The 104,520-nt window shown below is 39.5% G+C and overlaps 1 protein-coding gene across 1 annotated transcript; it reads left to right on the forward strand.

Annotated features, from left to right (window-relative positions):
* Window positions 1-27,547: 27,547 nt before the first annotated feature.
* Window positions 27,548-82,294, forward strand: LOC150077710 (retinaldehyde-binding protein 1-like). Its single transcript, XM_090384241.1, has 5 exons — window positions 27,548-27,675; window positions 62,356-62,520; window positions 68,396-68,592; window positions 81,708-81,821; window positions 82,055-82,294. The coding sequence occupies exons 2-5, from the start codon at window positions 62,367-62,369 to the stop codon at window positions 82,265-82,267; spliced, it is 678 nt and encodes a 225-aa protein (XP_090240367.1). The 5' UTR covers window positions 27,548-27,675; window positions 62,356-62,366; the 3' UTR covers window positions 82,268-82,294.
* The last annotated feature ends 22,226 nt before the right edge of the window (window positions 82,295-104,520 follow it).

Below are 104,520 nucleotides of genomic sequence, written 5' to 3' on the forward strand. Positions count from 1 at the left end.
AGGATTGAAGAGGTCTTTATGGGTGAAATTGTTAGCTGGTGTTTTGCGGCCCATTGCTGGAGTTGCTGCAGTGCTTGGTTTGCTTGGGTTTCCAACTGGGCCCGGGAATCCGCTCCCACGGTCAATATCAGGTCATCAGCGAATGCTTGTGTCCTGACGGGTCCCAGATCCATCACTAAGAACTCATCTAACACCATATTCCACAGGAGTGGTCCCAGCACCGACCCCTGCGGACAGCCTCTGTGTACTTCTCTTGTGATCGTATGGTATTCTACATTGATCTCCACTTTTCTATGTGATAAATAGTTTTCCATGACCTTGAATAGGTTTGTTGGCACCCGTGCCTCCCTCAACCTCGCCAGGACGCTTGGCCACCAAAGTGAGTCAAACGCCCCAGCAAAGTCAACCGAGATGAGAAGCAGGTACTTGTTTCTACATTCTTGTACCGTCCTGAGTAGGTTTCCCAGTGCGTCCACTGTCGAGGTCCCTGGCTTGAAGCCATACTGATTCGCGGCATGGAGTCCAGCTTTTCCATAGTGAGCAATTATTCTTCTGTGAAGTAGTCTTTCGAATACTTTACTTACCACCGAGAGCAGTGCGATGGGTCGATATGCATCTGGGCTTTCTGGGTTTTTTTGGGGTTTTTTTGGAATTAGTTTTAAGTTGGCCGTTTTCCATGCCTTTGGAAAGTGGCCGGCTTCCAGGCATCTGTTGTATAGGGTGAGCAATAGGTACGGTGCGTATTCAACAGTTTTCTTTAAGATTTCAGGCTCAATCATGTCGAGACCTGGGCATTTCTTGCTTCTTACTCGACTAGCTGCCACGCTGAGCTCGTCATTGGTAAAGGGGGGCTCCATTGCCTGATTGGTGTAACTGGCATTGCTCTCGCATATTTCGCTCTGTGCTGGTAGTATCGGCATCGCTGGTTTCTGGTAGATTGTGTCCAGTATATTGTCCATCGACTGCTCCCAGGTCGTGGTAAGGTTTCCCTGCCGGGTCCTGGTGGTGGCATTCACCTCCCCTCTGGGCATTTTGTTGGTGGTTACCTTGTAGACTAGTCCCCAGGGGTTAGTGTTTCCTTCTGTGGATACTAAGAGCTCCCAAGAGTGTCTTTTGCTCTTCTTAATGGCATCAGTATAGCGGTTTCTTATCTCCCTATATTGTTGTCTCAGGACTTCGACTTCGTTTGCAGGCCATGATCTGCGGGCCTTCTGAAAGTCCTTCCTTGCTTTTATCGTTTGCCGCCGGAGCATGGCAATTTCTCGAGTCCACCAGGGTACTGCCCCCAGTTGGGGGTGTTTCTTTCTTATTGCTTGGTTACTGATAGTTGTCATCAGTTCCGTAGTAACTTTCTGCAGGTCGTCCGGGCTGTTCAATGGGTTCAGGGTTAGTGGGTTACTGTTGATCGCTGTGGTCAGTAGTTCTTTGAATAGCGGCCAGTCCGCTTTGGCAACTGCATATCTATGGCATCGTTGGTTGATCGTTGTTGCTCTTGTCATTGTTCTTGTTATTGTGCAAGTTATAACTCGGTGATCCGAGGTGGTCCAGGCTTCCTCCACCCTCCAGTCGGCCACGTGGTTCGCCAGGTTCCTAGTGGCTAAGGATATGTCGATTGTGGCCTCCCAGAGGGTGTTACAGAATGTCGGTAACTGGTGTGGCTGGTTTAGGACCGCTAACTGTGATCCTGTCAGGTAATTCTCAAGCTGCTGTCCGTTTGCTGTCCCTTTTCTATCATCTGTAGCGCTATACCATAGCGGGGAGCGGCAGTTTACATCCGCGCCTATTATGATTCTTTCGTTTGGCAGGATGTTCTGTAGGTAGCGTAGGTAGTTGATGGCGATCTCTATGTCTTGTCCCGGTCTACTGTATAGAGCCACCACGTAGAGGGACCCCAGTGCTGTGATGAGTTGGGCACAGGCTGCCCAAGCCGTGCATAGTTGCGTTATTCTTGTTGCGGTAATATTCTTGTTTCTGACCAATACCGCCGCCCACGGGGTGTCTTCTTCTGTGTGGATCACTTTATACTGTAATGGGTAGCCCGCCACCCGCCTTGCATGGACATACGGCTCCTGTAATATAATAACGTCTATGTTCTCTTCATCGGCCTTGACCCGAATCTGGTCAGCCACCGCTTTTGCTCGCTGGGCATTTGTTTGCATTATTTTGATCATGGTTGTGTTATATTTCTTAATTTTTGTACCCATAATCGATTCTGTTTTGGTAGGTGCTCTTGGCTTTTATATAGATTGGGCAGTTAGGATCCCTTATTGAGTGTGTGTATTCGAGTTTCATTGTTTTGCAATTTGCGCATGTGGCTTCCTTGTCTTTGTGTGGGCATTCTTTATATTCGTGGCCCTTTTCAGTGCAATGTCCGCATGTTGGGACTGTCTGGGAACAGACGTGGCTGGAGTGGCCGAACTTACAGCATCTAAAGCATTTCGGTACTGCCACCCGCTCACGAAAACGATAGCTTCCCCATTCTATGTAGACCCTTGTCCGGTCCTTTAGGACTTGCCACGCTTCCGGGATTAGTTCCACACTCCAGCTGTTTTTTAAGCCTCCTCTCGCCTCTATGTGGAACTTTGGTGTTATCACTTCTTGCGGCTGCTTGTCCGGGATCTCGCGTTGGAGGTTTCTGTGGTAAAGTTCTTCAGCTATCTGGGTGGCTGTAATTTCTGGGCTAACGTCATAAATTAATATATTTGGTCCCTTCCTTTTAGGCGGCTGGGCCGTTAATCCAAGGGCTTCAATCTTGGGGTTTTCAATGATGCTCTGGATTTCTTGCCTCGTCTCTGTCTCTATTACCAGTCCTACGTCTCTCATCTTTCTCATCCCTTTTATTCGTGTTAGCTTCAGGTCCTCCTTCATGTTATTTATTACTTTTGCTTTGAGGTCTTCGCTTGTGGGAATTTTTCCTGTTTGTTTCGGTCTAAGTATCACCAGGTTTGGTGTTGGTAGGAGCGTCTTCCTCTTCTGGTGCGTTGTTATTGTCTGGTGCGTTGTTGTCTGTTGCGTTTCCGTTGGGGTCCTCAGCGCTTCTGAATATGTCGGGGCGCGCTGTGGCATTTGTCTTGCCCCGCATTCGATGTAGGCGTGTAGCCGTGTGATGGCTCTCTCGTTTTCAACATGTGTGTCATGCAGGATTGTCTCCATCTTGTGAAAGATGGTGACAATCTGTGATCTCAGGCCAGACGATATCCTACTGGGATTCTCCTTAAAAATGGTTTCGAGGGCCGTTTTCAGAAAGAGAGTTTTCTCGTATACGGAGCCTTCTGGTATGGTATGATCCAGACATAGTTCTTGTTGTTTTTCATCATTTCTTTCTTTTTGCGATGCATTGGCTTCTGGCTGTTCCTTTGTTTCAACCCGAGATCGTGTTTCGCGTTCCGGTTCGGGAACCAATCGCTTGCGGGTTTTCCGCTTGGTTGGGGGGGTCCCAGGTCGGGTGTCCTCTATATCCTCCAGTTGATCAATAATGATGGGATCATCATTTTGTGTCTCTGTCAGGGAGTGTTTGTGCTTGTCTTTCCCCTCCATATCCGTAGATTCCGGATTACCGGGACTGTTCGGTTAATCGGGTTCACAATGTTGGGGTTAGATAGTTTGTTAAAAATGATGGCGATTGATGCCAACCACAAGTTCGTGGGTGTATTTGAAGGCACACAGTGGACTGTGGAAGTTTTGGGTCTCCCCACAGCACTTGGAGCGGGGGGGGGGAACGTCGGATATATAAATTCTAAAAGGACGGGACTACTTTCCCAGCGGGATATCTAGTAGCGGCGAAGACGTTCATGGCATTCAGGTTTCTGGTAGAAGCACAGGTGCGAAGATAGCCTCTCTCTCTCTCCATGGAGAGTTTATGGTGGGGGGGGGGAAACGCCGGATATAGAAATGCTCCTAAAAGGACGGGACTACTTTCCCAGCGGGATATCTAGTAGCGGCGAAGACGTTCATGGCATTCAAATTCCTGGTAGAAGCACAGGTGCGAAGATAGCCTCTCTCTCTCTCCATGGAGAGTTTATGGTGGGGGGGGGAACACATTAAAGTCATATTTCTTTGGTGATATTTTTCGGTAAAGGCACAGATTGATAGAGCACAACTGCTCAGTTTGCACTAGTTGGGGCACCTCCCCAGTCAAGGTGTCAGGTGGAAACGCGGCCGCCGTGTTATATCGGCAGCCTCTCTATAGTCCTGTTGTCAGCGACATGGTGACCATGCGGTCTGGCAACAAAGGATACAGATAAATAACGCTTCAACCTGACCAAATTCCCAATATATAGGCAAAAGTTTCTCACCAGTGGAGTCCAGTCCAGTTTGTCTTCAAGTGAGGATACATTTCATGGCACTGACGGAAGTAAAACTCATTTTTTAAACTGAAATTTCGCGGAGCGATGAAACACACGTCTGTTCACAACGGCAGCCCGCTAGCGAAAGACCCAACTGGATTGTGGGACTTACCCCTGTGGTCTGGCAAGCCACCGCTTCTGCGAGCACGTGGGTGCGCTGAAATGCTTCCGTTGTTGCAGATATCGCCACACTACACATGCTTGCACACAAACGGCACGAACGTATAGTTACTGTTCTGAAAAGGCCATTATTATAACAACTGCCCAAATAAAAGCGCACAACCAGTTTGTACAAATTGTAATGGTCTAAAAATGGACCCTGAGAATTACTTATACTATGATATAATTCCTATTATGCAAACTTTGGATATGTATAAGAGACAGCAAATGCCCAGTGTACCTTAAGGCTAAGAGTTGAAACCCGAAAAGACTGGATTATGGGGAGACGCCTTAAGGAGTACAACACCACGGAGGTTAAGTTCATACAAATAACACACAGAGGGCCAGGGCAGTGGCCGATCAGTTACGACTTAAAGCTTAAGAGGAGAACATTGACGTCTTAATTTTGCAAGAACCATAAGCCTACATGAAAATAAGGCAACTATAGATGTCACCGTGGCTTCCAAAAACATAGCCAGCAATATTACTGGGTGGTCGGTCCAAGATGCCTGGACCACCTCTGACCACTGTGCCATAACCTTCCGGAGGTATCCCCTGAAATACAAGATCATTGAGGCAGAGGATAAGACTCCCTGGGCAGCCATTGTCATCCGGAATCCAGACATCACAGCTACTAGAATTACACACATCTGCACTGCTTGAGCCGCATGTGCCCACACTGTTACCGACATGGGAGCCCTTTATGTAGTGGCCGTGTACTGCCACCCAGGTGAGGACACCACCTTCGCCATAAATTAACTTCACACGGTAATCAACACCGTTCCAAACTCGAGAATAATCATCGGTGCAGACGCCAACTGCTGGTCCCCGGTGTGGTACAGTCACACACCAGATCGACCGGGCACAAGGAACGGTCAAAAGCTGGAGTTCCTGGCAAACGCAACAATAACGGTATTAAACCACCTACACAACCTGCCGACCTTCTGCAATATGTTGTGGGAGGCAACTATAGATGTCACCGTGGCGTCCAGAAACATAGCCAGCAATATTAATGGGTGGGCAGTCCAAGATGCCTGGCCCACCTCCGACCACTGTGCCATAACCTTCCAGCTTACCCGCTCACTAACTAGGAACCCAGTACCAAGACACATACATCACAGATACCTATTCAGAAAGCAAATTGGGACACCTTTCAGCCTGAAATCTCAACTGCCTTACAGGGACATTATGTCGAACTCCAGACCACTAGCAACACGGAACTCCTTCACCGAAAGACAACAGCTCTCATCACTCAAGCCTGAAAAGCTGCAATACCTAGGAAACGCCCAGCCCCGGGTGCAGTGCCATGGTGGCCCGGGACCTGCAGCACCTTAGAAAGGAGACTCAGATCCGACTCAAGGCATCTCAAAGGGCCAGAAGATCTTGGCCAGCAGAAGTGGAGGCCTTTCAGCAGCGGTACAGAGAAGCGAGAAATGCCTAACCGCGCAAATACATCACTGCAACCAGGAGACTTGGCAGCGATTGGTCACAACTACTGGCAATAACGACCCCTGGGGGATGGTCTACAATATCACCACAAACAAGCTTCCTTGGGGGGTCGTTGTCGCTACTACTAGAACTCCACAGGGTGCCATGACTAGAAACTGGGAAAGCACCATAAATGATATCCTTGACGTGGTCTTTCGACCACCGACCGAACCGCAGACTGACAATCAGAAGAAAATGTGCCAGGATAACCCGACCTTCAATAACCAAGCGATGGAACTGCCTTTCACCAGGGAGGAGCTAATTGCCACTGCATCAACTATCAGAGGAAATAAATGCCCAAGGCCAGACCTGCTAGAACCAGAAATTGTTAAAAAGACAGTGAAACATGCCCCTGACCTGATGCTAAAACTTTACAACAAATGCTTCCAGGCAGGAGGCATTTGCTGCAGCCTTTCCAACAACATGGAAGGTAGCCAATGTCAAACTTGTCCTAAAAAAATCCCTCCAAGTCGCCCATCCTTCCAGACCTTACAGACCTATATAGCCTTCCTCTCTGTCGTCAGCAAGCTCTTCAAGCGCTTTTTACATGCTCGTCGTCAGCAAGCTCTTCAACCGCTTTTTACATGCTCGTCTCCAACATCGCTACAATACTTCAGAACTAACAACGCCCAACCAGTTCGGCTTTCCACAGGGTCATTCTGCCATAGATGCCCACCACCACCTCTTGGGGAAGGGTAGAGAACTGCAAAAGAAAATACTCCTTGGTGATCTCTGTGGCACGTTCGACACACTTTGGTGGCCGAGCATCCTGACCAGGTTTAGAGCGGCAAATCTTCCCAGCAACTTCTATAAGACCTTGCAGAACTTCCTATCTAGCAGATTTATAGTAGTGAATGCGCCCCATGAGACTCCCTCTAGAAGCCTCCACTGGGGCTGCCCTCACGGTTCAGTCCTGGAACCATTCCTATGGAACGTCATCTTGGACAGCTTCTTCGTCTCGTATCTCGGAGAACTGGATGCTTAGGCATTTGCCGACGACCTCATTCTCTCCGTCTCGGCGAACTCAAGGAAAAACTGGAAGAATCTGCGAACCTGGCTTTGGAGCTCCTGCAGAACTAGGCAAAAGAGAACCACCTGAGAATATCACCAGAAAAAAACAACAGCCGTTCTGAACCTGGACCTACGACGGCCTCCTCAAATTAAGATAAACCAGACGACAATAAAATTCTCCAAAGTACTCAAGTATCTAGGGGTCATCCTAGACCACAACCTATCCTTCAAAGATCACCTACAATACATTCGAACCAACATTAGGAAATACGCTGCACTCGTTGCTAAAGTGGCTCGAAGAAACTCGGGCCTTGGCCGGCATACGCTACCTATCTTCTACAAAGCCATATTCATACACATCATCACATGTGCCTCTTACGTATGGTATCACAAGGCTACTACCGCAGTGAACCGACGTTTCACTGACTCAACACAAACATCGATTCTACTATTTAATTCTCGCGCCTGCAGCACGGTGAGCATCCACGCTTTACAGGTCCAGACCGGAGTTCTACCCCTTGACCTGGAGATTGTGTGCAAAGGATTACTTTACCACCTGGCAAAGGGTACCTCAAGGACTTGTCTCGGACATACAACTGACCCAGAAAATAACCGCACCGCTGAAAAGAAGAGACTCTACGCTTACCTGCAGCAGGTGTGGCAAGAGAGATGGACAAACTCCCACACAGGGAAGATAACCAGAAAGTTTATACCTGACGTCGGCAGGGTCTATCCTAAGTTTCCAATGTGGTTCTCACCAGGACTCCATGCGTTATACCTTCTCACCGGACATGGTGCCATCAATGCCAAACTTTTCCTTTGGGAATTGAAGAGGAACCTACCTGTGTTTACAGCGGACTGGAGAGCTGGCAACAACTAATGTATGATTGCCAGCTTCATGACGACCTCCGCAAAATCCTAATAACAAAGATTCTATATTGTCCTAGAGTACGCGAGTAAAACATACTGGATTCAAAACAAGAGTACCTGGCTGTCTCCTGTTACGCCCAAGAGCTCTTCGCAAGAAGACAAGTGCTCGCTGCCATGGAGCACAACTGAACCCTACACATTACAACCAGGAAAATATACATTACATATGTATACATAATGTGTACAAATGTTTAGTATATATAGGTATATACTTAACAAATGATGAGAACTGACTTGACTAAATTGGACGGGACCTGGTCCCATGAGTGATATCCCAAATGGGAACATCGATACCACTGAACACAAACTGCAGCTTGCTGCTGACATCTTGGCTCTCAAACCATGCTCCCTTGCACGGTCCTATCTTTACCCCCCCTCTCCCCCTTTCCCGGGGAGTGGACGGTCTATTCCGCCCCCTCCCCTCCTTGCCACTCCTCTCTTTCACTGGTGGGGTACGGGCCTTCCCCGCTGATTATCTGGGGTCGCCTTCTCTATCGTCCCCATATTTCTGTCTTTTCACCCCAGCCTTCTGTCTTCCCCACTCTACCTAATGCGCTAGCGTAAACCCACACATAATTTGAAAAATTTAATGACTAAATTTAATTGCGTTCACTCTAAACTCATTTGGCCTTTCTACACAATTTTCTTAATCCCCACCGAGCGAGAATTTTTATTTTATATATATATCATTTTATGTTATATATATATCAGTAAAATAATAAGAGGAGTTTACCTGAATATAGTACGTAGAACACTTCCGTATGATACCCTCCAGAAAATAAATCGAAAAAATCGACAAGTTACCGGTACATTAGAGTAAAATATAAATTATTAAATAATCAATTTTACACAATTTAAATCAATTTAAAACAATTAAAAATCAAATTAACGCAATTAAAAGAATCTAATGAAAATATTCAAAACGATTTTCCTTCCTGAAGCTGCCAACGCTTTTCGATCGTATGTCGTGATCACAGGAATGAAAATTACCGAATTGGGTTAACCCCGAAACTTAAATAGTGATTATTTGTCTTCGCGCATGCGCGTAAAGGTCCATGTAGCGGAGATGAAATATGGCCGCCGAACATTAACAGAATTCTCGCGTAATTTAATTTCAACGGTTTCTGCAATTAATAGTCGGGTATAATTACGTTGAACGTTAAGTATTTTGGCCTCGTTAAATAAAAAAGGATGTTTTTCGTTAATGGCATGGAAGGCTAATTCTGATGCTATGAACGAGAAGCACGAACTGAGGCTTCATGTTCATTTACACGAATATTCAGAGAAAATCGCATCGAACCTTGATAAGACGAGTCGCAATCACCGCAAGAAATGTTGAATACCAGGTCATTAATTTGTGTTGCGAACGCGGAAAGAACCGAGCGATTGTTCAGTATAGTGTGTAACTTCCGTATAGGCCTAGCTACAATTTTAAATTCGTTATCTTTAAAGAATCTATTAAGCTGTTTGTGCCACTGTTCAACGTATGGGACAGAAATAAAGAATTTTTTGATATTACTATTGTTGGTTGGTGTAGTATTTTGTATCCTATCCTTAGCCATCGTCCCACAAGGTGGGGTCCTCTCTGGTATTTTGTTCTCAGCCGTTCTTCTGCCTTTCGTGACGGGCCGAACTGATATTATCACCTTCGCCGATGATATAAAGCTGTTCACTGTTATCAACCCCGGAGACACTGCTGACTACACAAATGTCGTAATCGAACATAAAATCCAGAACCTCGAGGCCTTCCTCTCCGGTTTCGGCCTTCACATCAATCCTGAGAAGTCGAAACAGCTCACTTTCTCGCTCAAACGGAACCCAACGATGGTGCAACCCAATATAAGAGGATCCGCGATTCCTGCTGTGCAGCAACACACCGACCTGGGCGTTATTTTTGACCAGAAGCTCTCCTTCATACCACACATAGACCACCTGCAAAAAAAATTCTGTCGACTCCGGTGGATGCTTAAGCAACAACTTATGCATGTCCATGACCAGGCCGTTGGGTGCAGGTATATTAAGACGTGTGTCTATCCGGTCATTCTTTATGGAGCAGAAGTCTGGACCTCAACTGCCGCAACGCATCTAAGACGGATTTTTGCGGGCGAATTTTGGCTATTGAAGTGGGCCATATGGAAATTCCGGCTTCCCCCTGCACGAAGGACCACCCAGATGGCGGCAGCTCTCAACATCAGACGTCTTCCTGCCATGATTCATGAGAGAAGACTCGTATTTTCTGTAAAAATGATGGTTGGCATTATTTCGCACCCAGACTTCTGGGCCAACTGCGGTTGGAGGATCCCGGTCCCAAGCCTTCGGGCCAACCCAGTCCTCCAAGCCACCCCAAACCAGTTAAAGTTATCCGATCGCTTCATACCCGTGCAAATGCTGCAGTACGTATACTCCTTGGATGGCGACCTCTACAAGTTCGCATTGGATAAAAAATACAGGCAGAACTTACTCCATCGACTTCCTTCTCAGGACCATGTCACAGGGCATTAGAATCTGCTCCCAAGGACCTGTTCATCACTCACATGGATCCCTCACTACATTGCTCCAACTTTCTGCGCCTGCTCAGATGACTCCAACACTGTAAGAGGACTGCTCCCTGGAGGATAAATTAGCATGATAACATGTTGTTGTGTATATACGTTCATATGTAAATTTTCCATTTGCTTTCATTTCATTACACTTGTATAATTAGTAATAAGATTATTTTTTCTCCTATCTCATCCTTGTTTATTGCAGTGTATTAGCCTTTGTAACCTTTATATTAGACTTTTACCTTGTATTAACCTTTATTGTAAACCCCTGGCTTGTAGCCGTGAAGGGTATTGTGTACAGCATATGCATTTTGTATGCAATAAAGATTTCTTCTTCTTATTTCTTCTTCTTCTTTTATTTGACTCCTTTTCGACCCCGTATCACATACTATGGGAGGTATTTAGACGACGTTCTACTTATCACTGATAGTAGTACTATCCGAGACATTTTACATTCGTTTAATAATATTCATTCTAGACTCAAATTTACATTGGAAAGGGAGGATACGGATACAAAGTCATTAAACTTTCTAAATTTCACGCTTACCCGGGGCTCGAATAAAATACAATTTAGCATCTATCGAAAACTTACCAACACCGGTATGCTTCTACATTATAATAGTTATCACCCGTTCACCTACAAAAGATCGATTAAACTTTCTAAATTTTTTTATTTAACGAGGCCAAAATACTTAACGTTCAACGTAATTATACGCGACTATTAATTGCAGAAACCGTTGAAATAAAATTACACGAGAATTCTGTTAATGTTCGGCGGCCATATTTGATCTCCGATGCGTGGACCTTTAGGCGCATGCGCGAAGACAAATAATCTCTATTTAAGTATCAGGTTTAACCCAATTCGGTAATATTCATTCCTGTGATCAGACATACGGTTGAAAAGCGTTGTCAGCTTCAGGAAGGAAAATCGTTTTGAATATTTTCGTTAGATTCTTTTTAATTGCGTTAATTTGATTTTTAATTGTTTTAAATTGGTTTGAATTGTGTTAAATTGATTATTTAATAATTTATATTTTACTATAATGTACCGGTAAGTTGTCGATTTTTTCGTTTTAATTTCTGGAGGGTATCATATGGAAGTGTTCTACGTACTATATTGAGGTAAACTCCTCTTATTATTTTACTAATATTATTATCAACGTAGAAAAAAAAAAAAAAATATATATATATATATACGGCAAAACTTCACAAAATTTCACGGCAAAACTTCAGGAATGTGTTGCTCATATGTAGAAAATAAAAATATTTTATATTAACATAGTTCCGGAAATGCTTGGTTCCCGGATTATTCACTGGAATATCTTATCTCCCGCAGGTGATATCCTTCTTCACAAGGTACTGACAGAATTTTGTGGTTTTCTATTCCGACCAAGTCTCAAATCATTAGCAAGCGGATATGTACTTTATGTGCGGTTTGACGGACGGCAATGCTCTGGAGGCTCGTCGCTTGTACCACGAAAGGTTCCCAAAACGAAGATGTCCAGACAGGAAAACGTTTGAAGGTATTCATAGCCGCCTTTGTGAACATGGGATCTTTACACTTCGTGCTGCCAACAGAGGACGATACTATATTGATATACGACCAAGACGATGCCAGGAATTTGGAATCGTCTTCGCGAGTCCATGAGACATCGATATGAGGTCTGTATTCAAGCAGAAGGTGGACATTTTGAACAATTACTATAAGGTATTGTGAACAGTTAAGTTTCATAGACAGACCTTTAAAACTTGGAAACCATGCATTTCCGGAACAACAATGTTGATATAAAATATTTTTATGGTGTACATATGAGGAACTAATTCCTGAAGTTATGCCGTGTATTTTTGAGACAACCTGTATATATACATATATATATATACATTTTTTTTAGGTCCTAGCCACTGAAATCTCAGGAAATTAGGTGGCAGAACCTGCCACCTAATTTATCGATCTTCTCTGTTTTAAAATCTCTTTACCTCATTCTGTGAAATTCATCTGTTGCCTCTATCGTTCTCCCAACTCCACTAATCACTTGGAAGTTGGAACTGTTTGACTTCCTCCCTTTGAAACTTGACTTTCTCCAGTCCAACTTTCCTAACAGTGAAGTAATATTCCTTGGGAAGTTCACACATCTCGAGATGTTAATTCATATCAATTACTAATGATCTGGCACAAATTGTTCATTTACCTGCCAGAGGCCCTTAGGGAGTAACACATTTGGTAGGATCGCCGTTCTCCCTACACCAGTTGGAAAATACCTGAGTTCAAAACCTGTCGACGTCGGGAGGAAGTTTTACGGGTCGTTTGAAGAATATGGCTGTGGGAGTTGGTCTCAGGCGAGGGTAGCACGGTTTTTTCTCCTGAAACTTGACTTTTTTGTACAGCAAACAGAAAACCGATCCGCGCAGTTTAAAGACTATATAGGCAGAGCAACTTGGCCTTAGTCCCCGATGCTCCTAAAATCCGACAAAAACCAACGTACCAGAATAACAGACATCCTGACCACACAGCAAACGCACTTCATCTTTTACTCACAAACAATCCTAACTACGCGGTCGAGATGAATGGTCCTCTAGGCACCTAAGATCACAACTTGGCGATAGTCTCTTCTCCAATGGAACCTTCCTTACATAGGCATACCCAACCTCGAATGTAAATTAAGATGATCTGCAAGATTTCTTTTCTTTTGTTGGATTACTGTTTCAAAACGTATGATATCAACATTTGCTCAGATCGTGTCAGTGAAATTATTCTTGAATGGATGGAATCCTTTAACCCACACTCCACCTTAAAATATCGCCCTGTAAGATGTAAAATCTTACAAGTATATTAATTTATAGAAAATTGAGATTAATTTAAAGTAAAACTTATAATATAGCAATATGGGGGAGTGAATCCTTATAAGTCAAGAATATTACTAAGGTCACTCGCAAGGGATTAAATTAGACAACGTCAGAAGGGGAGCGGTAAGCTAAAAGGCTATTAGCAACCTGGGTACACTTCGACTCCCAGCACACAGAGACAAACCAAAACAATGGAAACGGGTAGCAACGGCTGTTGGTAATAGGTGTTAACTCTGGAAAACAATGGTGCGGTGGACCATGGTGCTGTCGGGACATTTCTTTGATCGGTGACACCTGAAGAAGAGACAGGAAGTAAATACTGGACAAATGCTGGAATTAGAGTTAAGACTGGCTGTCGGTGATGGCAAGTTTTGTAGATCTTGTGAAATAAGTCTGATAAAGTATAACTATAAGCGGCTGACTTCAAAGGTACTGACAGCCTGAGAAAGTTTACAAATTTCTTAAAATAAGAAGTTAGATCGAGCAATAAGGAGACAGCTTGAGAAAATAAAACGGGCAAATAGAACAGAGTGAAAGTTGACAAAATGAGAAAGATTGGTTAAGACTCAGAACAGGGGTGAGCCTGACACATTGGGGCGGTACATAATTCAGATTAAAAAAGTGAGTGAACAGGGAGAGAGAGACACAGAACTACGAGTTGAGTTTATGTGGGTGTTTATGGAAATGAGTTAGGGGAGACAAAGTTGAGATTCTTGTTGGCGTTTTGGGAAAATGAGTTAGGACAGACAGTTGAGTCTTTCCGTCGGTGTAAGTAAAAATGAGTTAGTAACATGGACAGTTGAGTTTCTGTCGTGTTAGAAATTATGGAGTGCAAGGAGAATAAGCCTGTCCGTCATTGGAAGGCAAGAGCAGTGGCTGTATGCTATAGTCTAATAAACATCGGAAGAAAGGCAAGGGTAGTGACCCGAATGCAACGAGCGCTGTGAAATATTTCTTAATTTAATAAGAAGTTCTTAATAGGTGGACGGAGAAGCGAGGGTGGCACCCTATGAGCTATCTCCTGGTGAATGAGCTGTAAAAAGTGGAGTAGAGAAGGAGTTAGTGTGAGATGCCCTGTGAGTTTTCTTTTTGTGAATACGTTTTAATAAGGTGGAGAGAGAGAAGGAGCGAAAATGCGAAATTAGTAGCTCGATGAGAAGGAAGGAAGCAGCGAATGGAAGGTACCCCGAATAAGGTGGAGAAAGGACGCTAGTTCCATGCAGCCAAGAGTTCCTGAAAATTATCTGTAGCACATTCAGGTGAAGCAGATGAAGGAGATCCTCAGAGAGCCGAAAATGGAAGATTGAAACCTCCCCGGAAAGGAAAGAAAAAAGATAGAAGTAGGTGAGAATATAGTAAGTACTGTAAGTTAACAAGGACTGTTATGTGAAACAGTATAGTAATTAATTTAAAAAAAGGGGTAGCACTAGAAGTAAAATGATAGATAAATTATCTCTGGAGTAAATTATATATATACTAACAGAGTTATTATGTTAAAAAAAAAGGTTATTGTAAAATGCAAGAGAAACGAAAGATAAGTAATATATTAAATTGTTGTCCGAAGGATTATAATATGTTAGTAAGGTAGTAAGGATTATATGAGAAGTTTTGATTATGTTTTAAGGATAGATAATTGAATATAGTGTTTGTATTGATGAAGAATTGTTGGTCCAACTGAAAGACTAATAACAAATAGAGACTTTAGGAAAGTTAAGATTGGTCTTCAGTGTATTGTAACAGAATGGTGAGAACACAGAGCTGAATGATGAAAGTAGCATATTGATTGTTAATATATGAAACAGAACTGTATCCAGGAGTAAGTGAAATAGGTATGGTGAATGTGTATAAGTGTTAGGAGTTAGTTAGGGCAAGAAGAATGAATCAAGTGTTTTCATATAATGGTCAACTCAGATTAGCTAGTGAAGGGAAACAGGAATAAGAATAATTTATGCAAGGCATCCTTGATTTAACTTTGTATGCATATTACATGTTTTTATTCAATTGTATATTATGTTGTGTATATATATGTAAATAAACTTTGTTGTTTATTAATTTGTGAGTTTGTTATTCCTGAACACTCAGCCTTTCCGAAGGGAATTATAGATAATTGAGAAGTTCTCTTGAATCTGGAATTCTCCTGTGAAGCAAAGTCAGATGTGTACGTGGGGGTGTAAGAAATAGAGGTCTATATAGTTATAAGGGAACAGAACAAATAAGAAATATTTAATAAAGCCATTATTATTATCAATATTCAAAAATAAAATTAAAAGAATTTTCTTTATCATTCCCCCCCCCCCCCCCACAGCCCTTTATTTCAACATTGGTTTTTCAATAAATGTGCTAAGGCTGTTCAAGAGAAAATTTGTCGCGTATCGTAATTAGTTCACATCCAGGTTCACTTTCTGCCTACACCAAAGCTAGCAAAAATTATAAAGAAGTTGCTGTTTAGTCCAAACTGGATTTCGAACAGGCTAAGAGTAGAAAACTTGCTTCATGTCCAAATGATAGCCGAGCATTCAGGTCTCTTCTTAGAGCTATTGCCCGCAAATTTTACCTATATTTGTTCCCACCTTTGTCTAAACCAGACGGATGGATTTACACTTCAGCCAAGGATAAAGCTAACCTGGGAGCATACTATTTTTTTTTTTTCCAAACTCGTGTATTAATGAACCTGGTAAACCACGTTCCATTCAACGTCACCCGTGGTCTTCCGTCATAAGAAAATATCAGAAGGATTTTTGAGCAATGTTCATGCTAAGAGAGATCCAGGTCCTGATGGTGTTTCTCCTTTTTTTTTGGAAACATGTACTCATGTTCTGTATCGTCCTATTTCACTTTCTTATTCCAAACGTGTTTTTCCTTTTCCTGGAAATTTGTTCATATCCAGCCATTTCCTAAAAAGGGTGAAAAATCCTTCCCATCCAATTATCGTCGCATTATAATTACTTCTGCTATTTCTAAATTAATGGAGAAATCCATTAACCATCAACTTTTAAGGTATCTCGAAATCTTCCATCTGATCAACGATCGCTCGGCAGTGTGGATTAAGTCAATAATGATCCACTGGTGATATTCTGGCTAAGGTTACCATTCTATGGATAATTACAAAGGCTTTTGATTGTGCGTGGCATACAGATCTTCTAAATAAGCTTCCATGTTATGGTTTGCCAACTGTGTTTTACATTTGGGTATCCACTTTTCTCTCTAACCGCTCACTGCAGGTGATGGTAGATGGCTCTCTGTCTTTTAGCATCTCCACTAATGCTGGTGTTCCTCAAGGTTAACTTCTTTCTCCCACTATTTTCCTCTTGTATATTAATGACCTTCTGCCACTGATAGAAAATCCTATCCATATGTTTTGCTGATGATAGCATTTTGCATTTCACCTTCAAGTTTGAGAAACCTTGCTCTGCTTGAACAGTTTCAACTTCTCGAATATCCACTACCAATTCTTTATAAAGCTGATATTCTGGTAATTCTGCAATGGAGTGTTCTTCGGAATTGGCTTTCATGGACACAGGTCTTCTGAACTGGCTCCTATTATTCGCACTCTCTCTTTCAAAGCAGTACGAACAAGTGCTGCATTGATCAACTTTATTGTCCAACTTCGATCTCTCAGGACCAACTTTTCTTCTGCCTCATTTATTCATTCAAGTTCGGTTTTCTGGAACAACCTTCCTTCATACGTATTTTCTGAAAATTACACAGTGTACGCTAGTTGAAGTTTAATGTCAACAAATGTCTTCTTTCGTCATCTCAATCTCCAACCTATGTACAGTACTAAGTACTATAATTTCTAATACCTTTCGTGTTTGGAGTTTTAATAAAAAAATATTATATATATATATATATATATATATATATGTGTTTTTAAAGTTTTAGTTAAATTTTAATTATTATTATTTTTTAAACCTCAGTTATATTTTTAATTTCAGTGTTTAATTTTTCAATTAAATTTTTCTGTTTTTTTTATGGTTTTTTTTTTTGTTTAAAGTTTAATATCATAGAAATTGTTGCTGAAATACTTAGTAAAAAGGTTTCATCGACAGGAAAATCTTGTTCAAGCAAAAATGAGAAAGTCAGCATTACTTGTCTTTCTTCACTCCTCTGCAGCCTTCATGGGCAACACGAGGACATAACTAGGTAACAGTATAATCACGTGCCCCCCCACACCACGTGGAAAATATCTCAGTTCGAATCCCCTCAATGATGCAAAGAATTTTTATACATCTTTTTCTCCGGAACTCGGAATTTTCATCCAGAAAACAGCAAATCGACCTGAGAACAGACGCAATTTACAAAATATTATGGCCCAATATGGCCTAATCTGATGATTCATCTAAAACCATAAAAGCGTGGTCAAGAGAGAGTGTGCAGTAGCACGCGTTCTTTGAGTGCTGTAGGATTCAAGCCCGTGACTGTTAAATACGATTAATATTTGTATCGGTAATTTATTATAAACTCCTCTGAACTGGTGATCATGCCGGAGTACAAACAAGAAAGAAGAACTCATCTGCATGTTCTGTATGTTCCGACTTGTCCCTGTAAACTATCTCCATTGTTTTCCTGAGCGTCTTTTACTAGACTAAACTAACTGGATCTGTCTTTTAAATACACGTATTGTGTAAGTGGATTCATGTATGTATAGTAATAGTAATACAGGTATGTGATGCAAGAAAGCAAGCTTACGAGTATCAGCCAAAAAAAAAAAAAATTCACACAACCACTCTCTCTAATAGTTTTCCAGTTCCTCCTTGATTTTATTCTGGCTATCAACTTTCACAACGACAGATGGAAGTCTGTTCCAGCAATCAACTACCCGCTGGTTAAAGGCAAATTTCCATACATCTATTCTACAGTTGTCTTTTCTCAATTTGAATTAATTCCCCCTCAGGTCCGTTATCTGTGCAAGTGGAAGAATCCCATGAGTTCAGCGTGCTCAACCCATTCAAGGCCTTATACACCTCAATCAGATCACCTCGCAGGTGCTTAGTCTACAGCCGCTACAATTTGAAGAACTTAAGCCTCTCTTGGCAAGAGTACTCCCCCGTTCCCCTCCCCAATCTTGTTGCCGTCTCTGTACATGCTCAAGCAACTCTGCATCCTTCCTAAAATGAGGCTTCCAGACCTGTATACAGTACTCAAGACGTCGCCTGACCATTGCCTTATACAAGGGAATAATCACCTCCTTTTCCCTGCTATCAAAATTCTTGTATATCATTGACAAAACCCTATGACCTGCTCTGGCAGCCTGTCTGCATTGCTCATTGTATGTCTCTAATTACGGTACTGTATGATATGGCGGGGGCGCCAGGTTTTGGTAGAGAACGCCTATTATGATAAATAAAGAAAGAAAGAAAACATCCCCATTGAGTCGGCTTGACCAAACCTGATCGTACGAGAAGCTAATAAGTCTGGAGTGAGTTGTGCAGGAAATCAAGATAAAATTTAAATTTCTCTTGTCTGAGAATGAAAATTCCTTTCACACAAATGCATTCTCACGCCCAAACATGTAGAGTTAATTCGATTTCCAGGCGCTTGAACCCTGTGCTAGTTAATTGAGGACCGGAATAAATAAGTCTATTCATTTGCAATCAGAAAATTGTGCAATTATTGCAAGAATACACTGTACATGTAAGAAGCATGTGGAGCTAAACCGAAGATGGCCCAGGTGATCAGTTAGATGGACGGTCTATTACGAAGTTTAAGGATATCGGACAACGCTCTTACAGCTGACAGGGTCTGGGTGTCCTCGTGTCGTCATTATTTCAAGGAGCTACGGTTGAAGTAGTCAAGGCAGCAACTGAAGCATTCAGCATCTCAACCAATAACCTTGTACTCAATCCAATCTGTAGTGAATATCGGAAGGATAATCCAATGAAACGTCGGGTATTCGATGTCTTATACCTGTGTATTGTATTTGTAAAGTATATTCTTCTTATTATTCTTTGTCCTCGCCTTCTTCCCACGTTCATATGGGGTCGGCACTCTGCTCTTTCCATTCATCGTCCCAATGTTCCTATTCTAACACCTTTCAACTACTTCTTCATCTGTAGCTGAACTAACCTCTTTAACCGGACCCGTCCTTTGTTCGGTAGCCCTGACACATCTACTTTCCATCAATCACCTTATGTTTTGGCATATTTTTACGACCGGATGTCCTTTCAGACGTCAACCCTCATCATTTATTCGGGCTAGGGATTTAAGCTGCCGATCTACCAAGCCTTACGCAGCTATATAGAATTGGTAGCTCTTATACAATGATGATGTTGCAATTTATGCCGAATTTCTAATCCCACTGAACAAGCAGGTGGTACTGCTGTAGTTCTTTTATCTCATGAAAATGGCTGACTCAGTAGAATGACGGTGACCTTGAAAATAACAGTAATAAATAACTCAGCAACACGTGAGTATTTTTACATACAATTTGGTATCCTGAAAACTTCTACCGCAAAGCTATCAGGTAACACAACTATTCCTCTGATAATTCCCAGTGACTGATTATAGTTTCTTAAAAATTTAATGACCTTGAAATTTCCTATGTTTTCCTATATACAAGAATAGTAATGATAGCCATTTTATAAAAAAGGTCACAGTCGCCAATAACGTAACGCCACTAATTTAGCTAGCATACAGCTGGTGCCACCAATATGGTAAAGTATATTCTGTGAGTGATAAAATCTGTTCTTTCTTCGCGAGACGAGACTAGTTAGGGGCAGAATGGGGGATTCTTATCAAGTGTGACTTCGGTTTCCTAAGTTAAATTGTCTTAACCACATATCTGCCGGGTGACATGATCGAGGTGTTATATGCCAAGGGAATTTTGTGTGCTTAGTCACGTGTATTTATTTAATATAAGGGGTTATAGTGTATATTTTTAGAGGCTCCCAATGTTGAGGGGATCCATTCACCACTACTCAACAGTGGGACCTTGGACCCTATAGTTAATGCACCGAGACATACACAAGGAGGCAAACATTTAAAGTGAGAAGAGCATTGCTTACCAGATGCCCGAAAATTTTTCGTCATTCAAAGATTGATTGTTTGAGAAAGTTGTCATCTACTCTTACAGAAGTTGGATTTTTTTTCTAAATTAAGGAGAGCGTGGTCCTTTCTGATAAGGAATTGAAAGGCAAAGACAAGTGAAAGGATGGAAAGTGACATTTCTTACTGTTATTTTTTAATTTAATTCAAATTTCTTTTATTTATTTTGTTGGATGATGCTTCCTTGCATCGCGCTGCTGATAGTACACTGAGTGGACAGAAATGATGGGATATCTACCAATAACGGATTGGCCCACCTTTCGCCCAGATAAGGGCAATCACACGGTGAGGCACTGAGTCCACTAGTTCATGAAGGCGTTCCACAAGTATTTCCACACATGCTTGCTGTACGGCTGTCCATAATTCGACCGCATTCCTGAGTGGAGGATCGAAAGCTGGAACGGACCTTTCCACAGCATCCCAAAGATGCTCCACAGGGTTTATGTCCGATGAACGGGGAGGCCATTCCATGGTGGTAAAATCTGAGGAATACTCTTCGAACCATGTTCTAGTCACCACGTCTCTGTGGGGAGGCGCATTGTCATGCTGGAGGAGTCCATTGCCCTGTGGGTGCGCAACGACCATGAAGGGATGTAGATGGTCTGTAAGGATCGACACGTAACGTGGATGGTTCAGAGATGCGTCTAGACGTACCAAACGTCCGAACGTGTGCCAATAGAACATGCCCCAGTCCATTACCGACCGGCCACCTGCTTCTACAGTTCGCTGTTGATGTGACGGGTACATAGTTTCGTGCGGTTTCCGCCAGATATCCACCCTCCCTTCAGCTCGAAATAACTGGAAACGGGATTCATCGCACCAGGATATTAGTCTCGAATCATTCAAGGTCCAGTGCCGATGTTCTTTCGCCTAGTTTAAGAGTAGAGTCTTGTGTTGTGGTGTTAGGAATGAGACTCTGGTGGGTCCTATAACCTATTGCGGGTAATGATCGCTTGATGATCTTGTTGCAGACGTTTCGGACACCTCTCTCATCGAAGTCAGCGGTGATTTGTGCGACTGTCCCTCTCCGGTTGGCTGAAACAATGCGAAACAGACGTCGACGGCCACATTCATCCACCACGTTTATCGCCCCCCCTCCCCACACACACACAGCGCTTCCCTTTCGGCTCCATATTTCTGTCTATCTCCCCCAAGTCTTCAGCCTTCATCCCACTCTATCTGACAGCATCGTGATCACGCCCCACACAATCTAATATCACCAATCGAAATTAATTTTGCCCAACATTTTGGACTTCTCCTAGCACTTCCCGCGACGCGTACGCGATTTTTTTTTTTTTTTTTTTTTTTTAGGTCCTAGCCACTGAAATCTTAGGAAATTAGGTGGTAGGACCTGCCAGATTGAATTATATACTAGTGAGTACCTGGTCTGCCTCCACGGGGCGAAAGTGGGACAACGTCGGGCCTCAGTATGGGTCTGGCGGCTAAATGACCAGATGAACAACGGTACAAGGCATCACACATATACAAAGTCCACACACACACTTTTATATCTCTGGCTTTTCCAATCAACTCGTTCACCCACAATGTAAACTACGGGGAGATGGGGAAAATCCCTGGTGCCGCTTGACCCTAAATACACTTTACACTTTACACACATAGCTCTGTCCACGATGAGATGTTATTCCTGATATCCTCTTGATACTATCGAACGGGGACAGTGCAATTTCTGTTCTACCTTCGCGATAGAGTGACCCATGCGTCGGGCACCCACTCTTACCCTCTTCCAAAGTCGGTGAACTCACGACGTTTATCCATACTGACATCGAGTTACCGTCTCTGTGAATGCAATGATGCAGTGTACCTATATACCTGCCAAGCGGTGGGTTTGTCCACTAGCGAGATTTGTGACAGCGTCGCTTTTCCCAGAAACCAGGTAACCCTATAAATTTAAGGCTCAACTGGACAGGTATTTGGAATGAACGGAGGGGTGAAATCGGTGCAATTTTTTTTTTTTTGCCTGATGCTGCATAAGCTTGCTTTCTTGCATCGTTTGCCTCTACTAAAGCTAATGCTAATCCATGCATTCTTTCCTTTAAGTGTAATACTAAATATGTTTTTAATAAAACAAGACATATGCTAATAAAGAGACTTATGCATTGTTCATTCAATTTCATATTAGTTCTACCAAATATGTCTATGCCGACCGGGCTAGCCAGGTGGGTAAAGTGCCTGCCGACACAGAAGTCGTAGGTTCGAATCCCGCCTCGGGCTTGGATCGCAGTAAAATGCCAGAACTTTGAGGGGTGCATCATGGCTACAGAAGCTAATGAGCCAAAAAAAAAAAAAAATGTCTCTAACTCATGTTCTACATTTTTTTTTTTTTTTTTTATTTTTGAAACAAACACTCTTAAATGAAACAAAGATAACGAAACGCTTCAAATCCAAACTTCTAGTGACCTTCAAAAGACACGTTTAACCTGTTTGTATAAGTAGAATGTTGTTCATGTAGTGAGGAGGTTATCTGTTCAAGTAGGATACTAACAACCATTAACATTGCCAAAGTAAGACGTACGAAGCTCTCTCCCGGTGTAATTCTCTTTCACAACACTTTATCCTTCCTCGTGTACCCAGGGTTCGTTCACTGGAGAAGTACAAAGTCTTTCACTAGTTCCATAATTCCAGGTAGACTTCAAATATCTGATTATTTGAAAATTATCAGATTAACCCAACATTTATACAGTAAATAATCGCAATCTACACTAGAAAACTAAACTTTATTTTATATCGGCGAAAAGAAGCAGTTATAAACTCCGAAAATTCATGCGCTGGTGGTGAGTACATAATTTCAATTTTTGAGTTCCTTTGAAATACTTAAAATAAAAGAAATTACGGCGGAGGAGGTACCTCCATGTATCTCACCCTGGTGCTACCAGAGTAAGGTACCTGGAGGACAGAGACACACATTTATGGACCGAGATTGTACGCACCCGCAAAAAAATGCGTGGAAATTTTCCAATTATTTACAGTGATTGACTATTGAAGTTATGGAGTTGGAATTTTATGTATATTTAAGGTGGGACTGGCGAAATACTTGTAATTAAAGGGTAAATTTAAGGGACAAAAACCCCATTGCTAAAGAAGCCTATAAACATTCATATACTCCGGATTCGCGTGCGACCGGAGATCGCCTGTTTTCCCACTGAGTGGCAGAACTCAACAGTTTACACTGATCAGTTTAAACAGGTGGCCAGGGAAGCCCCTAGAGAACACAGTGATTTTTCTCAATGGGATTATGATCTCCCTTTTTGGTACAGTTCATTTTTCTATAAATCATCGATAGAACACCAGGAACTTCCCTAGCCAATTATTTTCACCAATCAGAGAACTTGTATATGACGGTATCATAATTCCCAGATCGCTTTTTTCTGTATTGTTTTTAATTCAAGTACACCAAGGATATCATTTATTTCGGGCTTATTGTGTCTTTAGTATAACACCTTGCATTCTCCTGCATTGAAACACAGCTGCCACTTTTCTGACTCTTCTTGAAGCCTGTTCAAGTCATTCTGAAAGAGCACTCTTTGGCACTGTCCAAAATAATGAATTTCCCAATCTCTAAATCATCTGCAAATTTTGACGTCATGCCCGCTATCCTTTCTTCGACGTCGTTTATAAAATTCAGAAACAACAATATTCCAAGATCGATCTTTGGGGGACTTCAGGTCTAGTGTTACATCAATCTGTGGAATATCCATTAACTAGAACCCTCTGTCATCTGCTCTTTAGCTGCTCTGTCATCCATCTTGGAATCTTCCCAGTAATCGCAGCTTGTTCCGGCTTACATGTAACTTAATTTCTCATCACAAACTGAGACGAAGGTCTTGCTAGAATCCAAATAAACTATGTCGAAATTGCTATTTACATCCAGCTCATGAGTAATTCTGTGAAAATATCTTACCACGTCAGTCAAACATGATATTTCCTTAAAAAGATCATGTCTTGTATCCTTCAAAATTTTATTTCTAGCAAAATGTCCCTGGATTGCAGTTTAATCATTTCCTCCAATATTTTCTGCACCATTGAAGTGAGACACTGGTCTCCAGTTACCGACTGAAATTTTTAGAACCTTCTTTATGTATTGGTGGTACAATGTCATTTCTACAATCAAAGGGAATCTCTCTTGAATCCGATGATGCCTTCGGAATTTACCTCAATGGTATAATACACTCTCTGGCTGCCTCCTTCAAAATTACTGATTAAAATGGGCCAAAAAATTATAAAAATCAACTGTTAATGAAGTGTTGGTTGACTATTTTTAACAATAAATTAAAAAATCAAATTCAAGAATAAGGATAAGATTTCCAGACTTAAAATTTCGTGGATAACTACGATATTTAGGGGATTTCCTGACTAAAGCAGTTATTCCAAAAATCTACAATATATTTTTTTTGTAATTTCGGAAACGATGAACAAGGGGGCCGTCAGAATGATCGTTGGTTCTTTCCAAGGCTAGATTTACTGTCTAAGTTGATCTCAGACCCCATGGTTGCAGGGTTCAAGGGCCAATACCATTGCTGTGAAGAGTAAAGCATTTTACCTTTTAATATTTATGAGAAACAAAGCCTCACTCTACTTAAATCCGTTATGTGCCTTCCAATATTTGTGGGGTAAACAATTTAAGACATATGAGTCATGTTTAAGAAAAGTGATTGTGATATAATGGAATGAGTTTGATGATGGTAATAATAATATTCTTAAATTCTTGAAATACAGATTGTGAATATGTTCTTTGCATGAAAATACGAAGTCAAGGAACACTAGGAACATGTCCAGTTCGTAGGGGAATGGGGAGTGTCGCAGAAAGGTGTAGATGTTTATCTTTGCATCATCACTCAAACTTATTGAAGAGAATGCATCCAAACCCGTTGGAGAGAATACGAGATATCTTCATTTCTCTTGACTTAAAGTGAGCCCAAAGAATTTGGCATACTTCCAGAATCTCTCATGATAAGAGTTTAAGGTCTGATATTTCGAGCCCTTTTAATCACATTTGGTTATCTGTTTGCTAATAAAATTTCAGGCACCTTTTAAGCAAAATTTTGGACCCCTGTCCATTTCAGTTAACCTTTGTTTGGCATCGATTTAACTACAAAAAAATCAGTTATTTCCAGGTTAGTAATTTCTTGGCGAGAAATTCGAAACCTCTTGCATCCAGGATTGGGTGTACAAATTTACGTCCAATTTCTTACACAAATGTACATGTTCACTCCATTTTTCCAGGTTCTTGTAGGTAGTACAGTGGTATAATCACTGTTTAGCTCCCCATCGAGCGAAAATGACCCAAGTTAGAAACCTGTCAATGACGCGAGGAAATTTCATGGGCCTTTTAAATAAAGTGGCAAAGTTAATCAGTCTCAAGTGTGGGTAGCATGTTTTTTTCCCTCGCGCCATTTTTATGTTATAAATCGTTGATTCGCCTAAAACCCTTCAACAACCAACCAGCCATTTTTCAAAATTGAAGTTACAGGCGAAAATCTGTTGCCATACCAAAAGTTGCATTTTGCACGTTTGCACTTTCTCAGGGCCACCGTTTAAAAATTTGTCCGAATCCCTATTTTTGTAGTCATACGTCTTCCGTGGAGCGTAAATCTAGAGTATGATTCCTTTGACCTCCTTGTCTTACCAGCTTTATTTCCACTGAGCATATCTGTTGTACGGTGATGGTAACCTAGATGCATGACTTTACCAACCCAAACCTCAGCTGTTTTATTGGAAGAGATAACTCTGGAATGGCGCGATTAACACCAAGAATACGTCAGGAACACATTTTGAATTGAATCAATGTCAAATGCCTATAACGACGTTCACTGCAACTGAACGTGCAGGACAGCTAAAATTTCAACGTACATAACTGATATGCTGGGTCTCCGCTTTAAATATATAATATCCTCTGATTCTTGTTGGAATACCGCACCTCTGTCAAGAACTGATTATTTCTACAGGCAAGGTTTTAACTGGTGTGACATGGGTGAACGTCTCTGGTTCCCCCAAGAGCCATCTTGATCCCGTATATCATTTGGGATTGGGTGTATCTTCATGGAACTACGAAAATCATGCGCTCATCTAGTTTTCAGCAGTCGTTTCACCATCGACTTCTATAAGAGTTCATATGACAGGTAAGCTTCATTGTAGTTCATTTTCCAATAGAAGATAGAAAATAAAGTGATTTTGTCCATAGTCGGATGTACCTTAGAGTACGTGAAAAGACGAAAAATACAATGAAACTAAATCACAAAGACACCATTAATATCTTCAGAAGATTCGCAGAACTATGATAAGAAGAGGAAAAAACCATCTATAAAAAATAAACACTTCACAGAATGGGTTATCATTCACTTAATATTGGATCTCATGAAGAACTTCAAAATTTTTCATGGAGAAACGCAGGCAATTCGACATTGAAGTTTAAAGCTTTAGTTGGGCAAAACTCCTCATTTCTTTTGATAAAGAAAATGGGCGTGAAATATTGGGTGGAGTATTTTGAGCAGTGACAAGAATGATAAATGGTAATGACAAGTAGCAATTGTTATGCTCTGAAAGTTTCATCTTATTCTTACAGACTCTACTCTTCCGTTTTGTGTTTTCCACTACATCACTTGTGATGGTCAGTTATCTTGCCCTCAGATTACCAGTTTGGGTCTACCTGCAAAAACAAAATAAATAAAATAAATAAATAAATAACATAACACAAAAAAAAAAAAACGAACTACCCACTAGATGTTAGGTGGGTGTTAGATGTGCGGCTTAAGAGCCAAAGCAAATAACATTATAAAGCATTATTGTGTCTGTAATCGCTTGTACCTTACACTCGCTTTAACCAGAATTTTCAGGAGATAACAAGTGCAGACCTAACTACGAGTTGTGCTACTCTAAATTCTAAAAACACATCACGATGTTTTCAGTTTCACCAAAATGAACCCTTTTCGTGTTACATTTGGATATCACAGCCCACAACTCGAATTATTCACTTAACATCCCAGTGGATAGGGGAGGATGCGCGTCGTATCAGCCATTTACGAAAATAACCGTTCTTTGACCCTTGGGTACTCATTTGTTTTTGTTCGTATATCATATCGCTTTAAGCCTGTTTTGATGTACGAAGGTCGACCGATGAAGGGGTTAAAACGGGAAGTGCGCATGCGCGTGGATGTGACGGTTGCCTAATCTTGTGCTCCTCAAGTTTTCAATGTTTAATGTATTTTTTAGCGAGTCTCAGTAATATTTTCGTACAGTGACTTCCTGAGTTATCCCCTGCATCCTTGGTGAAGATGAATACCATGAAAATTTAGGTAATTATTGTTTTTACGTGATTTGTTTCTTGTCTGTACATATTTATATTAGCTGCCATTGCTTGTCTCAGGGCCCGGATGTTAGATACCAGCCTTCACTGCTCGCTTCACAGCTTCTGGTACTACCGGCTGTACCAGAAGGTCAAGCGCCGACCGGGCTAGCCGGGCTAGCTAGCCCGGTCGGCGCTTGACCTTGTGCCTGCCTAGGAATCCAAAGGTTGGGGGTTCGAATCCCGCCTCGGGCTTGGATCAAAGTACTGCAAAAACCTTGGGAGGTACATTATGGCCACAGAAGCCGATGCGCCAAAAAACTACCAGAAAAAAAAAAAGAAAAAGGTCAAGCAGTTGCATTGTGTTGGGGGTTATTCGCCAGTCGACCTCCTGTATTGCACGACGTTTACAACTCCGACCTATTTACGCTCCCGCTCTACTTATGAGACTGCCTTCGGCAACAAGTTGGAAGGAACTTGGCAATCAAGCGTTTGGAATTTGTGTGTTATATGCCTGGCAACCAAGTTTTGGAACTTGTCAACTTTTTTTTTTTTCCTGGACAACACTCTCAACAGACCACTTTTACTTTGACTACTAATTGTAAGCTTCCTCGGAATTTATACTGCGCTTCAAGCTGCTAAGTTGGCGAATTGGCATCAAGACGGTTTCTTTCGCCCTGCCTTCTCACTTTCCTGATTACTGCCCAACTGGCAAAACCCTTCGATAATCGTGCACTTTAGTGTCATGATCACGGTCACGGTCAGCCCGCAAGTCACCGTTAGCTGCAAACTGGCGTGAATCGAATTCTGACGGACAGTTCCGAATTGACCTCAGCATGCGCGACACTCACTCTATCTTCCTGTTGCCGCTGTATCTGCCAGTCTGCGCTGGCAATTGTCACGGAGCATGCGCGACACTCACTACATCTGCCTGTCGTGTGTTGGGAATTTTCACGGAGCATGCGCGATACTCTGTATCTGCCGGTCCGTATACTGGCAACGTACTAAGAACTCGCAGTAATATTTCTTTTTATTTTTTCGTTTTCAGAAAGCATAAAAACAATTTTCTAACTACATAAGAATTTGATTATAAAAATAAAAATTTGATTATAAAAATAACAGTAGATAGTTATAAAAATGATAATGGTAATAGGTAATTATTTTTAATTATTATTTTCAAGTAATATATTTTATGCTGCTCTTAATAAAACCCAAGTATAGATGGCAATACAATCCACATGGTAACAACCACGGACGTGGCGCTAACCATTTTGAGGTATATAGTGAAGACGGAAAGCGATTTTGAGTGATTTTCACCAGAATTACAAGGTATTTATGTCTATTTATGATAGCCATAACTTTACAAGGTACAGGAAAATGTAGACGTAAAAGGAAAAGTAAAAAAATTGTGTAAATAAAATGAATAGGTGAGTTAAAGTATAAGGCCTGATACTTCTGGCCTGATACTTTAACAACTGTTCACATCTGTTTATGGCATTCGTAGGCCGCCGTGTTCAAAATGACGTATCTTAAGCGGGATTTTTTAAAAAAAATATGTAATTTGGGGTTATACGCTTCGCAGTCAAGGGGTAATATGCTGTGTGCGCCATCATCATCATCATCATCATCAGCCATTTTCAATCCACTGCAGGATGAAGGCCTCTCCAGCAACTTTCCAGTTCCTTCTGTTTTGAGCACTGGCCATCCATTTACTACCCAAAAACTCATGAATTTCATCTATCCATCTCCACCTTTGTCTTCCAGGTTTTCTTCTAGCTCCTCTTGGGTACCATTCTATTATTTTTTTAGTTCATCTGTAATCATGTCTTCGAGCTGTGAGTCCTGCCCAAGACCATTTCAGTTCTTTAGTGTTGATAAGAATGTCCTTTATTTGTGTTTTCTACCTAATCCATGAGTTTCTTTTCTTATCTAACTTATCTGATTGCTAATATAATTCGTTCCATTCTTCGCTGTGTAGTTCTCAGCTTCTCTTCCATTCTTTTGGTGAGTGCCCAAGTTTCACGTCCATAAGTCATGGTGAGGAGTATACATTGATTCATTATTTTACGTTTCAGACAAACTGGGACATTGCTCTTCAGTATGTGACTATATTTCCTGAATGCTATCCATCCAAAATTTATTCTTCTCTAGACTTCCAGCCATCTATCATTATTACAGTAATAATTTGTCTCAGATAAGTATATGACTCCACCTTTTCAATTACTGCTCGTTCAATCATTATTTCCCTTTCCGTGGCATACTTGTTCATCATTACTTTTGTTTTAGCCATATTCATCTTTAGTCCAAAATATTTACTAACTGTGCATAACTGATTAAGATTTTCCTCTAATTCTTTGGGATCATGGCTTTTGACCACAATGTCACTGCAAATCGTAAATGGTTTAGGTACTCTCCGTTCACATTGACTCCTTTCTGCGACCAGTCTAATCTTCTGAAAGCTTCCTCAAGGGCAGCAGTAAACAGCTTCGGAGATTTTGTGTCTCCTTGTCGAACTCCTTTCTCGATTTTAAATTTGCTACTGTCTTTGTCTAGTCTAATAAAGGAGGTAGCACTCTCATATATTTTCTTCAAAATCATAATATGTGGAGTATCTATGCCTTGTCTTTCCAGTGCCCGAAACATTGCCTTATGCTGTATGGAGTCAAATGCCTTTTCATAATCCACAAATGCCAGGCATAATGGTGTTTTATATTCATTTGCTTTCTCCATTAGCTGTGATATTACGTGAAGGTGATCCATAGTTAAGAATTCTGTCCTAAAGCCATCTTCCTCTTTCGGTTGATTCTCATCAAGTATTCTTTCTAATCTGTTAGTAATGATCCTTGTGAACAACATTTAGATGTGGGATAACAAGCTAATTGGTCTATAATTTCCAATTTCTGATTTATCTCCTTTCTTATGCAGCAAAACTATAATTGCATTATTCCACTGCTTACGCGTCACACCTTTTCTAATGCACTCTGTGAAGAGCCTTGCCAGTTTTTGTGTTATGTCTCTTCCTCCCAATTTTAACAACTCTACAGTAACTTCATCTTCCCCCGGGGCTTTCCGATTCTTCATTTTCTTCAATGCATGTTCTACCTCATCAGGAAGAATATCGGGTATGTCGTATGTGTTGCTACTTTACAATCCATCTTCCTCACTGCTGGTATCATTCCCTCGCTCCTTGTATAATTCTCTATAGTAGTCTTCTGCTATTTGAATTATGCCTTCTCTGCTGTTTATAAGTACACCATCACTATTCTTCAGTTTCAGTATCATTTGTCTTTCTGTATTACTGCTCATGGCTGCTGATTTAAATCCTTTGTTTTCCCTTAATGCTTGTTCTACTTTTCTTGTGTTAAATCTTCTTATGTCCTCTCTGAGTCTCTTTCTAATGGCTTTGCATAACTCAGTATACTCAATTTTCTCCCTGTCAGTGTTTTTCTTGTTCTTCATTTGTCGTTTTCGGTTCATCATGACAAGTGTTTCTTGACTAATTTTTTGTTCTTTGGAGTTCTTTTTCCCTATAGGTTTCTTGAGCTTTATCACTTTCAGAAAGTTGTAATATTCCTAGTCGATATCTTGGTCCTGAGCAGTCTGCAGAAGCTCAAACGTTTTCTTAAGTTCCAGTATATACTGCTTTTTCTCCTCTTCTGTTATCTCAAAGACCTTTGTATTATTTACTCGAGTCAGTTTTTTCCTCTCCTTTCCTACATCTATACCAAGCGTACATCTTACCATTCTGTGATCACTTCCAACATTTACCTCGTTCAGGACAGTAACGTCGTTCACAATATATGTTCTGTTAGTGAGGATGAAGTAGATTTCATTAGTTGTTAATCCATTTGGACTCTTCCATGTCCACTTTTTGTTCACCCTTTTCTTGAAAAAAGTGTTCATTACTGACAGTCCTTGAGATTCTGCAAATTCCACAAGTCTTTCACCTCTTTTATTTCTTTCACCAATTCCACAATTTCCTATAGTTCCTCTTTCTGCGCTGTTTTGCCTCTTTCCAACTTTAGCATTGAAGTCCCCCATAATAATAGTGTAGTGGGTTTTCTGCTCATCTAGAAGACTCTCAATTTCGTTGTACATTTCTTCAACCTCGGCATATTACACCGTATCATTTTATGTTTTTAAGTTTTAATTTAATTATAACTTAAGTACACTTACTTATTACTTTGCTACTACCTATATTGTGTTATTATAGAGTTGATGCTTCAAACTTATATTAAGAAGAATTTACGATCAACTTGGACTGAAGAGGACCTACAAAAGTCTGTTAACGAAGTTAAGGAAAAAACGACATGTGTTCGATCAGTTGCACAAACCTATAGAGTTCCTGTTCGCAATTTAATGAGGATAATAAAAGATGGGAACTTCCACAAGATGCGACTGGGACGCAAGACTTATTCAGGAGAGGAAAATGAAAAGGAACCGGTTGACTACATTCAGAGATTGGGGAAAAAATGGTTTTGCATTAACACAACATAACATTAGACACCTGGCCTATACATTTGTCATCAAAGATAGCATTCCGCGTCATTTTAGTGTTGAAAAAGAAGAAGCTGGATATGATTGGTTTCAATTATTCAGGAAAAGATATAGGGAATTAGCAGTTCGGGAAGCACATGGTGTTTCCATAGCTAGGGTGTTAAAGGAATGTGACGCTTATATAAACGTCCTGTAGAGTGTTTGTGCGGAAAACGATTTAGTTGATAAACTGAGACGAATTAGCAATATGGATGAATCGGGACTACAATTAAACAGTAACCCAGGAAAAGTAGTTGCCAGTAAGGAGCAAAGCCAGTTAGCTGCATGGCAAGTGCTGAAAAAAGGAGACACTAATTCATTGATAGCCTGCTTGAATGGAGTAGGAAATTTTTTTACCACCATACTGCATTTTTAAAGGAAAAAACAAGAAAAAGGAGTTTGAGGATGGTCTGCCACAAGGTATTCAAGTAGTTATCAATCAAATGTCAGCTTATGTGAGAAGAGAAATTTTCAAGAAATGGCTGCAGGATCATTTCATCACACGAAAGGAACCAGGCAAGCATTTATTTACTTTATATGGACATAGTTCACACTGCTCAGATGCTGAACTGTTGGATTTCGTTGCCCAAAATGACATCATACTCTTATGTCTCCCGAGTCATTCTACTCATTGGCTGCAGCCTTTGGATGAATCATTTTTAAAGCCATTGAAAACTTATTGGGAGCAAGCGTGTCGGACATGGGTGCATAAACATTCAGGTCGAAAAATCACCAGACTTCAATTTCCAGAGCTACTAAACACAGCTTGGTGTAAAGCAGCAACAGTCAACAATGGAGTATCTGTATTTCAAGCTTGTGGAATCATTCCTTGGAATTCAAAAATAATTCCAGACCATGCATTCGTGTTGGATGAACTGTCACAGTCCAAGAAGAACCTGAAAACAACAATAACCTGGAAAGACCTGAGCTTACTGCTGCTGGGACAAGCCTTATTAATAACTCCCGCTGCCCCCAAATTGTTTGAAAACATTGCGCCAGTACCTGTTGTTGAGGGACCCAGTGATTTTCTGAACAAATGCAAGCGGCACGCACAAGTTCTTACATCACCTGAAACTATTGCACAAATGCGTGGTAACAAAGAAACAAAGGCAAGAAAAGCTGCTGAAATTCAACATCGCAAAAATCGAAGGAAAAGGGTGAACTCTTCAAAAAGGAAGAAAAAGCAAGCTGCCCACAAACCGTCTAGTTCATAAGAGAGTGAAGATGATTCTCCTCCCTGTGATGATAATGAATCGGAATTGAATGAGTCAGATTCATTTTGTGCAAAATGCCGTAGGTCTTACACTGATAAAAAAGGACTGAAATGTGACTGGATACAATATGTGCAGTGTCTGCGTTGGATTCATGAGATATGTACGCAATGTGATCGTTTTTGTGAACGATCACATTGCGTACATTGTGCAGAGGACAATTCATAAAAATTACATTTATTACTTACTTACCATTACTCATTACTTATTGCGTACCTTCACAATTAGGCATAGTTGGTTGTTAGTTATCCTTTTAAGAACAATGTCGAGTGGTATGGCACTAGCCATAAACATTTTTAGGTGTGGCCATATTACCCCACTGTTGGAGGATATGGCATTTTGACACTTTTTGATTTCATACTCTTTTGCGATTACATTTGCTTTGTATTTGGCGAAACTACTATCTGGTGTTGTAATTAAAGGTTATAAAAATACTTTCATGACTTTGTTTTTTTTTTTGTTTATACATTTATATGGTCGCTGTATAGTTATAACATAAAATTTAAGTTGCCTAATTTCCCCAACTTACCCTATATATATATATATATATATCCAAATTATATAAGTTATAGTGTAATGTAAGTAAATCCATAGTTTGAAAATCGATGTAACCACAGGCCAACCATACCTCCAGTATACATGAAAAATTACATGAAAAATTATTATATGAAAATTATAATATTAGTTTAATCAACATAATAAGCCTTACATGGGCACATATTTTGAAAGAGACTTTGTCGAGGGCTAAACCCCTACAAAATAAAAACCCATGTTAGACTGAGCCTCCAGTTTCTGTTATCATCTGCCTGTATACCAAATCCAATATCCATAATAATGGATAATTCAACTAATTTAAAATTAGGTTATAGTGCTTACATAAATAAGTATAAATATAGCCGTACCGAAAGGGAAATGTCTAACCAAAATTTGTAAGAATACAGGCTGGATGATATTTAGCCCGACCGATAGCAGCAACATTATAAGCCCAACTGAGAAATTATTATTATTTGCTGAACAATTTGCAGAAAAAATGGCTAAATTAGCTAACTAAAGGCGAACGGAAAGCAGAGTAGTTAAAGCAATAGTACCCCTCGAATTACTCTAATAGTTCGTGAGATATGAAAAATTAAGGCGAGAGGATAGATAAAAGTAAAACAGAAAAGAAAAAGCAATATATCGATATTACATCGGATTAACCGGGTGTGTAAATTCCCGACCCTAAAAGTAGGGATCCTGGTTAAGTGGTAATAGCCGGTCAAATATATCAAAGAATGCAAAAAGCAACAGGAAAAACGGAATGGCTAATTCCTAAGCAAATTTTCTATAAATTTAACTTCAAAAATTAGGTAGAGGCCAACATTATATAAAGCTTTAGACAACAAAAGTTAGGTAGTGGCCAACATTATATAAAGCTTTAGACAACAAAGGAGGGAAAGCCCTTAAACAACAAAGGAGGGAATACCGTAGAACCGGTATCTTCCCGTCCAAGAATCTACATTATCGTAAGCCAGAGGCGAGAAAAAACTAAACGCCTGCAGCAAACGCACAAGACATTTTGTAAGAATATTGAAAATCTTACAAAAATTTCAGATTTTTTTATTTGGAAAATTAGTTCGTTTTGTTTAGATTCTTGCCACTAATGAGATATAGGAATAAAATCTGCAGTTTTGAAATCAAATTTATTCTGGTAGGGGCTGAAAATATTAAAAAATTTCCCATTTGTAAAATTTCCTACATAACACTGGCAGAACCAAATTAGTTGTCCTGGGAAAGAGTAATGAAACGAAAACAGAACAATTAACCTTACTTTCGCTAAAACAAGGAACACTACGGAAAGCACAGCGGGTGGCTTACTACGACAAGCAAGTGAGGGTTATTCCGAGACACTTTAGTACAGCCAAATTACCGCAGACAGGAAATCGGTTCGTAAACACACGCACAAGTTCCCAAAAACAGATGCTATAGTCACGGATGTCGTTTCCTTGTGGTTTTAAATTGCCTTAGAGACGAAGTGTTATATGTGTAGGGTAATGTGTTGTTTTGGAAGTATCCGGCTACTTCAAAGGAACACACCGGATGGCCACAGATCCAACAGGTGGAGAACAGAGAGTATTGTTCACGTGCTACGGGGCAGGCTGACCGAGGCTTTTCAACGAATTAAAGGAAAAATGATAAATAAAGAAAGAGGGGATTGGTAGGAACCACTGTGTAGAGGCGTGGAAAACTCCGAAGCAAATTGAGGATAGAGGAGAAAAAAGGAATACAGGGAGGAGAGTAAAAGGATAGGAGGATGAAGAGAGACCTGTGTGAGCTATGTGGGAGTGTGGGTTTTTTTTTGGTGGTTTTAAGAAATGGAAGTAGTCAACGGAAACAGCTGTTAAGATTTTCGTCAGCGTAAATAAAAGAAGTGAGTAACAGTTAATATTTGAGGGTTTTGTCGTCGGAAAAAAATTATGTGTTAGCAATATCTGAGTTTTCGGAGCGTGAGGGAGAGTGCGGAGATTAAGCCAGTCCGGCATTAGAAGGCAAGAGCAGTGGCCGTCTTTACGAGACAAACCGTCATGGATAGTGACCGTGTGATACGAGCACTGTCAAATAATGCTTAGTTTAATAAGAAGCTTGTGCAAGATAGAGTAAAGAAGAGTAGCTACGGTGCACTCTCTCCTTGTGGAAAGATAGCCGACTAGGGTGAAAAAAGGCCTCAGAAAGGAAAGATAGCAGTACCCGTAGCCATGGAGTAAGACCGTGCGACAAACTGCCAGTTCAGTTCAGATATACAGTGAGGACATCTAAATGCCAGAATTGTGATCCTTACTAGAGAAATTAGCCAGGAGTCCCAGAATAAATGCCTTGAAGTACAACGACGACATTTTCAGCTAAGAATGGAAGGATCTCAAACAGCGAAACACGACAAAGGAAAAATTAAGTAAGTGGCTAACTTAATATTCGCATTACCTTAAAGGACTTTAGGACCCTAATAAATGATTAGGGAGGATTTGTGATACTTAGAGATATATGTACATGTATAAAATTATATACGCAAAGTGGGAGGGATAGGTTAGAAATATAATAGAAATTTGACTGATATAAATTTTGTAATTAGAGAAAGGAACTGAAGAAAAAGATAAGAGTGTTATTGATATTAATGGCTTTTATTACTAATCAAACATATGTCATGTTATAATAAAGGAGAGAAAAAGGGAATATTTGTAATAAGTTATTACTGGAAATTGTAGATATGAATAGCATTTTTTAGAAAGGGAGAGTAAGGTCCTAAACCTGTATACAAAGTAAGAAATATAGAGCATGTAAAGAAAATTATGGATAATGTGCAAGGTAGAAACGATAATAGATTACTGTACTGATATCGTTTGTGTTATAAAGTACAGGATAACGTTAATTGAGAATACTCGATATATGAAGTTGAATATAAAACTAATACTAAGCCATCACGGTTGAACATTAACTGTACTTTTCCCAATTGTTCATTTTGTATGTTGTATATATATATATGAAAATAAACTATGTTCATTTTATATATTTGTGTGTGTGTAATTGTTGTACTGGACACAAGCCTAACCAATGGGAATTAAACATATAAGAGTTCTCCCCTATGAACTTAGAATTTTCTGAGAAGTAAAGTCAGATGCACAAGTGGGGAGATATTATAAAAGGGAATTATTTAAAAGGGGAAATAATAAATATAACCAAAATATATAAAATAACATTTTCTTAAATTCCACCCCCCACAATTTATAACTGCCGCGTATACAGCGCCACTTAAGATTTGTCCAATAATAGCCAAGTTAGGGATGACCCATAAGTATGAAAGCGCCCTCTGTAGTAGAGAAAACAAAACCAATAATTCTCAGATGTCTAAGAGACTTCTTAGTAAAAAATGAATTAATTCCTACTGCAAAAACACATATAGGTACCACTTTTCTAAGGCGTAAGCTATATATAGCGTGTTTATGCAACAGTACCTAGTATGTACATATATATACAAGGGCTAATTAGTAAACCACTCGTTCCATAGATACTGGTATATAAATCTATAGATACTGATGTATAAAAATCTATACTTCTTTTAAAAAACGAGAAATTATACCAGAAAATAATTCCTTTAAAACCGAGAAACTATGCCCCTTACGTGTATTTAAATATTAATTATGCCTAATAGCGTCCATAAGTAGCTCGTGTCTTATGGCCAATCTATATCTACACCATTTTGAAAATAACTTCAATAAAGATATTAATATGTTCAGATATATAGATGACTTGATAGTGTTCAACTATACTAACTTTCATGCAGAAGCAGTTAAGCACTACCCGCAGGATTTGGTTCTAGAGGTCACTAACCAGTGTGACTCTGGTAAAGCTGCATATCTGGATATAGACATTCATATTAAGAACAATAACCTAACTACCAAGGTATTTGACAAACGCAAAGAATTTAATTTTAAAACTATAGACCTAACCAGTTGGGGTACAAATATCTCAATACGTATCCTTAAAAACATAATAGTGACACAAGGTATCAGAAGATTATATATCTGTAATAATAAAAGTGATGTTATAGACGCACTGATAGATCTTAAGCACAATTTATTAGATAACGGTTTCCCACATAACTTCATTTTGAAACATATTAGTACGGCTTTATCGATAGCCCAAAAACAATACCACGATGATCTAAACCGGTTGGATACTATGGATGCTATTAGGCATAATTAATATTGAAATACACGTAAGGGGCATAGTTTCTCGGTTTTAAAGGAATTATTTTCTGGTATAATTTCTCGTTTTTTAAAAGAAGTATAGATTTTTATACATCAGTATCTATAGATTTATATACCAGTATCTATGGAACGAGTGGTTTACTAATTAGCCTTTGTATATATATGTACATACTAGGTACTGTTGCATAAACACGCTATATATAGCTTACGCCTTAGAAAAGTGGTACCTATATGTGTTTTTGCAGTAGGAATTAATTCATTTTTTACTAAGAAGTCTCTTAGACATCTGAGAATTATTGGTTTTGTTTTCTCTACTACAGAGGGCGCTTTCATACTTATGGGTCATCCCTAACTTGGCTATTATTGGACAAATCTTAAGTGGCGCTGTATACGCGGCAGTTATAAACGTCTTGTGCGTTTGCTGCAGGCGTTTAGTTTTTTCTCGCCTCTGGCTTACGATAATGTAGATTCTTGGACGGGAAGATACCGGTTCTACGGTATTCCCTCCTTTGTTGTTTAAGGGCTTTCCCTCCTTTGTTGTCTAAAGCTTTATATAATGTTGGCCACTACCTAACTTTTGTTGTCTAAAGCTTTATATAATGTTGGCCTCTACCTAATTTTTGAAGTTAAATTTATAGAAAATTTGCTTAGGAATTAGCCATTCCGTTTTTCCTGTTGCTTTTTGCATTCTTTGATATATTTGACCGGCTATTACCACTTAACCAGGATCCCTACTTTTAGGGTCGGGAATTTACACTCCCGGTTAATCCGAGGTAATATCGATATATTGCTTTTTCTTTTCTGTTTTACTTTTATCTATCCTCTCGCCTTAATTTTTCATATCTCACGAACTATTAGAGTAATTCGAGGGGTACTATTGCTTTAACTACTCTGCTTTCCGTTCGCCTTTAGTTAGCTAATTTAGCCATTTTTCTGCAAATTGTTCAGCAAATAATAATAATTTCTCAGTTGGGCTTATAATGTTGCTGCTATCGGTCGGGCTAAATATCATCCAGCCTGTATTCTTACAAATTTTGGTTAGACATTTCCCTTTCGGTACGGCTATATTTATACTTATTTATGTAAGCACTATAACCTAATTTTAAATTAGTTGAATTATCCATTATTATGGATATTGGATTTGGTATACAGGCAGATGATAACAGAAACTGGAGGCTCAGTCTAACATGGGTTTTTATTTTGTAGGGGTTTAGCCCTCGACAAAGTCTCTTTCAAAATATGTGCCCATGTAAGGCTTATTATGTTGATTAAACTAATATTATAATTTTCATATAATAATTTTTCATGTAATTTTTCATGTATACTGGAGGTATGGTTGGCCTGTGGTTATATCGATTTTCAAACTATGGATTTACTTACATTACACTATAACTTATATAATTTGGACATACCTAACGTCCGATGTAATGTTCTATCATTTGATGGCATTAATCGGTTTGTTCTATAAGTAACACTTAATAAGTTTATATTTGGTAACACAGTAAAAAGTTTTTTATATATATATTTTGCAATTTAACTCTGGAATATTTGGATGCTATATATATATATATATATATATATATATATATAAAATATAGGGATAAATGTAAAAGATAGCAATCAGAAACAGATAGCTCTGTTAATTATTGGTAGGATATATTGAAAGGAATTAGCCAACGAAAAAGTTCCTTTCAATGTATCAATATATCAATAATTAGCTACACAATCATTATTGTATTATATATTTATATATTATTATTAATATATTTATATATTATTATTAATTATATGCTTATTTCCAGGGTATAGCATTGTAGACCTACACAGGCTATCTTAGACTTTATAAGTTATTTTGGCCTTATCGCCCGCTCCATGCTGTTCTGTTTATATACATATTCAGCATCTATATAGTACATATTATACTTTTACTATAATAACTATATATACATGTGTGTGTATATATATATATATATATTAGCATTTCCAAAACGTATGGTAGTACATTTGTTAAAAACCATTTCAAGTGAAAATAAGCTGAACATATACAATGAAGATGTATTATTTTAATTGAATGTTTCTTCCTTTTTCCGACGCGAAATCATCAATAAGTTTATCCTAATTTATGTTTCGCGCAACATGAGTTTCAATGGATACAATTCATATATTGGTTAGTCGTTCTTGTCCCGTTGTTGATCTAAGGCGATTTTTAATCAATTTTAGTTTACTCGAGGACCTTTCACAAGAAGCTACTATTACAAAGTCAGGGTAAGAAAAATTCGTAATGCTATTTCTGTGTTTGGATAAGTTTGGATAACACAATACTCCTGAATCAATTGGGGAAAATAAATACATAAATACATACATACATATATATATATATGACGAGCCTTTCAATGTATTGAATAATGCCTTATTCAATAATAACTGGTAAATCTATATGTATTTTTATTTAATTCACCTTTTCACAAATGTAATAATTCACAAATTATTACAAATAATCATTCTTATGTTACTATTTTCAGGCAATACAAAATATATTACCTGAAAATAATAATTACTTATTTCCATTATAGTTTTTATAACTATCTACTTTTATTTTTATGATCAAATTCTTATGTAGTCAGGAAATTATTTTTTATTCTTTCTGAAAACGAAGAAAAAAAGATCACTGGACGTATGTACCGAACATTGCCCAGTACATAGTCAGTGTCGCGCATGCTCCGTCAAGTCGGAACTGCCGGTCAGAATACGATTCATGCCAGGTTGGAACTGGCGGTGACTTGCGGGCTGACCGTGACTCACGACACTAAAGTGCAGGATATATACCAGGCCTATATAAATGGTTAAAGTGGTCGTGTGGTAACCTGGATTACTGCCGTTTTCTCTTTCCGCAGTTCAAATCCCACGTTTACCCTCCCCCTTGGTATTTTCTTTTCCTCCCCACTCATACTTTGAATTCATTTCTCTGGTAAAATATGGAAATTTGCTTGTTTTCACCTAAATAAAATTATTTAATTAATAATAAATTTTAATATTTTTATAGGTCATGGCCAAACATCCATAATGTAGCTTAGGTGGAGGTTAAGATGCTGTTTGCAATAGACATTAACAAATAAAGATTTTTTTATTTTCACTACTGGGTTCAGGCGGCTAATTATAGCAGGTCTCAGTACAATTCTGTGAGTGCAATGAGGCCATTACACCTGTCTCACTCTATTCAAACCTTTTATTTTCACCCACCTCAGTCCAGTAGTGTTTGCATAAAATTCTGTATTTACTCTTGATTTTTTTTAAGGAGTCCTTATGTGCTGTAATGTAATAACTAGAGTGCTGTAAAGAAACCATCACCAAAGTTCATAATAACACTAATAACCCAAGCAAATTCATTAACCGCGTGAATAAGAATAAGATACGTAAAGCCCTTATCGCGCTCCCATATTATTATTATTATTAAAATCAGTTTATTTCCCAAAAAACCTTGGGTCACCCCGGGACGGCTCTGTGCCAGAAGGGTGTGAATACAGACTAAGGTGCGAGGAACCGAATGTACAATAAACAAGGGTACATTCGTGCTCGACCCGAGACTTTTACAGGATTAAATAAACAATAATGTACAAAATATACAGTAATATACATGATTACATGAAGACAGAAAGTCTTTGTCATATACAAATAGGCAAGTTAAAAAAAAAAAAAAAAAGATCTGTCCAGGAGCAGGTGAGTATTATAGGTTCATAATCTGGTAACAGTTCTTGAGGATTTCCTTCCTGTAGGGCTTGTCTTCAAAGAACCTATCAGGGTGGATCCTAAATTTATTGAAGATCCGAAGACAATTGGCTGGAAACATGTTCCTCAGGGAATCAATGCTTGACAGCGTAAGACGTAGAGGGAGACAGGAGTGGGGGTGCTTCCCTCTTGCTCTCCTCGGGCCAGAGATTAATGCGGATACTGATGGAGCATCAATTCGCCTCCTTATAAGCCGTGCAAGCGTGAGGACATTTTTTGTCATGATGATATGTCTCCAGGGAGTGGTGCCTAGATTTGCTTGTAGGATAGATCTGGAGATAGTTAGGAGGTGGCCTACCACCCTGTTCATCCATCTAAGCAACCAGTACTCTAAACTGAGATACTTCTAAAGGTATGAGGCAGGGGCAGATGACCAAATTTCTGAAGCATAGAGAGGAATCGGCGTAATACACCTCAGGATGTGCCGAACAAGCAGCGCTGGCTGATGCACACCAACGAGCTCTTGACGCACTGCCCAAAGAGCAGCGTACGTCTTTTCTGCCTCATCCTGGCAAAGTGAGGTTGAAATGTGAGCCCAACGTCCCAGGTGAGGCCAAGATCAGTATGAGAGGTCACCTTTTGCACCGGTTCCCCACTCACAAAGATTTGTATATCATTTTTGGCTTTCTTCTTAGTTATCATCAGTTGTGCTGATTTGGAAGGGCTCAGATGCAGCCCTATTGTGGCAAGATAACTTTCCAAGCTCAATATCTGTCTCGAAGCATATCATTAACAATACGCTAGAAGACTTCAACAGATTTTTAAGAATACAGATATCAAATTAATATTCACATCTTATAACAAATTAAGTTCCAAATTCAATTCATACAAGACAACACACGAATACACAAGATCATAACAACATTATATATTTGATCAAATGCCAATCAGATTGCCAAGCATGTTACATAGGCAGTACAACAGCAAAATTCGGGACATCAAAAATTTCCAACACGCGTGCATACTACCACTTTAATAGCTTCAAATCTAATTCAACAAGTACAGAACTAACACGACAAGTCCAATCTTATAATCATAACCCACTCATCGATTCAGCCATCACAGTAGTCAAATTAAATTCCAGCTACAAAATATTTGAAAACGAAGCCCTCGTCATCGAATGGTTTAAGCGCCATACATCACTCAACGTGTTAAACAAAAAGATTCCTGCCAATTTCTCCCCCATTTGGAATTTAGCACGTATCAAGTTTCCTCGTGCACTGAAATGCATTTCGGGAAATCCAACCCGTATATAACACAAGCGCGCGCTCATCCCCCCCCCCACTACAGCTAACTGAGGACGATTTCGAAAGTCGCTCGTGCGCGGCTATTAGCTTCTATTTTGCTTCATTTAATTTAATTTAATTAGGAAACCATAGAATGGAAGGTGCACTTTCCTTTCTTAAGAAAATTTTTATAGCCCATAACTAGTTTTTAAAACCATAATCCCTGTAAGTTATTAGAATCCTATAACCACTATGTATGGGGTAAATCTCTCAACCAGCTAAGCGGATTACTATGAGCTGAGTGCTGAAAATTAAGTTAAGCTATACATACGACTAATTCTGTATTTATTAATGTTTATTGCAAATGGCGCACATCGTCATCTTAATATCCTTGTAGGCTTCATTTTAGGCAATTTCTGGCCATTATATTTTTAAATATTACTTTTTTGACCTTAAGTCCATAAATTAACATTCTGTCATAAATTTACACCTGTTATTTTAGATTTCAATGTAATAAATGAATTGAACTGCTTTTAACTTTGGTTCTAATTTTTACTTAATTATTTTCCTTTATTTATTTATTGTTTTATGTCTGGCATCCTATGAACACTGCATCATTTCCCTGCTAACCAGAGCCACTAATATATTTTTTTTTGTTTTTTATTCACTTCACAGAAATACGAAGAATCTGGAACGAATGAAAAATTTGGAAGACAATTCTCTGTGACTAAATTTCTTTGCTGGGTTAGTTCTTTTCTTCAACAAAGGGAATTTAGCATTCTTTCATTTAGATCATTATTTGAGTTAGCATTACAATGACAAAAAAAAAAAAAAAAAAAAAAAACACCCTATATAATTAAAATTCTTTTTATTTATGGATTTTCTCATTTCATATGAAAGATACTTGAATTATGTGTAGTCCAATGCAAATTGAATTAGTAATATCTTCACATGAAATGTCCTGTAATATGTATAAAAAGAGGCATGCTGATTTAATTCATAAAATTAAAAGCAAGACCAAAGACTCATGCCCAGTACAAGAAACAAAAATAAATTAATTAATAATAAAAATAATAACCCCACAGAGACCCAACAGAATCCAGACAGGCCTATCAGTTGTATCCCAATGATATACAAGATTATGACCAGCTGCATAACCAAGAAGATACCATGCCACTTGAAGAGCCAGAATATAATAGCCGAACGCAGTATATAGTGTTGGTGCCAAAGACCTTAGCAGCACTAGGTCTCCCAGAGAACATATACAAGGGACTCGAGAAAGTTGCAATCCTGAGCACCTGTAGGATAATCAGAGTTCCTAGATCTACAGTAACACAATACAACACATAACAGCCACCCTGTGCACTTAGTAGTAATACTCATCGTGGTGTGGATCTACCCCAGGGGCCCAAATCTGGCAAGAATGGGTTTGCGACACCCAGGATCCTGAGCTGGATATCATCATTCTTCTCGGTGAATCTCGGGGAATCATCATTCATTCTTCTTGGTGATTCCCTTCTATCTCTCTCTCTCTCTCTCTCTCTCTCTCTCTCTCTCTCTCTCTCTCTCTCTCTCTCTCTCTCTCTCTCTCCTCCCCCCAGAAAAATTCGGAATTTTTTTTAGCTGGTGCAGTATAAGCCTCAGACTTCCTTGCGCTATATGGCTAGTAATAATAATAAATAGGGCTCCCAGTACATGCATATACACTGAGGACACAATACATGCGTATACACTGAGTTGAATGAAAGGTTCAGATTTCACTTGATTGTTAATGACAATGTGGAAACATTGCATTATTAATGCGACCCAACCTAACAGCAATAGGGCTCCTAGAGAACATACACAAACATATACACTGAGTTGAATAAAAAGTTGACCTCACTTGATTGTTAATGACACTGGGAACATTGCATTATATATCTTCTCAGACACAAGAGCAATGACCCTACATAACAGCCTAGCAGCAATATGTTCACAGAGAACACACAGACATATACACAGAGTTGTATAAATGGTTCAGGCTTCACTTGGTGGATGATGACACTGTTCGAACGTTGTATTATACAGCTCCTTAGCCACAACAGCAATGTGACCCTGGATAACAGCAATAGGACTCCCAGAGAAAACTTCCATACACATGCTGACTTTCCACTACCAAAGCCACGTTGATTTTGTAAGGCTTTAAAAAATTGAAAAGTTGTTTTTGCACTACTGTGTCAAATAGTTTAGAAAGTAAGTTTTTTTTTGCTGAGGAGTGAGTGGTCTGAAATCTTATACAGACCACTTGTCACCTTTTTTGAATACCAGAAGTATGTTAATTTGATTGAAATGCTTTGGGTAAACGCCCGATCTCAGAGATAAGTTACAAAAAGCATGATAGGATTAAGAGTAGTGACAGACTTTTTCCAAAATACAGTTGGTGAGTCATCTGGGTCTTTTGTTGTCATTTTTCATTTTCTTCAATGCTGAGTTTTGGTCATCCTCATTGATCAACAGATCTCAACCAGGAAATGAAACCAAGGGCTCCATATCAATAGTCTCAATCTTTGACAAATTTTTGGCAAATACTTCAGCAGTGTGGAATTCATCAGACAATATGTAAGATGAAAAATCTTACATGTTAATATTTTAGAAATGAGTGAGCTTTATTTAAAATAAAGGTTAGGAAATAGCAAAATAAGACAGTAAACATTTCCAGTCACAAATATTATTCTAGGCCACTCACAAGGATTAAAAATTAGACAAGGTTGAATTAGAAAAGGGAGCGGTAAACTATTAGCAATTAGAGATACTTCAGACATTTCAGTTCCAACCGTGGCAAAGAATAAACAATAACAACGGGAATGGTGACAGGACTAATGGCGAGCAGGTGCGAATATCTATGGCTCTGAGGAACAAAAGGGCTGTAGACTGAACATTGTGGGACATCCCTTTGTCCGGTGACACCGAGATATCGGCCAGGTATTTGCGTCTGACTGTCGGCGATGGCAAAGTTGTTAGAGCAATGTAAAATGAATCTGCTAAGTTTAACGAGCGGTGGCGAATGTGACGGCGAACTTCAAAGCAGCGGATTGCCTGGGAAAAATTTGGAAATTTATTAAAATGAACTCTGAATATACAGCTTGAGAAATTTTAAAGGACGAATAGGAAATGATGTAATTAGACAAAATGAGAAGATTGACTAAAAACTCAGAAAAAAGGCAGGCCCGACATAAGGAGGCGGTACGTAATTGAGATGACAAAAGTGAGTGAACGGAGAGTGAGACACAGACAGTTGAGATTTCGTTTCTGTTTTTGTGAAGATGAGTTATAGACAGACAGTTGAGATTTCGTTTGTGTTTTTGTGAAGATGAGTTAGGGACACACCACAGTTGAGATTGTTTGTGTTTTTGTGAAGATGAGTCAGGGACACACACACAGTTGAGATTTCGTTTGTGTTTTTGTGAAGATGAGTTAGGGACACACACAGTTGAGATTTCGTTGGTGTTTGTGGAAATGGGTTAGTAAAAACATAGAGTTGAGTTTTTGACGGTGTTAGGGAAAGAATGAGTTAAAAGTTACTGAGTTGAGTTGTTGTTAGTGTTTTGTGAAAATGGGTTAAAAAGAACACAGAGTTGGGCTTTTGTTTGCGGTTTGTAGAGATGAGTTAGGAAAGACAGACGCGAGTTTTTTGGCAGTGTTAGTGGGAAAATTGAGTAATAAGTTGTGTGGGGTTAGATACGTCCTGTCCTGTCAGCCAGTTAGGAAAGATCTGACAAGGTAAGATGGAGTAGTGAAGGGTTAGATAAGTAAGTGCAGTCAGCAAGTTAAGAAAAGTCAGTGGAGTCTCATAATAGAAGAGAACAGTCGAGTAGTCCGTTATTGGAAGGCAAGAGTAGTGGCCCGTATGCAAATAAGTCAGTCCGTCGTCGGAAGGCAAGGGTAGTGGCCCGTATGCAAATGACTGAAGTGTATGGAGAAATAACCTGTCCGTTATAGGAAGGTAGTGAAAGTGGCCAGCGTCAAAATAAGTAGTGTAAGGAAAGAAATAACCCTAATCCATCATCTGAAGGCAGTGATAAAGGCAAGGCGCATATAAGTGAACTGAGAAGGTAAAGTTGTAATCCCGAGTCCGCCAGAATAGCTGAACTGAAGGTTAAGTAGCAGTATCGAAGGCGAGCCCATAAATTTCCTAAAAGACACAATGATGCCCTGTCCAGACGTAGACTGCAGCCATGGAGAAACTTGAAGTTCTGAGATGAATACAGTTGGTAAACGATGATGCCATTCCCAGACAAAGAGCTGAAGGCCCCAAAACGGAGAAATCCGATTCATAAAATTAAGTAAGTGACTAGATATATATAGTATTCTCCTTCACAAATAAAGGACCGTTGGGACTCTAATATCAGATTAGTATAATGTTTAGAAAGATGTTAAAGGAAGGATATACAAAGATATAAATAGTGTATATGCATAAATATAGAGATAAATCAGATAGAGGTTTTGATTAATGTATAATTAGACATATGTAGAAAAGCAAAGGAGAGAAATTTGATATTTGTTATTAGTTATTGTCTAACATATAGGTATAATATATTTTGGAAGGGAAGGGTAGAGAAATACAGAGAAAGAAATAGCCTTATGAATGTGGCTAACCCTTGGGACCAGCATTAGTCCAGAAATTGGTGTCAAATGTATTATCTGTCTTGATTAAAGAAAGTTGTGAAGTTATATTCCCCAAGACAAAATGGGGCACTAATTAAATTAAAAATTAAGAGTGAAATTCCTAAATCAATTTATAAGGTAAGGATAAGATTTACATAAGAGAAAGAGTGTGAACTAAACCTCTTAAGTAATTATTGTTCATGTGTGGAGAAAGAAGAAACTAAAATAAGTTTATGTAATGATATTGATTGAGTTGTATTGAAGTGGATAACCTTGTTTAGAGTAAAACCACTGTATTTAATAGTCATATATAACTGATAATACATAGGCAAATTTGAGAAATAATAATATGCGCTTGAGAGTTGTTAATTTTTGTATTGTGTATATAAGTGTAAATAAAATGTTATGTTATATATTAATGTGTGTGTTGTTTGTCATTCCTGAACACTCAGCCTGTCCGAGGGGAATTATAAATAATTAAGAAGTTCCCTCGAATTTGGAATTCTCCTGTAAGGTAAAGTCAGATGTGTAAGTGGGGAAATTAAATTAAGGTGGACAACATCCTAAAGGGAACAATAAATAAAAAAAATTAAAATAAATAACATTAAATAAATATAAAATAAAATATATAAAATATATATCATCATTCTTCTTTTTATTCCACCCCCCACAAATAGAATTCAAACTGAATTATGGAGCTATATTTGTCATTAAGGTATATGTAGTTCAGAATGGACAGTTAATCCAGTATTGATCAATTAATATTGCTCTGATACGAGTGATCTCTAAAAAAGAGAAATCATGACACAATGTTCCCCAGAAAAATCAAATCATCACAATTTTCCTCTTTATCTTTCACAGCACATACTTAACATTTCCCAGTTACATGTGTCTAACACATTTCAATAGTTTTTGTAGGGAGTTTCGTGCTTGACTGGGCAGACAAGCCAAATTCATATTTTTCACTTTTTGTTTATCCATAATTTACAAGATAGACTGAATAAGCACTTTTTGCACATGGGCTTGGTACTCTTGGTTCCCAAACCACTCTAATTCAATAAAACTTGTTTTAGCATAAAGTTTTTGTAGAACCTTTTCCTTATGAAATACCAAATAGACTTCAGGAAAGCAAAGTATTTGATACACTCCTCATTGTATTCAATAATTCCTTTGATGGACATTTTCATCCATACTCTCTCTCTCTCTCACGCACACATTAACATTAATAGAACAACGATTTGTCATGATCTTTTGGACATAATAATAAATCTTTACATGTTTCACAATTATTGTTCTTTAAAATATTTCTGGCTAGGTGACGTGAGACATATGCCAAAACATTTTCTTAATAAATATCCACATGCTCACAGTACCTGGGAGTTTATAACTGTTTCCCTTTGTCAGTTAGACTCTGGCTGATTTGACTTGATTTCAGAAACAGTAAAGATATTTCATGACATATTTCATGAAGCTTTTTTATGGAATAATTTAATTATTTCATAAACTATTACTTCAATTAATATCAATACACTATTCGGCGAAAGTAAGGAAAGCCAGCACGAGAACGACGAGAAACGTCATATAACTTACACTGAAAATTAGTTTCCCGATACGGCACTCTAGCGCTGCTTGCTCGGTAAACAGACGGTATGGGTTATCAGTCTGGAGCAAAGTCGACAACGATATATTGATTGACGAGTAGGCGTGGCAAACGATGTGCTGATTGGTGCACAAACACAACACACGATAACATCAGTTTAGTATTACTTTAGTAGCACTAATATTAACTCGCCCTAATCGCTCATGCCCTAACCTTTTTTCACCATTATTTCGCAATGGTGAAAAAAGGTCAGGTTACCTCGACTTCAATCCCATGGGAGCTTCAACCCTCCAGAAGTGGAGAGGTAACTAACCAATTTTCTTTGGAAGCACAGTCATAGAAAAAAAATGTTTTCTTTTATGATTGTATTTTTATTTTCTTGTTCAATAATATGCCCTGTAGCTTGTCTGTCGTGCCCACCAGCAATCATTTCATTGTTTGCCACGCCCACCTGTCAATTAATATCCTTCTCGTTTTCTGCTCCAGACCGATAACACCAACCGTCTGTTCACCGAGCGAGCAGCGCTGGAGTGCCGTGTCGGGAAACTAATTTTCCACGTAAGTTATCCGACATTTCTCGTCGTTCTCGTTCTGGCTTTCTTTATATTATATTTATATAAATTAATGTAACAAGTTATGAATTAGTTGTTAATTAGCTATTCAGTATTTTTTTTTTTTTTTTTTTACATTTTAGTAAACATTTCATGGTTCTGTATAGATTCCGATAAATTACCTTAAACATCCTTTCGGAAATGAGTACAACCGCAGCCACTTTTATTGCACACGAAACACTTATTTCTGTGCATGACAGCAGATAATTATAATAATAGAAAAATAAATACACAAATAAATATAACAATAGTAAAATAAGAATACTTGAAACAAAATTTCTACGTTCAACGAACTCTAGAACTCGAGTCACAGAAGCAACCACGTGGTAGCAACTTTATTAGCATTGGGCATATGCGTTATTACTCAGTGAGTTTTTATGGCGACAGATTGCCGCGTTAGTTTCATGTCCTGAAAGTGAGGGCGCTGGGAGGAATTGAGCAAGTGTTCACTCTGTATCTTATTTCTCTGTGCCTCTATCACCCTTACTAAAGCAACTCCTTCCGCGTCCTCAGGATTGTTTCAGGTGCTACGTTCGAATGTCGGAAGCTGTACATCATCGAGAACGCCTCGTGATGCAAGCTTACGCATTGGGAGAGATGGTGACTTTTCGGAACAGGAATACGATTTTGCTCCTGCTGTCTCTGCAACAGACTTCCCGGTGAATATCCCCTTAGAAATTTTGGAAATAAAAAGCGTTTTAAGTGACAACATCACTACATTCAATACCTTCCATGAGGGTTTCAAGATCAGCTTATTGTAGGTCCTGTGTCCAATAATGGATTCTATTGCTTGTCTTAATGCTGAGAATAGAAGGCTCAGAGCCCAAAATTCAGAAATCCTGGATCAAGTTCTCTTGCTGAACGATCAACTCAGAAATTTAAAAATTTTCCTTCTAGTCAGATGTCAGTGATGAACTATCAGGAAACTCAAGAGCATTTACGTGAAGTGGATGAAGCCCCTCTGTTATCCTCAGCCCAACCCGTTCGATCCCTGCAAGGGATAACTGATCCAAAAAATTTACGGAGTTCAACTCTAGCTGCAGAGAGGTTGACTCAGCAGATTTTCACTCCTGCCGTTCAGCTGAACCCACTGGATATGCATCCCTCGCATTCTCATCCCGTTGAGTTTGATCTGCCCTTGGTTGCTGATAGTCAACGTACCCAGGATCAATGTTGGAATCCGGGTGAACCTAATTCGTATCAACCTTGCAGACTACAACAGAGGAAGCATGGTCACCTGGTTCTGAATCAACCCAACCACGTTAACAATATGATGGCGATGAGAGAACCCCCACAACAAAACAGGAATGGACAGACCTTTGCTCATGTGGTTGCCTCGAGTCATCTTCATCAATTGAACTCTCAAGCACAATGTCATAGCCATAACTCCCAAAAGGCTATTTCCACCCAAGACATTTTGACAGTGGAACCCAAAGGGTACAGATTACCAATACAGGAGACAAAAGTATCTGTCCCTCGCCAATCGGTTTCGCCAATTCCGTCAAGAAGACTGGAAGTGATTTATAATATATCAGCTGTACAGATCAGAGAAAGAATTTTTGTTACGAGATTGGGTATTTCAACGCAAGAAGAAAGTATCAAGTCTTTCTTTCCCATGAACATGGGATTAAGATTGATGGAAAGGCTATCAAAACAAGATTTCCGACCTACTCTTCCTTTACCATCTCCTGCTCAGAGAATGCGAAGTATATCATCTTTGATTCTAGCTGCTAGCCCTTAGGCACTATCATTAAGCTGCATCAAGAGACGAGTAGGCCGATCGTGTACATTGGACCCAGACAGGACATACAGGCATAGCAACAAAAGGGCCATATGCAACCAGGTTCACAAGGCGGAAAGCTTCTGTGGTTCATGCAAAATGTATGCAGCTTAAAAAACAAGCTTTAGACCCTGCAGCCCTTCTTTTTCTTGATGAGTTTGATATCATTTGTCTTACTGAAACATGAGTAACGGCGGATAGCAGCTTCATCTTGTGCCTCTTAACATTCCCTACAAGCACATTGGGAATTCAATAAACACTAGATGGGGTGGTGGTGGTGGTGGTGTTGATTTTTTTTTAAAGATTTTTTTCAGCCAATAAGGACAAGAGTAAGCCTGCCGATTAATTTTGATGCAATCTGTACAACGCTGAGCAGTTCTCTTATTCATATTCAGTGCTGCCTGGTTTACATTCCCCCAGACCACAATGAAGGCTTTGGATCTGAGCTGCTCACCTGGTTGGCAACAAACTTAGTAACTAGAACTCCAACTGTAGTTGCAGGTGATTTCAACTTGCCAATCCATAAACAAGAAGATGCTCTTGTGGCCCACTTCAGGTCACTCTTCGGACCTGAAGTTACAAGTTGACGTTACACTGTTCTTAGTGCCAACTACTACAGGAGACCAAGAGCTCGACCTAATATTTCATAACTTACCAGACATCAAGCTCCTGCCTAGCAATTTCCAATTTCAATCGGATCACTTCCAATTGCATGCCGGTTATCCATGCATGGCAGTTCCCCTCAGTTACTTGATGTGTTGCTGCTGAACTTCCTAGGGTTTCCTTCTCTACTAAATATCTCGAGCTGGACATCATTTTACAGTGCTTGAGCGGATTTGACTGGGAATACTCCTATTCTGAGTCGATAGTGGATACAACCATTGTCTTGTCCAAACAATTCAAGTTAATTTCACTCCCTGGTGCATCCAAGAAGGTTAGGATTTGTAGGAAGTCGAATCGGTGTTTTAATAAGGAAACCAAGTTGGCCTTCATCAGGAAGCAGAAGGCCTACTGGAAATGGCAAAAATCTCAACTTTCCCTAGACCTCACTATATTTAAGAAAGAAAGAGCTTACTGCGTAAAAAAGAAAAGACAAGTCCTAAACTAATCTGTTCTTTATAGGTTCAAGATGGGTAGAAGGATTCTATCACACCAGACAAACCATCATATCATTGATAAAAAACTTGTCCAGGAATGGATACGGTGCAACCTTCTGCAGGCAAATTTTCCAGATCCAGATGCCCTCCCTCACAGGAAGACTGGTTACCTAGGGCACAGATGAATCATATAAAAATATCTAGGTTTATCTAGGAGACCCTGATTGATATCATTAACAAATTACCTAAGAAAGCTACTGTAGGACCAGATTTTTTCACATTATTTATAGTAAAAATTTGCAGCACGTACATTGTTGACCTTCTACTCAACATTTTCAGCCAAATCTTACAATCTGGAAGAGTTCCATCAATTTGGAGATCTTACCATATTAAGCCCATTCCAAAGATTAGGAAACCTAAATCTCCGAAAGATCTGCGACAAATTTCCCTCAGTTGCACTTTACTTAAAATCTTCGAAAAAGTGATTCAGCCAGCAATTGCCCAGCACTGCTTTGGTCACAGGCTGAAGTACCTTCACACCGTTCTGCACAAGAGATCAACAAATACAAATCTTCTAGGTACTCTCTTCAGAATCCAACATGCCATCAATCACAAATCCCAGATTGACATCATCTTCCAGGACATTAATCGGCATACGACAGATTATACCTACCAGCTCTCTTTATATTCTGAAGCACTATTTCGGTCTGGCAGATACTTTCTTACAAATCTTAAAATCCATGCTACTTCTCAGACATCTGTCTGTTACTGTCAACAATTTCCAGGTAATTTTCGACATCACAAGAGGTATCCTCCAATGGAGTGTGCCCTCAGCAATTCTCTTTGCAGCAGTTTTGGAACCTTTCTAGCATGTAATTCTAACTTTGTCTTTTATGCCAATGATCTGAAGTTCTAGGTATGTGTGTATCAGACAGCACCTGGGATTACTCCCATCTCTGCTCTACGTGAGTTCAAGCCATCCTGATCAGATCCTGGGTATTAACCAACAGGCCTCTACACAGATAAAGAAACTGGAAAACTATCTAATCATAATTGGGTTGCATCTGGACCCTTACAAATCTGCTCAACTACCGATAACCAAAACAAAAGTTAAAAATCATGTTCAAATCTTCGTTGGAGACGAAAGGGTGCAAAGGGTAACTTCCCACACAGACCTAGGCCCGACCTGGGATGTTGGACTCACCTTCCAGCCACACTTTGTCAGGATGAGACCGAAGACGTATGCGGCACTTTGAGCAGTGCGTCAGGAGCTCGTTGGTATGCATCAGCCAGCGCTGCTTTGTCGGTACATTCTGAGGTGCATTACCCCTGTTCCACTCTAAGCATCTGAAATTTGGTCATCTGCTCCTGCCTCCCACCTAAAAAAGTACCCCAATCTGGAATATTGGCTGCTTAGATGGATGAACTGGGTGGAGGGTCATCCTTTTGCTATCTCTAGATCCATCCTCCAAGCTAATCTAGGGACCACTCCCTGGAGACGTCTCATTACGAAAAGAAATGTTAGAAAGTGTTACAACAGGATGGAGATGAGAAAAACCCCACGCCTAAACAGGGAGGAGCGGATCAATGCTCAAGCGGATGCCTTCTGTCTCTCTGATCAATTTAACTATCATGCGCAATTTCTCCGGCATAACCCACAAATGGCTTGCGCTCAAAGTGTTTTGACTGTGAAAACACAAGGTAACAGAATTCCATGCGAGGAGCCTAATATGTCGGTTCCTACTGAACCTACCTCGATCCCTCTGTCGCGGAGACTTGAGGAAATATATAATATTTCTGCTGTCCAGACCCGAGAGAGAATTTTTGTTTCCAGACTGGGACCAGCAGCAAAAGCGGAAAATATCAGGGCATTCTTTGCCCAAGAAAATGGGATCAACTTAGATGCAAAAGCTATCAAAACTAGACACCGGACCGATTCTTCCTTTATCATCTCCGGCCCTGCGAATGCAAAGCATATCGTCTTGGATTGTAGCAGCTGGCCGGTAGGCACCCTTATAAAGCCGCTCCAGGAGAGGAGTGGATCGATCGCTTGTAGCGGATCCAGGCGAGATAAATAGCCATAACTACAAAAGGATGACTTGCTACCAGGTTCACACGAAGGAGAGATTCTTTGGTTTATGCAGAATATACCCAGCCTAAAAAACAAGCTTCATTGTCTCCAGACTCTCCTATTGCTTAATGAGTTTGATGTCATCTGCCTTACGGAAACATGGTTAGCAGCGGATAGACAGCTTGATCTTGCCCATTTTAACACCCCTTACAAACACATTGGAAACCACATGATTACCGGGCGAGGCGGAGGTGTAGAAATCCTGTTCAACGATCGATTCCAGCCAATAAGGACACGAGTGAGCCAAGCAAACAACTTTGAGGTAGGTTCCCTGACACTGAGGAGTCCTCTTCTTCAAATCCAATGCTGCCTGGTTTACCTTCCTCCAGACCACAATGAAGACTCTAGAGCTGAGCTGCTCACGTGATTAGCAACCAACTTAGTGCCTAAAATTCCAACTGTTGTAGCAGGTGATTTTAGCTTGCCACTGCCCAGGCATGGGAATGCCCTTGAGGGCCTTGAGGTCACTTTTCAACAGTGCGCCGCTTTGGGCCATTAACCTTACACGGTTAGTGACGCAACCAACTAGAGCGTGTCAAGCGCTGGAACTAATCTTCCACAACTTGCAAGACATCAAACTCCTACCTAGCAACTTTCGATTCCAATCTGATCACTCGCCAATTGCATGTAAACTATCCTTACCGAGCAATCCCCTTGGGTTACCTGACGAGTACTCCGCTGATTTGCCTAGAATAGCCTTCTCTACCAAATGTCTGAAGCCAGAGAGCATTCTCCAATGCTTGATTGGGTTTGACTGGGGGCGTCTCTACTCTGAGCCGTTGGAGGATGTGCGTTATGCTCTTGTCGGAACAACTGAAGTTAATTGCACTACATGGTGCAGCCAGAATCACCAGGATTGGTAACAGGTCGAATCGGGGTTTCAATAAGGAAACTAAGATGGCTTTCATCAAGAAGCAGAAGGCCTACCGGAAATGGCAGAACACTCAACTTCCCTCAGACCGTTCCATCTTTAAGAAAGAAAGAGCTTGCTTCTTGAAAAAGAAAATGCAGGTCCTTACCCAAGCTGTTCTCACTAGGTTGAAGAGTGGTAGGAGGATCCTTTCGCATCATCATCATCTAGCCATTGACAAAAAGCTTGTCCAGGAATGGGCACCGTTCAACATACTGCAGGCAGATTTTCCTGACTCTGATTCCTCTCTCAGGAGGACTGGTTACCTAGGACACACTTGTCTGAAATAGAAATAACTAGAGAGACCCTAATTGATGTCATCAATAAACTACCCAACAAAGCCACTGTAGGTCCGGATGGTTTCCCACTCTTTATTATCAAAATTTGCAGCCCATATATAGTCGACCTTCTCCTTCACCTTTTCAGACATATCCTGCAATCTGGAATAGTTCTTTCAATTTGGAAAACCTACCATGTTAAGCCCATTCCAAAGATCAAGAAACCCAAATCTCCTAAAGATCTGCGACCAATCTCCATCAGTTGTTCTTTACTCAAAATTTTTGAAAAAGTTATTCAGCCAACAATTGCCCAGCATTGCTTTGCACACAGGCCTGAGTATCTGCATACAGTTCTATAAAGGAGATCGACAACTACCAATCTTCTTGATACCCTCTTCAAAATTCAGCGCATCCTTAACAACAAATCACAGATTTATATCATATTCCTCGACATAAAATCGGCTTATGACAGAATACACCTCCCAGCTCTTTTTACCATTCTGAAACACTACTTCGGCCTGGCAGACAACTTACTTCAAATTTTGAAGTCTATTTTACATCCCTGACATCTGACTGTGACCCACAATGACATTCAAGGAACTATTGACGTCTCAAGAGGCATCCCACAAGGAAGTGTACTGTCCGCTATCCTGTTTGTAGCAGTTTTGGAGCCTTTTCTTGCTCAGAATCCAAACTTTGTCTCTTATGCCGACGATCTGAAGTTCTACGTGAGCTCAGATCATAATCATCAGATTCATGATATCAACCAACAAGCTTCTAGGCAGATATTGAGCTTGGAAAGTTATCTTGCCACAATTGGGCTGCATCTGAGCCCTTCCAAATCAGCACAACTGACGATAACCAAGAAGAAAGTCAAAAATGACATCCAAATCTTTGTTAGTGGGGAACCGGTGCAAAAGGTGACCTCTCATACTGATCTTGGCCTCGCGTAGGAAGTTGGGCTCACTTTTCAGCCTCACTTTGCCAGGATGAGGCAGAAGACGTACGCTGCTCTTTGGGCAGTGCGTCAAGAGCTCCTTGGTGTACATCAGCCTGCGCTGCTTGTTCGGCACATCCTGAGGTGTATTACGCCGATTCCTCTCTATGCTTCAGAAATTTGGTCATCTGCCCCTGCCTCATACCTTCAGACGTATCTCAGTTTAGAGTACTGGTTGCTTAGATGGATGAACAGGGTGGTAGGCCACCACCTAACTATCTCCAGATCGATCCTACAAGCAAATCTGGACACCACTACCTGAAGAAATATCATCGAAACAAAAAATGTCTTCACGCTTGCACGGTTTATAACCAGGCGAATTGAGGCTCCCTCGGTATCCACATTAATCTCTGGCTCGAGGAGGGCAAGAGGGGAGAACTCCTACTCCTGTCTCCCTCTACGTCTTACGCTGTCAAACATTGATTCCCTGAGGAACATGTTTCCAGCCAATTGTCTTCGGATCTTCAATAAATTTAGGATCCACCCTGATAGGTTCTGTATAGACAAGCCCTACAGGAAGGAAATCCTGAAGAACTGCTACCAGATAATGAACTTATAATACTCACCTGCTCCTGAACATGACAGACTGTAGTTTTTTTTTTTTTATATTTTGTATATTACTGTATATTTTGTATATTATTGTATATTTAATCCTGTAAAAGTCTCGGGTCGAGCACGCATGTACTCTTGTTTATTGTACATTGTGTTCCTCGCACCTAGTCTGTAAATATTCACACCCTTCTGCCACAGAGCCGTCCCGGGGTGACCCAAGGTTTCGTGATAAATAAACTGATTTAATAAATAAATAAATTTTTTTATTGCTTCAGAAGATCAGAAATCAGCTGACCACCACACCCAAGTGACTAATACTAAAATAAAAGAACTTGAAGTGTATCTAGATTGTATCGGGCTGCAGTTGAATGAAAAAAAAGACGGCACAAATGACTTTCACAAATAAAATAAAGCCAAACAAAATGTAAATATTTGTGAACGGCATCCTCGTCCAAAAGGCGCTGTCACACGTTGATCTTGGACTCAAGTGGGACGAAGACCTGACCTTCCGCTCGCACTTCGCATAGATCCGTAACAAAACATATGCGGGGCTTTGTGCAACCAGGCAGTAGATGAACCAATACATCAACAATGTGTTACTCCTATACGCGGCACAAATCTGGTCTTCAGCTCCCGAAAGCAGTATCAAAGCCTTTCTAGGACTCGAATACTGGCTCTTGAGATGGCTGAACAGAATTTCAGCTAAGCCTTTTACCATCTCAAGAGCTATACTATACTCCAATTTAGAGGTCACACCCTGGAGACAAATAATCCCTGCATAATGACCCTCGCTCAGCTTTTAACGGGACGACTGGATGCACCGAAAGCCCGAGAGTGGACAATAATACCAGGCGAAAAACCAAACCAAGACGAGTTGCAGATAAGGAACCGCAACTGAAAGCGGCATTTACACAGTTGGATAGCCTTGGAAGATTCTTTGCAGCAAACACCATCCAGCTATTCAACAACCCCAATATCAATCCTGAAAAGCTCTGCAATTGCAAATCCTACAGAAAGGAAGTTCTCAGAAACTCTTACTTGCAAATACAGATGTAAGGATACAGTTTCAGCACCTTGTTCGGCCAGGCACAAGCCACTGGACTTTTGGAAACCCGACCTCATTAAGAAATAGGTGTCAGTATTGTCCTACCTACCCCACTCTAATCCCCACAGAAGAAGACGACTGCTGGAAAATTGAACTTTCAAATTTTTATTTTACTGTATCGCGGTCATTCCTGTTTCCATGTTGTTTCATATGCTGCACGTTGTTTGGCTGTAAATATTTGTGTTTATGTAAATATGGTGAAACTCCCACTTGTGTGTGTTTAAGCAGAAGGTATGCTTCAATTGTCACGGTATTATGTTCTTACCAGTTTACCGTAGTTAAGTAGTAAAAGCCTCTGCAAGTAATTAATAACTCAAATATTTTATATTCCAGATAAAATGTATTTAAAATGTAAGTGTTTAATTTAAGCATTAATGATAATATGTATTCTACTTCAGATTCACTTAGTTCGCATAGATATTTCATATACTATGTAGGGATATTCGCATAAGAGTTTGCTAACTTCTGATATTAAATTATAGTTTTGTTCAGTAACGGTAATAAAGATGAGCGTAAAAATTTAAAATGAAACAATTTTATTTTATTTTTTTTTTGAGACCTGAGATTTGAGGCCCCCCTCGATTTAAGAGGCCCCCGGTGCGCGCCTTGTGCGCCTGGGCAGAAATCCGCCACTGTTTAAAACATATTCAGAATCCTTCTTTATACACTTTACTACCCTTCTAACACATTATAGCTATTTGTACATCAATTTCATCAATTACTCATTCCTTCGTTTCCCTTGCATTAAATATTAACCCACATTTTTAACATAATAAACTCTGTTAGTATATCTACCTCAGAGATAATTTATGTTTAACTTTACTTTCTAGGGCGACCCCCTTTCATTAATTACCCTACTATTCCACTAACAGTCCTTCTTGTTAACTTAGTGTACTAAATACATCGCTCATCTACTTCTGTCTTTTTCTCTTCTTCTCTAGGGAGGTTTCAGGCTTCCATCTCAGGCTCTCCAGGCTATCTTCTAAGGCTTTCCTTCATCTGCTTTCTCCTGAATTTGCTTCAGATAATTTTCCGGAACTCTTGGCTGCTTAGGTCTGGCATTCTTGCTCCTGCGTTGAATACACAACTCCTCCTTTACTACGGATCATTCAGATGTATCTTTCTCCAAGAAGTTGTTACCTTTCCTGGTTCACTTAACCGTCTTTCATAACTTTTTTTCTTATCATCCTTGGCCTTCCTGTTACTTTTCTACTCTTAACTACTTTTTCCCTTACTGTCTAAGACCCTTTTTGTACTGCCCGACTTACTTTTTTTTTTTCTCCGTCTCCACGGTCACTCTTACACCCCTACTCCTTTCTTGCCACTTCTGTCTCCATCTTTTCATTAAAAAACTCCTTCACCAAAAAAATATTTCACAGCGCTTGTTTGCATACGGGTGACTACCCTTCCCTTCCTCAGATAACGGATTAGACTACCTGCATAAGGCCACTGCCCTTGCCTTCGGATGACGGACAGGCTTAATTGCATACAGGCCACTACCCTAGCCTTCCTCCGATGACGGATTAGACTATTTGCATTTGGGCCACTACCCTTGCCTTCCGATGATGGACAGGCTTATTCTCCTTACACTTAAGATGTTCTAGCATGACAAAAACCTCAACTGTCATCTGTTACTACTCACCTTCTCACTAACACCATCAAAAATTCAACTCTGTGTTTTACTAATCCATATTTTCTACCACGACAAAAACCTCAACTCTCAACTGTTACTAACACATATTTTCTACCACAACAAAGTCCTCAACTGTCAATGTGTTTTTTCTCCTGTTCACTCACTTTTTGTTCATCTAATTTACGTAGCGCCCCTATATGTCAGGCTCGCCTTAGTTCCTGGTCTTATTCAATCTTCTCATTTTATCAAAATTTTCACTCTGTCCTATTCGCCCATGTTTATTTTTCTCAAGCCGCCCCTAAGATCCAACCTCTTATTGTAATAAAAATATTCCTTTCCCAGACCGACTGTTCTCTTTTGAAATTGGCCGACACAGACCAGTGTTACTAGATTCACACCTACCCTAAATTTCTGCAGGCCAAGCTGTTGCAGACTACCAGACGCTAGCCTTATTGTTTTGGACAAGGTATTAGTCGTGTACTCACGTCCTGTTTGTCTCCGATCAAAGTGATGTTCCGACTAATTCGGCTCACCTTTCATTGTTCTCGAGCGACCCCCCTTGTCGCCTATTCACCGATGGGCTCTGCTACCCGTTTTAGACCTTCAGATTTGTTTACGGTACTTAGCTGAGTGTTTATCCATCTGTTGGTAGAAATTTCGCGCACTAATTCTCACGACTCTCCCTTCCCTTCGATTAGCCCCCTCCTTAATTTAATATCTCCCATATTTTTAACGATCCACTTTGTTCAATTTATTTGATTTGTTATATTTTATTTTACTATATAACTATTCCTGACGTATCCTTTCTTATTAAATTTCTCAGTTTGGGAACGACGATCTGTTATCTTTATATACAATTTACGTGTAAGATTTTACATCTTACACCGCGCGATTACTTCAACTGATATAACTATAGATAGAACTATCGGCCTTCAACTTTGGTCTCCGTTGTTGCTCTGTATTCACTACACTCAGCTAATTTCAACGATTGCGGTCTGAACATACAGTAAGTTATCAAAAATATGACTATTCTTTTATCTTAAATTTCATACCGGGTTTTTCATTCATTTTTTCATTCTAACTTTCATTCAATTTTCCTTTGAATTTATCGGCATTATTTCAGCATAATTCTGCATTTTACCTTTATTTTATTTATGTTTGAATTTTATTCCTTCCTTTTGGTCTCTGTTAGGTCTGCTCTGATGTATATGTTTCATACGTTTACATCATAACAGAAACAAAGACCTTGTTTATTACTTTGGTTCCTACAGTTTTGGCTGCCGACCTCTTGTTAAAGTCATAGGACCTGCAGCATTAGGTACCATTTTTATGATTGTTAGGTTATTTTTATATTAATTTTAATTTCATTTAATTTCAGGTAATCTGCTTTTACCTTGCCGGCATTCTTAATTTATTCCATCGTAATTACACTTCACAGATCAGCTCCTCTACCCAATACACTCATCAAATACATTTGTCTATATTTCATTATAGTTGTTTGGTATTTCTGTTACTAATACTCGGGTTTTTCCCCGGATCCATAATCCAGTTTAATAAACTAATATTTTTCTTTCTTTTTTAGACGTTCAGTTATATCCTATTTTTTTCATCAATATTATATATATGTACAGGGTTATTCAAAATGAAGTCCGGGGTAACAGAATTTTTTGCTTATGTGTCTACAGGAATTGTCTGAAACCCCGGACTTCCCATTTCGAATAACCCTGTATATATATTTATGACTCTTGTTTTTTTCCCTTTTATATATATGACTTTTTTTTTCCTTTTATGTAGATTGGTCCATCATGTCCAACGAAGTTTCCTTACCAAACCATGCTTTCAGAAAATACGATGATCAAAATCTCTCTCCTGCTGATATACAAAAGGCAAAGGAGGAACTTGGTGAGGACCCGAATACGAGAGAAAAATTCATCGAATTACTCCGGGACAGGTTGAAAGGTATGATAATTTAATTACGTGCCTGTTGCACACTTATTCACAGACCATCGCGATTAATGGTGTTGAATGACTTCGACGGTGACACTGTATTATTCATTGTGGGCAGCACAGTTATTATAATCATCTTCCTCCCCACACCTGGTGGAAAAGACCTGTGAGTCAATGGAGCGAGGAATTTTTATAGGCCCTTTTCACAATATGGTTGAGTTAGTCGATCTCAGATAAGAGAGTCATATTTTTTTCTCCAGAAACTCGGGTTCTTCATACAACAAAAAATTCAACTCAATTTACAGACAAATTATGTAAAGCGTAATACGCCATAAGTTCCTGATGCACCTAAAATAGCACAACAACCAACGTATTGCCCCCGAACTTTTTTTTTAATAAATATTAATTTTTAATTTATAATTTATCTACAAGGGAGCAAAGAGAAAGTCAACTCTTGAAAATTAATCGTACAGTTTGATCCTCAGCCACGAAATCCGCTGATGTAGACTCGCCTACAAGTTTCACTTTATGAAGGCCATATCGATTTTTAAACCACCCTCTGCAGCTGAAAAACTTATCCCACCGATTCTATCACCAGTTTCACTAGAGTGTAGATTAAGGTGTTTTGGATTTTCACGAATGATGACAGAACTTAATGGAATTTTAATTTCAGTTCGGTCTTCTCTCCACAGATTAAAAGCTTTTCCATGTTTTCTCTTTTAACCACACGCGTTACAGAGCCAATTTTTGAAGCAATTAGAATGTTTTCACATAGCCGACTGGAGAGGAACAGTTGTGCGATAGCACACTCTCTTTGAGTAAATCGGGGTTTAAGCCCCTAACTCCTAAATACGGTAGATCTGCCAACCCGCACTGGACCAGCGTAGCAGATTACGGTCCATTTCCCAACATGAACCATCTACGAGGTTCTTCAAATTTCTTTCACTTTTTTCTTCAAATTTCTTGATTGATCGTATCGTTGACTCATTAGTCGCGATTTTGTTGTGATTCAAACTCAAATCTTTTTGACGTGATTCAAACTCAAATCTTTTCCACCAAGTGTTAGGAGGATGTCAAATCTACAACTGTGTTACCTGTGAGTGAAATTATAAAACAATTTTACATATTTAAATGTTCTTTGCTTCCCTTTTATAGATAATATAAAACTGGAGTTATTTCTGTCATGATTGACTCTGATCATTAGCACTGTTTTATTGAACAGAGGAAAAGGGATTTATCTCAAGGAGCGATTCCCCTTTTCTGCTATCTTTCTTGCGGGTGAGGAAGTACAATGTAGAACGAGCTTTCAACACCATAAAGAACTACTACACCTGTCGGAAGAACTATCCAGAGGACTACAAGACTTCAGATCTTGCTGAACTGCAGCCGTTATTCTCGAAAAATATTGTCCTTGTCTTGCCCTACCGAACATCGAAGGGAGAAACAGTTGTCATTTTTGACATCGGTGAGAAGCTATTTCAATTTAAACTTCATAATGAAAGCCTTTTCTAAATATACATATATCTGTGATATTATAATTTTTGTATAAATTCAGAATTCTGATTTTATGTAAATCTTGCCGTTTTAAGTCTAATTCTCTTACACCTTGACGCAGTCTTCTTCTCGGGTGCTCAAGGTTATATTTAAGAGATCAAATCCTCTAAATGCAATGAGTTGTGTTGATGTGTGGTTTAGTTAAGCAGCAAATTCAGCAGTTTCCTTACTACGTGCTATTCCAGTAATAATGTCCAGGAATCTGTTGTGGTTTTCAGTGTCACCAGAACAGTTTCTCCAATAAAAATATTAAACAGACTATTCTGAATTCAGCAGAAAGAATTGGGTATCCTTGAGAAAGTCAGGACTGCCCACCACATTTGGTTTTCCCTTGAAATGCGCATCATCTGAATTTTGCACAAAGTGTGCAGGTGGGTATTTCCTCTTTATGGGACACAGCGAAATTTGCACTACTGTAGCTATGTCTATTGTTTATGCCAGCACTAACTCCTCGACCTCATCAATTTTTTTTTTTTCTATCCGGCTAACCCCTTTCACACAGACCACACATACACACATCAAATAAATTTGACCAGCAGACGTTGTTCAAGAACAAGTTTAGGTTTCCAAGAAGGAACCCATACGTCTAATGTTCTTATGTTTAAAAATTAAATCACCCTTCCATTGTGCTGGCAACCATCCACACATATAAAATTTAACTTTTCAAAGCCATCAGCACTCCTCCCCTTTTCTGCAACCACAACCGGGTCCTTAATGCTGTCATATTAATGACTGGTAGTCCTTCAAGTTCACACAGACATTTTGTTAAATATGAAAAGCTGGGCTTGTTATACCTGGGATCTAAAATGCTGATTGAAATGATATTCAGGTGATATTTTAGTCATCATGTATTGCAATTTTCAGCTATTTCCAGTCGTTCTGCAACAACTACATCCTCTTCATGCAGATTTACGATGGTGGGACTTAGTAAACCTGAGTATAATGCCTTGTGCTGTTGTTTTTGAAGAAGCCGCAACTAAGGCGTTCCTTGCATACTGTCTTTAAATTGCATGTGTTCTGTGGTCGATTTTCTCTTTGCTTGAGGAAAAATCAGAATTTCCGAGAGGAAATACCAAGGTACTCACGACTGAGACTCTCGTGGGCAGCACAGTTGAAAGGATCGTCGTCCCACCCCACGGGTGGAAAGACCTGAGTTCGAATCACTTGGATGATGAGAAGAATTTTTATCCTCCTTTTTCCAACGTGGCTGAGTTAGTCAGACTGAAGCGAGGGTAGCATGTTTTTTCTCCCGACACTTGTGATTTTCGAGCAGTAGAACAGGAAATCGGGCTCAGAACACATGCAATTTACAGACAATATACACGAAGCTACATGGCCTTAGTTGCTAATATTCCTCAAACCCAATAACAACAACAATCATGACTGAGACCAACTAACTCAACCATGTGAAAAAAAAGGTCCATAAACATTCTTCGTGTCATCGACAGGACGCGAACTCATGTCTTTTCCACTCGATGTGCTGCCCACGAGGGTGCCCCATGTGCTAGCCTGAAATATGGCGCCTAATGCACTGGTGGTGACCGGTTGCGAACCAATGTAAGCAGCAAGTGAAGGAATATGGTCCATACTACACAGAGGAATGCCACCCCTCAGCTACCAACTAGTGTTGCCTGCTATCATGCAATACTAGTTGGCAGTTGACTTATCGTCCATGCACTAACCACCACTCTCGCCTATTGGAGGCGAGTGGTAGTGGAACCCATTTTAGTCAGAAGAAAAGCTCAGGCCACCTGCTCTAATCTGTTCCATCATGCAAAAGAGATTGTGACTTTTCAGGTTATGATGGACATCATGGTGAGATGCATACGATCTTCCTTACATTTCGAGTGTACAGCTCTAAAACGGTTTAGTAGTGCAGGCAGTCAGATAGTCCACCGGATCGAAACTAAAGGTAACACTCTCTAAGATGCTTTGGGATCAACTAGTGTATAATCTTATTGCCCTCGACGCTCCATGTCCTCTTGTTCTTTTCTTATTACTGGATACATCACGAATAGTCAAAACGATAGAACAAACTTGTATCCGGAAAGATCTAAACGATCTGAATACTTCTTCTTTCATTGCACAAATATGTGGTCTCAGTTCAATCTCAATGATGTCCATATGTAATTACAGCCTGCAACGCCTCATGTATTTCCCTGAGAGAATCCCAGTTATTGGTTGGTTGAACAATGCTCATCCGATGTTCCTAAGTATTGGCTGCATGATTGTTACATTAAACATGTGGTACTTGTGCGTATGTCGACTCTGATATTTCCTGTTAGAGATTTAATATTTTTAATCTTCAATTTTCGATCTTGTTTAGCTTAAAATCACTTGAGTTCATTCGGTAAAATTCTTCTGTTGTCTCTATCGTTCTCCTAACTCCATAAATCACTGGAAGTCTTTGGTTTCCTCTAGTCCAAATTCCTTACAGCGTGGTAATTTTCCGTGGTTTTTTTAGTTAAAAAAATAACGAAACAAAATATTTTTCGTGAATATATTACACTGAGGGATCACTGAATTATGACCATCCCTATGAAAACTGAACTCGACCCGTTGACCACGTCAGGTACGAGGTGCAGTGTTAGTCGAGCAACGTAGCATAGATAAGGTGCCACTGGTTCAGTAGGTTATACAATTACAAGTGTGATGGGCAAAATGGATGATTTATCGGACTTTGATAAAGAACAGATTGTGGGTGCTCAACAAGCAGGTGCCTCGACTTCCCAAAAGGGTGAACTGGTGGGGTGTTCGAGAGCCGCCATAATTAATGTTTACCAGGACTGGAGTCAAAATGGTAAAACAACGAGCTGAAGGCAAAACGCAAAAATCAGTGAAAGGTTGATGTTAGAGGTGAGCGCCGTGTCCGACGCCTCGTCCAGCCGGACAGGCGCAGCACTGTTGAAGAGTTGAGTGCCAAATAGAACATGGGGTAAACCGGAACAATATCTGGCATGACCATGCGTCGCAGGCTCGCACGTATGAACTATACCAGCGGACAACCCCTACGGCATCCTCTCCTAATGAAGGTTCATCGACTTAAAAGACTTGCTTGTGGCAAAAAGCATGCAAGTTGGACGTTAGAAGACTGGAAGAAGGTGTGCTGGTCGGATAAGTCATGTTATTTACTCCACTCCGTGGATGGTCGGATACGGATTTCGCATCAACAACACGAGGGTCTTGATCCATCATGCATGGTATCATGGTATCAAAAGTGCAGGTCGGTGGAGACGGTTGTATGATGTGGGACATTTTTCACTAGCAGGAACATGGACGCCTATTCCATGTGGAACAATATATCAATGGTCTCCGCTATCGTCAACTGTTTGCTGACTGTATACACCCCGCTAAATTACACTTTTTCCCGAATGGCGATGGTGTCTTCCAATATGACAATGCGCCGAGCCATTGGGCAATTGTTGTGCAGGAATGGTTCGAGGAACACAGTTCTGACTTCCTGCATATCGATTGGCCTCAAAACTCCACCGGCATCAATCCCGTAAAACACTTGTGGGACACTACGGAATGGCATAGCAGGCGTCTGGATACACCAATCACATCCATACCTGCATTTCTGACTGCATTACACACAGTTTAGTTGGCACCATATCGAATGCTTCTGATATCTTGTTGAATAAATGCCAAATCGGATAACAGCAGTACTAAAGGCAAAAGGAAGATCTAGGAAGTATTAGGTAAGTGGTAAATGGAGTATTCCCGATACACTCCTGATACTGTCGAACGGAGAAAGTGCAATTTCTTTATCACCGCGATAGAGTGACCCATGCAACTAGGAACCCACTATCATCCTTCATTTGAAGTTGGTTAACTTTCGACGTTTATCCATACTGACACCGAATTTCCGTCTACGTGAATACAGTGAATCAGTGTACCTATCTATCTGCTAGACGGTGGGTTCGTCCACTAGAGAGAGGGGTGACAACGTCGCGTTGCCCAGGAACCAGGTTTTCCATGAATTCTTTTCTCTCAGTGTAGGATATAGTTTAAATTAATTCAAGGAAATACTAGAAAAACTGGAGGGCATGAATAGATGAAATGAGAGTTGGCTTTTACTTTTTCAGTTTTGTTTTTTCTGGGGTGGGCGCTGTTTAAGCTTGCTGTCTGGAATGCTTTTTAAATTTGCTATATCAGCACTATCTCTCTGACTGCGAAAGCACACTCTGCAACCATATAAATTCGTGGGTAACACCAGTGCACTAAGAAACAGAAGTCACTCGCATGAACTCTATCAATGGATATTTCACTGAAAAATGTACAAACCAACTCGCGTCAACATTCTCTACACTTTCTGCATTTTTTGTAATTTCAGGTTCTGCTGATCCAACCAGTCAATCTGTGGCTATGATCACACGGGCATTTATGCATGTAATGGAGTGGAGCCTACATTTCGCGCCGAGTACAATTAACGGAGTGTCCGTTATTTTAAACTTTAAAGGGTTTTCGTGGAATCATATAAGAGAATATTTTCCATTCAGAAAATCAATAAACACCTTCAGTATGTTTCAGGTGAGTGATCCACTGTGTTTCATATATTTTTTTTCTACTACTGATTAATTTCTCTTAAATTTCCCTTTAGTTCAATGATTATAGAGTACAAATACACTATTAAATATCCAAAAAATGCAAAAACAGCAAAAAAAAAATAGAAAACAGCAATTCCCTCATAAAAAATTACACCACAGAAATCACCATACAATAGTGCTTTTTAACAAATAATTTGATGGAGAAAGGAAATGTTCTAAGACATGATGGACTTCAAAAGAGTACAGAATGAGAAATGAATGTGCCTCATTATCAAAGAGCATTGGAAAGTGCAAAGAGCAAAAGAGTTCGGCCCTACATCAGCCACAAAAGTTATATGCAATACTTTGATAGATGTCACGGCTTATGACCAGAAAGGGGAAATAGAAATGGGCTCTTCAGTTGTTATCAGCGCATTTTTCTGCTGCTACTACTTGGTTGTACTACTGCTGATTTCTGTTTGAGTCATTTCCTTCTTATTCTACTCATATATTTTCGTTTCGTTTCGTTTTGAGAGAAGAGTAAGAATGCTCCAGAAAACTGAAGTCAATAAATGAGGAAGAATAAAAGTTGGTTCTCTGCTTTTGACGTTGGACAGTAAGAGGATTAGAGGTTAAGGCACGTGTTCAAACTACTTTTTTAAAAGCGGGAATTATAAAAGCCAATTCAGAAGAACGGCATCGATGGAGGTATCTATAGAAAATATATTCAGTAGAAATAGAACGTTGATGACACAGAGAATGGAGAGATCTGTCTGAGATGAGAGTCATTGGTTAACCTAACTGATGCACTCTTTTGAATGCTAGCCTGAGGCAGGTTTTAGGAGCAACACCCAAAATGTGGGAACAATATTCTATGGATGAGCGGATTTGAGATTTGTACATAGTGATCGGTTGTTTGGAAGAAAAGTAACGATAAGAGTCTACAAGAGAAATCCCAGTTTTTTTGATGCTGAGGAAGCTATATTTGTGTACTTAAGCTGTTGTTGCGTTGTTGGTATTGGGTTTTAGAACCATCTGCGACTAAGTCCATGTTGATCCGTGTATGCTGTCTGTAAATTATGTGTTCTGTGATCAGTTTTCTGTTTGCAGAAGGAAAACCCTTGTTTCCGGGAGAAAAAGCATGCTACCCTCGCCTGACACCGACTACCTGAGCCACGTTATGAAAATCCCCATAAAAATCCCTAACATCATCGACAGAATTCGAACTCAGTTCTTTTCCACCTGGTACTGGTGCGATCCTACCAATTTTGTTTCCCACGACGGCTGTGCTTAAGTGAAGAGAGATCATAAGGCAAGGTAATCCCCAATAGAGGCGAATGTCCTTGAGTAGAAATCAGAGTGGCATCAAACATAAGCAGAACACATGAGCAGAAGAATCCTCTTTGCGAGGTATAAGACAGGACTGAGTTTTAGAAGGAATGAAATCAACTAAGTTATACTTTCCCCGTTTGTTTGTTGTTTGTTATTTGGTTTTTTGGAGAAACTAAGGCCATATTGCTCCGGGGATATGCGGTAGTCATTCTCTGACCTTACCTTTCCGCATCCTCCATATTTGGTGGGCACGGACTTGAAGCCCGGTCTAATCAAGAAACGTGTGTACCGCACTACTGCTCCTGCCCACCTCACTATGAAGGCGCCTACTTGCCCCATAAATTCGAGAATTTGAAGCTGTTTGTTGAGAGCGAGGATTCTCAACCTGAATGGTGGAATGCAATGTCGTACCATTAGCAAAACTATGGATAGGATTTCTAGTCAATGGAAGAAAGTCATTAATGTACAAGAGGAAAAGAGTGGAAGAGAGAACTGAACCTTGGAGTTCACCAGCATTAGTGGAGAAGTTAGAAGACAAATAGCCATCTACAGTCAACCACAGTGATTCGTCAGAGAGAAAACTAGATAGATACTAAACTACAAAAGCTACTTGGAAAACTAAAGTTAGAAAATATAACAAGCAAGTTTATTTAGAAGATCCTTACGTCAAACACGATAAAAAGCCTTAGGAAGGTCAAGCGTTAACTGCAGACTGGCACTTACTTGACGATGTTGCGCTTTGTAAGATATAAAATCTTACAAGTAAAATATTTTATACAAAAGTGAGATTAATTTAAAGTAAAGCTTCTGATATAGCAATATGGGGCAGCAAAACATTACTAGTCACGAATATTATTTAGATAATGGGTCACTCGCTAGGGATTTAATTAGACAAGGTAATAGAGAAGGGAGCGGTAAGCTTGACAAAGGCTAGTGGTAATAGGGGGTGCACTTCAGCTCCCAGCACACAGGAATAAACGAAAAACAATGGAAACAGGTAGCAGCGGCTATTGGTGAGTACGTGTTAATAATTATGGCCCCGAAAGAACAATAGGGCAAAGGACCGAGTTTGCTGGGACATTCCTTTGAACGGTGACACCTCGAGAAGAGACGGGTGGTAAATACGGGACAAATGCTCGGGTGAGATTTAAGACTGGCGTCTGGCTGTCAGTGATAGCAAGTTTTGGGATATTAGGAAGAAAAAGTGTTAAGTGAAACAGAAAGGTGGTGGCGAACTTCAAAGCAGCGGACTGCCTGGGAAAATTTACAAATTTCTTAAAATGAGGAGTTGGATAGAGCACTGAAGAGACAGCTTGAGAAAAAGACAGCTTTAGTTGAACAAAAAAGTGAGTGAAAGGGAGGAGACACAAGACAGTTGAGATTTTTGTCGGTGTTTGTGGAAATGGGTTAAAAATAGTCACAGAGTTGAGTTTATGTGGGTGTTTATGGAAATGAGTTAGGGAACACAAGTTGAGTTTTTTGTCGGTGTTTGCGGAAATAGGTTAGTAAATACAGGGAAGGTTGAGATATTTGTCGGTGTTGGAAAATATGTGTTAGTAACATTGACAGTTGAGTTTTGACGTGTTAGAATATATGGAGTGTAAGGAGAATGAGCCTGTCCGTCATTGGAAGGCAAGGGCAGTGACCGATGCAGAAAGTCAAACCGTCATGGAGGAAGGCAAGGGTAGTGGCCCATATGGAAACGAGCACTGTGAAATATTTTTTGTGAACGAGTTTTAATTAAAAGGTGGAGCGAAGAAGAGAGAGTAGCGCCCTGTGAAGTTTTCTTCTTGTGAATGAGTTTTAATAAAGTGGAGAGAGAAGGAGCGAAATCCGCAGAATTAGTAGCTCGAGAGAAGGAGCGAAAACGAGGAATTAGTTGCTCGATGAGAAGGAGGAAGCCCTTTTTGATGAAGACATTGAGTTCCGATGTCCCAGACGGTAGGAAGCAGCCCCTGTATCGAAACTAACAGGTAGCGAGGGCAAAGTGCCAACCCTATTAGACGGAGCGAAGCCGAAAAATTAGTAGCCCGATCAGGATGGAGAAAGGACGCCAGACCCATACAGCCAAGAGTTCCGGAAAATTATCTGTAGCAGATTCAGAAGAAATAAGATGAAGGAAAGCCTTAAAAGACAGCCTGGAGAGTCTAAGATGGAAGCTTGAAACCTCCCTGGAAAAGAAAGGAACAAGATAGAAGTAGGTGAGCGATATATTAAGTACACTAAATTAATAAGAAGGACTGTTAGTGATATAGTATATTAATTAATTGAAAAAGGGATAGCACTAGAAAGTAAAATGAAAAATAAATTATCTCTGAAGTACATATATACTAACAGAGTTTATTATGTTAAAAATGATTAATGTATAATGCAAGGGAAACGAAGGAATGAATAATAGATTAAATTGATGTACAAATAGCTATAATGTGTTAGAAGGCTAGTAAAGTGTATAAAGAGGGATTTTGAATATATTTTAACGATAGATAATTGAGTTATATGAGCAATTCTGAATATGTGTTAATGATAGATAAGTGAGTTATATGAGCAATTCTGAATATAGTGTTTTTATTGATGAAGATTTGTTGGTTTATCTGAAAGACCAATAACAAATAGAGACTTTAGGAAGGTTAAGATTGGTCTACAAGTATATTGTAACAGTGTGGTGAGATCACAGAGCATAATGATGAAAGTAGCATATTTGATTGTTAATATATGAAACAGAATTGTATCCAGGGGTAAGTGAAATAGGTATGGTGAATGTATAAGTTGTTAGGAGTTAGTTAGGGGAAGAAGAATGAATCAGGTGTTTTCATATAATGGTCAACTCAGATTAGCTAGTGAAGGTAAACAGAAATAAGAATAATATATGCAATGTATCTTTGATTTAACTTTGTATGTCATATTACATGCTATCTAGTTCAGTTGTATCTCATGTTGTATATTTATATGTAAATAAACTTTGTTGTTTATTAATGAGTTACTTTGTTATTCTTGAACACTGAGCCATTCCGAAGGGAATTATACATAGTTGAGAAGTTCCCTTGAATCTGGAATTCTCCTGTGAAGCAAAGTCAGATGTGTAAGTGGAGGTGTGAGAAAAAAAAGAGGTCTATATAGTTATAAGGGAACAAAACAAAATAAAGAATATTCAATAATTAATAACGAAAACATATATATAAAAAAAGACACTCTAATAAATTTCATCCCCCACAGCTTGCCTTTGAAAGGTCAACTGCAAAATTACGTTGTACTTGACCTTTCAAAGGCAAGCAGGCATATGATGCAAGAAAGCAAGCTTATACATCATGAGCCAAAAAAAATACCCTTCCTGTTGCACCCATCCTTTAGCTCCAAATATTTGTCTAGTTCTGCCTTGAATTTATTTAAGCTGTCAGAGAGTGGTAATCAATTGACACTGCTCTTTGCGGACTAATGTTATTAGTAAAGTCCCCCAGGGTTCTGTTTCGAGTCCATTATTGTTTCCGATATATTTTCTTGATCCTGTTGCTGTAGCAACAGGATCAAGAAAACTTATGCAGATGGGTGACTAGTGGCACTAACGTTTAATATTGAAAAATTAAACAAAATTCTTCAAACTTTAGTAGTAAATATAGAGTAAAGTACCAAATACACATAGGTAGTGCTGAATGAAAAAGAACTGGAGGTAATTGTGAACTCAGATATGAAGTTCTCTGAGCAGTGCAGACAGACCGCAAAGACCATGGGGTTCTCTCAATGTTTATACAAGGCAATGTACAAGCCACACCTTTAGTACCGCATACAGGTCTAAAGGCTTCGATGTACTGCTTATGTTGTTGTAGTAGGGTTTCAGGAGCATCGGCAACTAAAGCCATTTGCTCAGTGTACGTATATTATCTATAAATTGCGTATGTTCTGAGGTCGTTTACTCTCTTTTTATGGAGGAGAAACTGAGTTTCCAGGAGAAACAAAAAACCATGGTTGCCTCGCCTGAGACCGGCTTACTCTGACACGCTGTGAAGAGGACTCATAAAAATTCCTGCTCTCATCGATGGGACTCAAACTCGGGTCTTTTATACTCGGTGTGCGGAGGACGGCGATCTACCAAACGTACTACCCGCAAGGACAAGTGTAGAGCTGCTGGAACGAGCACACAGAGCGCAATGAAATTGGTGAGGGGAAGCAAAGGGATGCTCTTACCAAGAAAGGCTTTAATTTCTGTAAATTGCGGTGGCTGAAGACTACGCACATGCGAGGTGATCTGGTTGTGGTGTCAAAGGCCTTGAATGGTTTGAACAAAGTCGATGCCGATGGTATTCTTCCTCTAGCTCAAATTATGCACCTGACGACGCATCAGTTCAAATTGAATAAAGACTAGATGTGCAGAATATATGTGCCAAAAGTGTTTTATTGCTGGAACAAAGTTCCATCTGCCGTTGTGGCAGTTGATAGCTTAAATGAATTCAAGGAAGAAAGCGACAAACCTTTGAAGGAATAGACAGTTAAAATGAGCAATGTTCTGTTTTTTTTTGGCTGATGATGCATAATTTTTTTGGGGATTTATTGCATGATTGTTTTCTACAGCAGAATGTAAGAGAGGCAACCAGAGTTCGTAACACTCTGAAGATACATTTTCACATCTCAGAGTGGAGAAATACAAATGTACCTCCAATTCACAAAGGGAGAACAAAGAGTGGCACGAGTAATTACAGACCTGTAGTTTTAATTGTGTTCCAGTTAAAATGATTGAGTCACTTGGTCTGGGGGAAAACCCTGGTGCCGTTTGACACTAAACACACACTCTATACTCTTCATCTGATCTGAATATCAGCAGTTATTATTCATGCATTAAGAATTTACAGACAAAGCAACCACTAGGTGGCAGTGATCACAGTGTACTGATGTGGGATTTACTTAAAGATGTAACAAACATTATGGGTGAAAGGAAGGGTTTTTACTTTCGTAATGGTGCTACAGTGGTCTCAGACAGTTTTTGAATTTTATAAGCTAGTACCAACTGATGATGTTACTAACAGCAAATTCTAAATGGGAAGCATTCAAGGAAGTAATCTTGGATGCTGCTAGGCTTTTTGTTCCAACTAAGAAATACTGCTCTACGTTTAGGCCCAAATGGATGTCAGGTGAATTAATGATGGTTGTGGCAGAGAAGAAAACAGTATGGGATGCATACAAATTACCAGGCGACACAGAACCCTATGGTAGATATAGGCTAGTCTTTAATCAAGTCAGAAAGGAGGTTAGGCCGGCAAAGGCAGATTACGAGAAATCTTTGACAAAGGATGCAAAGGCCTCTCTACTTATTAAAACTCTAAAAGGAAGTGGACGAATCAAATTTGTCCACTTGATATCAATGGATTGACTGTAGATGATCATTCTCAGATAGCTGCCTAACTAAATGAGTATTTTACATCTACACATGAGGAGTTATTCAAGGAAGGGAGGCCCAGATGTTTATCAAACTCTAACAGGGAGCTTAGTGATTTTGTAATAACTGAAACCAATGTGGAGGAGAAATTGTTGAAGTTAAACATAAGAAAGGCACCGGGGTTGATGGGATTTATCCAGTTCTATTAAAGGAGGCAGCGAGCGAAGTTAGCAAACACTTAGCCATAATTATTATTATTATTATCATCTGTTTATTAACCTTAGGTTCATCCCCTGAACACCCAGTGGGCTAGGATGGTGTACAAATATATATTTTTTAAATACAGCGTACATTTTTATACAGATTTTTGATATTTAAAATAATGAAATTGTTTAGAAAATTACATTCACTTAATAGCAGTAACTTTAAAATAAAATTTATATTAAATTAATATTGTAATTACAAATACAGGTTGTCCTACATATCTTTTCTGTCATTACAATTTGCTTTCCTTTATATTTTTGCATTAAATTATTTATATTTCTCATAAAAATAATACTCGCATTTTATAGTAACTCTGGTGATTTGGTCAAGATTTCATCGATCATTTGGCATCTGAATCCTCTATTTTCACAAAACTTATTTGGATCTATGTAGAAGGTGTTGAAGTGTTGAATCCTGTTACACGGGAACATTCCTTTCAGGGAGTCCAGGATAGTGAGCTTTATCCTAAGGGGACGCTGTCCGCTCTGGTGGTTTCTATTGCTTGCTTTGGGAAGTGAGATAATATCCTCTATCGATGGGGCATCGAGTAAGGAGCTTAGAAAATGTGGACAGATTTTTTTGAGAACAGTGAGCTTCCAGGGAGGGGTCATGCCTAGATTGACTATAAGAATAGATTTGGAGATGGTGAACGGGTTCCCTCCTAAACGGTTTAGCCACCGCAGAATCCAGTATTCCATCGCCAAGAATCTCTTACGCAGAGAGGCAGGTGTGATGACCAGATTTCAGATGCATATAAAGGTATAGGAGTGAGAAACCGATCAATGTATTGACAAAGCAGATTGATGTTGTAGCAGCCTACGAGCTCTTGGCGGATAGCCCAGAATGCAGCATAGGTCTTCTTCTTTGTCTTCAGGAAGTGATCTTTGAAATTTAAATCTTCATCCCACGTTAACCCTTGGTCAGTATGCGATGATACTTTTGGAATCGTCTCGCCATTAACTACAACTCGGATGTCATTCCTGAACTTCCTCTTCGTAATTTGTCATGTGGACTGACTTCGTATTTTTTAGTTGTAAATAATCTATTAATTGTTGAATTTGATTGGAGGTTTGATTATTAATTTCTTGAATCAGTTTGGGATCTTTTGAAATAATAAAAAAAATTTAAATCATCAGCGAAGGAGCAGAAATTTGGATATGCAGCAAGAAATGGTTCAAGAAGAATTGCAAAGAGGGTGGTCGACATCACCCCACCCTGAGGCGCCCCCCCCCCTTGTTGCATAAATAGTTTTTTGTTGAGATCCATTTTCTGTAATTAGCTCTCTCTGGTGTAGTAAAGACTCCAAAATGTTGACTATTTGGTTTGATGCCTTGAAATATTCTTTTAGGATGTATAAAAGGGCAGGTTGGTTGGGTTTTATTAGCGCATTGGCAACTAAGGCTATAATACGCCAGAAAAGGAAGGGATTGACACAGTATCATAAACAGATTTAATATAAAAAAAAATGTCCAGTACCCAAAAGTCCCCTCGTGGTTCTATCCCGGGCTAAATACAACTTTCCTCCTGACGGGCCACGGCCCATTTAAAGCAAAACTGAACGCACTCGGAATAATAGAAGAGTCCACATGCACCTGTGGAGAACCTGAAACCTCGCAGCATATTATGCATGACTGTGAATGCTACGAAGAACACAGAAGTAGACTTATAACTAAGATTCAATACTTGCCGAAAAATCAAGAGTACCATCTACTGGATTAAGAAGATGAATACAAAGCCCTCAGCCGATTTGCACTTGACGTCTTCAATAGACGACGAACAGAAATAGCCATCCACAACGAATAGATGACAAGAAATAATAAATAAAGGCAAACTGATAAAACATCAACACAGAGGAAAGGATCGCACAATACTACGGACAAACGGGGTAATATGCAGCAGAATAAATGAAACAGAATCGATCTAGGAACCAATGGGAGTGGCACCAGCCAGAATGTCGTCGCTCCCAGGATGAACCCACACACCTAGAAAAAGACTAGGCCCCGCCAACGAGTCATCATCGGACTGCACTTGCTGGAGAGAACTGCAAATGGCCGCTATGGCGAACTGGGCGGAGCTCCCTTGCCCAGCCGACTTTCACTCCCCATCCCTGGTGAGGTGAGGGGACGACCTTTTGCCCTCCCCCACCCACCACCCCCTCTTTTCCCTCTGGTGGGGCAAGGGCATGCCCCACTGATATACCTGGGGTCGCCTTCCCTATTGACCCCATATTTCTGTCTTTTTCTCCCAGCCTTCCGTCTCTCCCCCCCTACTTTACCTATATCGCCAGCGAAAAGCGAATGCCCCACACAACGAAAAATTTTAAATGCCAAACTCGACACACTCGCAACCTCTTTCGGCCTAACTAGATTCAAGCGTTTATCTCCCCCCCCACCATTTTTATAGGTCCTAGCAACTGAAATCTCAGGAAATTAGGTGGCAGTACCTGCCAGAGTACTTATCTAAAAATACTGGTGTACCTGGTTTGCCTCCACTGGGCCAAGTGTGGGCAACTTTGGCTACAGTAGGGGTCTAGCGGCTAAACGGCCAGATGAACAACAGAACACAACACTACACATGTACAATATCCATACACTTAAATCTCTGGCCTCCCCAGCCAACTAGTACACCCACAATGAAAGCAACGCCGAGAGGGAAACCCCTGATGCCGTTAGACACGAAATACACTTTACACTTTTGTCCAGTTGAGCTCTGTGATTCAGGGCCTTTTGTGCTCTGAAGATTCAACTTGATTAGGAGAGCATCCTTGGACTCAAAGGAAGTCCCCACAGAGGGGAGAAGTGAAAATGTATCTACAATTCACAAAATGGGGGGGGGATCAATGGGTGACACGAGTAATTACAGACCTGTTAGTTTCAATTGTGTTCCAGTTAAAATGGCCGACCGGGCTAGCCGAGTGGGTAAAGTACCTGCCCGGCAACCCAAAGGTCGCGGGTTCGATTCCCGCCTCGGGCTTGGATCAAAGTACTGCAAAAACCTTGGGAGGTGCAATATGGCCACAGAAGCCGATGCGCCAACAACTACCAAATCAATCCAGTTAAAATAATTGAGTCACTGGTTAAAGATGCATTGCCGGATCATGTAGACAAGACTGCAGAAATCTTTCAGACAGAGTATGGGTTTGTTAAGGAGAAATCTTCTCTGACCAATTCGGTTGGAGGATATGACGTGGTCACAAAGAAAGTGGATGCAAAAAATAATTTTGATATCATGTACTTGGATTTCAGAAAAGATTTTGATACTGTTGCACATGGAAAAATGCTGTAAAAATAGGAGCAGCATAGCATAAAGAGCAAATTGCTACAATGGATAAAATTATGGTTGAGTGGGAGAAGACAGAGAGTGGTAATGTAATCAATGGACACGCTCTTCGTAGATTAATATTATTAGTGGTGTTCTCCAGGATTCGGTGATGGACCTATGGTTGTTTTGTATATTTATCAATGGCATTGATGATTTCAATACCATTTATCAAGTTTAACGTCAAAGTTTGCAGATAATACAAAGATTGACAGGGTTTTTAATAACAGTAATGAGAGTATGCTGCTTCAACTGGATCTGGAAAAGTTGGGCAGATGGTCTGAGAAGTGGAAATTGAAGTTTAACATTGACAAATGCAAAATACTGCATATGAGTAGCAATAATCCCAGAATGTACGAAATGAGTGGAGTTACACTCAGGGTAGTGGAGAATGAAAGAGACCTGGATGGTAATGTGCAGTCAGATATGACGTTTTCTGAGCAGTGCAGACAGGTGCCAGAATAGGGTCTTGTCAATGATATACCCGAATTTTGCGAGCAGAGAGAAGATAAGTGATTATTCCCTTCTATGAGGCAATGGTCAGGCCACGAGTACTGCTACAGGTGTGGAGGCCTCATTTTAGGAAGGATGTAGATTTGCTAAAACGAGTACAAAGAAGGGCAACAAGACTGATGAGGGGAACAATGATGTGTTCTTATGAAGAAAGTTCTGCAAATTGCAGCATCTGGAGACTAGGCACATGCGAGACGATCTGATTGAAGTTTATAAGGCCTTGAGTGGATTGATCACGCTCAATGCTGATGTGATTCTTCCTCTTGCTCAGATTACAAATCTGAGGGGGCATAGTTTCAAACTGAGGAAAGGCAGTTGTAGAATAGTTGTGCGGAAGTTTTCCTTTAGTGAGCGGGTAGTTCATTTGTGGTATAAACTTCCTTCTGTCGTTCTGATAGTTGATAGCTTAAATGAATGCTAGGCAAACATTTGGAACAAATGGAAGGGTGAAATGTGGGAAGTTTTTTTTTTTTTCTGGCTGAAGCTGTATAAGATTCCCTTTTGTGCATCATATGCATCTGCTAATGCTAATGGCTTTTTATTCCTGTGGAAATATTGTATTACTCTAGTGATCCCTGCTTATAGGAATTAAATTGTATTCTAGAAAATACTATGATACATTTTACTATGTACAAAATTGAATATTATAGATAGTTATAAACAAGTTCATCCTGCCTGAAATGAATATGAATGCAATACACATAATGATTTTCATTTGGTTCAATGTGATATTCCCATAAGCATCTGTACTGCATCTTAACGTAACTGTACTGCAAACTAAGTCCTCAATATTTTATTGTTCCTACAGCTTTATTTGTCCATCATTGGAATCAAAACGTTTTTAAAAACGTTTTTTTCCTTTAAGAATCCGCATGATGCATTATCACAACTTAAGTTATCACAACTTAAGAAATCTGGGACTTTTGGGGGGCACAGAACGTTTCATTTAAATAGTCATCAAATCTCAAATCAAAGATTTTGTTACATAGTTAAACAGAACATAATTACAATACTGGTGTGGCATTTATTTTGGTATAGCAAGACGTTTATGAGACCTGAAGTTTAGTAGATGATTGAAGTGAATTAAAGAAGTAATAGCTGTTTATAATGAATTACAAAATATTACAGGCTCATTTCAAACCTTTCCTGAGTAAATGGTATATGCTAACTCATTTATCATTGAGAAAATTTCCCAAGGTTTGGAACTGCAAAGTCTTAAAACACCTGAAAGATTTGATGCAACAAAATTAAAGGTTGAAATATACGCGTATACTGAAACTTTACTACTTTTTTCCTAAAAGAACTTTCGTTAATATTTCCTTTACTTTAGCGATAAATGAGACATCTATGTTTACACCCGATACTCACGTTAAGTATCGAACCTAGAATGGCCTTTAGTAATACCTCCTTAGTTAAATGGACCTATGGTAAAGAGGGGAACTGAATTCTGTTGAATTGTATCTTGTTGGAAATTTCTGTTAGAAAATATTTCTTATTATATTGTTTAATAACAGCGGTACGTTCTGCCATCTATTTCTAAAACCTGTAATTACTTTATCCAGCAAATTAGAAAGGTAGATCCATGTGAATGCAGAAGAACTGCTTTCTTCTCACCACAGATCTATTAGCTTGTTTCATCGAAAGGCCAGTTGCATCTTATTTACTGGCAAAGTACATATGAAGTTTGAGGACAGAAAATACACACAGTGGTTCTTTCATTTCATTTCAACCAACCAATTCAAACATTTGAGGCGCCTCCGTAGCCAGGTGGGAAGGAGCAGCAGTGCGTAGTACACGATTCAAGACCAGATCGTGGTTTCAGCCCGTGACCACCAAATACGGAGGATGCGGAAAGGTCAGGGAATGACCACCGCTATATTCACGGAGCAATATAGCCTTATTTACTAATGCTCCTAAAAACCAAATAACAAACAAAACATACATTGGAATTTCAACAGGTGCCCATTTTGCGTTCAATCCAACTTGAAAGAAATATAAACAAAAATATCCACTTAAATTACTTATACAATGAGTTAAATTTGCAACGGCAACCTTAGCAACCTTTAGGTATGATTAAAAAGCATATTTTCCATTTTTATTAATTGAATTTCAGAACAAAGCAAAGTTCAAAAAAAAAAAAAAAACAGTATGGGAAACACATCAGTGTGGAATTATGCATTTTGTTTAAAATAGTGAACTTGTTTAATTAAGTAATTAAGTTCAATTACGCCTGGTTTCTTGGGAAATAAACTGATTTAATAATAATAATTTATGTAGCGGCACATGTGATTACCATCAGTATTGCTAAACTGCTTCCTTTCTTTTAGAATGGCCTTCCAAGTCGTGTAAAGAATTTCCACATTATGCATCAATCGGCTCTGTTCTCTGTTCTCTACAACACTGTTGTGAAGCTCCTGCTTAGCAAGAAGCTCCTGAAAAGAGTAAGCACTCATTAAATTAAAAATTAACGTTAAAATTTGGTTCCATCCCTCAAAACACTGTTATCTGAAAACAGCAAATAAGAACAGAATACTTAAGACTCCCATGATTTCTCTTTTATATGATATGTCTACTTTTCTCAATGCACTATTAAGTTTTTCTTTGAATTTTAAATTATTTTAGCTCTCTGTAACTTTCTGTCTTTTAATCCATTTTTTTTTCTTCTTATTTTCAGTTTGTTCTTCACGGAAGTGACTTCAATTCTTTACATCAATATATCCCACCATGCTGTTTGCCATCAGAGTATGGGGGCACTTTGGAGCCTCTCGATGGAATGGCATTGTATGAAAAAATACTGAAATGGTGCAGTGAGTGTAGTTCGTTCGAGAAATATGGCTACCCAACCACCAAGGATGAATTAGCAACCGATGGCATCAATGATCCGTGAAAATCATTATCGAGTGCAAAACACTCACCATCTTTCCCCGATAGGAAGATCTTTCTCCATTCAGATTTAGCTAAATTATATATAAAGCTAAATTAAAGCCAATATTAAATTACAATCGAGTTGCAAAATCGAATTGAAATTGTGCAGCTCAAGCAATTGGCCCAAATGCAAATGAGAACATGTACAGATAATTTTGTTTATCGCTGTAGGTGCAGTGGTGGATAAAAAAACTGCATCACTTGTAAATTTTGCAAATAATGTGTTTTGCGCTGCACTATAGGTTGCAGAAATGTTCGAAATGCATTTCTTAATTGGAATATATATCTCCGTGAATGAAATCCAATAAAAAGACTCCACCTGATATACCTACTTGCCATAAATATCTTTCCTAAGTGTAAAATGCTTAATTAATGGAAATATGAGAAATCACGACAACCAAACATACATTTTATTGCATTTACTTGAACAAACTGAAATGACAATTTAACGTTATAGTGTTATGTTCTGCAAAATAAGTCCTCAATATTTTGTTGTTCCTACTCGAGCTGCAATTACAACCTTGCAACGATCTCGCATAGAGTTAATCAGCTTCTGGATATACGGTTGTCCAATTTCGTGGTGCCGCACACTTAAAATGCTCTTCTTCAGCTGAAACTTACTTGTTGGTTTCTTCTGAGCAATTTTAAACGACATTACGTACCAGCAATTTTCAATGAGGTTCACATGTGGACTGTTGCCGGGTCAGTCCAACACTGTAATGCCAGCATTTCTGAGGTATGGCTGCACAGTAGGGAAGAAAAACGAGGAAAAACATTGGTGTAAATATGTTTTCAGACTTGTGAGACTTACCAATAGCATAAAACTTACGAATTTTGTTATGTCATAAAGTCCTGTTGAAAAATGCAGTTTTGGACGTCTCTGTGATGGTCCCTAATGGAGGGTTTCAGGCACTCCTCCAAGATAGCAGTGTAGGTTTCTGAATTCACCGTTCCGTTAATAAACGTAATTCGCCCCATCACTTTTCTTTATATGCATCACCAGACCATCTGACTGGCAGGGAACTTTACAGTCGGTGTTAGGCAGTCAGGATGGTGTGCCTCTGATTTTCGTCTTCTGATATATCGCTTCCCATCCGAGCCATGTAGGTTAAATTTAGATTCGTCAGAAAAGATGACGGTGTCCCCTTGCCCTTTTGTCCAGGAAACCATGAAACATGCGATGTAGCCCAAACAAGTCGCTTCTTTCTTAAATGTTCGGTCAACAAAGGCTTCTCCTAAGGTCGATAGGCAGCAGACCACATTCGGAAAGCGGTCTTTGTCTTGTTCGTGCACTTCAATTTGGTCCTTGAGTTTGCCACAGACATTCTTTCAGGTATGCCAGACAAGCTGTACTTGCTACCTTCGAGTCTAATACGCTGATAGAACTGATATTCGCGTAACACTGAAGTCAACTGGAGCCAATTTCGGCGAAGTCCGGACGACCTGTGACAGCCAAATCCTCTGCCTGCACCTTCACGATGGTGGGATTATTAGTAATATTTGGTATAACCCCCATGCACAAGCAAACTGTAGGTGACCACCCAGGTGTAAACCAATGTTAGCAGGGGTTGAGGTGTGGTGCCCACGCCATATGGAGGATTACCACCCCGCAGTGTTACCAGGCAATACTAGGTGGTAGAAGACTCTCATCAACCGGTGCAATACCACCACTTTGCTTATTGGAGGCTTGAAGTGGTGGAACCCATGTTTAGTCTCCACAGCTAAGTTCCGGTCAAAAGTACCCCATCTCTTCCATCATGCAGTATGACTGATGACTTTTACGGTTATGATGGACATAATGGCGAGATACAATCTTCCTTACATTTCGAGGGTACAGTTCTAAAACGGTGTTCGCAGGCTGGACGCTAGTTAGTACAACGGAACTTATCTATTGGCTCTTTAGGAGTCTTCCGGATCAGCTACTGCATATTCTTCCTACCTCTACTCTGCCAGATAGTGACTGGAGGGAGTCCGAGTAGTGTGTATGCGGGAGGCATTGTCGAGGCCACTTTAGGTCAAGGATCTAGGTACATTCTTACCATGTGTGCACTATATCTAAAAATTTCATTACTTCATACAGCATGTCCGACTCACTTTTTCTTACTATTGAATACACAATGAATTGTCAAACTAATAGAGCAAGCTTATCTGCGAAAAGATCGAAACCTCCCAAACACTTCCCATTTCATTTCACAAATATACTCAGTCTCAGTAGTTCTAATCGCAACAATGTCCATTTCCACTTGCAGTCTGCCAAACCCCATGCAATTTTTCTGACAGAATCTCAGTTATCGGTTGAATCAACTACTGCTAATTTCAGTTGCCCACGTTATTCACTGTATGATTCAGTTCGCTTCAAAGGTGGTAGTTGTGCATATCTCCGTTCGACATTCCCTGTCAGTGATTTGATAATTTTGAATCTCCTCTTTTCGATCTTCTCCGGCTTAAAATCTCTCTACCACATTCTATCAAATCCGTCTGTTGTCTCTACCGTTCTACCAACTCCACAAATCACTTGGAGTTCTTCGACTTCCTCTCTTTGCAACTTGACTTTCTGCAGTCCAACTTTGTTAACAGTGATGTAATTTTCCTTGGTGATTTTAATGTTCACATCTCCAGCTGGCTTCCATTTTCTAATATCACGGACCCAGCTGTTCCGGATGCTGAGAAATGTACCATGCACAGACTGTATATTTACCTACAAGAATACCGGATATTCCTAACCAACAGCCAACACACTTGATCTTTTTCTCAAAAACAACCCTTCTAAATACGCAGTCGAAGTGAGTGGTCCTTTAGGCACCTCAGATCACAACTTGGTGATTGTCTCTTCTCCAATGGAGCCATTATCTCATGACTATTACCAGCGTCGTGTTGTTTGGCATTACAAGAATGCAAATGGGATGACCTGCGAGATTTCTTTTCATCTTTTCCTTGGTTGGACAACTGTTTCAAAACTTCTGTCAACGTTTGTTTCGATCGTGTCGGTGAAATTATTATTGTAGGAATGGAATCCTTTATCCCACACTCCACTTTAAAATATCGTCCTTTATCTAAACCTTGGTTTTCAAATAAATGCGCTCAGGCCGTTGAGGAGAAGAATGTTGCATATCGTAATCGGCCTGATTCCAATTCTTCAGTTTCCTTTTCTGCCTGCACCAAAGCTCGCAACAATTGTAAAGCAGTTATTAATCAGTCCAAACTAGATTTTGAACTGGCTAAGAGTAGAAAATTTACTTCTTTCCCTAATTGTAGCCGAGCATCCTGGCCTTTTGCCAAAGCTATTGGCCGCAACTTTTGTCCATCTCTGCTTCCACCTCTGAAACAACCAAATGATTCTGTTGTCACTTCGTCCAAGGATAAAGCTGATCTGCTAGCATCCCATTTTTCTTCCGACTCGTGTATTAATGATCTTTGTAAAACACCTCGCCCCATTCACAACAAGCTCCATTCAAGGCCACCTGTGGTCTTCCGTCAAACGGATGTCAGAAGCATTTTGACGAATTTTGATGCTTAGAAAGCTCGAGGTGCTGATGGTATTTCTCCATCATAAGGAAGTCAGAAGGATTTTGACGAATCTTGATGCTAAGATAGCTCCATGTGCTGTTGGTTTTTTCTCCATTTATTCTCAAAACCTGTGCTCCTGAAATTAATCCTGTTCTTTGTAAGTAATGCAGAAATCAATTACACGCCAACTCTTAAACTACCTAGAAACCTTCCACCTGATTAACGATCGCAGTATGGATTCCGCCAGTGTCAATCCACTGGTGATATTCTGGTTTATGTTACCTATTTATGGACAAATTAAATGGATATGTTCTGTGAAACACAAACAGTCGCTCTAGACGTCTCAAAGGCTTCGTTTGGCATAAATGCCTTCTAAACACAAGCTTCTTGTTGTTTTCGACCTGATTTTGTATTTGTTTATCCAGTTTTCTTTCTAATCGCTCACTTAGGGTTATGGAAGATGGCTCTCTGTCTTCTTACTTCTCAAATAATGTTGGTGTCCCCCCAAGGTTCAGTTCTTTCCTACAATCTTTATCTCTTCTATATTAATGATCCTCTTCCATTGCCAGGAAATCCTATCCTGTTTTGCCAATGACAGACATTGAATTGCACTTTCGCTTTCTGGAAACGTGCTCTGCTCAATCACCTTCAACTTCTCCAATATCCGTTACCAATTCCTTAAATGCCGATCTCCATGTAATTCTCCAGTGGGGCAAAGACAACTTCGTTGATTTCAATCCTTCTGTAACTCAGTCTTGCCTTATATCTTGCAAACAGGATCCTTCTGCGCCTATGCTTATCTTTTGTGACAATCCGATTGCTAGGCAAGATGATATCTCTTTTGGGGATTACCCTGACTTCTAATCTCTCTTGGCAATCACATTACAAATATTCATATCACAAATTTATATAAATACACTAACCGTTTTGATTAAAATAGTTAAATACTGTAAAAATATAAAATATAAATATAATAAAATGTACCAAGCGATACAGTAGATACTGTAAAATAATATTTACTATAAAATAAAATAAAATTTATTACGAAAATGTTAAAATACAATAAAATACGAAAATAAAAAGCGATAAAACAATGATTGTAGCTTTCGGGGGGCATCCGCCTCCTTTCTCAACAAACAACCTCTCAAGTTGTTGAGAAAAAAGGAGGATGCCATACAAGACAAGAGTAACGAGTTCAATAAACCATTCCCCTTATAGAATTGATGAGAGAAAAACAAGTGTTTGACTATCCGTTTTTCTCTCTGAAAATACATATAAACAAATAAGCAATAGAAAAATATTTATTATTTTTAAAACTAACACTAAAGCAATTCCATATTGAAAAATATCCATTAGGTCTGAAAGTAGAGATATTGAAAGGTTAATGTTATGCTTGTATTGACAACACGTCCGTATCCAGACTAAACTTGGACTGATGTTATTAGTGGAGTCCCTCAGGGTTCAGTGTTGGGTCCATTATTGTTTTCTGTATTTATAAATAATATTGATGATGGTATATCAAGCTTAATGTCCAACTTTGCAGACGATACAAAAGTTGGCAGGGTTGTTAAGGACACCTGACGCTATGCTGCTGCAACAGGATCTGGAAAGGTTGAGCAGATGGGCTGAGAGGTGGCAAATGAAGTTTAACATTGACAAATGTAAAGTACTACATATGGGAAACAGCAACCCCAGAGCAACGTATCAACTCTGGGGTACTACACTGACAGTGGTGGAGAATGAAAAGGACCTGGGGGTAATTGTGCAGACAGATATGAAGTTCTCTGACCGATGTAGACGGGATGCAAGAGTAGCTCATGGTGTCTTGTCAATGATATACAGGAATTTTTCTAGCAGGGATAAGGAGGTGATTATTCCCTTGTATAAGGCAAGGGTCAGGCCACACCTTGAGTACTGTATACAGGTCTGGAGGCCTCATTTCAAGAAAGATGTAGAGCTGCTGGAACGAGTACAGAAAGGGCAACAAGATTAGAGAATGGAACAAAGGGGTGCTCTTACGAAGAAAGGCTTAAGTTTTGCAAATTACAGTGTCCGGAGACTAGGCACCAGCGAGGTGATCTGATAGAGGTGTATAAAGCCTTGAATGGTTTGAGCATGCTCAATGCTGATGGGATTCTTCCTCTCGCTCAGAATGAGAGTGCATAAATTCAAATTGAGGAAAGACAGATGTAGGATAGATGTGCGGAACTTTGCCTTTAGCCAGCGGGTAGTTGGTTGGTGGAACAGATTTCCATCACTTGTTGTGGAAGTTAATAGCCTAAACAAATTTAAGGCTGAGCTGGACAGGTATTTCGAACGAACGGAGGGGTGAAATGGGAGTGGTGTTTTTTTTTTTTTTGGCTGATGCTGCATAAGCTTGCTTTCTTGCATCAAATGCCTCTACTAATGCTAATGCTAAACCAACATTCAGCAAATGGTTTAAATTCAGGTTGCATATTGGAATAACCGTTCACAGCACTGGTAAATAAATTTAAACACCAAAGTAGTACAGAACACAAAATCTTTACTTTTTAGGTTTTTTTTTTTTTTTCAAAAGCAAAGTGTGTCTCTAAACATGGGAGGCAAATAGTAACAACTTAGGGAAAAAAATGAATAGTAAATGCTTAGAAAACGGTACTCACCTTGTATAAATCTGCAATAATTTTTTTTGGTACTAAGGGGATGATGTGAAGTGAAATGTAGATATTTACCGGTGTGCGTGTTTTTTCTGAAAATCTTGGTATTTAAATTTGTGTCTATTGTATAAATAGTGAGATTAAGAAAATTAACCTGGTTGTTCGTTGCGATTTCGAGGGTAATAATAGGCAAAAGAACAACCATAGACAATCTTTTTTTAAAATTCAATACAATACATGACAGACTAAACCTTACCCTCGAAATCGCAACAGATAACCAGATTTATTTTCTTAATCTCACTATTTATACAACAGACACAAATTTAAATACCAAGATTTTCAGAAAAAACATGCACACCGGTAAATATGTACATTTCACTTCACATCATCCCCTTAGTACCAAAAAAGCCGTCCTACACAACCAAATCTACAATGCTCTCAAATTCAGCTCTTCACAAAACGATCTACACAATGAACTTCAATAACTTACTGATAAATTCATAGCCAGGAGCTACCACCCTCAACTCATCCAACACACAATATCCACCGTTAAAAACAGTATTAATAACCCCACCACACACAGTAACAAGACAGATACTCGTATAGTTCTCCCTTACCGTAGTGAACTTGCAGCACAATTCCGACGTACATTCAAAGATACCGACCTCACTTTCTGCAATTACAATAAACTAGGTTTCCTATTTAATTCTTATAAAGATTCACACAAATATCCTATCAACGATCTCAATAATATAATATATCCCATAAAATTCCAATCAAACTACAACACCTGTTACATCGGCAGCACTACCACCAAATTTGGTTCTTCCCCAACTTCCAATACCCGCGCATACTACCATTTCAACAGTTTCAGGACAAGTCAATCCTGCACTGAGTTAACAATCCACGCTATAACCCACAACCACACCCCCCTTGTTGACTCTGCCATCACTATTATTAAACTTAGATCGAGCTACGGAATTCTTCAATATGAAGCCCTCACCATCGAATGGTACCGACACCATTTCGATCTCAACATTATTAACGCTAAACTTCCCTTCAACCTTTCACTGGCTTGGAACCTCTCGCGGCTAAAGTTCCCACGTGTCAAAAAGAGCATCACGAGAGTATAGATAAACTTTAAATACAACACGCGCTCACTTCTTTCCCATTTGCCAACTGGTGACGGTTTATTCAACGAAAGTTTCTGGTAACGACTATTGGCACCACCGGTCTTCTCTCTTTTTTTCATTCACGTCTTTTAACCTCTTTATGACAGCCAAGGATTGGAGATCTGCATTTCTACTTCCTTGCTCACATTTTAAAATCTGTTTAAAATATTTTCACCCCATTCCCCGCCTTAGTTCTTTTTAATGCTTCTTTCAACTTAAATTTAGCCACCATCTACTAAAAAAAAAAAATTATTACAGATTTATACAAGGTGAGTACCATTTTCTAAGCATTTGCTATTCATTTTTTAGTCAGATTTATCACGGTATTATAGGATTACTATAATTTCACTATTGTCAACATAGGAAATAAAAAGACTACATTCAAGAATAAGAAGGAAAAAAACGTTTTTCGACTTGCAGAACGGATCGATAGATGGTGCCACCATACTTAGTTACGGTAAATATATACATATATATATATATATATATATAAACATAAAAAAAAATCATTAATTTCAGATTCTCACTTTTCAGCTTGTAGAAAGGATCGGTAGCTGGCGCCACCATACCACCATACTTAGTTAGGGTATATATATATATATATATATTTAATCATCAAAACACATAAATTAAATAAAATAAAAATATGCTTAATTTCAGTTTCTCACTTTTCAGCTTACAGAAAGGACCGATAGATGGCTCCACCCTGTGGGTAAAAATATATATTTAATCATCAAAATTACATAAAATTAAATAAAATAAAAAATCATTAATTTCAGATTCTCACTGGTAAAATGGCCTAACAACAACACTGCATTTATTTCCAATAGTATCAGCATTGGAAATTAAATAAATAAAAAAAAACTTTTTGTTTCAGGTACAGAGAAACAAGAAATAAACAAGATCTCCACCCACCCCTGCGATGGAAGGGCCCCACAATTCATTGCAGAATACAGGTCTCTTGACGTCACACTCACACACTTAACTATAACAGGCACATTTACACATTCTTATTCTTATAACTGTGGGGATAAGCACCAGACCACCAGTAATGATGACATGGATTTGAGCTTCGGGAAAGTAAAATAAAAATAAAAAAAATACGCAGCGCCATCCAGGGAGTAAAATAAAAACTTAAAAAATATTCAGCGCTATCTAGGGAGCGAAATAAGAACGAAAATAAAAAATTCCATCTTGACTCAACAGCCAATCAGAACAGGGTACGCCCATCAAATTAACAGCCAATCAGAGCGCTCGTTCATATTCCTCAGCCAATCAGCGTGCTCGTTCATACCCCTGTCACAACTGCTCCTAACCATAGTTTTGCTGTTGATAGCATTTTGCATTTCATCTTCAAGTTTGAGAAACCTTGCTCTGCTTAAACAGCTTGCTGCACCGATCAACTGTATAGTCCCACATCGATCTTACAGAACGAACTTTCCTTCTGCCTCATTTATTCATTCAACTTGCGTTTTCTGGAACAATCTTCCTTCACAAGGCCTGAAAATTACATAATCTACACTAGTTGAAGTTTAATGTCAATAAATGTCATCTTTTGTCTTCTCTACAGCTTCTCGAATATCCACTACCAATTCTTTATAATGATGATCCCCTGTTAATTCTGCAGCGGAGCCACTGTTCTTCTCCATTGGCTTCCATGGGCACAATTGTTCTGAATTGGCTCCTATAATTCCCGCTCTCTCTCTTTTTCAAAGTAGTATGAACACGTGCTGCACTGGTCAACTGTATTGTCTAACTTCGATCTTACAGAACCAACTTTTCTTCTGCCTCATTTATTCAGTCAACTTCCGTTTTCTGGAAGAACTTTCCTTCACAAGGCCTGAAAATTACACAATCTACATTAGTTGAAGTTTAATGTCAATAAACGTCTTCTTTCGTCTTCTCAATCTCCAACCCATGCAATTAAATTTTCTTGTTTTTTTTTTTTAGTTTCTTTTGTTTAATGTTTAATATCATAGAAATTGTTCTGAAATATTTAGTAAAAAGGTTTCATCCACAGGAAAATCTTGTTCAAGCATTACCTTCATTTTGTAAAATTATAACGTCAGCATTATTGCCTTTCTTCACTCGTCTACAGCACTCTCGGGTAACACAAGGACTCTAAGTGGGTAACAGTATAATCACCGTCCTCCCCACACCACGTGGAAAGATCTGAGTTCGAATCCCGTCAACGACACAAAGAATTTTTATGCATCTTTTTCGCTACGTGGCTTAGTTAGTCGGTCTGAGGGGAGGTAAGAATAGTGTTTCTCGGGAAATTCGGGTTTTTCATCCAGCAAAAAGACCTCAGAACAGACGCAATTTATAAAATATTACTGCCCAATATGGCATAAGCGGATGATTCGTCTAAAATCATAAAAAGTAGTCAAGAGAGAGAGAGAGAGCGTGCAGTAGCACGCTTTCTTTGGTGGTAAGTGTAAGTGTATGTTTAGGGTCCAGCGGCACCAGGGGTTTCCCCCATCTCCGCGTAGTTTACAGTACGCTGTGGTGTGTTACAGTACGCTGTAAATGCCAGAGATTTAAAAGTGTGTGGGTTTTGGATCGTTTAATGTCATATACCGTTTGTTCTTCTGGTCGTTTAGCCGCTAAACCCCAACTGGGGCCCAACGTTGCCCCACCTCCGTCCCGTGGAGGCAGACCAGGAACCCAGTAGCTTATATGCACTCTGGCAGGTCCTGCCACCTAATTTCCTGAGATTTCGGTGGCTAGGACCTTAAAAAAAAAAAAAAAAAAAAATTGGTGGTGTGGGATTCAAGCCCATGACTGCTAAATACGATTAATGTTTGTATCGGTAATTTATTGTAAACTCCACTGACCTGGTGATTGCGCCCGAGTATAAACTAGAAACAAATACTCATATGCACGCTGTGCACGTTCTGACCTGTCACTATAAACTATCTCCATAGTTTTTCCGAGCGTCTTTTACTGGACTAAAGTAACTGTATCTGTGTTTTAAATACACGTATTGTACAATTTAGTGCAAATGCATCATATTAGTACGCAGCTAAACTCTGAGTTAGCAAAAATATGCAAAAGCGGCATCGTTTAATTTATATCTCATATTGTGAATATCTTCACAACGAGTTGCCACGATATTGCACTACTTCGAATAAGTAACGCTTCACCAAAGGAGAAGACTATTGTTATTTATTCTCAGCGGATACCAGCACCCAGATGGCACCGTTTCAGGGCTCTTTTGTATATGTGTGGGATAATAACTACTATCCATTGTCCCTATTAGACTTAGAAAAGCAAAAAATTAAAGGGAACGTAATAGTAAGAGTGGAAGATGAAAAGAAACGGTGTATAAGAATGAAAGCGACAGTAACTTCTTCAACTCATACCACTCAAACACTCCTCGAATAGGCAACAGTTCCCCAGTGGAGAAGGCTGTTGTTACCTATTCTTGGAAACACCGAACATCATCAGGTTCCCCCTGGTGCCGTTTTGAAATATGGTATGGGATAAAGTTCTCAGTTACCCTCATACTATCTCTATTAGACTTAGAAAAGAGATAAAGATGTAGGAAGGTGACAGTAGAAGAGGTAGAAGAAGGAAATGCCATAGAAGGAAGAAAGGGACAGTTGCGCCTTTGACTCACAATTAAAGCTCATATATTCCTCGAATAGGCAACGCGTCCCCAGTAGAGAAGATTGTTGTTCGAGGAAACTCAGTGGCCATCAGGCCCCCCAGAAGGCACCGTTTTTGAAAATAGTATTGGATGAAGATAGCAGTTATCCTCAATATCTCTATTAGACTGAGCAAAGAAAAAAAAGAGGTAGGAAAGTGAGTAAGAGATGGAGAGGAAAAGATGTCGTAGAAAAATGAAATGGATAGTTAGTTGTAATTCACACAAACTTAAAGGTCAATGACCCGACTGGGCAATGCGTGCCCTTGACGTGGACTGTTATTACCCACTTAGAGTACTGCAAAGATGATTAAATTCTCCCCATCCTTCCGGTGCCGTTTCTGGCTCTTTAGCCTTCATTGTGGGTAGGTAGGCGTGCTGGTTAGATCAGACATGTTTTCCAGTTTCCAGATATTTCTATGGAATTAACCCATCAAAAACCCTATATGGATCCTGCTTTGGAACTACCTAGTGGCCTGTATGGCTTAAAAAAAAAAAAAAAAAAAAACCCTGTAATGGGCAGAAAGAGACAGTCACCCTTATCCACTCATATCTATATACCTCAACCCAGTTGGGCTGCTCACTCTCCCACTGACACACTCCGAGGAAGGCTCAGTCCATGTGACCACCAGGTTGGCGGCCGCCTGGAGTTCGCTTGCACTACATGGATTCTGGCGTTGTCCCCCTCTTCCACACTCCTTTTACTACATGCAGCTTTCAAAGCTCAGCCTCCGTACATAGGGGAGAGAGACCAAATGCCTGCAGCTGACTTGGCCCCTTTCCTCTAATAACTAAGCTAATCTGGTTGGTACATACACTCCCCCAGTCTAGACTGATCATTACCATCTAAGCTGCACATATATGTTGTTATCTATTAGCCGACATAAAGGTGAGGGGAAACACCATAATTGTAAAAATCTTTGCTTTCCAAGTTGTAGTAACTCTAGTACCAAAAATCTTATTGCAGCATGCATCATTCGAAGAGCGCATTTTGACACCTCCACTATAGAGCCTTCTTTTCTTTTCGTGATTTTCCAAGCCTCATATATTTACCTTCATTTAAGAGGTATATAAGGATGTGCGTCGCTCTGGAAATTGGGACCGGAAACTGTAAAAATAGTACTTGTTCTCCGGTCAAGCGCTGTATTCCCATTGTTTCATGCACACCGAGCCAGATGCGCTGAATAACCGGACAAGAGAAGAATGCATATTCCACTGTTTCACACGTCTTACAGTATAAACACTGAACATTCATATGCCCTCGAAATTTGGCTTTATTCATCTCCACTAGCAAGTGCCCGTGCATTATCCTCCATGCCACGTCTTTTCGCGACTCATAACCTATATGATGTTGTAGGTTCCTCAACATCTGAGTCGTGTCCAGTCTCATCCAGCTACGTGGCACCGGTACTGGCGGTACATTCATATCGGATAACTTCCAATATATTTCTGAAATTTTGAGCTTGTTTCCCAGGTACAAGCCCCCTGCAGATAACTCTTGTAAATGTTTGATCACCAATTTATAAAAAGGGGTTATTATCTCTACTGTTGGACCAGTATGTTCCTTTCCTAACAATTCAATAAACCTCCCCATATTATACTTTACTAAGGCAGCGGCTGCAAGGGCTCCACATAGGGCAGTCCGAATGTGCTTTAACACATATGCCCACCTTAACCACTTTAACCGTGGTACTACATAGACCCCCTCACACTTCCTGCATATAGCCTCTGCCGCGTCACTTCTTGCTGTCTGCTGTTCCAGAAAAACGTAAATAGTCTTCGAGTTAACTTTCTCTGCGTGTAGTAATTGAATGATGTAATTGACACAATGTTCATCAAAATCGGTACCAGAATCGTCCACATAATACACACCCTTCCGGAGAAAGGTAGCATCTCCAGATTCCACTCTGACAGAGCGTCCTCCCAAGAGTCTAGTAATTGCCGGGACGATACTGCCGGACATTTCGCAAAAGGTACCCCAAGGATAGTTATAGGCGCTGTCGAGACTGTGAGACCTGCTGGCAATTGTACTGGAATCTCAATTCCCCACTGTTGGCATTTGGTCTTGCTTTTGTTTAAACATAGACCACTAGATAAGCTGAAATGACTGAAAGTATCCAGCGCTCTTCGTAGAGAATTGCTATCCGCTAAAGTTAGGATCACGTCATCCGCATGTGCTACATATTTGCAATTAGAGTGTGGGCCAGGAAGATGAACCCCGCTGATGTTTTTAGAAAGGGTTAATTGCCTTAATATGGGTTCTAATGCCAACGAGAATAGTGCACAGCCCCGTGGACACCCCTGTCTAATCCCCCGTTCCTGTTTTATTTGCTCTGAGCTGTAACCGTTAATCAAGAGAGTAGTTTATGCCCATTTGTACAGACGTATGATAGCTGTTCTTAGCAAAGAACTCATTCGGACTGTGTACGGCAAATTTCTTAGGTACTCATGGGAAAGCTTATCGAATGCCTTTGCCAAATCAAGTACAGCCACCACTACACTGTATTGTTTCTGCTTACAATATCCTTGCAAATCTTTTAGAAATGACAGATATCATGAATCTTGTTTGATTGGGACCGATCAAATGTTTGATTGGGACCGATCATATGTTTGATTGGGACCAATAATGTGCCCTAAGTGCCTTTTAAGTCAGGCGTTAAGCACTTTGGCATACAACTTATAAACTGAATTAAGCAGTGACACTGGCCTCCATTCACCCACTTCTTTCCCCGTTTTACCCTGTTTTTTTTTAAGAAATATGGTTTGGGCTTCTATAAATTCTTCCGGGACTACCCCTTCCGAAAAATATTTGAAGAAAATGACGGCCAAGACTGGCCCAATTTCCTTCCAGTACTTTTTATAAAACTCAACTGTTAGCCCATCTGGACCTGGCGCTTTACCTCCTTTCTTTCAATGCTAATGACAGTTTACTCAGCGAGATAGGTTGATCTTGTTCTTGTCTAAGAACTGCCAAAAATCCTGGTATTTCCCAGCCCTCTAGTAAAGCTGGTCCTCTAAATGCTGTATAAATTTGCTTGTAAACAAGTGCAAAACACTTAACAATGTCACTGGTGTTCTGATATTGGTGTGGGCCTTCCTGTATTTGATGGATTAGACTGCTGTCTCTGTGTGATCTGTTGAATTGCTTGAAAAAGAAATCAGATGACTTATCTGCTTTTCTATAACATATGCGCATCTGGACAGCTTCGTTTTCTGCCTGCCTCTCTAATAGCGACAGAAATTACTTTTGTATTTCCCTTTCTCCCACTCCATCCTAACAAGATTTTAAGAGTCTCCGAACTTCATAGAGATTCCTTAGCTCCCTCCTACTTTCCATGTTCTTTTCCCCTGTTAGTTTTTGAAAAGCTGTTTTCATTGCATTTTTGTAGTTCGCCCAGCTTCCTTCTGTCCAGTAATTGGAATTTCTCAAATGGTGGGTTAATCCTTTAAAGTCCTGCGGGTCACCTTGCAAGAGCACCGGGTTTAACCTCCAGGTGCCCTTCCCCTGTTCTACAGTTAAGCTTAATGGAAAGTCCATTATGGCTAATTTGTGATCTGTTATTGGGAGGGGTCCCGAAATGTTAATATGTCTTACCCTATTTACCTTGTCTGCCATCTTGCTTGGGACATAGAACCGGTCAATGCGGGTCCCTACCGTTCCACCAGGTTGCACCATGACTTATGGGATATTTATTTATCCATATATCTATTAGGTCGTGCTTTGAGCACAAACTGTTGAACTCCAAGGAGCTGCCTCCTGTACCTCTTGTTAGATTTCCGGTACCTGTATTGTCCTTATCTGGGTCTAGCACACAGTTCCAGTCTCCTCCTAGTATAATCAATCTGGCCCCCAACATAAAAAGATGTAAGCTACTAAATATCCGCCTCCGCTCTAGAGCGGTGTTTGTTGCATATGCATTCATCAGTCTTATTGTGTGCAACCCTAGTCTCCAGTCAATGCAGATTATTCTCCCTTCTATGTCCCTTTGAAGATTGCAGAATTTTCCTATAATTGGCGGTAAGACTATGATGCCTACCCCCCTTGGCATTCCTTGAGCCAAACAAAACTCAAGAAACTTAGACATTTGTATCTGCTCTGGAAATTTCGCACTTGGACACTGTTAAAAAAGTGACTTTCTTGAATGAATAAAATCTTTATACCTAGTAACAACATGCTTCTCCATACATGATGCTGAGCCTGCCCTTGAGCAAAGCCTCGTATATTCCAAGTGCCAATGATTACAATATAGATACAATTCGTTTTACCTTAGAAATGTTTATCTATTGTGTTAGAGATATGCTTAAAGAATACAAGGTCCTGCCTAACTCTTGTTCATGCCCTAATAACCATGAAATTCGGGAATTGTTTAACTGCTGAACTATTCCCAGTAACGTCTCTCCCAACAAATTTCCTAAAAATATGTCCCTCCACATGAATTGAATGTTGCCTAGTTTGCCTTCCTGGGTAGGCTTTAACACTATTCTAGGCTTCACTAGCTGCTGCTCCCATTCTGCTAACTTAATAGTTAATGTTTACAATCCTACTTGTTTCTTTAAATGCTCCACCCCCAGTAACTTGTCTCTTCCCTCGCCTAATGTCCCTTCTGTTTCGGAGTCGTCTGACCTTAACTCATTCAGATCTTCTATTATGTCCTTTCCCTTTTCTACAATTTGCCTCTCTTTTTCCTTTTCCCCCTAGACTATCTTCGTCTTTGTTTTCCTCCCACTTTCGACCTCTTGCTATTTTCTCTGTTTCCATTAAAGTGGGGGGTGTCTTGTCTTATATCAATAGCCCTTTTCCCCTCCTCTATTCCTGTTATTAAGTTCGCTGGTTTTAGTGAGGGTATCTTTTTTGTGGCTCCCTGTGGCTTTAGAATAACCATGTTTCCCTCTTTCGAATTCTCTTCGCCTCCTTTTTCTTCCCCTCCTCTGATGGCATCTGCATATGATCTAACTGAGCAGCTGCCCGCGTTGTGGCTTGTCTCCCCCCAATTTTTGCATGCTTTGGAGTAGCACTACTAATGTGCCTCACTTATTTGCAATTAAAACAACGCCCTTGCGTTCAATTCGCACCTCCAAGCTACCGCATTTCTTCTCTACCCCCCTGTACTTCACAAGTAGTCGATTCCCCATAACATAGATAATATTTGGAACCGGCTTCCTCATTTCAATTTGCACTGTAACGTTTCCTGTATACAACTCTGGAAAGCCCTCCCTCGCATGCATTTATATTCTAGAGACTTTACCATATGCTTCTAATGAAGTTTTTAGATATGTATTCGGCATTTCGACTGGATACCGCTCTATAGTGATATATTTCCAAATACTACCTACCAAATGAGGGTGATTCACTTGGTTTTCAAAAGGGAAGCCCCTCAGTAATGTGTTTCTTGTCACACAGTCTTTAGAAACTACCAGGTATTTCCTCAAGGGCAGGAGAGTAAACCCCATGCAATCTGGATAAATTTACGCATTTCGCTAAACCCTCAATCACTTGTCTTGGTTCATACTCTGCATCCAGAGTGAATTCCAAGGTCCTCTCACCTATATAAAAACTCATTTTGAAAAAAAAAAAAAAAAAAAACCAAGAACAATCGTGCCCGCAGTCACTAATCCCACCCTGGGAACTTTCGCAGGGGCAGCAAAGAAAACTTAATATTAGAACTTACGATATCTAGAAAGACTTTGAAACGGCGCAAACTCGTCGAGCGATTTTCTGGAAGAAAAACGTTTATCTGGCCTTTGTTCGGTGGGTGGATAGGTACCCAAGTGATGCAATGATGATAAAAGAGTTATGAAGTATAACCATACAATATGATAGATGCCTGATGGTGTATAATATAAATTAAGACTGAAACATATCAAGGGCTTTAGCCTCAGGCTGCGAGAGATTTAGATTACGTACAAGTTAGTGCAAATGCATCATATTAGTCTGCAGCTAAACATTGAATTAGCAAAAATATGCAAAGGCGGCATCGTTTAAGTTATATCTCATATTGTGAACACCTACACAACAAGGAGCTTAGAGGCGAACAGGTATCCTGTGTGTTATCAGACACTCAGCCTAAAACACTGATGGATCCAATATCTCTCTATTACAGAAGATTTAGGAGAAGTCCGGTTGGCCTACCTCCCTAAAATCCACTCATGCACACCTTCTCGATGGTAAGCCCTGTTACGTCACTTAGGTGGCAAAGAACGTGTAGAGTGGTTCTCTTCAAGACGCTTGGTCAGCGTGAAGAGAAAAAGATCAAGCTCTCCAGCATATGACAGCACGACAAAATAAATGGCCCTCAGTCCCTAGCAGCTTTCACTCCCCCTCTTACGGCAGCTAGAGGATCAGAGTGGAAGCAGAGGGTGCTAAGAATCTCTGGGTACGACCAGGCTGCCATGCACGGTAACTGAACTTGGCCTGTTATAACGTACGATCACTCATCGGTGAAGACAGGATATCAGAGCTGGAAAAGGAATTAGAAAATGAGAATTGGAATATCAGTTTGGCTGAAACAAGAAGAAGAAATGAATCACTTATACGTTTATCAAGTGGAAATCTGCTGTACACCAATGGAAACAGTGAAAGGAGTGAAGGTGGAGTTGGGTTTCTGGTCCATAAAGATTTAAAAACCAACATTTTGAAATTAAAAAGTACATCACCAAGGGTGTAAAGACTAATACTCAAGATTTCTAAGAGGTACACGCTAAAGGTTATAATGATTTGTGCACCAACATCGAGCCATGATAGGAAGAGGTTGAAGAAATGTACACTGAAATTGAGAGTCTTCTAGAAGAGCAGAAAACCCACTACACTATTATTATGGGAACTTCAATGCTAATGTTGAAAAAAGACAAAACAGCGCAGAAAGGGGTATTATAGGAAATTTTGGAATTGGTGAAAGAAATGAAAGAGGTGAAAGGCTTGTGGAATTTGCTGAATCTCAAGGATTATCGGTAATGAACACTTTTTTTCAAGAAAAGGGTGAACAGAAAGTGGACATGGAAGAGTCCAAATGGATCAACAACTAATGAAATCGATTTCATCCTCACTAAGAGAAGATATTGTAAGACACGAAGTCTTACAAGTTAAATTTAAATATAGTTTAAGAAAGAACGCTAGATAGTGATATTGTAAACCACAAAAGAAAACACTTAAAATCACAAATAGTGTTTAAGATAATGGGTCTCGCGCTAATGGAATTAATTTAAGAGAAGGTTAAATTTAATGTACAAGCAAATATACCTTGAAGAAAAACATTAGAAACAGATATACGATCAGTGCCCACACCGGAAACAGCAAGCGAAGATAGCAAGACGGAACAGTGGGGGGTCAACTGATAGTATGGCAAGGGACGGTTTGGTCCAGAGATGACAATAGGGGTACCAGCGGGGGCGCTCTTGTTTACTGCAAACAGAGCAGGTGTGGTCATTTTATAATAAGGCGAGACGAATCAAGAAAATGGACGCAGATGATTTCCGGATGGGTACCGAGCTCCAGAAAATTCTGGTCATTTCCAGAATATTCGAGAATTCTCTAGAAACGGAAGTTATCTCTACACCGGAAGGGGACGATGATGGTCAGATAGAAATGATTGGTCGAGGAAAGGAGGGGCGTTACTAGGTTTTGGGAAATAAAAGGGGAAGAGCGCGTGCAAAAGGGGGTGGAAAATGTGATAAGATGTTTTAGATATGTGATGAAGTTTTTCGGAGATGATTTTTCGAGATGTGATAAAGTTTTTTTTGGAGATAATAAAGTTTTTCGGAAGATGATAAAGTTTTCTTCGAGAGTGATTTTTTGGAAAGATAGGCCCAGGAAACAGTCCCCGGAAGCGATCCACCAGTAGAACCAGTTATGGTGAGTTCACTAAATTCTGATAGTTTTAATGAAGTATAGATGAGTTACAGAAAGGGGAACTTTCTCGAGACGAATCACAGAAGTCCGAAAGCGTCCACCGAGAGATATATTTGAAAGGAGGACAGCGAGAAGAACACCATACCGTCCTGTAGAAATAAAGTGATGAGAAGCGGCTCCTACAGAATGATCCGGCACAGCAAAGAAGGATACGACACCAGGATGATCGTCAAAGCGGAAAGTGTCCCTGGCAAAGTTTAGAATTCCAGATGAACGTTCCCAAACCAATGGAGGACCCGATGCAGAGCAGAAAGTCACTGGCCACACGTTGTATTAGCGGTAAGATCCAAATCCCCAGAAGTAAGTGGTTAAACAACGACTTTACCTCTATGTAATTGCAAAGGACTGCATGGAAGATAGATAAATATTAAGTGAGATTTTGGGAAGCATACAGTTAAGAGTTAAGTTAAGGTATAGATAAGTAAGGAAATATCATAGAAATAGTTAATGAAGGATGGTTTACAGTTATGATTTATTTACTGATTAATCAATGGAGTAAAAGTAATAATTTTGGACGGGTTAGCCTATAGAGCAGATACAGTTGTATGTTATTTATATAATGTTACTGAAGTAGAGAAATTAGTCGCTATATGCTGAAGTTTACCTGAGGGAATGAAGAAATAAATAATCCCATGTATATTTCATTAACATGTAACTTTAAAGTGCTGGGGAGAGAATAGAATAGAATAGAATAGAATAGAATAGTTTGTAGAGTGGACATAATTCCAGAAGAAGAATTGTATCAAACATGAAGAAGAATGTAGGATTGTGCTAGATAGGTATGAAAAAGAAAGATATAAATAGATAAATAATAAATGTCAATTGTAATTAAGAAAGAGTTAAATTACACTGATTGTACAAGATGTTAGTGGGCCTATAGTAAGAAGAAGATGATGGATGGGAGAGCCTAATGACCAGGAACGTGATCCATGCCCTGTACCTATATATGAAGTGAATAATGTGTAATGATTTGTCTTATCTTTTATTTGTAAGTATGTATAATAAACTGATTGTATTTTACTTAATGCAAATAGTGTTTGGTCATTTCTGAACACACAGCAAAGCCCAAAGGAGGAGTGCTCTAATATAGAAATTCCCTCAGAACCGGAATTCTTCTGTGAGATAACAAGTCAGATGCAAAGTGGGGAATATAAATAACAAATAATAACAAAATAAAAAGTAATATAAATATATATATAAGATAGAAACCCCACCCCCACAATATATTGAGGATGATGTTACCGTCCTGAATAAGGTAAATGTTGGAAGTGATCACAGAATGGTAAGATGTACACTTGATATAGATGTAGTAAAGGAAAGGAAAAAACTGACTCGAATAAATAATACAAAGGTCTTTGAAATAACAGAAGAGGAGAAAAGGCAGTATGTACTGGAACTTAAGAACAAGTTTGAGCTTCTGCAGAATGCTCAGGACCAAGATATCGACGAGGAATATTGCAACTTTCTGAAAGTGATAAAGCCCAAGAAACCTATAGGGAAAAATAAATCCACCGAAGAAAAAATTAGTCAAGAAACACTTGTTATGATGAACCGAAGGCGAAAAACGAAGAGCAAGATAAACACTGACAAGGAAAAATTGAGTGTACTGAGTTATGCAAACCCATTAAAAGAGACTCAGAGAGGGCATAAGAAGATTTAATGCAAGAAAAGTAGAACAAGCATTAAGGGAAAACAAAGCATTTAAATCAGCAGCCATGAGCAGTAATACAGAAAGACAAATGATACTGAAACTGAAGAATACCGATAGTGTACTTATAAACAGCAGAGAAGGCATAATTCAAATAGCAGAAGACTACTATACAGAATTATACAAGGAGCAGGAGAATGATGCCAGCAGTGGGGAAAATGGATTGCAAAGTAGCAACACATACGACATAACCAATATTCTTCCCGATGAGGTAGAACATGCATTGAAGAAAATGAAGAATCAGAAAGCCTCGGGGGAAGATTAAGTTACTGTAGAGTTGTTAAAATTGGGAGGAAGAGACATAACACAAAAACTGGCAAGGCTCTTCACAAAGTGCATTAGAAAAGGTGTGATGCCTAAGCAGTGGAATAATGCAATCATAGTTTTGCTGCATAAGAAAGGAGATAAATCAGAAATTGCAAATTATAGACCAATTAGCTTGTTATCCCATATCTACAAGTTGTTCACAAGGGTCATTACTAACAGATTAGAAAGAATACTTGATGGGAATCAACCGAAAGAGCAAGCTGGCTTTAGGACAGGATTCTCAACTATGGATCACCTTCACGTAATATCACAGCTAATGGAGAAAGCAAATGAATATAAAACACCATTATGCCTGGCATTTGTGGATTATGAAAAGGCATTTGACTCCATACAGCATAAGGCAATGTTTCGGGCACTGGAAAGACAAGGCATAGATACTCCATATATTATGATTTTGAAGAAAATATATGAGAGTGCTACATCCTTTATTAGACTAGACAAAGACAGTAGGAAATTTAAAATCGAGAAAGGAGTTCGACAAGGAGACACAATATCTCCGAAGCTGTTTACTGCTGCCCTTGAGGAAGCTTTCAGAAGATTGGACTGGTCGCAGAAAGGAGTCAATGTGAACGGAGAGTACCTAAACCATTTACGATTTGCAGATGACATTGTGGTCATAAGCCACGATCCCAAAGAATTAGAGGAAAATCTTAATCAGTTATGCTCAGTTAGTAAGGATTTTGGACTAAAGATGAATATGGCTAAAACAAAAGTAACGATGAACAAGTATGCCACAGAAGGGAAATAATGATTGAAGGAGCAGTAATTGAAAAGATGGAGTCATATACTTATCTGGGACAAGTCATTAGCTGTAATAATGATAAATGGCTAGAAGTCAAGAGAAGAATAAATTTTGGATGGATAGCATTCAGCGAATATAGTCACATACTGAAGAGCAATATCCCAGTTTGTCTGAAACGTAAAATAATGAACAAATATATACTCCCCACCATGACTTATGGAAGTGAAACTTGGGCACTCACTAAAAGAATGGAAAAGAAGCTGAGAACGGAGAATGGGAACGAATTATATTGGGAATCAAAGTGTTAGATAAGAAGAGAAACACATGGATTAGGCAGCAAATTCAAATAAGGAACATTCTTATCAAAACTAAAGAACTAAAATGGTCTTGGGCAAGACACATAGCTCGAAGACATGATGACAGATGGACTAAGAAAATAACAGAATGGTACCCAAGAGGAGCTAGAAGAAAACCTGGAAGACAAAGGCGGAGATGGATAGATGAAATTCATGAGTTTTTGGGTAGTAATGGATGGCCAGTGCTCAAAACAGAAATAACTGGAAAGTTG

Source organism: Mastigoproctus giganteus, chromosome 11, assembly GCF_048544385.1.
Source record: "Mastigoproctus giganteus isolate SK-2022 chromosome 11, ASM4854438v1, whole genome shotgun sequence".
In the NCBI taxonomy this organism is placed as follows: Eukaryota; Metazoa; Arthropoda; class Arachnida; order Uropygi; family Thelyphonidae; genus Mastigoproctus; species Mastigoproctus giganteus.

What these genes read in the sequence shown, in the direction of transcription:
- LOC150077710 (XM_090384241.1), top strand. Translation starts at nt 62,367, where the DNA reads ATGTCCAACGAAGTTTCCTTACCAAACCATGCTTTCAGAAAATACGAT. An exon ending in ACTCCGGGACAGGTTGAAAG is followed by an intron (nt 62,521 to 68,395) that starts GTATGATAATTT and finishes TTGTAATTTCAG; the next exon opens with GTTCTGCTGATCCAACCAGT. An exon ending in ACACCTTCAGTATGTTTCAG is followed by an intron (nt 68,593 to 81,707) that starts GTGAGTGATCCA and finishes CCTTTCTTTTAG; the next exon opens with AATGGCCTTCCAAGTCGTGT.